Genomic DNA, 140,034 nt, shown 5'->3' on the forward strand with positions numbered 1-140,034 from the left:
ATACCCTGCTCTACTTCTCCTCCAAGACCATCACTGCTGCCACTCAATCCACTCTAACCAATTGCCTAATGGACATTAACACGGATGGACTCCCTTACCCCTCCACTCTGAAATTAAAATTCAATCTTGATGGCTCCATCATCACCCCATCCAGCCAAATCTGCCTCCTTAGAGTCATCCTCGATCCCACCCTCACATTTCTGCCCCATGCCAACCAAGACTTCAACCTCAAAATCCTGGCTCCAGCCTCACTCTTTGGAACTCAAAACCCCACACTGCTATCTTTCAAAAAAGGCCTCAAAACCAAAACCCACTCTTCAGACTTGAGTATATGGATAGTTTCACTATTTTATCCCACTATGTGAAGCATCTTTGAGAACTTTGAAAAGAGCTATATAAATGCTGTGTATTATTATTATTATTATTATTATTATTATTATACACAGACAGACACACACACATGGCTACGGGGTAGTTCATGGCGATAAGATCTGGACTTTGAGATACCATTTGACTGTAGTGGTTCAAAATGTTCCATCAACAACAGATTTGCTATAATCCTGGAGTACTGATACTGTCCTGGAGCTCTGTGTAGCCCTAGTTACTCTTTTCTAATATTTAATAGACAAAACAATGAATCAGTTATTTGAGAAATAATCTGCAGATTGACTGATCATGAAACTTATTCATTGTGATGTATTAATTACCTAAGACAGATGTATAGGAGCTGTGTCAACACTCTGTAAAGCTCCTAGAAAAGGATTGATGGACTTGTGTACACAAGTTTCATCTTTGACTTTGACTGTATGTTTTTATTCTCACTGGTTTTAAGTGCGAGGGAAAAGTGTTATGTCACATATGGTCGTGCCGTGCACCAAATCAGACTTTAGTGAGATTCAAATGAAGATCTAATGTCATGAACACAGTCCTGATCGTGCACATTAACTGACTCTTAAAGAATAATATTTAATATTTTAATTTTCACGGCTGCTCATTAAGTCATGATTTATTTATAGAATAAAGAATTGATTAAAAAGTTATTAATTTTCAGAACGGTCTGGAGACAAGAGAAGTTGTGAACAGCTGAAGCTCTTATCACCATTTACAGTCCCCTAATACAAACATCTAAAAACCTTTCAGTATGTTGATACCTTCTCAGTTGATTTATTTCTCTGTTGTAGTCAAAGCCAGAGAGTACTTTGACTATATTTGACCTGATCTGGATTTGTGTCTTTTTATCTGATCCAGCTCACCTATTTTGTGGGCCTGCTGCTTATCATGGCCTTCTCCTACTGGGTGCTGCTGGATGTCAGGATGGGTCAGCAGGTGTACGGGGCAGCTGTGTTGCTGGGCGCAGGGTCAGCCACCATCCTGGTCATATCGCTTGCCATGACTGCTGAGCTCATTTCCAATCAGACTGTAAGAGGCTCTTATCGATACTGTGTGTGTTTGTATGCGTGAGTGGAAGATATAGATCTTCACTTATAATGTCCCTGTAAAATGCAACATGTCTTCATCTCTCTGTTGTTCTCTCTGCAGCAAAGTGGAGCATTTGTTTATGGAGCCATGAGTTTCACTGATAAGTTGGCTAATGGAGTGGCAGTGATGATCATTCAGGCACTTCATCCTTGCCAGTCAGTACGCACACACACACACACACACACACACACACACACAAACACACACACACACACACACACACACACACACACACACGCACAGGAGTAAAGTTTTAAACTACATCTATTTGGTGTTCTTCATAACTTGGTAAATTATGTCTGCAGAGATGGGGTCCGAAGTGCCTCTATTAGGGAGGTAGGTGTACTGCAAGGGGACCAGCGTCTCAGCTATACTGCTCTGAATGTGGGCCAGAGCCACTCTAAACACTTAATGATGATTGGAGTTACTGCAACTGACCTTCAGTCATTCAGACAAGTTGCTAGGCTCCTTATGGGAGCTCAGATGATGGTTTTGAAACAGGTGGGTACCATGGCCTTTGAGAGCGACAGGTTGAAGATGGAGGTGAGAACAACAGCCAGCTCTGTAGGCCCATGAAGGTTATCTAGGCCAGTGGTTCTCAACCTTTTTTCAGTGACGTACCCCCTTCGAAGAAAAAATTCTGCAGAGTACCCCCTAACCAGCACAAAGCATTTTTGGTTGAAAGAAAGATGTAATGTGATTTATTAAGCCTTGTAACTAGACACATTCAAATTTAAAACTCCATCAATGTCCATAACATTGCTCATTTGTAGTGGTCTCTCTTGAACTATTTGGAAATAAAAAGATATAAAAATAACTAAAGACTTTTATTATTATCTCAATATAAATAAAGATTTGTGCACCTCAAAATAATTATCAACTTAAAGTGACCTCTTTTGGGATCATAATAAAGATATGTTTTCAAACTGAACTCATGAACTTAATTTTAGCTAAACACTTCTTCCCAAAAAATAAATCATCAACTTAGTTTTAAATAAAAGATTAGCTCAAACCAATTTTTTTAATATTTATCATCTTAAAATATCTTCTTTAAGGATCGAAAAGAATACTGACAGGTAGCATGTTTCCGTTTGCTTCGGGGAGGCTTTTCGCATCGTGTCTTGAGATGCGAACATCATCATTAACTTCACAACGGAAAACCTTTACGTTTTAGCGCCCCTCCGAAGAGGCACAAGCTCTCACGGTGTTGTTTATGGAAGGCTCTCTGCTCTGGTTTCGCCTTCTTAAGAACTTGTCCCTCCGTGTTTCAGCAGTATTGCTGCTGCACTTCAATTCGACTCCATTGTTGAAGTTTTCAAGGCAGGTGATGACAGGTGATGACAGGTGGAGTGTGCCAGGTTGGGTCAAACCATCGGTATCGGGAGACTCTGTTTTTTTAGGATAATTAAATTGAAAAGCCTACTGAATATAAAATTTAGTTCATGAACTTACACTTATATTTTATTGAATAACAATTTTTCAAGGATTTTTGAATGGATGCTAATTTTAAATATCTAAAAAAAAAATCTCAAGTACCCCCTGGAGTATCTTCAAGTACCCCCAGGGGTACGCGTACCCCCATTTGAGAATCACTAATCTAGGCCTTATGTACTGTGGGGCTTAATTCAGCTGGTGAGACTGGTGGAATTGTTTGATATGGGAGTGTGAGTGCGTCTCCTGTGTGTTGCTGCTGGAGGTCTTGAAGTGGGCGTAGAATTGGTTGAACTGTTTAGGCAGGTCGATGGTTGAGCTTGTGATCTCTGTCATGGTGCCCATAGAATCTGTGATGTTTTGCAGGCCACATCCGTCCTGCATCAGCAGTAGAGTAGAAACCGTCCAGTTTCTCTCTGTACTGATTTTTAGCCTCCTTGATGGGTTTCCTAAATCTGTGCTTTGCTGTATTGTAATTAATCCCATTCCCTCATAAAAATGGGAGAGATCATGGGGACGTACTGTTCCTGACTGTTCATCCAGGGATTCTGGTGTGGAAAGTTCCCAAATAATGTACCCAGTCACACATTCAGCGTACTCTTGTATGTATAGCTTTAAACCAGAGGTAGCTTTAAACCAGAGGTGGGCAAAGTTTTTGACTCACGGGCCACAATGGGTTCTAAAATTTGACAGAGGGGCCTGGCCTACTTTGATAGAGTATTTTTGTATTTTTGATAGAATATAATATAATATGTAAAATTACATGGAAAAATCATAACATGAAAGGATTTGGCCTGTAGCAAAGCATTTATTTACAAGGTAATTTAAACAAAACTCAGCCAACCTCTGAGCTGTAGCCGCCCGTTCTTGTGATGACTGCTTGCTAGCGTAGTTAGCATGCTTCGTAGCAAAGTGACGGCTGATGTTGTACTCTCGGCATATCAGGCATACAGCTTTCGATTGGATTTCAGTGACAAAGTATTTTGTTGTCCACTCCGTGTTAAAGAGTCGGCACTTATAGTCCACTTTTCGCTTCCTTGATCCGCTCATTTTACAGAAGGGCTCACAGGGCAAAGCGAAAAAGTGAAGGGAGATCATGTGTCCGTTCCAGACCTATACAACACACTCCCGGTCAAATTTAATTTAGCGGACGCTTTTATCCAAAGCGTCTTACAATAAGTACAATCATCCCAGAGGGTACAAACCCAGAACCACAAGAAGCAAGAAAGTACAATTTCTTAAAAAATAAAGCAAAACTACAAAGTGCTATCATCAAGTGCCATTCAAGTGCTACTAAATTGTTAGTTGAAAATAAAAAAAAAAAAACGCGGGCCGTACTTTGCCCATGTCTGCTCTAAAGCCTTGTGCATGCTTCTGCAACTGCGTCTGCGGCTTTTCACACCGCTGTGGTGCAGGACTCGTCATTCATGCTTCCCCAACCAAAGCAATTCTCCGCCAGAACACTAGGCAGAGTAATGTTTTTTGTCGAAGACGACCTTAGAGACGCCTTCTTTCTTCTTCGTCGTTTGTTTATTTACATAGCCACTGCGGCTCCCCTTGCCGTGACGGGTGATACAAGTGGACATACATTCAGATCTCTTCTGCCAAACTCTCTTTTATTTTGTCCATATACGTTCTTCTAAATCTTCCATTGTTTCTGCCGGTATTATCGGGCATGAAACCAGAAATGCAGCTCCAGAAAGGATGTAGTTAGCAGACCAATCACAGCCTTGCGGGCTGAGTGATCTTGAGGAGCTTTGCCGTAAAGTTTAGAAAAATTGGGCGACGCACGTAAGAAGGGATACATAAGCACGTAAGGGAACCGGAAGGCCTCTTGCGCTTACGGGCCCATGAAAACGCAGAAGCATGCATCAGCCTTTAGTTTCTGAAGACCATAGTTTGACTTGTTTAATCACTGGATTTGTTTGGTTGAGGCTAAGGACAGCCACGCGCCTCCTATCCAACCCCCTGTTAAACCTTTGTGCGGTTCACATGGGCTGCGATGCGCCTCGCGGCCTGCTGTGTGCTAATGTTGACATCTTTATTCGGGTCCTCACTTCTGCACCCCAAATTCATTGCCTCATCCTATTGGTCCAAAACATACCAACATAGGGGCTTCCTATTAGCTAAAGCTACATGTCAATCAACTGTTGTGAATAACATTGAACGATTCCACGGTCTATTTTTTCGCTCGCCGCAAGCGCATCGCCCCAGGAAACACACTGAAAAAAGATTTCAAACGATATTAATGACATTTTAAAGATATAAATTATCAAATATGCATTCCATACTTCGTATTCCCCTTATGTTGTCCTGGAGTTTTGATTTCCCAAATTTTCCCAATCACATAATTAAATATCCCCCTCTGCCCATCCGCTACAAGCACACAAGCAGATAGACAGAGAGAAAAAGAGGGGGGGGGGGCTATGAAGACCATCATCATTTACTCCCATCCAGTACATTAAACAGGTTACATGCAACAAGCGGAGAAAGCAGAATTGCGGGCTGACCGCAGCTAAGAAATGCGTGTCCTGTCTGAACAGCCAGCCGCAAGCGCGCTTGAAAATAGTGCTGTGCTGCGTGGAGCATTTGTTATAATGAATAGAAAATAAACGTTTAGAAATCGAAAGGGTAAATTCATAAAACAAAAAAAATGTTCAGTCTATTAAAAGTATTGATGTCGATGCATTTCAGCCCTAATCATGAATGTTACATGATTTACAGTAACATTCATGATTAGGGCTGAAAGTTTTTAGGGAGCACATTCCATAGTGGTTGAAGTCTCCCGCAAAAATGAAAGCAGCGTCAGGGTTAGCTATTTCTAGCACGCTGATGAATTAGTTCATGGAGGGATGTAAACAGCAGCCAATCACAAAGCATAGAATTACCTAGGTAGATAGTAGGATCGGCTTTTAAACAACAGCATCTCTGCATCTGGTGAACAATGTTTGTGGACAGATTATATGTCTCCACACCAAAAGTTATTGACAACAGGTAACAATAATAATAATAAAACTGATTTCTCTAGTACCTTTCGTACAAGAAATACAGTGCAAAGCTCTTTACATACTATAAAGATAAAGTATAAGCATGTAAAATGTGATTCATATTAGAGAAGATATTTAAAGTAACATATGAACATGTTGAAATGACATTTAAAGGTTCAGTGTATAGAATTTGGCGACATCTAGTGTTGAAGTTGAATGTTGCAGCTGAATTGTGCACTCTGATGATGCCATCCATTGAGAATAATAAAGGTCTAAGGCAGCTCCAAATCAGCTGTTTGTCAGACAGCTGATCTGTATTGCTGACATAGAACATCCTCCTTTTAATGTATGTTTTTAACCACAACATTATGAACATTATACAAAAAACACTGAACTAAACAAAATTCCTAAACTTAATATTGTACAATAATAACATTGTTCAGACACAATAAGAATATGCATGCAAAGTTGTTCAGAGGGATAATGTCCCAAAAAATGTACACACTGTGAAATGTTACCAACATATTGGGTTGTCTGTCTTTTTCAGCACTGTGGTGTGTTGTCCCGCTTGTGTCTGGTTCTATCATTACATCATGGTCATTGTGACAGGAGGCGTGGCTGTCGTTGCAGCTATGGCTCTCTGCTCCATCCTCATCTGGCCAATAAGCATCAGACCACGTGAGTTTTACAACCATACAAATACACAGTTTGTGTGTTTTCTTTAGTGAAGTAGACTCATTGTAGCTGCTCCCTTAATGTGTGCTTACCAGTTGGTGCCGTTTACTACGTCTCTCTCTCTCTCTCTCTCTCTCTCTGCAGGTGGTTTGCCTGTCATCTCTAATGATGTCATCCCTGATAATTCAGACAGTGTCAACTAATGCCACTGAAACTGACTCCATCACAGTGCAACTGAAAGAAGCATACTCTAGACAGATTCATGTTAGTTTGCCAAATGCATTCCTGAGTAGTTTCTCTACCTCATATCGTAGAAGATTTTAAGCTTCAGGGCTGATTCCAACAATGTACAAACTTTTCCCCAAAAACTATCTTGACTCATCCCAGACTGTTTTTTTTTAGTGATGAGTGACTGCATCCTTAATACTGGACTATATTGTAATAATGTTTGTCTTTACATTGCTGAACGTAGAGACACAGTCACACTGCAAGGGATAGTTCAATCAGGAATGAAAATTCAAACATTATCGACGCATTATCTACTATGCTCATGGAGGTGTGGGTGAAGTGTTTGTGTCCACATTCTCAGGGTTGAACAGAGTAACATACTGCCCGTTCGGGTCATCCAAGTGTCCGCAAGCCACGACATTCATATTTGACCCTAAACGAGTGAATTTACATACAGATGAAAATGATATATAACTTTGGAAAATTGGGCAAAAAATGTCTCACACTCACAAAACATTCCTGGCAAAACCTCAGCTCAGCTCACCTCAACTGGACCACTACCCAGACAATGGGATCTGTGATCCAAATCTTCCGCCAAACAAAAGGGAACTGACCACATTGTGTGAAGTAGGGGAAAAAAAGGACCATTTAAAATCCACTCCTCCTGTCAGCTTGTCAGGTATAGTGACAGTTTACGCTTTATTGCTTCAATAACACGTTGTTGCACTACATCTTCCCCCATAGATAAACCACTACGTTTATAGACTGTCAGTGGTCACATGAAGAGTCACCCTGAACTCCACAGACTGGCATGATGCATGCACAGATGACACTTATAAAACAAGTGAACCTTAAACTTTCAACGTGACTTTGGGGAGCAAAAAGGCAGGGAAATTGCTGACTAAGAGACTCTCACTTCACTGGCTGTTTGAAGTGACTTAGCTTCATGCACTTGATTTTTTGGACACATGCCTTGATACCAGAAGAGCGCTGCAATTTTAAGAGATGCTGACATTCATTTAAAACCTGTTCTGCTGCACTTAAGAAGTAAGGCATACTGGGATATCTTGGGATTTTTTAGGGTCATCATATTAAAAAAAATTGTGGTAATGTTTCTATTTTAATAATTTTATTTTTATAATCAAAAGACACACAAACAACAGAATTGCATTTGCTATAACCAGACTTTAAAGGGATCAATAGTGTGATATGTGAGTTTATATAATATATAATTATGAATATAAGGGAATCATGCAGGTACTGATGTTTGACTGATCGCTGTGTGAAAGCGTCCGTCTGTAGTCATGTTCTGACAAAGCTTCTCATAATTTTTCATATAATTTACATGACTTTATTTGTTTGCCTTTATTGTGTCTTTGCTGCTCTGATGACATCTTTCAAAAAGGGACATTAAATATGCGTCATGTGTCTGTGTTTGACTTAACTTCTCAATGTTAGTCATCTTCATGTAAGCACATACTCTTCTTCATGAGAAGAAAAGATGAACTTATAAACTTTAATACATTTTGTAGTTTCAACATCACCTCTACTGGGATCTCATCAAATTATTTTATACTTCATAACTTTATCCTAGTTTTTCAAGCCATTTTTCTTACATATCCACCCAAACACTACACACCGAACTAGATATCATATAGTTTGATCAATATTAATCACATCAATGGATCAGCTCAATACTGTACTGATTCATCACTGTTTAATTTTAATATCTATAATCTTTGTATTTGCATTGTCTTTTAATTTTGTCTAATTAGAGTGACCCTACGGTCATGAAAAACCTGCAAAAGTCATGGAAATGTTAATGTTTATTTCCAGGCCTGAGAAAAGTCCACATGCAATACTCCTGTAAAAACGTGCACAAGCAGCCATTCCAGAAAGTGCTGCAACTTTAAACACAAACTAACAGCAAGCTAGCGTTAGCTCCCTGCTGCTAAACATAAACAAACACTGACAAGTCCCCCAGAAGTGAGCCGCTGACATGGAGCCAGCAGCCTGCGGACATCACCCAGCGAGCCCGAGCTGAGGAGGGGGCTGTGGCTCTAACTTACCCCGACCGCAGGCTCTGTTTCCTCCGCCTCTCACCCCACTCCCTGTCTGGTTAGTGTCCCCCCTTGGCTAGCTCCCCTGCTAACACCAGCCGCCTTGAGTTGAGGAGGGTGCTGTGGCTCGTAATTTACCATGGTCTCCTCCTCCGCCAGATCTCCGCCTTCGGGGGGGGCTTATGCCCATGTAGACCGACTGTGATGTCAATTCTGGTCGTATTCCTATTCGACACACTCTATCGTATAGTTTCTGACATAGAAGAACCACAACGAAGTGGTTCCAAGTTTTTGGGACGGTAGACATGCCAGATACCCAAATTAACGTGTAGAAGCACTACAAAAAGTGGAATTTTCATAATATGTCCCCTTTAAGTGTTAAACATTAATTTAATTCAAATGTAAAAAATGTTGATTTAAGTTATTTTCACAGACATTTGTACCTACTGACCACCATGGTTTAACACGTAGAAGTCAGCTGCCTTCCCATTCATATATAAGCCCCCTTATATATGATTACATCTGAGGCCTGCGCAAAAACCAATTACCTCACTTGAACTTCTGTATTATTTTCATTAACAGGTTAGAGCAGCCACGCAGGCTGTGTGTCAGAGATTTGGCTCCAACCTCGCTGCAGCAACACATCATCACTTTCAGTTTCAGTGGGAACAGTAATGTTGATCTCCCATTTTTTCCAGTGCATCCAAGTCTGGAGTTATTTTGGCAATTCTCTGGATAGATCTGAGGTGCTGAATCGTTAACTTTAATCTGTGACAGGCTTTAATTGGCATTCATGACGCTGAATGTTTGCTCACACATAAGTCGAGCCAAACAAAGTCAGCGTCTTCTGTGCAGTCCTCCAGAGGTTTGGAAACTTGGCTCTGTTAAGTGAAGCATGCATGTTTAACAGAGTTGAACTTCTCCTTTAGGACGGAGTCAGACTGAAGGTCTATCAGTTCCAACTGCAGCTGCTGGGTCTCGGGACAGGACACCAGCTGAAGTGACTGTTCAATGTTTTTGAAATCAAGAAACCTAGGGCAGAATTCTCCATGCAGATCCCCAAGTGATTTGCTGTATTTTTTTGCTGTCCTGGTGGGCGGCGGTGGACGGTGACTGAGGACTGGAGTGGCGTCTGGTCTGGATGGTGGATCGTGGTCTAGATGGTTGCTGAGCATGGACTGTGCTTGCAGCGGGACTGCTTGGCATGTCATGTTGGGGTTGTCCTTCGGGATGTCTACCCTCATCAAATGCTGCTAGAGACTTTGATTATTGATGATGTTTTCCTGCACGTGGCATCTATCTATCTCTGAGGGTTAAGGACAGAGGATGTCACACCCTGTTAAATCTCACTTGGAGTGAGATTTTGTCGGGGTGACAGGGGTTGCCGCCATAGACTGTATATATAAATAGACAGAGGGTCCGTTGGTTTGTGCAGAGTGAGAATGAGGCTAGTCGGAGGCGTTCCCCCGGCGCCACCTTGCCGGTGCTGACTCCCCTAGGTTCCTGGCTAACCAATCAATGGGCAAGGAAGAGGAGCGGGAGTGTCAACTCACAGCTTAACGACGGCAGCAGAGCTCTTTGCTGCGGCTAACCGGCGACATGCTAACCGCCGGTGCTATCAGGCTACCGCTTCTGCCGGATGGTCGCCATCTTTACCATGATTTAGAGGTAAGTAACCTTGAAAATACACAACCAAAATCTATTGCTTTATCTTTCATCATATGCTTACATGCCTAAAGTGTTTTTTAATATGTACTTGTTATAAAAGTTAGTTTTTTTAACAATGAAAAATGAACAGATGAAAGCAACTTAACTACAGAGTCATGTGTTTGGTTTTGACTTGATTTTTTATTTTAATAAGTTAATATCAATATACGCTACATGTGTAAGTTGCATGTGATAGTAACTATGTCTCACAAATATTCTGATACAGGCTGGTATATCCACCATTACTATTGCACCTCGTTTATGGAGGTGCAATTTTCCAATAGTGGAATTTTAGAGTGAATTAGACAGTTTAGATATGATTATAATCTCCACACACCAGTGTTGTAAACAGTTCTCATTATATAATTATATTTTCACACTGAGGGAAGTGGAGAGACTTGATGTGGACTGTTATCAACAGCTCTGGTGGAGATTATCACCTTGAATATTACAGATGAGGTAGAAAGACATTTTATCTATTTTAAAATGTTTTATTTTGTTCAGTACTTTTATCCAAAGCGACTTAAAATATGTGCATTTAACCATGAGGGTACAAACCCAGAGCCCAGTACATCGGTTCTGTCTGACATCTGTGGTGCTTCCTACACAACACAAAACATTCTTTATAGTGAGTTTGTTCTTTTCATTAGATGAAGCACTGCAGCACCTGATGTCCTCACCAGCAACATGTTGGAGATCTGCAACTTCAGGCTGGTCAACACGAGGACGACCTGCACCAGCTTCATCTGCACAACACTTTGTTTTCTTCCCTTAACTAAAAATGGCCTGCAACTGTTTAGAGTCGACAGTCATTGCTAATTTTCATGGATACTAGAGTCAATTTCTATAGTCTTTATGGTTGGTTAAAAAAGAAACACAACCATGGACAAGTTTCTGATTCGTAAAAGACAGGCAACCGACGCGCCAGTTGCGAAGAAGCCAAAGCTTCGCAAATATGACGAGAGCTATTTGCAGTTTGGTTTCACCTTCACTGACACGACTGAGCAACGTCCTCAGTGTGTTTCGTGTGCCGAGGAGTTGGCAAATGATAGCATGAAGCCATGCAAATTAAAAAGGCACCTCGACACCAAACACCCGGACTTGAAAGAGAAGCCTGTGGACTTCTTTAAACATAACGTGATGGCCTCCAGCAACAACAATCCACCATCTCCAAGCATAGCACTGTCTCCAAGCAGTGTGTGGAGGCATCGTATGTAGTTGCTCATAGCATTGCTGAGCTTGGCAAACCCCATACAATTGCTGAAACACTGATTTTGCCGGCCGCGCAAGACATGTAGAGAGAGTGCAGCTGCTAAACTCAGCGCAATACCTATGTCAAATGACACGGTGTCACGCCGAATATCAGATGGACACTGCATGGTCCATCGTAAGGCACTTGCTGCCAGGAAAATGCCACCGCACTTTGAGTCAGTGCTTCACCAGGCCGTGAAAATATTTAACCATATTAAAGCTTGTCCACTTAACTCCTGTTTGTTTGGGGTCCTCTGCCAGGAGGAGAACACTGAAGTTCGCTGGCTCTCCAGGGGGCGGGTGTTACAACGGCTGTATGAGCTGCGAGAGGAGGTAAAGTTGTTTTTGACTGAAATTCAAACAGATCTGGCGAAGCACCTGGATGATGCCATGTGGCTTGCCTCCCTCTCCTATTTGGTGGATATGTTTGACCGGCTGAATGGCCTTAACCGTTCTTTGCAAGGCCGCGAATCTAACGTTCTGCTCCTCGCTGATTGAAGACCTTCATGCAAAAAATTGCTCTCTGGCATGGTCGCATCAGTTCTGGAAACTGCGACATGTTTCCCAGCCTTGCAGACTTCATTGCCGATGCAGGTGGCACTGATTTCTCCTCTCTTCTCCAATCAGCTGCTGATCACCTTTTAGCGCTGAAGAATCAGTTTGGGTCCTATTTCAAAGAGGACTACCGTTCATTCGCCTGGGTTCGGGATCCATTTCTCTGCTCAGCAGACAAGCTGTCAATAGACATGCAAGAGCAGCTTATTGAGCTGAAGAGTGACAGTAGACTAAAGCATCTGTTTACCACCTCCCCTCTTTCTTCATTCTGGGTAGCATTGATGCCGGAATACCCTCAGCTTTGCCCCAACTACCCCTAACCAGCTTTGGGGGGGCCCAGCTTGCAAAAGTTTGAGAACCCCTGTAATAACTGATTGCCCAACAATATGTTACTGGTGTGTGTAATTTATATAATTGATAAGGGTGTGGGTGTGTATACTGTGTTTTGCAGCTCCAGAAAGGATGTAGTTAGCAGACCAATCATAGAGCTAGCGGAGCTTTGCCGTAAAGTTTAGAAAAATTGGGCGACGCACGTAAGCACGTAAGAAGGGATACATAAGCACGTAAGGGACCCGGAAAGGCTCTTGCGCTTACGGGCCCATTAAAACGCAGAAGCATGCATCAGCCTTTACGCCACGCTTTTGCGTCGCTTCCGTGTCCGGTGTGAACCCGGCGTTACACAGTGACTTGCTCGGAGTCTCCTTTCCCCCCCCATGAAACAGCATATCATAATTTGGGAAATTTCATTGGCTAGACGATACGCCAGTCATCAGAACAATCGGTTGCAATTGGCTCAGCCTTTACACGTCACAAGAGGGGCAGGCTCTCTCCAAAAACAAGGTGACTCGTTGGCTAATGTACGCTGTGGACAGCCCATGCCAGCTCCGATTGGGTCAAGTTTAGATTGACAGCTCACTTGAACCAATTGGATATGGCTACCCACCATTTTGAGATCTTTGCTTACATGCAAACAGAAATTACGAGTGAGTGTACGTCGCAGTATACACGGAGGAGGTGGCTGTGCTGACATTATGCAACAGCTGACAATGGCTATTCTTTGATGTAATAGTGTTTTTTAGACTGATTATGTTACTAGATTGGCTCGTCTGGACCTTTGGCAATGAACCAACACCGTTTTTGTTGGAATGTTGTCGATCTGTGGATTAATATGAAGCTTCTTAGGTGAGTCACGTCAACTTTCTGATCGTACTTTTTTTACTTCCGGTCTGACTGAGACGTTGATTGTGGTGATCGGATCTTGACATGGTTACATCAGAAGAGTCTTAGTATCTAACGATATGTTGCACTAGTACCTAGCTGTATGACGCAGTTTTGTAAATAACCATGTTTGATGCCACCCGCGGGGGATTGTTTGAGATGAGGTTAAGTATAAAGCTTAAAATATAGCTTTTATTTTTAAATCTTTTTTGCATATTTATATAACAGGATTATCCTATAATGGGTTCTGTTATATTGCTCAATCGTCGGATTTACAGCATTTTGTAAGTTTTGACTCATATTTATATATATATCAAACAGCAGCAGCAATACATTTGAATAATATTCTTCTCCACTTAAACAGTCATCAGCAAAGTGTTTTAATTCCTTCTTGTTACATTCCAAAAGTGTTGAGACTTTTTTCAGTGTGTGTTCATGAAAACTGCTAAAACAAAAAGTCGTAAAATTGTTCTTTCAATCTATCACAGTCCTTTTATTGTCCTCTACATAATTTTTTTCCTCCAGCCATCTCTCGTCCTATTAGGGAGCGCTAGTGTTCATTTTCTCCTGGCAGCTGTCCCAGAAGTTGAGCAGTCTACTGTCCTTGTTGCTGCAGAAGTCAGTGAAGTCCCTGAGCAGGCGGTCAGACAGCCTCTCGTCACCCAGTAGACCTGTCCTCCAGGCTTTGGTCAGCATGGTGTTATAGGCCCAGTAGTAACCGACCTGCTCCTCGCTGCCGAACGGGCCGTGGCTGTTGGAGGTGGTGGAGTTCCGGCGGCGGCGCTGCTGTCCACTTGAGTACTTCCTCTTGGAGTATGGGAGCTGTAGGAACAAGGTCCCTGACAGGAACAAGTGGGATTTAAGCTTCATGTCTAGTGACCAAAAAGCAGCAAATGTGACTTAATAAAAGAAATAAACCTGTAACGTGAATGTACTGGGGCTTGTTCTCAGAGGGGAAATTAAAAGCAGAAGCAGAAAACTTGTCGTGCACGAAGCCAAATCTGAAAGAAAGAGAAACATTTATTCATTCCTGCATGTGAGACTTTTTGAAGAAAATTTTTTTGAAAATATATTTGTGCCTCATTCCTGAGCATGTAGAGATATTCTACGAACAGAATGTTTAGTAAAATGTCAGTTTCATTTTGTAATTGAATTTTTAAAGGTTTAAACAGCTACTGTGAATAAAAATGTATTTAAATCTGGGATGCAATTTTATTTTACACACGTTGCTCAGGGTTTAGAGTAGTGGTGCTCTAACCAAAAGGTCACTGGTTCCATCCCAGTCTTCCCTCGTCAGTATGCCGACATTTCCTTTGGCAATATACTGAACCCCACATTGCCCCTTCTCTTAGAGAAAGTGCTGCACATAGATGCACTGTATGAATGTGTGTGTGAATGGGTAAACATAAAACTGTACTACAAAGTTCTTTGAGTGATCAAGACTAGAAAAAGGGCTATGTAAAAATATACCAATTACAATTTTATCTTTTTTTTAATTTTCGATTCAATTACATTTTATTTGTATAGTGCCAAATCATTACATAAATTATCTCAAGGAACTTTAAAGATTAAGATCAAGACCTTAAATAGGACGCTAAGGGATGAATAACAGCAACTTGTATGTTTACATGTATAAACTAGATAAAAAACAAATGCACTATCAGCAAAAAAAATTAAGGCAAATATCTTTAAAAAAAAGAAGGGAATAGGAAGGTAACCTATAAAATAACTAGCCTGGATGGCAGACGAACTTAGCCCCGCCCACAACATTTTTGGTCGGGCAGCTCGGTCTGTAGTCGCTCCGTTGGGAAAAAATGATGCCCGACCGGGCCAATCAGATTGTCAGGGCGGGCTTTATATGATTGACAGATGATCAACGGTAACATAATCAACCACGTCATCAAAGTGCCCTTGGGTTGAATTCGTTTTCAACAAACATGCCTGCCGCTGGCAAGCTGAGATGTGTAGATGCTGCCATTGAGTCTGTTTTAGAAGACATCGATAGCGGATTCATTTTGAAAGAGGAACACAGAACGTGGAGGCGACGCCAAAGCACCGCGCTAATCCCTATCGCCCTGGTGCTTGGCTGTTCACAACGGACACTGAAGCGAGGCTGAACCGCCGGGCAGCGCTAATAATATCACCCGTTGATCCAGTAGATCGCTGCACGGCTTTGTGCCAGTCACACCGGAGGCTGAAGCACCGCGCTGCACCAAGGCTGCCTCGCGGTGCTTCAGCCTCCGGTGTGAACGGCACAAAGTTTTAACATGGGAGTGGATGGGAGCCAGCTGTTATTTAAGGCTTGGCGCTGCGCTGAAGCGTCTGGTGTGAACCCGGCGTTAGTAAATAACTCACAATGCGTTGCTTAGCATACGTCACATACTACGTTGCTCTGATTGGTTGTAGGTCTATCCAATTGAGCGAAGAGGAATTTTACTTCCTGGTCAGTTGAAACACGCCCCATAATCACAGCCCAATGGAGGGGTCTCAGACTCACATTCTGACTAGAATTGTGAGTCTGACAACGTCAGGCTATAAAATAACGGCCTCCAGGCACCAAATCCAATTAGTTCATCTTTGAGCTCAATGTTTGTATTGAATTTGAAGACATAGAGCTAGCAATTCCACCCACTTAACAGCCTTTTGATTAAATTTGATATTCTAAAATTTAACAATACAGGACAAATTGTATTTATGTATGTAGGTCTAGACACAGAAATAAAGTCATGAAGTTATTATGAGAAGTGATTGCCCATTTCAATGGCAAGATAGAAAAAAACAAAACAAGAATTAACTTCACTTGGATTTCCGAGATAATTATCTAAATGCAATACGCTTCTATAGAAGAAAGCTCATTTGTAGTTCTAAACATATTTAGGGTGTTTTTTTCTTACTTCTTGAATGTCCTACAGGGACCATTACAATTATGACAATTAGGTGATGACGTCATCTAGCGATTTCTATCACTTTAGGACAGCCAATAGCTACTTTCCTTACTGAGGAGTTGGCAACACTGCCCTCAAGGCGTCCCATAGATATTGCATTCACTTGTCAAATAATGCGCTTTGAAAGGTCGCCTTGACCTTGACCTTCGACCACCAAAATCTAATCGGATCATCCTTGATCCAGAGTAAAATTTGTATCATATGTTTATAACCAAAACTTAAAAAAATAATTACATTCCAAAAGTGCTGAGACATAGCTATTTCAAATTGAATGTACTGAGGGTCAGAGACAGAAAAAGATTATGTGTAATTGTCCAAAATACTTCCGTCTACATATTGTTAAAAGCAAACTTAATCAAGGAGAGGGAAGACTATGGTTTTCTCAAGTTGAATTATTCTTTGAATTATAATAATTTCTCTCCCAAAAATAACCAAAGTTATTCTGAGGATATCCCATTGCTGAGGAAGAAAGCACAAAAAAATGTCCAAGTTAACTTTAAATGTTGAAAATCACAAAATAGCAACAACCTGTACAGTATGGCCTCCTGGAAGAGCTGCATCCTTTCCCAGTATGTCTCTGGTTCAAAACCTGTTAGAGATGTGACCACACACAGATGATAATCTACTATCACACACATAGCATTCAATCTAATTGCTTCTATACCTTCAAAAAGCTTGTCGCTGCCGTTCTTCAGCAGACACTGGATGTTGAGAGGGATGAAGAGCTGGGCTCTCAGGGGGTCTCCATACAGGTAGGATGTCAGAGCGAATGGAACCTCCAGCACTGGAACCAACAGGAAGCCGCACGAGGCTGCTTTCCTATGCCACCCTTGAACCTAACAGACAACAGCTAATTAAAAACTGGCAGTTGAGTGTGACACTTTTAGTCTCTGTAGAGGTGTTATAAAATTCGTTAAGTGAAACTAAAGCCGAATTTCAGAATCCTCCAGCTTTGTGACAAGGTAAATTGTTTGTGATGCACATACACAGACAAGATGTTCAACTTAAACAAGTATTTTAAATTATTATTTATCTCTAATTCTCTGTATGGCTCTGTAAACTGCGCCGCAAATCCAGTTGATTTTAAATTACAAGGTTCTATCTGGACGTTTTTTTTTAAGCTATTGAGCTTCAGTTTTCACCTTCGGGTCAGCAAAACTGACCAAAGGAAAATTCTACAATTTATGAGGTACCCAGTGTAATATATATATATATTATATAGTATTGAAATCCTATCACTGTTTAAATTGGTTTCTAGATCAGGCCCCTTTCAAAGCTATTAAGAGATTATTGAAGGAAGGACATACAAAATTCTGATCAATCATATAAATTAAATGGAACTTCTAAAACACTGATGCCTCTAAATGTTCATATAATGTAGATAGTGATACATTTTCATAGACACTGATGAACTTGACAAGTTGACAACATTATTTTCAAGTACTCTGCTCTCATAAACAAACCCAACAGTTCCAACAATGGGCAAGCACTTTGGCGACTGTCCATAAAAGAATTCTAGTCTGTGACGTCACTGAATGTCTACAGTGAGGGGAAATAAAAATATTGAAATGATCTTGCTGCAACTTCGACCCGCAGCTTGACCCAGTTGCCGACCAGTGCGGTAGTTTATCAGAGGATGTAGGAGAGGACATGTTACATTACATTACATGTCATTTAGCTGACGCTTTTATCCAAAGCGACTTACATTTTTAGAACACTCAGCATTTATGAGGGGCCATTTAGGGGTTCAGTATCTTGCCAAGGACACTTAGGCATGCAGATGGGATAGAGTGGGATTCGAACCGGCAACCTTCTTGTTGCAGAGCACCCGCTCTATCCCCTAGGCCACGCTCTCCCAACTTAGTCCACAGAGTGAAAGCACATGGATTATTAGAGGGTAGCCTTTATATTCAATTACTATAAATATTGAAAGTATCACCTATCCAAATTGCACCAAAATCAACACTTCACTTTCATGGTCAATTAAGAATACATATACCAAATGTGAAGTTAATAACCTGTACACAGATGGTCCAAATATATTTTAACAGGGCTAGGCTACATTGGGTTAAGTGTTTTCTTTCAAGGGTTTGTACTATCTACTTTGTCGACTATACTGATCTTTGTATGGGTAGTATCTAAGTACTGCTGCAAAATTCAGCAATAAGATCAATGTTGATGAGAAAGAAAATCATTGTTTTTGTCAAGTTACCATCTCAAAGAGCACTGCAGCAGTGACAGCCATCCAGTGCAGTTTGATCTCAAAGGCCGCTGTGAGAGAGAAGTTTCCATGGTAATAACAGCTGCACCATTCAGTACGGTCGCTGCGGTTGTTAACATCCACATCCAGCGTGACTGTCTTCTGTTCCGGGACTGTAGCAGCTGGAGGAAAGAAGGAGCCAGAGAAAGAGAGAGATGGACAGACCGGAAGACCGGCAGCAAAAGAATGAGAAGTGGATGGCATGATAGCTAGGCAAATGGAGGAATAAAAGAGGCTCAAGTCTGTCAACACTGAGTTAAGGAATATTATGGATACATATCAATTAATGGACAAAAGCACTTTAAATCCGATCTACTTTCATCTTGTTAAAACGAAAAAAAAAATTTGAATGTTGTCACCACACATAACAGGAAAGTGCAGAGCTGCCAGTCATGAAAAGTGAAAGAGATGGTTCAGCCAGAAATAAAAATTCACTCATTATATTCTTACCCTATAGGTTTTCCAAACTTAATTTTCACATTTATGAATGACAAATTTTGTTGAGTTTTTTTTATGATGTTAAATTAATTTTGAACAAAGTTTACTTTAATTATGGATTGTAATATTTACCTTTTTTTTTCATTATTATTTTTAAAATATTTTTCATTCCTGAAATGATGCAATTTTTATATTCTAGTCAATTAAATCATAATTCATAGGATCCTAATCAGAAATACATGTGCTTTATCTCCTTTACAACTTCAACATTGACATTCTATCATTAAACCAGTTTTTCTCACATTGCAGATTGAGAAAAGTTATAACAAACAATGCCATCTGTTAACCCAGTTTAATTAACAAGACTGGCATCTTATCATGGTCGAAGTGAAATTAATCCAGAAAGATATATAAAGTTATAGGAGAGACATGTTGTTCTCAGAGCTCTCTGATTTCCAAATGGAAAATAAAGACATGAAAGTCATGCAGATGCTTCAATTTATTTCATAAATCAAGGTGTTTAAGATATTTTTGTGGAAATTAACCACTTTTTCTTCAAGCTGTGTGTATGTGTGTGCTGCAAAAACAATTCAAAATTAGGTTTCCTGCTATAATGAATAACCACTTGAACAAATAAGTGATGAATAAAGTCATTAGACACTGACAGTAAGCATTAAAGCTGTCACTTTAAAATGGGCAAGCATTTACAAATAAGTGGAGGTGACCAATGAAGCTTGTAGTATAATAAAGCAATTGTATGAGGGAAGAATGGAGCCAGAGCAGAAAACAGTCACAACATGCTGCGTTTTGATGGTGCTCTCTGTTGAAAAGCCAGCTAGAGAATGACAGGCGAGGACATTCCACACAACAGCACTACTGAACCACAGCCGCTAACACCACACGAGCACACCAGCTTCTACTGCTCCTGGATCAGCAACACACTAACCACACAGCATGCACTTAGTGGATAGAGGGGCTGGGAAATTTGTGGCCACATCAGACAGATGCCACTGTGGGCACTACAACAACTACTACAGACATGCTCTATACATCTGGAAACACAACCATCTTTTCATTGCAGATCTAAAACCCACGGGTATCAGTGATAAGTCCAGTATCTGTATCACAGAACAGGAAAGATGAAATGTTACATAGAATCAGCTTGGTGGTGAGGGTAAGACTCCCACATTGTGAGCAGGATGAAAAACGACTGTGGTGAGTGTTATGTCTGTGATAGTTATAAACATGTAGGGCTCATTGGTCTTACATTGGCAAACACAGTGTGATACAACTTTAACCATTGCATTTATACAAATTTTTAGGGATTCAAGCAACTGATCTCCATTTTTTTTCTCTTCAGATCATAATAATGGAAGCATTATGAGCTGTTAAATTATTGTGGTAATCTTTGTTGAAAACATAACATAACAGTAAAGTAAAGAGAATAAGGGGCAGAGTGGGTCTAATTTTCAGCACGGGAGATAAAACCACAGGTTGGGGCCTACCTCAATCACCTACCTCATTCTAATGTTACTGAGAAGGCATTGGGTAAAATTTGGTTTCCAGGCAAACAAGGACGGCTAATAATGAAAATCAGACTTTTTTTATTATAACTGAATCCAGTAATTAAGCATTTTGACAACATAACCTTTGCAGTTGCATTGCCAACCTGCCCATACGATAGTTAGCTGCACTTCATTTTGTTTTTCAATAATTGTTCTATTTTTCTGGTGAAAACTGAGACAAACTTAAAACAATGCGCCTCATCTAGATCAGGGTTTCCCAAAGTTGGGATCCCAAAAAACAACTACACAATTTTAAAATAATTTAAAATGGAGTTTTTAACCCATTATTGTATAAATATATACATAAATATGAGTTGAAAGTAGAACCATGCAATACAAACATTTCCATCAGTTTTTTCCTTTTTCTTTGTTGAACCATGAGGTTATTACAACACGGATGAGTGGTACGAGCAAGAGTTGCAAGGCCAAAAGAAAGTCCTAGCCGCAGCTCAAAGGGCATTATATGAGGTGGCATATTTAAAATATGGGAAATATGCTGAGCCGCCTGTATGAGCTGCGGGACGAGGTGCGTATATTTTTGATGGAGCATGGATCCCAGCTTGCTGACCACCTCTCTGACCCTGACTGGTTAACAAGGCTGGCTGAGAAAAGACTTTCTCAGCCCTGACCTACATAAAGAATAATAAATACAGATCGCAACTAAAGGTGGAGAATGATCTCCAAGTCGCCGTTTCCAAAATAAAGCCATGAATTGACTTGCATATTGCCCACCTATCTCATTTCTGAGTTTAAGAAATGAAAGTAATGTTTAGGTTAAAATAAATAGCTCTAAAGTTTTTGCACATGGCAGCAATAAGGTGTCTGCTGCTCGTTATGCATTCAGATGCGCACAGACAGCACCTGCATACTTGTTTAAGTACAGTTGTTTATACAGGGAGTTTCCCTGTATTCTGGTTATATTCTCTTTCTTAAATTGCTATAAAATAATATCATGGCTGTAAGGCTGTTGTTCTTTTGTGTTGTATGCCTGTGTTTGCATAGGCCTAATAATGAGCGTGCGTAGATGTGTGCAACATTATATAACACATCCAGGGTAAGTGGGGGTCGCCAGTCTCTGGCCCCGTTATTTTGGGGGTCGCGGGCTGAAAAGTTTGGGAATCCCTGAACTAGATGAAGAGAATTGATTTATGGAAGGCTTGGAGCTCACTTGAGCATGGTACATATCCTTCCAAAAGAGGTGATGTGCGGATATGGGCCAGAGCAAATTGTGCTGCCATAATATACACAGAAATAATCATTAAGGACAGTAGAACAACCAATTAGGATTTCTATTGTAACTTTTGGATGACCAAGATGCCTTAAAAAAAAACACTCTCGCTCTGCGTAACATGCTAATACTAGACCCACACAATCCTTCAAAATAGACTTGAGTGTGATTTGCATCAGACTGGATGAGGGAGGTGACCATGTTTCCTCTGTGGTGTGGGCTGTGAGGTTCAGGCTGAGTGTACCTAGCAGTGCAGCGGCCTGGCTGCGTCCTCCAAAGCTGCGGCTGAACGAGCTGTGCCTACTTGCGTAGGAGGCTTGCCGGCTCGGCAACCAGGGCAGGAGGAAAGTCGGGAGGTCGCAAGGTTGCTGCTCCTCTGATACAAAAGCCACTTCGAACCACTTTCTCTGAAACAGGGCGAAGTCCTCCAGGGCTGCAGTGGACCAAACTCCAGGTGCTGTGGGGGAGAGCTGGGAGATTGGCCCTGCAGAGGACAGAGACTGCCATGACAACACCCTCTCAAAACGTCTACATGGGAACAATGACATTTTTTTTCTAACTAACTCACAAATCTGTCTGCATAGATCTATAATTGAGTGATTCTACGAATCTGTTGTCCACAGCTGTTCACATACAGCTTCTCCTTCAGGTCAGTAAATCTCTGCAGCCATGTGAAGAAGCAGTTCACATGTTGATGAATCTGCACATGGGCGGTGTCAGTCTAAAGCAACACATAAATCTTGTATCAATGCCTCTTAATATTTAGTTTTTGAGATGCATTATGGTACAAATGTTGCTGTGTTACATTTTAGAGTGAAAAACTGAAAAAAGCGATTTAGGAAGTATGTGTTCGGATCATGCTGTTTTGCATCATCCAGGCAGCACCTTCATTTCTGAGTCTTTCAATGCGTTGAACTGTAATACAGTTGCAATCAGAAATATTCAACCCCCCAAAGATTTTAAGGATTAATCAATTAAAGTTTTTCAAAGAGCAAGATTCTGCTTCGGATGACTTCTTTATGAGTTGAGTGATAGATACAATCAATACAGCAAATGCAAGATGTAGTATTTGTGTGTAACAGTATATTTTGTTAAGATAGCCATTTCACAATTTTTCAACCCCTATATAATATTTTTATTTTTTAAAGCTGTCTGACAGTTGTTATGGCCTAAAGTTGAGTTGAAACACAATAATGCTTTTGGGAACTCTATAATGATCCTAAATTTGCTTAAGCTGTGATGCATATATAAAATCCACCCATGAAGGTAATCAGGGTGAGTTGCAATCATGGGAAAAAGAAAGGAGCTGCCACAAAAGCTGAGAAAGGAGATTATTTCATCAAACCTGAAGGGCCTCAGGTATAAGAAATTTCCTTTAAATATTTATATTCCAAGAAACACCACTGGGAGCATTATAACGAAGTTTAAAACGTATGGAGCAGCTGTCAACCTGCCTGGCAGTGGAAGAAAGCCCATCAAGGGCCCTCAGCAACTTAGTCAGAGAAACCCCTGTGTGACTGCAAGACCCCTACAGGATGACCTGATGAAGGCCGGTACAAGTGCTTCAGTGGCAACTATAAGATATGCACTTAATAAACAAGGGCCTCATGGCCAGACTCCAAGACACACTCAGCTCTTGACCACAAGGAACATCAAAAGTCAACTAATATATGCCAGGTGGAATTTGGATAAGGCTACAGAGTTTTTGGTGACAGTTTTATGGACTGATGAAACCAAACTGGAACTGTTTGGACTTATGGACCAGCGGTATGTCTGGCGTGCAACAGGCAATGCTAATGACCATAAAAATACCATCCCCACAGACAAGCATGGAGGTGGGTCATTGATGATGTGGGGCTGTTTTTCTGCGGCAGGAATTGGCAATCTTGATCATGTATAAATATTTTTGTTGTTTAATGAGGTTTTTTGAATTTATTGTAATTATCTTTCATCCACATCACTATAATGTATTCTGAGTTGAGGGAATTTAATATTTCTGATTGCAACTTTACACACCATTATTGTGACTGGCAGAGCAGTTCTGAAACAAGGAGGACATTGATGTCACTGGTCCACTTTTTACTTGTTGCACTTATGCAGATAAAATCAGCCCCTGTGGGCGTTTTAAATCCATTTACCATCCTTCTCTCCAACAATCCTGTAGAAGTAGAAACCGTAGACGAAGGTGCGCATTGCTTCTCCAGAAGCATGGGTCACCAAACCTTCATCCAGCATTTTCTACACAAACCAAACAGATAATTACTAGAAACTTGCATATATTATGTTTATTATACCTATTATATAACTTAAGTGTTACTAGGATGAAATAAGCTCACACACAGTCTTTTAAAGTTTTTTTTTCTTTCTGATGTGCAACCATGTAAGTATTCAGTATTATGTCAGTATTCAGTATTGAGATATTCAGACCCTTCTCAGTACTTAGATAAAGCTGGGGAACAACTACATTTTGACAGCCTGAGAACCTCAGTGCCCTTGGGATATACAAACTACTTGCCTTTGTTTTTTTTTTTTACAAATACTGTAAATCTGTCTACACTTTCTGATAATCTTCAATAATTAATCTGGCAAACAGAAAATTACACCTTTACTCTTTTTGAAATCTGCAAATCTTTCCTTGATGTTGTAAAAAATGCAAGGAAAATTTGGACTCACCTGCATCTTATCCACAGCCAGTGCCTGTGTATCCACTCCATCGACATTATTGACCAGCCAATGAACAACCTCAGCGCTGATAAAGCAGTTGAGTGGGAGACCTTTCTGCTCTGGGAGAAGCTGTACACCTGTCCTGGAATACCAGAAAGCACAGATACTGCTATCGGAAAAAAAATAACTGGTTAAACAGGTCACCAATCCCTATTTGTGATATTCATGTTAAAGATTTCAAGTTGCAGCCGGGGTTTTAGAGGGCGTCCAGTTTGTCAACCTCTGGATTACGTTCATTCTTCATTGGATGGTGTGATTCTGAAGGCCTCATCAGAGAGGGATCTTCAGCTCACAATGGGGCAGTCTTAAGTGGTCAGAATGAGAATCAGAACCTTAAAGTCCAAGGTTGTGGGCGGGTTGCTGCCCAAGGGGATGAGTTTAATTAACTTGGAGTATTGTTCATGAGTTTGGGAAAGATGGAGCAGGTGAGAAATGGTGCGGTGTCAGCAGTATTGAGCGCATTGTACCAGACCATTCTGGTCAAGGAAAGATGAGACAGTTGCACCCTATAAGTTATAAAATAAGGTTGTAGCCCCGGCAAATCGTGGGGTGGGACACCAAAGTGAAAAACACCTTAATTTAATTTATGAATTCTATATTATAGCAAATAGAATAGTTGAAAACTATGTCAACTTGGCCCAAAATCACAACTTGTCAGGAAAAAATCTCCAGCTCAATATGAAAAATGGCAGCAACATAATAAAAGTTGTATTTTTACTTTTTAAACAAATTGCAAAAGAGTATGTGATTTTATGAATATTGTTGCAATGACCAACCTATACACCTACAGTAAGATATCTCCTAATTTCTCTCATTTTGATCAATAATAATCAGTTGTGGACAACTGTTGTAGAATTCAAATTACCATATCAGATAGTAGAGATAACAGGATATGGTAGTTTACTATGACAATGCTTTCTGGAACATCCTGCGAGATAAGAATTTCAATATGGAATGATAAAATAACTACTTACGGATTACAGCAACCATGTGGAAATAAAAAATACCTGATATAGCAGGTTTTCTTTACAGGTGTCAAATCAATTAAAGAATAAATGGACTTTTTGTCACCTGATTTAACCACAACTAAAGTAATTGACAAACATTTCACACAGTATGTCAGGACACAAACAACATCAAATATTACGTGGGATGTTTGATTGCTTCCAGGATCTCCAAGGGAAGTGAGGAGGAGGACAGATATACAACTCCCGTTGAAGACTGGCCACTGTGAACAGACCAGCGCAAAAGGATAAAAGAAAAATCATCTTACTGTGTATCTGAATTGAGTTTTGAAGCATAAAATTTAAATGTGTATGATAATGTGTGCAAGACATGTTTTGTGCAAGTTGTTAGGAGTCCCTAAAGTACATTAAGTAAACAGTTACCTGGTATCTATGCTGCTGCTGGCTGCAGTCTCTCCTGTCGGCTGTGCTGCTCCACCTGTCACTACAGGCTGGACTCCTTTGTCAGCAACCTCATTAACTTCAGCAGGCAACTACACAATTAAAATACTTAATTAAATGAGCTGTTTCAGTTTATATATTTTAATGATTTGCCTCTCACATATATCTAGTGGCATTCAGCCATGCAATTCATTTTTTCATGTTTCTGAAAGTTACATTTTCATTAAATTGAACTTAAGTTAAGTAAATGAAAGAGTAAATTTAGCAAAACACCTTAAAAAACACGATTACATTCACCTTCATTGTATTGGGGTTAGCTTAGATACCACGAGAGCGAAGTGAGTAAATATGCTTATCTAACAGCTCAGTCCTGATATCATGTATGGAATGTATGGGTGGGAATTGCCAAGAATTTGTTGATTCGATAGTATTGCGATATCTGGGCCACAATTTAATATTATTGCGATTCTTAACATATTGTGATTCAGCAAGTATTGCGATTCGATTCTGCAATATATTGGATTCATGTCCCCTATATTATTCAATATTGTATAAAGTAAAGATAAACATGCTCACCTCTTCTTTAATGAACTCAATTTCTGCCTCATACTTTTTGCTGTCGTTTTCTCCAGTTTGAACATGACTGAAGTGCAAAAGCTTTGTCCTTAAACATTCAGGACACAGGACCTTTGTAATTATTTTCGGAATAGGAAACCTCTCACATGAACGCTGAGCTCCAAGCACATAACTTAAAATTATTTAAATACAATACAGTAACACAAAGCAGACATAATAGAGTAACATAAACCTGAGAATAATCATATAAATAAGAGCTTCAATCAAATTGAGAAAAATAAAAAAAAATGTGTACTGCTATAGTCAAGTCCAGTTTGCTGCAAGGTCATAAACCAAAATGTTAAATTCATTTGGGAATATTGGCATTTTTGTTCAGTTGGTCAACATGCTCAGATGTTAAAGTGCTCCTATGGGCTGTTATTATATCTCCTGCATATATTAATTATATATTTAACAGCCCCTGGCTGGCAAAGCATGACGAGGAGAGTTTCAGAGTTTAAAAGATACCTGAGCCTGAATGCTCAGGTATCTTTTAAACTCTGAAACTCTCCTCGTCATGCTTTGCCAGCCAGGGGCTGTTAAATATATAATTAAATATTGCAAAAAGGGAGAACACCCTTTCAGCAGACACGCTAGTGCCTGGAATGCTCAGGTATCTTTTAAACTCTGAAACTCTCCTCGTCATGCTTTGCCAGCCAGGGGCTGTTAAATATATAATTAAATATTGCAAAAATTGTAAATAAAGTATTAAAAAAAAAAAAATTACAATACTTTGTGATACTGAATTTATATAATTGCGTGCGCAAGATATCGCGATAGAATATATTTTTTCCCCCAACACTAATGGATTGATGAGTGAGCCTCAAAAGTTTATCTGAGTGAATGAGTTCTGATACATTGCATGTTAGTTACACCAGGATCGCACTTTACGTGCATGATTAATTACTCTCCTGAACTGGAGAACATTGAGTTTCCAGAGTGTATGCATGGTTAACTAAGTTATTCAATCATTTTTAAATTGTTCATGATCATACCAACCCAACTTTATGGTAAATGGTGAATGGTTTTGTATTTATATAGCGCTTTTCTAGTCTTGATGACCACTCAAAGCACAGTACAGTTTTACATTCACCCATTCATGCTGCTCGATTAATCGAAATTTAATCGTGATTATGATTATTGGGTCAAACGATCTCCAAACTACTATAATCGAGTTGAAACGATTATTTGCCATTTTTTTCGAAAGAGACGCTCATGCGCAATCAGTCCTTCGCCCAAAGCATTCAGCGGCCCAGCTGACTGGCTCTCACTCTCAAGCAGCAGTAAAGTGAAGGAGGCGAGTTGTGTGTGTTGTGACCGGCGGTGAAAAAAAACAGCGCGGGTGGAAAAGCAGGGAGGGCAGCAGCAGACTATGTAGCAGCCGCGCCGCTCTCCGCTAATCTTAAGCGCGCTCCCGCCAGGCTGTTCAGACCGGTCAGACCGGACCCGCATTTCTCCGCGTCGGTCAGTCGGTCATAGAGTGTTAGGGTTGCTATCATTAAGGGTTTGAATAACCGGGCACTGATATCCTGGTTTCACGGAGGAATAAGACACGCAGCCGTCATCGGTGTTTACCGGAACCGGAAGTGATTAAAAAAAATAAAGCATAGACTTCAGAATAAGGGCACATATTAATAATCGTTTAGATAATCGTGATTTTAATATATTTCGAAAATAATTGTGATTATGATTTTTTCCATAATCGAGCAGCCCTAATTCACGCACACATTCATACAGTGCATCTATTAGCAGCACTTTATTATTCTATGGGGGGCCCTTCAGGGTTCAGCATCTTGCCCAAGGACACTTCAGCATGCAGATGGGTCAGACTGGAGATCGAACTGCCGACCCTCAGGTTAGAGGACGACCACTCTACCCCTCAGCCACAGCCGCCCTATCATGACTTTAACGATTTGTCATGATGTTTAGTAATAATTCTGAATGAAAACTGACCTATCATGAATGGGTGAGCTCCCTAGCTGCTGTTGCTACCAACAGTGAAGGTGTTTTCCATCATATTGGACAAAACATTCTCCTGCAGCATTACAATCCCATTTGTCTCAAATATTCAATTTTTTGTAATTTTAGTATGTAAGACATAATATCTGCCACAAGGGGTATCCGAAACAATAACCAAAGAGAGTTGGCTTGTATTAAAGTGGTGTAGGATCATGGGAGTTTTTTCCATCATTGCAGTCAGCTCCACCTCGTTAGGATTCTTTCAGTGTTAATGGTTCAGGTGCTGATTTATCCTCACACGTAAAAAAAAAAGTAAAAAGTAAAAACACTCAAAAGAACTGCATCGTACATGATCCTGGTATCACAGCAAACAGCCTTAATCTAAACATGCAGACAGCACAATAATGGAAACAAACTACATACTTAACAAAAACAGGATGGGAAGGAGCACTACAAGTTGAGGCGATTGTCTCTTGCATTGCATGTTTCTGCACAGCATGCTCATGCAGTAATACAGAGTAGTTAGGGGAGCTGCAGCAAAATGACACACACAGCAAAACACGTAACTTCATTGTTGCCCAGGAACCTCATAACTGACCTGAGAGTGATAGATGTAGGAGGAACGTGGGCTACGTATAAAATCCAAAATAAAGGCAGCGTCCTGTCAGCATACACAAAGAATACAACCCAGGATCAAACTCCCCAAGCCCAGTAAGAAAAATAGACAACTTAAAGAAAAAATGAAAGGAGAAAAAGGCAAATGAAAGGAGAAAAACAACAGCAAAAGCCTAACAGATAAGCACCAGCAAAGAAAAATCAACAGTGCCTGTTGCCGGTAACAATACGTCTAGATGTCTCAGTGAAACCTAAATGGCAGCAGCAGAAAAACGCATTCTGCTCCCAATCATTGAAAAGACTCTTACCTTGCGGGGACCATCTATATGTGTGGGAGCTGTCGCAGCAGTGGTGGGTTCACTGACAGCTGCTGAGGGTTTCATCTGCTGCTGCTGCTGCTCCTCCAGCGTCCTGACAGGATGCAGAATAAACATAGTGACGAGATTCATTGGTCTATTGCAAACATGTTGGGCTGCGGTTTCTGGGGACGCTCACTTCTGATTCTGATCCATCTCCAGCAGGGCCGACAAAGCCGATGTGCCTTTCTTGCCTTGTGGGGCAACAGGCTCAGGAGGATATAGAGGGAGAGGACTCGTTATTTGAATTCCTTTCATTGGTGTGCCTTTTGGCTATGAGAAAATGTGAGAAGAACAGGGGAAATGTCCATCATCATCTAAAAATACAGTTTACCACTGAAACTCCTAGTGTTTTGTGGACTCAAACAATTGTGAGACTAAAATGTGTTTTGTTGTAAAAATGTATAATCACAGATTATTTATGTGTGGTCAGGTATAGATCAAAGCACAAACAGTTAGGAGACAACTGCACAGCTTAATGTAAACTAAGACAGCCTCACCCTGATTATCCTGTCAGAGCGGTGGCGTCGGCGAATGCGGTTGAGACCCTCTAGGAAGCGGACAAAACCATCCAGCAATAGCCAGTCCCCGCTACCACCAACCCTAGCACTTGCTCCCTCCCCATAGATATCCCAGTGGCCCTCCCCATCTGCCACTCGGCGTGCACCTCCAGCTGGCAGCAGTAGGAAGCGAGTCCTCCAGAACTTCAGTGAGTCGATCAAACTGGGGAGGCAGAAGAAAAGAATACCATGGTATTTGACAAAAAATGAAAATAAAACAATTGCAGTTTAAATCTGTGCAGTTTCTGTCTACATAAATTCCCCCCCCAAATGTATATAAGGTCACATTGACCTTCACCTTTGACCAATGAAAACTTGAGGTACCACCTTCAAGAGTTCAAATACATCTTTTGTGAGGCCACATTTACTTTTCCCTCTGATCGCCAAAATCTAATCAGTTAATCTGTGAGTTTAGGTGAACAATTGTGACGAATTTGAAAGAATTCCCTCTAGATGTTCCTGTGGTATCACATTCACAAGGTAAAAGTGTAAGAGGTAAGGAAATTCCCTTTGGGCACTCCTAATATATTGCATTCACAAACACCGGGGGTCACGTGACCTTAACCTTTTGACCCTCGACCACCAAACTCTAATCTGTTCATCTTTTAGTCCAAGTCAATGTTTTTTCAAATGTGAAGACATTTCTTCAAGCTGATCTTAAGATATCACATTCACAAGAATGGGACAGATGGACAGTAGACATACAAACCAAAAAAAAGATAATGCCTCCGGGCACTGGCTTATGGAGGACCATACATGACATAAGTAAAAATAAATAAATAAATAAATGTATAAATAAATACAGAAATAAATGAATAAATAAAAATGGAAATAAATAAATAAATACAGAAATAAATAAATAAATATGTTAATACCAAAAGAAATGTCAAAAGAAATGTCTTAAATATATTTTAACATTTATTTTTTCCCTGATACATTTCCTTTGCATTTGCAGTGTCCTTATGCTAATGAGAAAGGCGGGCCTAACCGCAGTCTCATGCAGGATTGGTCACAGGAGTGTAATGATCCAGCCCTACTACTTCTGCCTTTCAATGCTGGTGTCCAGTAGCCGTTTGCAGCGTTGAGCCAGTTCACACTTAAAATGAACTAGTTCAAGTTCAGAGGGTTAGTTAAGGTTATTTTTTATTGGGATGATTTAGCTGTCAGTAGCCCTGACTGTGAGCGACACGTCTCGTGTTGTAATGAGCACAAGGAGCGAGCCGAGAGGAGGAGGAGGAAGGAGAAACTCCAGCTCGGTACAAACCACCTGCAGCCTCTGCTCAGATCATGAAACCGCTGATCTCTGAGCAGATGTGACCAGAGAAGCTCTGTGTTTTCACTGTTTCCACTGTTCCACAGAGTCACTAACTGGCTCAAGTGCTCAAGTCTCAGTCACTGCCCGTATCTCTGAGCGAGTGTGTGGCAGAGCGCAGGGGCTGTGTGTGTGTAGCTCAGTTGACCAATCCTGCTCGAGACTGAGGTTAGGCCCGCCTTTCTCATTAGCATAAGGACACTGAAATCGAAAAATAAAAGTTGGAATAAATGTGGAAATAAATAAATAAATATGGAAATAAATGCAGAATTAAATAAATCAATGTCTTAAACTTATTTCCACATTTATTTATTTATTTCCACTTTTATTGCAACTTTTATTTATTTCCACATTTATTTATTTCCACATTTCAGTGTCCTTATGCTAATGAGAAAGGCGGGCCTAACCTCAGTCTCGAGCAGGATTGGTCAACTGAGCTACACACACACAGCCCCTGCACTCCGTCACACACTCGCTCAGAGACACGGGCAGTGACTGAGACTTGAGCACTTGAGCCAGTTAGTGACTCTGTGGAACAGTGGAAACAGTGGAAACACAGAGCTTCTCTGGTCACATCTGCTCAGAGATCAGCGGCTTCATGATCTGAGCAGAGGCTGCAGGTGGTTTGTACCGAGCTGGAGTTTCTCCTTCCTCCTCCTCCTCTCGGCTCGCTCCTTGTGCTCATTACAACACGAGACGTGTCGCTCACAGTCAGGACTACTGACAGCTAAATCATCCCAATAAAAAATAACCTTAACTAACCCTCTGAACTTGAACTAGTTCATTTTAAGTGTGAACTGGCTCAACGCTGCAAACGGCTACTGGACACCAGCATTGAAAGGCAGAAGTAGTAGGGCTGGATCATTACACTCCTGTGACCAATCCTGCATGAGACTGCGGTTAGGCCCGCCTTTCTCATTAGCATAAGGACACTGCAAATGCAAAGGAAATGTATCAGGGAAAAAATAAATGTTAAAATATATTTAAGACATTTCTTTTGACATTTCTTTTGGTATTAACATATTTATTTAGTTATTTCTGTATTTATTTATTTATTTCCATTTTTATTTATTCATTTATTTCTGTATTTATTTATACATTTATTTATTTTTACTTATGTCATGTATGGTCCTCCATACTGGCTGTCACCAGCGTTGAGGCATAAAACTTAAGCAAATTATATCCAGAATCGCGGTAGTATAGTATTCCACATATTTAACTAAAACAGTATCTAAGTGTGTAAATGCTTGCATGCGTTTGTGTGTGTACCTGAAGTCCTCTGAGCCAGCAGAGCAAATGTACTGGTCTAGGTAATTCCATTTGTATTCCTCCAGTCTCTCGTGGCCAAACTCCACCCAGCAGGAGACAAACTGAGCATCAGAGTGTGGAGGACACAGGCTGTAACTGTACTGGATCTGAGCTGACTCGTATGGGTACCTAAAACGCACACATGGACATACATAAGTATGCATGCATGCAGCAGTGTTAATTTCATTGATGAAAACGATGACGAAATATATTCCTTAACGACCCTTTTTCCATGACGAAGACGAGACGAAGACGTAACGAAAAAGGATCTTTGAAAATAAAAACTATGACTAAATCTGTTTTTAACTTTCGTTGACGAGACGAGACGAGACGAAAATGTTGGTGGTTGACTAAGTCACAATCATTTTTTTAACATCATCGTATCAGGCCGTCATGAAGTGTCAGGAGCCGGCTAGTGAGTCTGTGTGTGTGTGTGTGTGTGTGTGTGTGTGTGTGTGTGTGTGTGTGTGTGTGTGTGTGTGTCTGTGTGTGTCTGTGCGCTCCCAGAGAGCGCACCGGTCCCGAGGCTCCGCCCCCCGCCCCGCACACTCGCTCAGAGACACAAGATCAGAGCTAGAACACGTGAGGAAGCCTCACAGTGACCAACTGCTTCTTAACTATGGAAACAGTGAAAACACAGAGTTTTTTCTGGTCTCAGCTGATCAGAGATCAGCACCTCAGCTTCTTGATCAGAACAGAAGCTGCAGTTGGTTTGTACCGAGCTGAAGTTTCTGTGTCTGCCTCCAGTCTGACCTGCTCTCCCTTTTTGTTTTCACATTTAAAATTAAATATATAATTTTTAGCTATTAGGCTCCAGCTATATGTTTTTATAGAAAAGGAGTTTAATGTGGCTTTTAAATGTGACTAAAACTAGACTAAAATGGAATTCGTTTTCGTTGACTAAAACTAGACTAAAATGGAATTTGTTTTAGTCGACTAAAACTAGACTAAAACTAAGAAGGATAAAAATGACTAAATGTGACTAAAACTAAAATGCATTTTCGTCAAAAGACTAAGACTCAGACTTAATCAAAAATAGCTGCCAAAATTAACACTGGCATGCAGACACATGCAGACCCCCTCAAACACATTACGAAACTCTCTTGGACACTCAGATCTCCTTGACACATTATCCACAGGTTGCACATGGCATAAATGCAGATTTGTGTTTGTGAATGTGTGTAAGACAATGTCAGGTGCCCTCACTTTGGCAGGTAGCGAGTAACAGTGATTATTTTGTCTTTGAGACAAACTTTATGGAAGGTCCGGCCCATACTGAGCCAGTACACTGTCTCCTCCTCCTCTGCCCGACGCAGAGACACCAGCCCTGAAAAAAAAAGAACTTGTAGTTTCTCTTCCACTTATCACGAATATCCATGTCATCTGAATATTTTTACAGGAGTTGTACAATTATACATATGCAACTGAATTGTTTTGTGTCACTAGGAGAGGTTTCATCTTCTAATCCAGGGGTGTCCAAACTTGGGGGGGGGGGGGGGGGGGGGGGGGGGGCGTTCTGAGGGACAGCTGCAATACAGTTGGCCATAGTCCATCACATTACATTTCATTACGCTTTTATCCAATAAGTGCATTCAAGGGTACAAACCCAGAACAATGAGAATCAAGAAAGTACAAATTTCTTCAAAACTACAGCAAAACTACAAAGTGCTATAATTAAGTGCCATTTAAGTGCTACTAAATTGTTGGTTTCCCCAAAAAAAAATTGAATTATTATTATTTTTAATTTTTTTTGAGGCAAGCCAATTTAAAATCGATAGCGGGCTGCAGATGGCCCGTGGGCCGTAGTTTGGACACCCCTGCTCTAATTCAAGAGGACCCTTCAGTTCCAACTGCCTTTTGGAGCTTTCATCCCGAGGTATTTAACCTCTGTGGGTCTGTATCTATCCTGACGTTAAGTTACACATATCTTGGCTTTTTTTGCAAAATAATTGTAAAACAATTTTACTTGTTTGCATTTGAGGTAGTTATATAAATAATGAGAGGTCTAGAGTGGAATCGTGTCTTATGAAATGTGAAAAAAATAAAAAATATGAAGAGGAAAAAAAAAACGGCCTTGACTACTGACTGCTTTATTGTCAGTGAAGAAAGTTGGGAATGCAGATTTATTCTTAATATATCATTTGTTTTTTTTAAGTAAGATCTATCGAGTAACTCCAGCTGTCAGATTATAGTTGTGAAATATTAGTACAAAATAGCATACAATCTAAATATTCATGTAAAGGACAAGTACATCACAATAATACTGTACTTGAGTAAATAAACAAGGAAATCAATAATAAAGAATGACACAACCAGAGGCAGAAGCAGACAAAGAAACTGAATCCCAAAGGCATAAAAAAAAAAACATTCTCCTAATAACTAGACCTCATTTAAAATTTCCTCGGGATTTGATATTAAGCAAAGACAATAAATGAAAAAGGTACTTATTGTATTGGTGATGGTATTTAAACATTGTCAAGCAATGGACACAGCGTATAATGGAAGGGATTTAAATAAATATGTAGTATAGTATGTACAGAAACTTTACCTCTAGAGTAAAGAGGGCTGCTGCCAAGAGGCGTGGCTACAGCCGGCTGGGGCTTTCTGTTATTGGACTGGACAATGATCTGGTAGCCCTGCATCAACCTCTGACAGATAAACTCCTCAAATACCTGAGACGCACTCATCACTGGCGATTCATCCTCCCGCCTGGGGGAGAGACAGAAAAAAGAAAAGACAGGGGATTTGTTCGATGTTGGTCAAGAGAGACTCATATTTGCATGATGTGATATTTGGATTAGCAGCAATTAGGTTTCTAGTGTCTAGAAAATGCATTATAATATTAGCAACAGCCTTTTACTGAACCTCAATTCACGTGTCATCTTGTGTGACTTAATAATTTGTTTGTACGTTGCAGAAAATGCAACGTAAGGGGCACGTAAGGGGCCCGGAAGGGCTCTTGCGCTTGCGGGCCCATGAAAACGCAGAAGCATGCGCCGAACTTTACTACTGCTCCCAAGCAAATAAACGTGAGGGGGGCCTTGAAGGGAAACTATTCACTGCAGCAAATGCATTTCTAAAAGATATTGAATGTGCCAGCCAGATGTCCAAACTCTTTTACTGAGATGATATGTTGATGTCTACCTCTCTAGGTCACTGTGGGGCAGAAGGTCGTAGCAGCCCTCGGTGTAGTCGTTCTGTAGTGCCTGGCGGTCGGGGAAGTAATCGGTGGTGAGGGGCAGGCAGGCCGGTGTAGTCAGAGACTTCCAGTCTACCCCCACTGTGCAGCAGAAGCTGGGCACTGTCGGGGGTGCAGACAGCAGCAGGCCTTCAAGAGCACCCACGCCATGCATATGCACAAACAAAAAATCCCCACAACGAAGACAAAAACATGTACCCAGAGTGGAGCGGTACATATGTGGGGTGGGAGGGGGTGGGTTAGGGAGCACAGTATAGTGATGAGAAGAAAGTAATAGAAAGGATGAAGACATGAGGATGGAAAGGAGTGAAAATAAGATGGATACAAACATGACATAAAAAAGAAAGTAAAAGAGAGGGGAAGAAAAAACAAGTATAGGGTTATTTTTACTGGCCTCATCTCCCTTACTGATGATTCCTGAGGAGCCTGTAGTTGTAGAGCAATGATCAAACATGCAGATTGTGGCATTGTGACAGTTAGTCTGTGATCACTTAGAAGCAGTGGAAAATGTGTCCTGAGCTCAAGAGAAGTGTGAACCTAATGTGACTAGAGTGACTTTAAGCAGAGATATTACATGCAAACATTCAGATCACGAGCAAACTCTCAATTCAAAATACTGTGAGAAAGAGAGAGATTTGTTTTACAGAAGCATCGAGCTACACTCAAATAAAGAAAAATATCCACTACACACCACCATGCAGGAGAGAGATTTACACACAAGGCTTCTTGAATGCAGACAGGTCATGGTGTAGGTCAGTTAATTAGGGGGATTGAAGACCAGGTAAAATTGAATCTGATGCAAAAAATTACAGATCAACAGTAAGAGGCCCGTAAAAAATAGAGAACATTTTCCAGTAGACAAAGAGAGGATACTGAGGGAGAAGAGAAGGGTAACCCCAAATTACACGACCTGTTAGAGCTGGTTATACCTGTAACCCCTGGAGACAAACACCCTCTGGAGAAACCTGCCTGCTGAAGCTGAATAAGCCCTCACAGGTAAAAGACACCTTTGAAGGTTTATTTCCATCATGCATTCGGTGATAAAGAATATCAGCCCAATCCTGATATACAACTACATGACAATGTTTTATCAATTGACCACTTATCAATTGACATTTCTTTGTTTTTGTGAAGGCAACATGGACTCACTTGGATCGGCACTGAGGAGGGAAAAGTCTTCAAAGTAGGAGCCATGGTTAGCTAAAGTTCCTGTATATGGATCAGAATTAAAGCAAGAGCCGTGATGTTACAATTTTGATGACAATGATTATTTCCATTGTTTATCCATTATCATTGATTCACTGTAAAAAAAGAAAAAAAAGAACAACCACTGATCCCAATTCCGAAGTATATGTGTTAAATGTTTGAAGAGGAAACAAGATATTAGAAAAGATATATCACCACTGTTATTGCTCCCTGGGCTTCCAGTTATCTCATCCATCCCTCCACCAATGTAAAGGCCCTCTCCTGCTTGTCTAGATGTTGTTCGCCTAAAATTAAGACACAAATAGAAAGCATTCACATTACTATGTGTTGCTGCTAACAATGTTTAGAAGGGAAACATTATTCTGTGTGGTAGGTGTGTGTCACCTTCCAGTGGCCTCGTGATATGCCAGCTCCAGCAGCTCGGCGGAGGTGTGGGCAGGATCTCTCTGCTGGCTGCCCTGCAGCTCAGCTATGTTTTGTCTGGTCTGGTGATGGATCTGGATGGCCTCTCCAGAAGGACCTGAAGAAAAAAAGTGGCAGGAATAGTACACATGTAACCTATTTAAATTACTTCAGAATACGGACATTTTGACCCTTTAGAATTGTCTGTGCAGTTTCATGAGTTTTCAAAAAATGTATGCCCTCAAAAGGGCAATTCAATTGCCTGAAAAATTTAAATAATTTTAAATTCATTTCAATTTCAATTTCAATAGGGCCTTCGCACTTCGTCAGTGCTCGGGGCCTAAATTTCCTGATAAAGTCTATGCTACTAAAGCTGAATCAATAACATTTGAAATAGAAAAGCTTGGATGCTCTGCATTTTTACATATGAATCAAAAGCACACAGGATAGTAGCAGCGGTCTGTAGAAAACCCTGCCAGGATGCTTTGTTATTAGGAGCTGTTAAGTTCAGTCAAATCTCTACTATACGCCTGTTGAGTTAAGTGCACTTTGTATCTTCAAAGAAGCTAATGCTAGCACACTAGCGATCTTTTTTTTAAGGTTGTCATTTAAATGATATTAAACTTACTAATATATAAATACTAATATAACGATCATTGTCGTAATTTTCAAATCAGTATAAATGGAGAAATGACTACATTTGTTAGACTCTCTCCCAGCTTGCCTGTGATTCGCAAGACTTTTTGGGTTAGAAAAACCTCTGTTTCAAGGACTATACAGCCCTAACACTTGGCCCTACCCCTGTCCCAACAGTTATTGCCGCAGCCTACCCCCTTCAAGTGAACGCGCAAAATGGAAGGGAAGGGCTAGGGCCAAGGGGGGAAATGGTGTTGGGCCTAAATCATTGAATTAGCCACAAACTACAAACTGCCCCTGTAAATGTTTGAGGAAAGGTGGTATGATGATAAGTAACAGAAGAAGATTGTTGTTAAGCAGAAGTCATACAAGGAGTCGAACTTAAAAATCTACTAAAATAAGCTTGAGCCCATAAATTCTCGGGACTTTACGTCACCTCACCGACAGGGAAAGTGTGCATCCAGCGCCGGCGGTTAGAGGTGAGCCTCATGGGCATCCTGGATGGTGTGAAGGGGTTTATCAGAGCCCTTTGTGGGGTGTAACCTCCTGGACGGATGTGCAACGTCGACTCTGCACTTCCCACTGTGAACCTGCCCGGGGCACTGGAGTCTCGCTGAGAGTCCATCATCTTCTCCAACAACTCTGAACAACCGAATGACAACACAGCACAGCAAAACTGGGATTAAGGGAAACAAATATGAAGCACACTATAACAAATGATAATCAGTAATAAGGCTTTAGGGTTAGACTAAACCCTGGAATTGTTACCCCTGGTGCTTGTGTATCCAAGAGAACTGCTGACTTCATATTGGGCCGGAGGCATGCGAGGTATCAGCAGCATTGTGGACACTGGGCCTAGACTATCATCAGAGGCCAGGCTACGCTTTTCCTCAGGACCCCCAGAGCGTATGGGAGGGGACGCCCCTATGCCTGCACTGACGTCCACAGAGCCCCAGCTCTTCCTCCCACTCATCTCTTTGTCTCGACCCATCCTGAAAGACACATTGTCACTGCTATAAGATAGGACTCAAAGCTCAATCGAAAATCTCTCTCCACTTTGTCGACTCAGGGAAATTTAGACACCTGAAGTTGGTGCTTCTCTGAATTCGCGAAGGAGCAGGAAGTCTGAACACCTGAGCGTCATAGGCATCATAGTCCACCTGTATAGGCAGGCTGTTATCAGAGCTCTTTGGAGCACAGAGTGCTAAAAGAACAAGGTTAGGCAGAAGATTAAATCAATATCAAATCCATGCATCAAGAAATTCAAAGGATGTCAGAGAGATAAACAATCACAACTCACTGTGGTCTTTGCTGCTCTTGAATTTTTCAGCATGAATCTAGAATTTTTTATAATTTCAATGAGATTAGAACATGCAGGCACCTTTTCTGAACTTTTTAACCTTAACGTGAAGGTACCTTGTGACCAGCCAGTTTGATTCGAGGGGTGAAGGAGCTACAAGAGTTCAGACTTTTGGAGGTGTAGAAGCTGGGGGGAGGCAAAAATAAAAACAAAAGATAAGTTGATCTGACCTTTGCATAACATGGGAATTGATGTGTATTTTCTTGTCTTGCCTGTGGTTGATCCAGTGGGGCAGATTATAGTCATCTCCCACACAAGAGTCTCCAGAGGTCAACCTATTGTGCAGCTACAGAGAAAATGACAGTATACAGTGACAAACGGGTACAGTATTAGTCCTAATTTAACACTAAGACTATCGATATGTTACCTTGAACAATGGTACTGCATGCAAAGGCTGTTCCCCCATACACACCAAGTCTACCCCAATACCTAAGGAGGGAAAAGACTGTGTCAACAGCAGAATTTAAACTCATACGATGGTCCGTTAGTGCCCTTTGCCTATGTGTTGGAAGAGTGTTCGAATCATCAAACTCACCGTTGTCAATCATTCTCTGTTTGGTGAGAATCATCAGTAGACGGTCCACTTCAAACACTCCTACCCCAGGTGTAATAACAACTGACATTTGTCCGGTGCGGTCAAAGTTTCGGTTGATGTAGTGCTTGTCAAATACTGTTGGATACATGAAGACACTAAGCTTGTGAACCAGTTTGGTCAAAGATGAAACAATAGTCTTACATATAGTGATATACAACAAGTTACATCTAAAGATGTTAATTGTTCTGTTTTTTTATGCTCCATATATTTGCTAAATGATTACAACTATTTTTTTTGTGAGAAATATGATGTCAACTAATCTTTACTTAACCAGGTTCCTGAAAACACGATCAAAGTTCTACTTTGGCATTAGAGGCCGTACCGTTGAAGGACAAGTTAATGGCCTCCAGGTAGTTTCCCTGAGCAGCGGTTGAGTTATAACCCACAGGAAAACCATCTGGCATGAGAGTAAAAAAAACACAAGGTTTCAGGTGAAACAGGCACCTTATTCAAAGATCCATTATTTAGCCACATGCTTGACTCACTCCCTACCTGCTTCTTTCAGTCGCACCAGGACAGAATACTGGATGAAAAGCTTCTTAATAGTGACCAATAAAGATGTCCACTCATCCCGCCTCTCATTCTGAGCCACAACCCTGACCACAAAACAGTTATGGGTCATCATAAGATACATTGTCAATCTGTAATTCTGTTGAGCTCTAATCAATGACTGGTCATACTGTGGCAGTATGCTTACCTATAGAAGTCTTCATAAAAGCGTCCCTCATGATCCTGCCTGATGGAGCATCTCAAGATCTCTGGAAATTCATCTGAGGAACATGATATCTCAAATGAATTAACATCCCCACATCATCTGTGCCAAGCGTCATTGTGGTGATAAAGAAATAAAGAAGACTCACCTATACTTTTAGCATTGTAGAGTGTACGTGAGAAAAGAACGACTGTCACCTCATGACTACAGTTCTTCTCCTATATAAAAAAACAACATATATTTGTTATTAATAATTATTCAAGCAATTATGGTTTAAAAAATTGTTTAAAGGTTCAGTGTGTAGTATCTAGTGTTGCTAGTTGCTGAAGTTGCATGTTGCAGTTCAATAACCCTCAACCCCCCCTTCCAAAAATGAAAGAGAACCTGTTGTCGCCTTCAGTTGTCATAAACCAGTGGTGTCAAACTCAATCACAGAGAGAGTAAAATTTAAAACTGGGACAACGTCGAGGGCCAAACAGGGTTCACACTTATTAAACAGGCTAGACCGGACATTGGATAAAGTGCAAAAAGAAAATATGAGGTAGGCTACATTCTTCTTTAATGTACATGTGCCAGAGCCAAATGTTTGGCATCTTCTCTTGGCTGCCGGTTCATTAATGTTTGGGGTTAGGCCCTGTGCTGTGGAAACCCTACTTGATTTGAAGGTGTTCATCAGTGAGATGAGTCCTGTGTGGGTTTTTGGTTATTTCAATCACAGAGAAAAGCTGCTCACACAGTTATGAAGTGTTGTGCCAGTTCACTCTTAAAATGAACTAGTTAAAATTCATATTTCATTTAAAAAAAATGTTGAACTAGGTTTACGGTTTAAAAATTAATGAATGATTAGGATGACTTGTCTTGTGTTTAGTTATTAATCATTGGTGTCGGATAATGTCTGCGTGTCATTTCCCTCATTTTAACACTGATTCCTGACTGTGCTTCACGTCTCGTGTTTTACTGAGCACAAAATGTTGACGAGTCATTTTTCAGGATATTTAAATTCAGCCTCATAAACTCTGGAGTGATTCAAACAAACACTAAGGTACTTCATGTACTGATCAGTTCCTAATAATTACTGAAGGTTGAGAGAGCAGGTCAGAGTGGAGGAGGACACAAATCAACTGCAGCTTCTGCTCTGATCACTGAGCAACTTTGCCCAGAGAAACTCTGTGTTTTCCCCGTTTCCACTGTTCTTCAACAAAGTCACTTACCAGCCGGTTCACGTGAACGAGCTCTGATCTCACTGCATGTGTATCTCTGATCAAGTGAGGGGGGGCTGTGTTGCGGAGCCCTGGGGCCTGTGTGTGTGCGCTATCTGGGAGGACACACACACAAACACATACACATTCGCCCGCTACTGGCATTTTAGGGATGACATGATACGATGATGATGTGAACTTTACTCTCGTTCCCGTTTATCATATGAAAACTGATTCATTCAGTTCATCGTTCACGATGCGGGCCAGTTAAGATAGACATATGGTATTATATTGTGGGCCGTATATAATTGTACCATGGTCCAGGAGTGCCTTGAGTTTGACATTTCTGTCATAAACACTCAAAAGTTGTATAAGAAAACATGGCAGTCTCCGTTAAAAGGACCTGCTACTGAGGTTAATACAAAGTGTGTAAATATAAAGGTCCATTTCTTGGGTAAAGAAAACAACAATTCGTACAATTTATATGATTAAACACTAGTGAAAACATCACTAGGATTATCTTATATTAAATTTCTGCCAATAGATCCTTCTCACCTTAAATCTTACAAACTGAACCTTGAAGAGTTACAAAGACAAATAAAAGGAGATCACAAACCTTCCACTTGGCAAAAAGGTCAGACAGGAAACCATTTACAGCCTTTTCAAAGTAGAGATCACCTGAGAAAGACATTCAAATAAGACCCTCTTCTTCAGAGCAACATGTGAACCTGTTTCTTGATGAAAACAAATATATTCAGACAATGTCGACTCAGAAAGTGTGAAAGACCAATCAGAGAAATTTAACTAACCATAGATGTCAAAGTCCCACATCTCACAGCTCATTTGGATGAAGATGTACACCATTGCAGATGTGGATCTGAACACCACCTGTGTCATAGGATAACATGAGAATTAGGAGAAATGAATGATTGCAGCAGAAATAAAAGATTTTTAAACATATAGAGCCTGCTTGTTTGATAACATCACATCCATTTCCAAGGGTCTAAGCCTACCTTTTATTATTAGTAAACAGTTGTGCTAATTTAAGTAATTTATCTTCCAACGTTTGACTGATTCCAGCTCGTTGAACATGAGAATTTTATATCTGTTTTTATCTAGCATCATGTTTAAATCTTTTTCTGACTTTAGTCTTGAAATATTTGTGTTTTAGTATTAAGTTATAATTGTTTAATTAATGGCAAAGACTGTACACACTCTCAAGTGCACTGAAAAAGTGAGTGTAAAAAGTGTAAAAATGTCCAGTGTAATTTGTAAAACCACAGTTGTTACACGTTTATTACAGATTGGGAATAATTCATCGTTGTGGAAGCCCAAATACTGTGTCAGTAAGTTCCAACTTATTGTTGTATGAAACGGGCCAAATTATTACATTACATTACATGTCATTTGGCTGACGCTATAACACACACATTTATGAGGGGCCATTTAGGGGTTCAGTATCTTGGCAAGGACACTTCGGCATACATTTTGAATGCTCAGTATTAGAGATCAATTATGTATAATCAATAACATCAGCATCTGCCTTCCATTATTGAGACCCTTACCCTGGTGTCTTCACTGATGTAACCACAAGTCACTTTCTCTCCTTTTACCCAGAGTTCACTGGCCTGGGCTCTAAAGAATCAAAAACATGCATTTTACATAAAAAAGGTTAACTTGAAGGTTAAGATGCAACACCTTAAGTGTCTTATCTGCATACATTTCCATTCTTTTTGTTTTTATGATTGTTTTAAGTTTTTTTTGTGAATGTCTGCCATTATTTGTTTGAAAGCGGAGAGAATGAAAGGAAAAGAATGAGACAGAATTGGAAAGACATGCATCAGACCTGGACTGCTGTGGCAAGGCCTTAAGCTTGATAACATGAACAATTAAGAATGTTACCTAACAGCATGTCATCCACTTTTCTTCCTGAACCGTAACTGCCCCCTTTGTCTCATCTTGTACACTACATACTTTGGGTGCTAATAATTTCGGGGAAATGTTGTACACCCATATTTATCCCAAATTAAATTCATACTGAATGTATTTAAGCAAAAGGAGTATTTAAGAGACACTTGTGTTTAGTACCTGATTCCTGCAAACTCCACTTTCTGTGTCACATAAGCACATGTGGTGACCTGTCATAAAGATGGAAACAGTTATTTCCTCATGTGCTATCCTACATTGGCCAGATATGTAAACTTTCACATAGCCTACCAGGCTCTTCTTTAGTCTCCACATATCTCCTCTGCCAATGTACTGGTCCTTGAAAGTCAGCTCCACCAAGTCGAGTGTTACATCCTTCACAGACAACTATTTGAGATCTCGGTACAGTAAATTACATGTGGAGGAACTGCAGAGTTCTCAGAGTGAACCTACCTTTGGGTCGACAATGTTAACAATGACATCCTGGTATGCACGGAGTTTAAAGGCTTGTGCTACAGTCTGGTCCACACTGATTGTCTCTGAATAAAAACAAAATATCCATCATAGGTAATGAACGGGTAAGGCAATAATCAAGAACCTTTACATTTTACAGTAAGCACAATATCAAACATTTATAGTAATTGTATGTTTATCTAATTACTGTATTTTTTAGCGGGGATAAAAAAAGGAACAAAAAAACATTACTATTTAATGTGACGAAAACAGTAGCAAAACCAACTACAGTTTTAAAATGACCGCAGGGTTGAATGCACACCTCTATTCACAACGAAACACTGTACATCAGTGTCACAAAGGCAGGATGAGCTGTACAGCTGTTGCATTGGACTGCTTTTTCTGCTGATCTATTGTTGCAGAAACCACCAGATATCTGTGGGGACCCAGGGATCCTTACAGTTTAACTTGAAATAGCCTAGAGTTAAATAAGTTACCTTTCTGTAAATCCTCTTTAAGGCTCTTCACTTGCAGCAGGAGAGGACTGGAAGATAAAAAATAAAAATAGTACTCAGCTATGGAAGCATAAGTAGGCTGAAACATGCCTGTTATGTGTATACACAATCCAAAACATTATGCAAGCTCACCTGTATTCATCTGTGGGGTGTGCAATCTCAAGTATATCCCCAAGACTGACTAGAGGGAAAACTTTTGGGTTGACAACCAACTCATCATCTTTTCAGGGAGAAAGAATATGAGAAGAATAAATACATTCCTCATGGAAATCTTTCACAAAGAAAACAATTATTTAGCAGAATAACAAATTACCACTTACCACTTCCAGCAAAACCTTTCTTGTGCAGCACAAGCTTATATGACTTGTTGGTCTTCATGATAACGCTCCTGAGGAACACAAACATGTCTGACTTTTCAAACTAACACAAGCCATGGTATGTGCTGTACATACCTACTAAACTCAATTACTACATGTTGAGTTGTAACTCCATGGAATGCCGTTAATAATTTGATTTGATTTTACTCTTACAGTGGAGTGGGTAACGTTAATAAAGGCGCTTCGTCATCAGAAAGCATTGCTATGTCTCAACTAAAGTTGCTGACACCAAAATATCCATGATCGAATAAATCAGAACAGGGATGAGCTAGCTGACAGACTGTAGCTCAAATAAATTCAAGTGTCAATATCTAATGAATATTTGTATGTATTTAATGACGAAGACAGACTGGGCAGAGCCAGTGAACACGTAAACCACTCAACTATACATGAACCGTCTCTAGTCAACAGCTCGACCTGCTACTGGATGTTGACGATTGCGAGCCTAGCATCTGGCTTATTTGAACAACTTGTTAACCGGGAACCAAATCAACCACAAATACCGACAAATAGCAACAACTATAAATGCTTGCATTGAAAATACAACACCTTGTATAGTATGGGAATACACGGCGGCGTATTGGCTAACATTAGCCAAGTGTTATTACTTCCGCCTAAACATGGAAGGGTGACGTGATTGGTTCGCGTCTGTTCAAAGATACATTGGCGAAACAAGAGGACTCACTACTCTCATTTCCACCCTTCCCTTGTTCCGTATAACCCAGCATACACATAAATTCCCGTATATTACATTTATATGTAAACATACGTCAACATATTAAACGCATTTTACTTGTCTACAATATCTAAATAAATGCTATTATAATGTTATTCTTGAGTTGAAATTAGTTAGTGTGAAATTCATCCTGGTTTAGATACCTGGACCAATGCACCACGTAAAGCCAAGCCAGAGTCCTTATATTTTTGTATATTCATTCCTAATAATGTATACTATTAGTAATAAAGAAGAGTTCAGTCAGTTTATAAACTGCTTTATTAAATAGTGGTGGGCTTTGACAAAATACTGGTCTTATAAATGCACTGTTGCAGTTTTTGTTCCACTTTATCAAGAAGTGTTACGCCGGGTTCACACCGGACGCGGAAGCGACGCAGAAGCGAGGCGGTAGCGCTAATGCCTAAAGCGCCGGCGCTTGGCGGTTCACACCGGGCGCGGTAGCGACGCCGAAGCGCCGCTGTTATCAGCCTGCAGTAAAAACGGCATTTCATATTTTTTTTCAAGCATATACTTACTTGTTGCTCCAAAATTAACTGCAACAGCGTCCCAACATGTGTCCTTTTTAGTGTTGTCTTTATACAACATGTTCCGAGGATCATACAATTCACTGCACTTCTCCACTTCAATTATTAATTTAATGTCATCCATGTTGAAGAACTTCGCTGTTTGTGTGGCATGATGGAATAATAGTGTAAGGGATGCTTTTATTTTGTAGTAACAGGATGTGAAGAAAGACCTGGGGGAAGGCTGATTTACAGACCGGTAACAGGCACACGGGTGTTCTGCTGTCAATAAGAAAATAAAGGCCGACTTCGAATACGTCGTTGTACGAACCTCATTATAACCATAACTTGACATGGTGTCAGAACTGGGCGACTTGTAAGCAAAAAAAAAAAGAAGAAAAGAAGGTGAGGAGAAAGTATCCTTTTGGCGGAGGAATAGGAGACGACCCGGTAGATATGGCGCAACCTACACCAACTGCTACGTTCACAATACAACCTCCAGAGCCATTCGACTTTACCAAGCCTCAAGAATGGGAGCGTTGTAAGGTTAGGAGATTCGACCGCTTTCGGCTTGCAAGCAATTTAAACGCGACGTCGGAAGAAAACCAGGTAAACACGTTAGTGTATTGCATGGGCGATGAAGCTGAAGAGGTGCTAAGGGGGCTAATGCTAACTGCGGATGAGAGGAATAAATACACGGATGTCAAGGCGGGCTTTGATACATTTTTTGTGCCTAAAAAGAATGTCATATACGAAAGAGCCAAGTTCAATCTGCGTGTGCAACTGCCGGGAGAAACGGTGGATTCCTTCATCACTGCACTATACGGATTAGCTGAACACTGCAGCTATGGACTGTTACAGAAAGAGCTGATCCGCGACAGGTTAGTGGTCGGGCTGAGAAACGTCTCATTGTCAGAAAAGCTACAGCTAGACAGAGACCTAACACTTGAAACTGCTATAACAAAGACAAGACAGTATGAAGAAGTTAGAAGGCAGCAGTCTGACTTAAGAGGAGAAAATGGCGGTGCTAGCCAGTGTTCAAATGTTGACGCAGTTGTAGCTAAAATTTGGGCTTTCTGTAGCTAAAAGCTACAGAAAGCCCAAATTTCCCTTTAAGCCTCAGCCACAAGCACAAACACCAAGCAGCTATAAAGCTAATGCATGGCCACAGCCAGGACCAAAAGCATGTTATAGATGCGGAAAAATGCCCTTACATAGACAATCAGAATGCCCTGCTACAGATGCTGTGTGTCACAACTGTGGCAAAAAGGGACATTATGGCAAAGTGTGCAGAAGCAGTGCAACATCTCTGAATGCTGTCACTACAGAGGGAGAAGAGAGCTTTTTCCTGGGAGCCGTGGATACTGGAAAAGAACCATGGACAGTGCAGCTACAAGTACGACAAAAAAACGTGTGCTTTAAAATAGATACTGGTGCTGATGTCACCGCCCTGCCAGCCAAGGTGTACCATGACCTTACAGGGGGGCATGATGTGAGGCGTCTGGCAGTGCCGACACGCCCATTGGTTGGGCCAGGTGGCAATGTGCTCTCTGTCCTAGGTGTTGCCAGAGAAACACTATGCAGAGGCAAAAAGACAGCCACAGAGGACATTTATGTGGTAAAAGACCTGCACACTGCACTGTTGGGAAGGCCTGCCATAGAACAGCTCCAGCTTGTGTGCAGGGTTGACGGCATCACCATGGACTCAGTGAAACATCTGTATCCGAAACTGTGTAGCGGCTTGGGTCTTGTTCGGAGGCCATATGCAATTAAATTAAAGCCAGAGGCTGTGCCCTTCTCTCTCCACACACCACGCAGAGTTCCTCTGCCGCTTATGGGAAAAGTGAGGGAGGAGATAGACCGTATGGAGAAGATGGGCGTAATCACCAAGATAGAGGAGCCGACTGATTGGTGTGCCGGGATGGTGGTGGTGCCTAAAAAAGCAGGCAATGTCCGCATTTGTGTGGATTTCACAAGGATGAATGAATCAGTATGCAGAGAAAAGTTTATCCTGCCTTCTATCGAGCACACTCTGGGCATGCTAGCTGGGGCAACAGCAAATTAGATGCTAACATGGGCTTTTGGCAAGTACCATTGACAACAGAGTCTGCCAAATACACCACCTTCATCACGCCTTTTGGGCGCTACTATTTTAACCGGCTAACCTTCGGCTTAGCTTCAGCCCCAGAGCACTTTCAAAGGATGATGATAACAGAAGTGACCGGTGGCCTGCAGGGTGTACTGTGTCACATGGATGACATCCTGGTCTGGGGACAGACACAGGACGAGCACGATATGCGGCTGCATGCGGTGCTAAAGAAGGCACAAAAGGCCGGCATTACGCTCAACATGGACAAATGTGAGCTCTCACGCCACACAGTCAGATTCCTGGGTCATATGATTTCAGCAGATGGAGTGAAACCAGATCCTGAGAAGACGAGAGCAGTCCAAGAGATGGATGCACCCAAAAACGTCAGCGAACTCAGGAGTTTCCTGGGTATGGTCAATCAGCTGGGCCGCTTCTTGCCTAACTTGGCTGAAAAAGACAAAGTGCTACGAGACCTGCTGTCCAAGAAGAACCACTGGTACTGGGGGACAGAGCAGCAGGCCGCCTTTGATCAGTTAAAAACAGAGCTGTCATCCACACCGGTGCTCGCACTATACAACCCAAACAGTGCACTAAAAATCTCTGCTGATGCCTCTTCCTTTGGCCTGGGGGCAGTCCTGCTGCAGAAGAGCGATGCCATGTGGTCTCCTGTGGCATATGCGTCCAGGTCAATGTCACCAACAGAGCAGCGCTATGCTCAAGTAGAGAAGGAGGCATTGGCTGCAACATGGGCTTGTGAAAGGTTCAGCTGTTTCATTCTGGGCAGACCATTCGAGCTGGAAACTGATCATACGCCGTTGCTGAGTCTGCTGGGAGGGAAAGCTTTAGATGACCTCCCACCAAGAATTCAAAGATTTAGGATGCGACTCATGAGGTACAACTATACAGTCAATCATGTCCCTGGCAAAAGCCTGTGGACAGCTGACACCTTATCTCGTGCTCCTATGAGAGCCGAAAGAGCACACACAGATGCAAGCCTACTAGAGGACACCAACATCTATGTAGACTCTGTCATCAGCAACATTCCTGTCAGTGGAGATTATCTAAGTAGCCTACGTGAGCACCTGAATCACCTGAGGTTCGTCGTTGTACGAACCTCATTATAACCATAACTTGACAGTTTGCTCCGTAAAAAATCGGGGGTCGGGGGTAAATTACGTATTCTCCACTCAAGCCTATGTGGAGAATACGTAGGCCCCCCCCCCCTCGCTCTTTTTATCTGTATCACTGCTTGTGTTGCTGTAGTGCATGGGCAGAGGGGGACATTTAATAATGTGGTCGGTAAAAGTGGTAAAATTAAAACTCCAGGACAACAGAGGGTGAATACAAAGTATGGGATGCATATTTGATCTTTTATATCATATCAAATATGTCGTCAATATCGTTTAAAATCGTTTTTCAGTGTGTTTCCTGTCGCGATACGCTCGCGTCAAGCGGAAAAAATAGACTCGACACCGAAACGATCGCTTCACGGCCGCGGCACAACGCTACGCTTCAGCCTCCGGTGTGTTCAGCGCTGCGGTTTAACATGGAGTGGATGGGAGCCAGAGGATTGGCGCTGCGCTTACGCCTCGCTTTGGCGTCGCTTCCGCGTCCGGTGTGAACCCGGCGTTAGTAGCAGACTAATTCAAACTTTTATTACTTGAGAGGAAACATAAACATTTGGTATATGTAAATATTAGTTATATCAACATCAAATGTTAAAATGTTAACATCTTAACATTTTTGTTCCGATGAAAGTATTTGGACTTTTATGCAATGAAAATAATCAAATCCATAATATTTAGTATCAACTAAAATAATACATTATCGACGGCATCAGTCGAATTAAAACGACCTCTAAGAATACACACTGATCTCCACAAACATCAGAGTACATAGGTGTTTTGTTCTGTTTTGAAAAGGCTAAGGAACATTTCAGTCCAGTCAATGGTTGGTCATTTTGACAACTGTAGCTGAAAATCAGATCACTGCTCCTATGATCTCTTTAACAGTTTTCAGTCCCTCTTTTCATCAGCAGCAGGTCTTGGGATGTGGCTTCGTCCAGATTGGCATAATCTGTCTCTGTCAAAACACAAAACAAATTAAATTGATACACCCTCAAGACAGCGATTATAATTTTCATCTCTTCTTGTTGGGAGTAACGAGTCATTACTTACTGATACTGTCTCCTCGTCCGGTGCTAGCAGGGATCCCAGTTTCCATGTCCTTCAATATGCACTTCTTAAGAGACAAGGCTGCTACCCTGAAGAAAGAACCCTGTACGTTCTTAGTCCAGGCAAAGTAACTCATTTTGGAGCTAAAAATCGAATTAATTGTAAAAAATTTTTTCAGCATAAATCATTTCTATGAGGTGTCCAGAACAACATAAAAGTCCTAAGAAATCGTAGTTGAGGAAATATGTGCCAATAAGGTCAGGCAACAATACACCCCTACGGGGCTATTTTTTTCCTTTACTCCTATCAAAATGAAACTTTACACAATGAAATATCCCATGAAAATTAAAAATGTTTGTATTACAAGTTTATTTGAAAACTAATTTTAATATTCAAATGAGCTATAAAATTGAATATGTCCAAAATACACCCAAATAGCCTTAATTTTTAATTTAATTTTTACTCCTACCACAAAAAAACGTTAGATGGTAAAAGTATACATGAAAATATACATTTTTGCAAAACCTGAAAAGATCAAACCAAGTCATGACTTGGTATATATATATATAAATATTAGTGCTGTCAGTTAAACGCGTTATTAACGGCGTTAACGCAAACCTATTTTAACGACTTCCATTTTTTTCTCGCGAGATTAACGCAGAGCTGCCAACTCTCAAGCTTTCGCCGTGTGACACACGCCTTTAGTTGGTGGTTGACGAAGTTGCAATAATTTTTAAAACATCATCGTGTCAGGCCATCAGAAAGTATTAGGAGCGGGCGAGTCTGTGTGTGCTCCAAAATAGCGCCCCGCTCACTCGCTCAGAGAGACGCAGCGAGATCAGAGCATGTTCATGTGAAGCAGCCGCTCAGTGACTGACTGCGATGGAAACAGTGAAAACACTGAGTTTCTCTGGTCTCAGCTGCTCAGAGATCAGCGCCTCAGCTTCTTGATCAGAGCAGAAGCTGCAGTTGGTTTCTATCAAGCTTCAGTATCTATGTTCGCCTCCAGTCTGACCTGCTCTCGCTTTTTGTTTTAATATTTCACCAACTAAAATATATAATTTTAACCTATTAGGCTGCAGCTATATGTTTTTATTTATTTCAAAATAGGGTATTTCTTATTTCATACATTTTCCACAAATATGGGGAGGACTCAAAAACCCCTACAAAGTTCTGTGTTTAATTTGTTTCAAAGTAGGCCGACACTTGCCTGTGTATTCTGTTTCTATGTTATTTTGTTGCTTGTCTGTTTGAGTAGCTGGCTGAAGGCAAAGATGTAGTAGGCTTACCTTTAATTGGTAACCTAACTGTTACGGTTCATTGTTTCTGAAATAAGAAACCTGACTGCTATGTTCACAGCAATCTTGAAAAAAATAAAATATTAAGCCATGGTTTAACTGCACTATAGGCTGAGTCCTGTTTATATATATATGTTTTGCCCATGGTGTCCACCACATTTAACATGGACTTTTATTATGATTTAAGTGATATCATATGTTCTGTGATTCTCATATTGTGATCCCAGATATAGCTATGTCGGTCTTAACAGGCTAATTAAGTTATTTGGCACCTATTAGGCAGGTCATCCCCACATTGAGGTCTCCAACAACCACCACCGTTGACATTTTCTTTTGGTCCCACCTTTTAGAAATACAAGAGACGCATGATTTTGAAATACGATGTTTGAGAAAAAGTAAGAATGATGCATCAAACCAAAACAGTAGATTCACAGCTGATGCCTGGCAGATCTGTCTTTACAGGTTACTTTAGCCTTAATGTCCCAGTCTTTTTTCAGCTGCAGAGAAGCCTCAGGTGTGTAGCACTGAAAATAACAGGATCATATTCACTGATATTTACTGATCACTAAGTCATTAAATGCATGTTATGAAAACTCTAAATTACCCTGCTATGCAAGCAACTCAGTGATGCTGCATTAATAATATGCACAACAGTGCTTTGAGCAAAATGCTAACATCAATTCAATTCAATGTTATTTGTATAGAGCCAAATCATCATATACATTGTCTCAAGGCACATTACATGGTAAGGTCAAGACCTTAAAAACTATAAAGAAACCAACAGTTCCCACAATGAGCAAGAAAAATCTCCCCCATTAACTGGATGAAATCTCGAGAACCAGACTCAATGTGGGTAGCCATTTCATTTAAATCATAGAATTGGTGAAACTTAAAGTTTGACCTGATGATGGCGCTTGATGAAAGCCATCTGTCTTGAGGAGACATGTTTGTGCAAAATTTCTTGGCATTCCAACTCATTAATATCTGTACAGGATTGTGTCTAAATCCATCAGGTAGAGACTGAGATATTTACAGGATAAGTGAAAAGTAAAACAACAGTCAGGGATTTTACAAAATCATCAGAAATCATCCTTTGTGCAACACGGGATCTGTAGTAAAGTTATTGGTGATCAATACAATCGGGCGCATTTCCTTTAAGACGAAGAATGTGAAACTCAAGGTGGTGCCCGAAGAACAGTTGAGAACCTCAGTCTGGAAGATGTATTTTCTATGGACCAAGAATGTCTGTTTAAATTTCATGGCAATCATCCAATGGTTGTTGAGCTATTTCAGTACCGACCGAATTAATTAACCAACTGAAAAAAATAACAAAACCATATTTGTGCATCTCCACTATGGCTAAAACATGTAAGTCTGGAACTTATCTTGTAATTTTCAGCGGTACACAAACAATGCAAATGATGTCAACAAATGACTTAGCCGACGTATGAAATGTTAGAGTGTAACTGGGTTAGGATAAATTGGGTTAACTCACATAATTACAAGTACCCTGCTTAAGATGCATCTAAAACTGCTTTACTTATGGTTCTCAAACTCAGGACAACACTGTGGGTGCATTTTTATGTCACCCAAAAAACAGACAAATGCGTTAATTTGACCTGCTCATACTACACTCTATGCAAAATTAAGCATCAATTTCAAATTTTTATATATTACTTTACGATGGAAGAAAATATAATTAAAAAACTTGAAAAAGGAAACCTATTGATCATAATAAACTATTAAATTAAGGAACAGCCAAACAAAAATATACACTTTTTTTTTTTTTTGACAATTGTTATAGGGTATATTTGCAACAGCAAGCACAGTAATTACCCTGAGTTCTGTGATCTTATTTAACAATCTTAGAAAATGAATTCCAAATACATCTTCCAGACTGGAGCTAAGACGGTTTTAACCTCTGCGATGATCCATTGATAGACAGGATGTGGAGGAAACCGGAGCAAAGATTCTAACTTTGGGAATTCCCAGATGGCCCTGTCTCTCCTGATGGGTGGTGGGAAGGACATAAGCCCATTTCTGTTCTCTTGCATGACGACCTTAGAGCAAAAATGAAACAGTTAGCTGGACAAAAAATGTTGTCATACCAAGGCCTCCCAAAATGATTCTGTGCCATTATATATACATTTATTCATATGTAGTTCGTTGCTGGTTCATCCTTTTATAAACCTTTCACTTTATAGTCTGTTGAACGCTGGAACACAGCTCCGTCTTATATAGTTTTTAGAGACGCTGTTCCAGCCGAGTATCATGACTTTATCAAGTACAAGACTATGGTACAAGGCTAAAAATGTAGATAACTTCCTCTAAAATAAAAGGTGAATAAAAAATGACATGTATAAATAAAATCAACCTTTAGCAATATTGTTTATCTATTATATATTGTCCTCCTAACCCCCCACCAACGACCACCTCACCCTCCCTCGGACAAAAATGTGCATGATCTTACATATTCAGCGATGTGAATCTTAATATAATATGAAAATCCTGAACGGCAGTCCTGCCATTATTTGTTTACACCAATAGTGGCAATGATGAGGCCGATAACACAACCAACTCCAGCAGCTATTATTCTTATATTTTTGCAGATATGTCTCTTTGACTCGCCGAGGTTCAAATCACTCACACAGTGGATCTCTTTACTCACCGCAGATGATCTATGTACAATAAATCCAGGGTTCCTCGGGCCAGTCGCTTTTCCTAGAGTTGAGAGCCCGGACGTTGTCAGACGAGCATTGCGTTTCCATGATGACCGTACTATCGTGCCTTTGTCACGTGATAATTGTGTCAGTTGGTTCATATCTACCACCAGAGGGATGGTGATTTGGGGTTAGACAAACAAAGCGGCATTTTAAAAGAATCTTTATGGTAAAAAAAAGAGTGATTTAAAATAAATGAGCAGACTTTATATTAAGGCTGAGGGAAACATATATATATATATATATTCATTCTGGTTAAAAAATAGCAAATGGAATCAGGAATAGGCACTTGGGCTTTATCACAGAATGATAATATCCAAACTAGAACTTAACATTTTAATGATCGGTGGTTAAATACTCATGAAAGCAATCGTGTCCTCCTTGCCGACTAGTGATTAAATTGTCGAAGGTTACCAGCAGATGTCCCCCTTGTTACCAAATTCCTTAGTCTAAAAACATGACCAATTCTGACTTTTATTAGCCATTTCCTGCCTACAAAGTGGATAAATCAATGTGCCATAGCCGAATTAATCATTGTATTTGCAACAGTGTGCAATGTAATCATTAACAGCTAAAAATATCATAATGCCCCTCCTGGGCAGAGTCTACAGGAGCTTCATAAGAGCCTCCATTTCCAAAAATTAACAGCCTTCATTTTTGACAAAATTAACATGTAACACCATTCATTTTCTTAAATTTACAATGTTTATTTATGTTAACATGGTACTTTTTTTCAAATCTTTCAAACTGAGTGTGAAAAAAGCCATGAGAGGAAACTCATACAAATGGAAACATTTTGAAGCATTGGTTTACGGATATTTTTAACATGAGGCAATAAACACACATTGTCATATAAAAAGTTTATCCAATATAACATTGTACTGTTTATTTTTTAATAATTATTATTTGATGGACCATGTGAAGGTGCTATTGCCATTACTACCCCGCCCCACCCCTTACATTACATTCTGGAGCTTCTAACACATTTTTGGTCAGTGGTTGCTTTTTGTATCCTACATTAATTCAACTTCTCAAGACGAATGCATTAGTGATATCTTTAAATTTAGAATTTTTTTGGGGGATCAGTTTCACTAATAAAAAAAAGTGAGGGAAGCTGAATATTATGTTTGTCTTATTCATTTTGCTGTGCAATGTGGACAATTAAAAATCAACATATGACTTTTCTTGGTTTCTCGTTTATACCAAAATATTGTGGAATAAAAATGAATAATACATACTTTGTGATTGTGTGGATATGCTTTGGAAACAGAACTGCATTTACAGTATGTCTGTTTTCAGTGCAAATGGGCATGGAAATACCCACTTTGGATTTTAATTATTGAGCCCTGGAATTTGTAAAGACCACACTCTTTTCCATCTAAACAGATTTTCACACAAAATGTTACAAAACCGTTCAAACACCCACACACTGAGTCTTAATACAAAAATCCTCATCATTTAAGGGATAAAATATTCCAATGAAGAACCCTATCAGACCAATAATGGCACAATGTCATAAAATGTATTCATTTTAGTAACTGAAATGCAGTGGTACAGCAGAGACACTCAGAAAGCTTGAGTAGAGATACAACGCAAGCAGCTTCCTTAGTATTGATTAGGTTTTAAAAATTCTTCAGACTCTACTTTTACCAATTGGGTCCCTATTGTTCTAATATGGAAACACGTTGCTACTTTACAGCTCATGCAATATCCCCTTGTGTCTTTGCATATGTAGGGACCAGCAAACCAAAGCTGAGCAGAGTGGCTGCTGATTGAGTGGATATAGAGGAAAGTATATCAGCAAAGCGGGCTGGGTTTTCCCAGGATTCTGTGTAGCTCTGGAGACATGAGGAAAGGTTTTTCTGCACTACCATCATTCCTCTCCAAGTCATCACCTGGTTGTCCCGATAAATGGGTGGATGGATCGAGAGAAAGACGGGATGAATGAAGGAAAAGAGGGACAGAATTGGGGAGAATCAATGGTTGAGATTGAGGTCCAATGTCACGTGAAGATATATGGAGGGGAGGAAGAAGAGCAGGACCTCAGGGTGATAATAAATGAAGAGGACACAAGAAGAGAAGCAGAGATTAGTGATTTAAGCAGCTTTGTGTAAACCTAAAAGTAGAGTAGGAGCCAGAGCATTCAGCTATCAAGTTCCTCTCCTGTAGTATCATCTCCCACTTTCAGTTCGGGAGGCAAACACCATCCGTACGTTTAAGAGTCGGCTTAAAACCTTCCTTTACAATAAAGCTTATAGTTAGAGGCGGTCCAGGTTTGTCTTTGACATGCTCCTAGCTAGGCTGCTATAGGTCTAGAATGTCTGGGGACACAGGGCACATGGAGCTTCTCTTCCCAGCTTCTGCTTGCACTTCTCCATCCTTATCACATCAAAGAAATTCATATCTCATTAATACATGTTACGGACTTGAATTCTTCCCCGGAGTCCCTTTGCCCTATCATCCCCACATCCAGGGACACAGCTGCGGCCACATCCTGGATTATGATCTGTGAATCGCGAGTCAGAGTTCGTAATGGTGGATCCAGTATGGTGGATTCTGTATCATGCTGGCTGATTGTGATAATAATGGCGGATCCTGTATCGTGTTGCCATCTGATACTGATGGTGGACCATCATCGAGGTGGCAGCCGTTGGTGGATCCTGATCGCGGCAGTGGACAATGACTACGGACTATATTGGCATCTGATCTTGATGGTGGATCATGATCTTGGTGGTTGCTGACCATAGATTATAATTACAACAAGACTGCTTGATATAAAATATTTCTCCTCAGATACTCGACCATTGCTGACAATAATCCATCAATTAATTTACCTTCCATTATGCTACAAAGTGGTAATTCGAGTTAAGGGCAGGGGATGTCACAACTTGTTAAAGCCATATGAGACAAATTGTGATTTGTGAATATGAGCTATATAAATACAATTTGATTGATTAATTGATTGATTATTTATTACTGCTCTGATCATATTGACCTCGTCATCTACCTGCATAATCTTTTCGGTATTAGTATGTTGTAGTATGTTGTTCCTCTGTAGTATGTTGTTCCTCTGAAAACGTAGATGTAGTGGTATAGAAACTGGTTCTATTGGTATTATTAATATTGTGCCATTTTAACCAAAGGAACATTTTAATCCAGTTTGTTTTCATTTCACAGTAGCCCAATATGAATAATTATAGTAATGTTCTGTAGTAGGAAACATAATGACAGTTTTGTACTTACAGAAGCAGAGGAAGAGTGTGTCCACACACATAGCATAGACACTGAAGAATCCATGAGCAATCAGGTAGGCACCCATGACCACAGTCTGGTGTGAGAGGCATACTTTAGAGAAGCTACAAAAGAACACAAAATCTAACCCAGACACTGTTGGGTGTTGTTTTTACAATGGTTAAAACCATTGTTTTGAATTTAGGAGGACCAACCAAAATGTCCTCACAAGTTAAAATGGCCTAACAGGATTAAGACTTGGTTTTAGGGTTCATCTAGGAATTAGCTTTAGATTAGGGTGTAAACATTTATTAGAGAGAGAGACTGACCAGAAGGGGGATCAAATAGTAGTTGAGATGGGGTACTTCTTCCTGGATAACAGGGATCTTCATAGTGAAAAAGAAGAAGGAAATGACACCTGTAAAAAACAAACATGCGCGAGTTGCAGGTATAACACATCATCACTGGCGACTGTTGAAAATGGTGCCGGTGTAAGACTTCACTTACCAACTCCTCCTGCTATCAGCAATTTGCCCAGAAACAACAGGAAGTCTGCCACTCTGTCTAAAACTGCAACCCTGTAGGGGGAGTGAGATATTTCAGCTTGACCACTCGTCTAGCACATGATCCGCACAGTGAAAATCAGCACAGACATGACCTGCTTATAGTCTGAAATATAGGCCCCAAATTTCATAATCACATAATTACATGAAGGGGGTCAGTTGCTGTATGAAAACAATCATGCTGCTAACTTTTTCACTCAGTCCATTCCAAGAAATATCTTATCAAAACGTCTTGTTTCGTACTTCCTCTCCGTGTGATGACATCATGGAATCGCACTCTGCTCTCAGCCCCACCCAGCCATATGCAAATCAACTTTAGTTGTTAATAATTACTCTTCACCCTGTTTTTATAGTGTAAAAAAACTAATTAAAAAAAAAACTTATCAAAAACCGACAGAAATCGCTTTTGGGAACACTATATTCGCCATGTTCTTTCATGTCCCATCTGCTAATTAGTACTGCATCCAATCAAGATAATATGGCTTCCCTATTGGGGAGTTGTCATGTCCATCCATCTTTATATACAGTCTATAGTTGGAAGCCACTGCTTGTTTTAATGATCTGAGTTACACATAGAAGGATCACTTATCCTTAACAGCTAAATGTCTCCACACCAAAAACTGAGATAAGTGATCTGATCTCCTTACCTGACCACATTTCTCATCAGTAGGAAGAAGGCCTCTTCGGCTGAGGTACAGAAACTTTTACCATAGATCGCAACCTGGTGGAAAATAAAGAGGAGCCAGTTGACAAAATGAACAGTGCATTGGTGCTGTTCATATTACTAATGCCTCAAAATGTTACTTTAACCAGCTCACCATGATATAAGCATTATGGTTCAAGTAGCGGATAAATTTCTCCAGACACCAGAAACAGCATTTCAGACAGCACATTATGAACCGGGAGAGGCTGTTGTCAATACCTGAGAGGATAAAAGCACAGCATCAGTCTAATGATTGTGGTAGTAGTTATAGAAGTAAGAAAGTAAGGAGAAACTGTGTCGGAGTCTACATGTCTACATTTTGGTTCAAAACCATCCTTGAGAGGATATTTTGCTCTGTCCTCATGATTTGTATGGGCTGTTTGAGAGTTAAGACTTGATTTTAGTGTCAGAAGGAGGGAAAGATAGGGAAATCCTCACCATAGAGACCTATAAATATGTGTGTGTGTGGTTGTGTGTGTTTATATGTGTCTGGGTGATTGTAAACCTTTTAGTTTCTGCTCTAGGTATTCCAGGATGATCCGCAGAAGTTGGACAACGGAAAGAATTAAAGCGCCAAATGCCAGAGATCCTGTGTGATACCTGCAGATAGATAGAGGAAGCTATTAGAACATTGTTAGACAAAAAACTGTTATTTCCAGCTTTGGATAAAATATTAGATATATTTCACATATTTCCATAAAGTTCAAAAGGCGATGGTCCTGAGAGAATGTCCTGACCTGACAGCCCTAATGAATGACAGCAAGAGTGAACATGCTGGGATATCATGAGGCTTCCTCTTGGCCCAATAGTAGTTGGCAAATGTCCCTGCCAGGGTGCACTGCTCCAGGGCCAGACTGAAGTTGACCAACCAGAGGAAGACAAGTAGGTTGAACAGCTGCAAAAGGAAGAGGTAGCGGTAGTAGGATGTCTCCCCACCATAGAAAGCAAACTGACACTGAGTTCCCAAGCACAACGCCGATGTGGAGATGTTGGTTCTGTTGAAGGTCTGGCAGAGACGTGAGGGGGAAACACAGGGTAGTCTCTCAGTGAGTGTATGCAATACACATCTCAACCATTAATATATTATTAATTAAGTGTGGAGGTTGTGTGTTATCTTAATGTGAACGGTTGTGAAAGACACACCATATACCTTTCCAGAATGTGTAAATATGAATGTTTTAAAATATAAATTATATCTTTCTTATAGTTTTTTGCAACTTCTTGTCTGATAGAACGACTGACAGAGACAGAACTTTACTGGATACACATTACTGATTAATTATTGTACAGGAGGTCAATTATATTCACTAAAGAATAATTTATCACATTTTGCCTCTTGTCCTCATGACATCTGTTGAGCAAACTTATTGAGGAGCTTTGCAAAGCTTTACCAAATTTCACCAACTTTGTGTTGCTGTATTTTTCAATGGTGAAAACTCAAATATATACAGCATGAAACAAAAATCCTAGCTGCCTTTTTGACATTTTATCAGTTTGAATAGGCTGTAGATATCTTGGAAATATGGAAAAATGTAGTTTGACTGTTCAATTTCCCAAATGGTCCTAACACCTTTGTCAATCCGCTCAATTCTAAATAGACTATTTTCACTACAAAAGGGAAAGCTATAAAAAAAATGTCAACACGATATGTTGTACCTCAGGATTGCATGTGCTGTTGGTGTAGGGGCATCTAACATTAGGAGACGTCACTTTGTAGATGGGTTCACCTGAGGATGCAAGATAACTGGTTTCACAGTGCTGGTTAAAGACCCATCTGACAGGCTGATTGGACAGCTAATGATAACAAATATCCTTATATATTGTGCATAATTTAAATTGGTGCGAGTCCTTCAAATAAATCACTAGGCTCTTAACAACACATTATGTAACGTGAACGCTGTGAAGGATACACGGCAGTAACTGCCCAGTAGGAGATGCATACAGTCAACAAGAGGAAGGTGAAAACTGGAAAGAATAGTGTGGACATGATGTGACCGATAGCTCTGCAACATCAAACCAAGAAAACAACCATTACTATAGTGCAGATTAAAAGCTCTGAATAATTTGTCATTTTTTTATGATTTTTCTTTGCTGTATTCACAGGTCATACTTGCTGGACTCTCTGAGTAGGGCAATGGCAACTTGGACTCGTCTCCTTAAGAAGATCAACATCGCCAAGACGGAGGCTTCAGTCACTCCCAGAGACACCACTAACAAACACAAACAATAGTAAATTCACTTTTATATTTGACACTGTGATAGACAGATTTCACCGAAGACTGTTCGCAAGTTTACTTACTCCTATAAGGAGCTGTGGGGTTACAATGGTAAAGAGCAGCGGGAGGGGTTAAAAGCGGATGTTTTGATGACAACAGGTAGTTTGCAGCCATACATTTTTGGAAAATAAACGCACACCAAAAAATGAGACTACTTCATCCTATCGACTCCTACACCTCCTTCATATTTTCAGGGTCAATGTTGTTTCTCCCAGTTTACTGTTCTGAAATATATTTGCATCAAATATTTGATTCACATTACAAACTTTGTTTAATCTTTGTCTGAATAATTAAGGCCCATGCTAATCATTATACTATATGTATTTTTGATATCATTGGACATTGAAAATGTGGATACGACTAGAAAATACTTTAATACTACTGTTTATTAAATCACAAGCATTGTTTCAAATAAATTGTTTTTTTTATATAATAAGTAATAAAGTTACAACTTCTTGTAGTGTTTTTGCAAATGAAACATGATTCAAGAGTAAAGCAGACTGGTTTAATCACAAGTGCTGCTTCACAGTCTTTTGAAGATTGTTTGTTGGTGTTAAATGATACTTCAGTCCCATCAAAATGTAAAAGTTTTTTTTATTGACACAAAAAAATCACGATGAAAAGTTTTTTATACGTCTGAGCAGTCCCTTTCTGAATCTTTTTTTTTTTTTTTCAACAGATTTAAATTTGAACTGCGCAAGAAGGACGACACCATCAACATTTGATCTCTTGTATAACAGTATCAGGTGATAAGACCAAATGTGCTGCTCAGTCCCCAAAGTGATAGAAAGAATGCACATGCAGTCATCTTACTTTTAATGTATTTTTGGGGCTATTTATAGGACAGAGTAAGATTGTGAAAGGGGGATAGAGAGTGAGAGAGTGGGGGAGACATGCATACATGACTCAAACACTACCAGGTGAGCTATAAGCCGCCCCCTGTTATTAGTTCTGACTGAACACAGACTCACATAATATAATCCATGTCTGTCTAAGTTGTAAGTACACCTGTACGTCAGTCTGCAGGCCGACCTCTGTAATGGCAACATCAGAGCCCGGTGTGTGTTTGAGCTGGGACCAGACCACAGAGCAGTACCACATACCTGTAAACACATACAAACACACACAAACACAAACACACACACACACAGACACACACCCACATACAAACAATTACATTTTTAAAGATGCTAAGCCCATGTTATCCCAGCATGATTGGATATCAACAGCTAGATTCAGGTAGAAATTGCTCTTCAACTATGTGATGGCCATAGTACACACCATATGCCAGCAGTAGTATGAAAGTGATGATAGTAGTCCACAGCAGCAACCCAGCTGTGAATCTCAGCAGCAGGATGAAGATCAGACTAACAGCCAGGGATATCAGCAGACCTCTGTCAGCAGGTTTTAAAGTACAGGAATAAATCATATGGTTAAATAAAGGCCTTTGTAACCTCTGCTCAACTGCAACTACTGCAGCCACAAGCAGTTACAAGCAGAGAATGGTGAATCCAAATAAGTAGTGAAAGCGATTATGCTAACATCTGTCCTTCTATTTAAACAGCAACATGAGGTTGTTTTGCTCAATTGTTGATTGCCTGTAGAATCAAATCTCAGTCATCATGACACTGGCATCAAGAAACTGAATTAAACCAAACTCAGGAGGAGTCTTTTTCAAAGCTTTGTCTAAGGGGAGGACCACATTCTCTGCGTTACATTCATTGACCATCAGTCTCAATATTGAATGTGGCCAAAATATCTGTGAGACCTGCGTAGATGCTTTGGTTTAACACAAAATGTTCTTATTGTTTTGTAGTTACATGATTATCCATGCCCAGGACTGAGAATAATCCTCCATTATCTTAATGCCCATCTCCTTAGTGTCCTCAAGTCCTGTTATAGTCCTGTTCAGAGGAGAGATAAATTACTTAATCTGTGGATATGAACTCTGTATATGAGTCCATAAAAATGAATGAACGAGTGTTAAAGAAGAAGTTACAGTACTTGGTAGCACGTTGGAGTTCACTGACACTGTGTGGAATTTCTAGAGCATCCTTAAACCTAGTTCTGTTCACTACAGTCACGATCCCATTCAGAGTGGTGAAGTCTGGCAGACATCTCTGGAGAACTGAAACACAAACACACAAAGACGAGTGATACTAATACACTGTTAGCACATTTAAGCTGTCTAACTTCCTACTCTCTGACTATGATCAGTCCTCCTCTGAAACTCCTTTTACATCAGGGGGTAAGAAATATTAAGCTGATAAGCAAATCCATCCATTATGTAAATACATTGTTTAATAGTGAAGATTTATGTGAGTCAGTAGATGTTTTTTGGCTTGTGGACTTCTCTTACCTACCTTTCAATGTAAACACTGACATAAAGTAATTAGTTGAAATGTTGCATGAGTTGTGGGATAAAGTCTAATCCTTACATGGTCTACTGGGTATGATCATGGAGGGACAGTCCTCATCTCTTAGAACCTGGGATACTGGCTGGAAAACACAGGACAGACAGGAAAGTAAGAAAAATAACTTATGCATCCGTCTGCGTACTTGTATGTGCATGTGTGTGAATGCATGTGTTGTGTATTCTGATTGACTTTGAGAATGAATGTGTTCAGTGTGTTTTGCACCAACACAAAAAAGAAAAACAAAAGTTTCCAAGAGAGAGCTGCTGGTCTGAACTATAAAAAAAGGTTACTAGGTTACTCAAGATTACAGTCACTGTTCATCACCTGCAAATTTTCCTAAAAAAAAAGAAGTTTATCATGATAAATGCTTGTCATATATCAACATCAGTACCTTTTCAGGGTTATTAAATCCAGGCTTACAGAACTGTTTATAGTATTCCCAGTGTGCCTTGTTGAGTTTGTTTTGCAGCTGCATCTCACTGTAGGTAGCAAACTTGTCAGGGCACTGTGACACACACATCTGGAATACAATAAAAGCAGACAGTAAGTTTGCTGATGTATTTAGAAAGATATCAAGCTTTTGTTAAGGACATGTGTACTGTCATAAACATCAAACTACTTCAGCTGAGACTCAAGTTTGTGTTTTAGGTGAAAAGTCCTTTCTGTGTCTGAGTCCTCTCCTAGGTTAATTCTCTTAATGTTTAATCTATATGATATATCAGGAGCTGCATGTGTTATTATGTGAAGATACCTGCGTTGTGGGGCACTGCAGGTTGATGAGTATAGCTGGGTTGGCACATTTTAAGATGTTGAAGTAAAATAAGATGGGTTTCTTCCTGCAAAAAAAGTGTTTAATGTCATATGTGATCATTCTGTTCCGTTTGACAAGTCCAGAGTTATTTAGCCTATTTCTAACAATGCTGTTTCACTTTTCTATATTTGCAAGGAATAGCAGAGCAAAAAGAAGAAATTGTTATTTAGCAGGCTAAGTACATATAAACATGGTGATCTGACCTGCTTCGCAAGAATCTAACCAACTAGTTTGGTTGCCTAAACATTGAAATGGCAACTGAAAATAATAAACCAACAAAGTCTGAAATTATCAAACACAATCTTTTGATTTCTCAAAGGACTCAAACCTTTGTCTCCTGAATGGATGTCCTGTACTTGACCCATTGACCCATCGTGTCTGCTACCCACTCTTCATACAACCTTATCTGACCGCCTATGGGCTGCCGTGTGACTACTCAAAGCTGGGTGTAATCAGACACATTCAATCATATAGCTTTTTGTTCTCTTAGGCAACAAGCAGGCCTGTTTTTTCTTCATAAAACAAAACTTTCTACGAAGAAATTTTAGGGCAAAAAATATGTCAATGCAGTGTGACCCAGTTGTAAGAGTAAAAACTGGAATTTCCAAAGGAGAAAAACATTCATTGTAGATGTGTGTAAAAGAAAAAGCTGTAGAGCTGCTGGTGTCGTCCAAGTGTCTGCAAGCCCGACATTTAAATAAGACTCAAAACAGCTTCATTTACACCGTGTCCAGGTCTGCTAGCATCGCCACTTCCGGAGGATGCGGCTTGGATGGATTTGCGGACACTTGGATGACACCACTCTAGCAATATAGCAGTATTAATTTCGTTGACGAAAACAATGACGAAATATATTCGTTAACCACCCTTTTTCCATGACGAAGGCGAGACGAAGACGTAACGAAAACGGATCTTTGAAAATAAAAACTATGACTAAATCTATTTTTAGCTTTCGTTGACGAGACGAGACGAAAATGTTGGTGGTTGACTAAGTCACAATAATTTTTTTAACATCATCATATCAGGCCGTCATAAAGTATCAGGAGCGGGCGAGTGAGTCTGTGTGTCTGTGTGTGTGTGTCTGTACGCTCCCAGATAGTGCACCGGTCCCGAGGCTCCGCCCCCCGCCCCGCTCACTCGCTCAGAGACACAAGATCAGAGCTAGTACGCGTGAAGAAGCCTCTCAGTGACCGACTGCTTCTTAACTATGAAAACAGTGAAAACACAGAGTTTCTCTGGTCTCAGCTGATCGGAGATCAGCGCCTCAGATTCTTGATCAGAGCAGAAGCTGCAGTTGGTTTCTACCGAGCTGCAGTTTCTGTGTTCACCTCCAGTCTGACCTGCTCTCCGTTTTTTGTTTTCACATTTAAAACTAAATATATATTTTTAAGCTATTAGGCCGCAGCTATATGTTTTTATAGAAAAGGAGTTTAATTTGGCTATTAAATGTGACTAAAACTAGACCAAATTGGAATTTGTTTTCGTCGACTAAAACTAGACTAAAATGTAATTTGTTTTAGTCGACTAAAACTAGACTAAAACTAAGAAGGATAAAAATGACTAAATGTGACTAAAACTAAAATGCATATTCGTCAAAAGACTAAGACTAAATCAAAAATGGCTGCCAAAATTAACACTGCAATATAGAGACATGTTGTGTATTTTCTATTGTTTAATTACGTCTCAAGAAGAGGACACCATTGACTTCAATTGTATTGGATTCTCCTGTGGAATAATCTCTCGCTTTCAGTTCGGGAAACAGACACCATCTGTATGTTTAAGATTAGGCTTAAAACCTTCCTTTTTGATAAAGCGTATAGTTAGAGCTGGTCCAGGCTTGTCTTAGACCTGCTCTTAGTTATGCTGCTATAGATCTAGAAGGTTGATAACATCAACTGGCGGTATGCATTGATAAGTGCGGCAGAGCGTAATTAACCTATGTTCTAAAATAGGAAGCGTTTAGTTTGAAAAGGCATAGAGGTATTGATGTCTGATCTACTGAGTGGACCACATGTTTTTCATAGTACTGCCATACAAACCAGTAGCTAATCGGATTTACCTTGAGCCTCAGTGTACCCTCAAGTTCGGCCTGTATGATTGTATCATTGATTACAAGGCAAAAACACCTGATGGTGCAAAGGGAATTTATGACATACAGAGCTTTTCTTTACAGCTTCTCCTTCCTCTTCTCCATCCTTATCACATCAAAGTAATTCATATCACATCAATACATGTTTCTGATTTGACCCCTTCCCCGGAGCCCCTTTGCCTTATCGCCCGCAGATCAAGGGCCACAGCTGTGGCCACATCATCATGGATTGCGATTTATGGATCGCGTGTCGGTGGACGAGGTGGTGGATCCAGTGTGGTGGATTCTATGTCGTTCTGGCTGATCGTAGTGGGAACGGCTGATCCTCTGTTGCGTTGGCATCAGATAATGGTGGTGGACCACGACTGAGGTGGCAGCTGATGATGGATCCTATTTGGCGGCAGTATGACTGTGGACTATAATGGATCCGATCTTGATGGTGGATCATAATCTTGCTGGCTGCTGACCATAGACTATGATTGCAGCAGGACTGCGGAAATATAGAATATAAGTTATCCTTCAAAATGTTTACCCTAATCACTGCTGCTAAAACCTTTTTCTTGATGATGTTTTCCTACACTTGACATCTATTGCACTTCTGTCCATCCTGGGAGAGGGATCCCTCACATTTGTCTCTCTCTGAGGTTTCTACGTAATTTTACCATGTTAAAAGTCTTTTTTTTAATAGTTTTTCCTTACTCTTGTTGAGGGTTAAGGACAGAGGATGTCTCACAATGTTAAGCCCTATGAGACTAGTTGTGATTTATGAATATTGGCTATACAAATAAAAGGTGAATGATTGATTGTTTGTTGCAACAAAGTTTACCACTGAGACTCCAGAAGTCTTTTTTTCAATCACCCCTCCATCAGCATTGTGGTAAGTAGATAATGAGTGCATTTTCATTTATTGGTGAACTATCCCTGTAAGATTAAGAATAACATCAGAAAATATTATGAGGGACTTGCAAATTCAGAAGGAGTCACATAAAGTCCTGAAGTTCTTTGGGCGGCCTAACCCAAAGCTGCATTTCACTCCCCACACATTTCCTTTCTGTCTAAGAAAGGCATGAAATATCACAAAATACTCTATTAAAAGTCATTCCTCTATATTTATCTCTTTATGACCTGGAATGCAGTTTTCTGGCTTATAATTTGAGTATATAGAACTTGTACTGTTATTATGTCATTGTGCAAGTAGGAAGTTGATTATCCATCAGATCATCATTGCCTGCTGCACATGATTATGACTCATAGAGGAAGTTAAAGTATACTTTTAAACCCCTTAGAGCCGATGACTGCAGCGTGCTGCAAAGATCCTTCTCATCCCCAGAGTCGTACATCAGTGTGACTCATCTCTAAAGTCCAAGCAAAACAATCATCATTAAATATACTTTTCCCTTTTTTTTCCAACTGTTGTTTTGTTTATCCATTAATGGTAGAGCCGTGCCCAGTGTGAGGCTTTAAAAAACCCTGACCTATTGGATCACAATGAACCTTTTCTTTTTAAAGCCTGTTTTTAAGTGTCAGTGGTTTCCTCTGCTGTGCCACTTACTGTTCATATAACATTAATATTTTCAATAGAAAGAGCAAATTCTGTAACAACCAGGAAGCCCCTGTAGACAGGGGCGGCTCCTGGCATAGGCGACATAGGCGGTTGCCTAGGGCGCAAAAGGCAGAGAGGGCGGCACAAGAGACAGATTTATCATGACGTGACACATGCAATATAAACCAATACATTCACATCACAACATCATCTTCTAAACCCGGGGAGGCACCGGAGATAGAAGCGCTGCAAAGCGCCACAAAAGCTGTGAGCCTCCTTTCCGTGCCCATATTAAATAATTGGGCTGTTCGCACCGGCAGCGTAGTGCTGGGAAGCGCTGTGGCCGCCTCGCGATCTGCAGCGAGGGTATCGGGTTCTGTTCTATTTTTTTCCCTCACCGCAAGCAAATCGGGCCGGAAAACACACTGAAAATAATTTTTAAATGATATAAGTGATATATTATATACATGATTAAATAAACATACTTTTGATTTCCCCGCTGTTCTTCTAGAGTTTAATTTCCCTGATTTTGCACCCTCATGATGAAATTTCCCCATTTTCAAATACAGTGGCGTTTCTACATTATGGACACGTCGGGAACTGCCCCACCAGATCCAGATGGTGCTGTTGTGCAGAAAGCTCAATAGATCTTTACTTTGTGGCAAAATATATTTTAATTTATTTTATATGCAAAGTAGCGTAAATGTGTGTCTGAATAAACTTGACTCTCAAGCATTATAGTCTTGTTTTGGAGAAATTTGATTTGTGTGTGTTTCTGTCTTTGTGCTTGCTGTGTGAAAAGCTGTTCTCTTGCTGTCCGTCTTTGCTCTTTGGGGCTTTTCTAACAATGCTGTTTCACTTTTCTATATTTGCAAGGAATAGCAGAGCAAAAATAAGAAATTGTTATTTAGCAGGCAAAGTACATATAAACATGGTGATCTGACCTGCTTCGCAAGAATCTAACCAACTAGTTTGGTTGCCTAAATATTGAAATGGCAACTGAAAATAATAAACCAACAAAGTCTGAAATTATCAAACACAATCTTTTGATTTCTCACAGGACTCAAACCTTTGTCTCCTGAATGGATGTCCTGTACTTGACCCATTGACCCATCATGTCTGCTACCCACTCTTCATACAACCTTATCTGACCGCCTATAGGCTGCCTTGTGACTACTCAAAGCTGGGTGTAATCAGACACATTCAATCATATAGCTTTAGACTGGTGCCACTGAAACACCAATGAGCGTGAACAACACAGGCCAAAGTTAACATTGGGAGATGGGGCACTTTCAGATGTGCCCCACGCAAAATCTGCCTAGCAACTCGACTTGAATAATGCAAAACGCGACTCCAGCTCCTAGCCTGTTGCCTGCTCAGCTTCACCTGAGCCAACAGGCTAACTCGGGGTCGTGTGCCAACAGGGAACACGACCTGAGTCTGTGGAGAGTTTTCACTCCCATATCAGATGAATAATTCGGTTCGATGTACGGCTTGTTCTCCTGACGGAGAAGCTAGAGACGTCTGCGCTCCCGTTTCTGTGGTAAGTCAAGTTTAGTATTTTATTTATGTGTTAGTAGTGATTCGCAGGTACCTGTACCTGGCTTGTTAGCTTATCTTCGCTAGCCTGCAGGCAAGATACCGGCAGTAAGTGCGATGCTAACGGGACCGTAACAGAGTTATTGACAGACCGATATGAACCTACATGAGCCGGTCGCCCCAGCAGAGAGAAGTGTTAGTTTATGAGGATGAATCTGAGACAGGAGACTGTGTGTGTCTGGAGAATAAGCCCCAACACGTAAGATATCTAATGGTATCTAAAGTTGTTTCACTCGCCAACCCATTTGACTTGACTACATTACACAGATTATTATTCTGCAGAAACAGATTTACTGCGATCAACTGAAACGTGGGTATTTAAAGTCACATCTGCATTTTAAGAGCAGCTGTTTAAAGTAGCATTACCTCTTCTAAAGCTCTTTATTCAGAGTATTGATGTTGATGTGTTGAAACGTGTTACAGTGAAAACTAAACTTGTCTGTTACATTCAGTTTTTTACATCGTTAATCTTATCCAGCACCTATTTCCTAAACGTAAATGATTATAATCTGATGAACTTTAACATGCTCAAAATAAAAGTTTATTACTTTAAAGTCTGTTAAGGAGTTAACCTGGCACATGTATGACTACATATCGGTGTATTTGTGTTGAATAGTCCTCTAGTATGTCCAATATGATGTCATACAAAATTTCCCCACCAGAAATTTCAGGCAAAAATTGCCATTGTTCAATTATGTACGTAATCCACACATTTTTCAGTTGTGTCTAAACAGATAGACACACATAATCACATATTCTCTTGTGAAGTAGGCGGCTACAGGCTTGCATAGGTCAGTCACCTGTGAAGACCATCATCATTTACCCCTGAACCAGCGTGGAGAAATGCACTTCCTGTGCGAACAGCCAGGCGGCTGCTCGCTCAGAAACTGTGCTTCTGCATCGAGGTGAGGTTCTGCATAGAGGTAAGAATCACCTAGATTGTGGACATCATTAAAGTTTATTTTTGTTGACGTGAAATGATATGCTCTAACTACCGCTGATTTCAGACTTTGTATTATGTATTTTTATTCTTTTTTATAGCTTCCTGTTTGTTTGTGCATCTGTATACAGTCCAAAAGTTCTTGGGGATGCATGACAATTTGCGTCTGTATGTTGGGGGGCGCCATTTTGAAATCTCGCCTACGTGCCAACATTGCCAGGGCCAGCCCTGCCTGTATATGGTGATGCCAACAGGAGAAACATACTGCAAGTCTGTGTTGTGTCTGTATCTCTCAGTACACCAAAACAACTCTTATCCCTCTCCTGTAGCCAACCAATAAAACAGTCTAATTTATCAGTGTAGTTACATCAGATCCATGAAGAGAAGTTTCATTCAGACATCTTTAAAGGACCCATCGTATGAAAATTCCACTTTTGTAGTGCTTCTACACGTTAATTTGGGTATCTCGCATGTCTACCATCCCAAAAACTCAGGAAAAAAACAACTCCCGCAGAGTGTCTCCAATGGGATTATGACAGAAATTTACGTAATTTCACACAATACCCATGTAGGGAGTCTCGCTACATGGCCACGTTAGCCCGGCTCTGTCCGGGGAGCCGGCTAGCGTTAGCTCCGGCGCCCGCCTCCGCGAGCTACACCGGGGAAGCGGTGGACACCAGCATAGTCTCTCCACTGCAGCAGCTCCACGGCCCCACAGCTCCACGGTCAAATGTCGGGTGTGGAGGGTAAATTACGTATTCTCCACTCAAGCCTATGTGGAAAATACATAGCCCCCCTCTCTCTCTTTTTATCTTTATCACTGCTTGTGAGGCTGTAGTGGATGGGCAGAGGGGTACATTTAATAATGTCATTGGTAAAATTAAAACTCCAGGACACAGAAGGGGAATTCAAAGTATTGGATGCATATTTGATAATTTATATCATATAAAATATGTCATCAATATCGTTTAAAATCATTTTTCAGTGTGTTTCCTGACGCGATACGCTTGTGTCAAGCGCAAACATTAGACTCGACGCCGTAACGATCGCTGCACGGTGCTAGGCAGCCTTGGCGCAGCGCAGCGCTTCAGCCTCAGGTGTCACACAGTCGGCTTCACATCATCTTGGCACAATGGTTTTTTATCCTCTCTGCTCCGTGTGTCCCCCCCTTGTGTGTTGTGTGTGTGTTTTTACCCTGTTTTAGACAGGGTAAAAAGGTGCTGTTTTAAATGATCCTTGTGGTATTTTGACAAAAGTATGTTACAAACATTTCATTAAGACCGCAAGGAACCATATCAACTGTGGTAAAATGGGCATACGATGAATCCCTTAAATGTTTTCAGTGACACATGCTTGTCCTTCAATGCTGCTGTGAAAAAGGCCTAGGTACAGGTTCACTCCGACCCTCGGGCTCACAGAAGGACCCAACATCCCAGAAAAAAACAGAGTCATGCTGTCCTTTAGAATAATGTTTAGGCAAACCAACTCGAACAGACATGTCCAAATTTGTTATTACGCATCGGACATCCTGAATTGCTAATTAATTAGTTCTAGGTGTCAAAGATTAGAATTTGTAAATTGTTAAGAGTTCATCAGTTCTGTAAGCAATAGTGTGAATATTACACCTAAATATTCACCTATAATTCTCGATCAACCGATGACTGGTTCGTCTCTTATAGGATGAACTAATCAAAGAATTTGTTTCTCAGAGTTTGTCAAGCTAACATGTTAAAGTCAGGAGCTCTAACTAGTCAGTCAGTCAGTAATTGAACTGACCCAAATACTATTAAAAAATGTCATATGTGTTTTTTCTTATTTGAACTCTTGGACATTCTGATATCTGTTTTATATATCAGATCAACATATTATACCTTTCTGTAATCCTAGGGATGTTTTTCTAACCACACCTGAAGAAATGGATATATCATACTCATATCAACATGCCACAGCTATTAGTGTTCTTTCTGCCTGAATTTGATAATCTTGACAGGTAATTTGGTAATCTTGGACTCTTGTAGTAAAATAGAAAAATAAATACTAAATCACCTTGTTTGATGAAAAAATTACTGAAAAAATGTGAAATAAAATGTATATTATTAACTGAAATGTCATTAATTCACATTACCCTAGCCTTAATAAAGAAAATGTAATATTAATTCAAAACTTTCTATTAAAGGTGTATCACATTACAAACAATCCATTCAAATGCAATCAACAGCAAGCAACAATAACGATAACATAACTAATTTACCATTCTATTGTGGATATTCAGGGAATAAAACGATCATGCCATTGTATTCTCCACATGTTTCACGAAACCAATGGATACAGACCACAGTAGAGACACTCTTCTGTGCTTTTGGATCATTTTTGTCTTGGGGCGCTAACTGATTGGAGGATTGAAGGCCTTTTGACTAAATTTAGTTAGAACAGGAACTAAAATTGAAAGTGTCCAAAATAACCCAAATTCACCTTACACACTACAATTTTGCTAACACAGAATAAAATTACATGAAATGAAATCCCATTTCAGTTTGTCCGGGAAAGTTTTAATGCAATTAATTCCTTAACCCTTATGTCTTGAATAACTTCATGTGAACCTATGGAAAACTGTTAAAAAAATAATCTGGTTATAATGATAGTAACGTTATGTGAGCTCCTGCTAAGCTGTTTAAATGAATTTGGAAACAAACAGCGACAAAGGGCTAGGTGTTAAAACAGTGACTTACGCATTAGAAGTCCCCTTCTGCCCACAGAACTGGCCATAGCTGTCTGTCGGATGGAGAATCTTCCTGGGGTCCCCATGTAACCAGGCTGGACAGATGGACAGAGGAGATTATTTGCCAGAGACCATCAGTCTGCATCAAATAAGCACTTAAATAGTCTGGTTATTGCGAACTATCTGATATCTTGATATTTATATATTTAATGACACATTGTTGGAAATGTTTATGATATTAAAATGTCAAGAGAAAATAAAAGTATAAGAGTTGCTTCTTACTGAATTTGCAGAATACAAAAGAGAAGGATTTGTGCATGTGTGCTACGGTAAGCATGTATGAGTGTGTATGTTAGTGTGTGGTTCAATGATGATTTGTCTATCCTTCAGTGCCAAAAATATAATCAGTCAAAACAAATCTTCTTCTTAAAGTGTCCATGACCTGCCCATTCTGCATCATTAAACACAATGACCTTTATCAATGAAAGCTCCAAGTGCAGTAAAGCGGCTCATGTTATTTATGGCAGTCGAATGAGTTAAGATAGGAGAGATTGTGCAGTGCTGATGGAAGGAAGGAGGAAGGAGGAATAAGAGATATGCGGTTTATGGACAAACAACAGTCAGGGGCTATGCATGAGAGAGTGAGGGTGATGTCATCAGGAATGATGTCATCAATGTCTGGTAGTAGAAAAGCTGGGTTTTGGAAGCTGTCATTTTTTTAGTGTGTGTGCACCTCTTAGCGTGATTATGTGTGTTTCCGTGTGCTAGCCCACTATTAAGACAGGTGATTGGTGTGTTGGTGTGTGATTGTCTGTGTACAAAGTAAGATTAGCGGGTTGTCATCCAAGAGATAGGCATTTCCTGGATTCTGCTTTTGTATCAAATCATGATAACAATCACCTGTTGACGTCAACTTTTTCAAATCATCATGAGCCCTAAATTTCCCCTGTCCCAACTTGTTTTGGAATGTGTTGCAGGCCTGAATGGCAGGAATGGATTTACACTACGGTTCAAAAGTTTGGGGTCCCTTAGAAATGTCCTTATTTTTCAAAGAAAAGCACAGTTTTAACATTAAAGATAACATTAAATTAATCAGAAATACACTCTATACATTGTTAATGTGGTAAATTACTATTCTAGGTGGAAACATCTGTTTTTAATGACATATCCACATAGGTGTATAGAGGCCCATTTCCAGCAACTATCACTTCAGTGTTCTAATTCTAAACATTTTGTTTGCCAATCGCCTTAGAAGACTAATGGATGATTAGGAAACCTTTGAAAACCCTTGTGCAATTATGTTAGCACAGCTGAAAACTGTTTAGCTGATGAGAGAATCTATTAAACTGGCCTTCCTTTGACCTAGTTGAGCATCTGGAGCATCACATTTGTGGGTTTGAATATGCTCTCAAAATGGCCAGAAAAAGAGAACTTTCATGTGAAACTCCCCAGTCTATTCTTGTTCTCAGAATTGGAGGCTATTCCATTCAGAAGAAACTGATAATTTCCTACAACGGTGTGTACTACTACCTTCAGAGAACAGCACAAATGGACTCTAACCAGAGTAGAAAGAGAAGTGGGACGCCCCGGTGCACAATTCAGCAAGAAGACATGTATATTAGAGTATTTAGTTTGAGAAATAGACGCCTCAAAGGTCCTCAACTGACATCTTCTTTAAATGGTACCCGCACAATGCCAGTTTCAACGTCTACAGTGAAGAGGCGACTCCGGGATGCTGACCTTCTAGGCAGAGTGGCAAAGAAAAAAACATATCTGAGACTGGCCAATAAAAAGAAAAGATTGATATGGGCAAAAGAGCACAGACATTGGACAGAGGAAGATTGGAAAAAAGTGTAATGGACAGACGAATCAAAGTTTGAGGTGTTTGGATCACACAGAAGAACATTTGTGAGACGCAGAACAGTGAAAAGATGCCGGAAGAGTGCCTGATGCCATCTGTCAAGTATGGTGGAGGTCATGTGATGGTCTGTGGCTGCTTTGGTTCTGGTAAAGTGGGACATTTGTACAAGGTAAAAGGGATTTTATATATGGAATTTTATCACTCCATTTTGAAACGCCATGCCATACCCTGTGGACAGCGCTTGATTGGAGCCAATTTCCTCCTACAACAGGACAATGACCCAAAGCACACCTCCAAATTATGCAATAACTATTTAGGGAAGAAGCAGGCAGCTGGTAAGCTGTCTGTAATGGAGTGGCCAGCATAGTCACCAGATCTCAACCCCCTTGAGCTGTTGTAGGAGCAGCTTGACCGTATGGTACACAAGAAGTGCCCATCAAGCCATACCAACTTGTGGGAGGGGCTTCAGGAAGCTTGGGGTGAAATTTCTACAGATTACCTCAATGAAATAACAGTTAGAATGCCAAAGGCCTGCAATGCTGTACTTGCTGCAAATGGAGCATTCTTTGACGAAAACAGAATTAATATTTCAAATAAAAATCATTATTTCTAACCATGTCAATATTTTGACAAAATTTTCTATTCATTTTGCAACTCATTAGATAAATAAAAGTGTGACTTTTCATGGAAAACACGACATTTTCTGGGTGACCTCAAACTTTTGTACGGTAGTGTATATTTACAAATAAAATTATGTTGACCAGACAAATCATAAAATATCTTATGTCTGCAATAAAATACAAGTCAAATTAAATTTAGAAATCATTGCTGTCTTGTTTTAGTTGCATTTTCCATACCTTCCTGACTTTTTCTGATTTGGGGTTGACTTTTAAATGTAAAAAAATCTACAGCTGGCTGTAAGATGAGTGCGCAACAACCATCTACAAATTGCAACACAGATGAGATGTTAAAAAATAACTGGAGCCTAGATGTGTAATCTAATTTTTGTAAGAAAACAGTTAGGGTTGTGGCGACTCATCAACATATTCAACATTATATATTATGTAAAATAAATAGACTCGCGGAACATCGCGGAATGATGCCACAATCAACTAACATAAGTAACAAATAGTCTGACAGTGGTCCGGACCGGACTCAGAGGCCGCTCTATATGAACTCAGACCTGTTATTAGATTGTGACGGCTCACTTCTAGGTGCGGCCATTTTTTATTGCACTTACGGTAGTATTATTTTAACCTTGCAGCTTTTTTCAACAATTACGGTATCAAATCCTAGAAGCGAACAGTAGAGTTCACTTCACTGAACCAGAGAAAGTTTGAACAAAGAGTAAACGCTGTTTAGTTGTTGAGATTTTTTTATTTGTAATGTAGTTACATATTTATACTTTTAAATTCTAAAATCAAGCACTTTATTTTAGATTCCATTTTCAAAAGCAAACCTTATTTTACTTGAAATGAGAAAATAATGTTCCTTTTATTATTAGAGTACACAGGGCCGGCCCTAGCACATTTGGCGCTCTAGGCAAGCTTCACTCCTGGCGCCCCCCCCCCCCACACGAAAACTTATTATAAAATTATTTCTTTCGTCGTCGAAGTTGCTTGGACACACACACTCTAACCATAAGCCTCAATGTGCTAGCATGTTCTGACAACACCAAGGAGGTTCGTACCTCAATTTTTGCATCATTTTACCCAATTTTAGATTAATTTTTTTAATGTCAAAGTATTGGTTGGAGATATTTGTTATGGGTCCCAAAATTGATACCACAGCAACAAAGTATATCTGTAGAATACAGCATGAATGCAGCAGCAGTAACGACACAGAGCATTCAGTTCCACATCCAGACTGCATCTTATTCAAATTAAACACAATTTCAAGTACAAGCATTTCTTTGAGTGTAACTGCATTTTTAAGTGCATAAAACATACATTCAATTATTATGGTGTCTCTTTCCTCCAAACATCTTAATTTACATCATCACTCATAAATAAATATAAACATTTACAATATAGAACTATTGAACATTATCTTATAACTGGTCTTTATAAGGCACAATAACAATACATGAATTACAGAGTCTGTGTGTGTCGGAGCTGAACTACACACTGTAAAGTAAACAATATACTATCGCGACCCGCCTGCAAGACGACGTGCGGGTAAAACAAACACCTATACAGGCGAATGTAGCCCCGCCCACCTAGTGCGCGAGTGTCTCTCCTCACTGCCCTGCGGAGTTTCTAAGTTTTACCAGTCAACACGTCTCAATGACACCCGTGGTGATCGAGGCTTTAGGAGCTAACGTAGGAGACTCTCACCCACTACTACCCTGTAGAATACAGGATGGAAGCAGCAGCAGGAACGACACGGAGCATTCACTTCCTCATCCAGACTACTGCGGTCAAGTGAGCAGACGTTCGTCTTTTCGTTGTCAAGTGAGCAGACGTTCGTCTTTTCCTGATTTCAAGTGCGCCCGTATTACACAGTGTACGGTAGTCCATGATACGGAGCGAGCCAATCTTTTATGCTACTGTAAAATCCCTTTATTCCATAATTTCTGACAAAGGCTGACACAGTTGTGCTCAGGACCATCCAGACTGTACACTCATTCAGTATCAAGCATATTTACTGTATCATTTTGGAGAAATTCAGCCTTAAAGTTCATTATTTTGAATTGAAAAAAGCATTATGTGCAAAATGTACCCTTCCGTAAAATCCCTTTATTCCATAATTTCTGACAAAAGCTGATACAGGTGTCCTCAGGACCATCCAGACTGTTCACTTACTCAGTATCAAGCATATGTACTGTATCATTCTGGAGCAATTCAGCCTCAAAGTTTAATATTTTGAAGTGAAAAAGGCATAGTTCCTTTTTTTTTGTTGAAATAAGCATTATGTTCAATATTTACCCTTCTGTAAAATCCCTTTATTCCATAATTTCTGACAAAGGCTGATACAGGTGTCCTCAGGACCATCCTGACTGTTCACTTACTCAGTATCAAGCATATTTACTGTATCATTCTGGAGCAATTCAGCCTCAAAGTTTATTATTTTGAAGTGAAAAAGGCAAAGTTCCTTTTTTTTGTTGAAAAAAGCATTATGTTCAATATTTACCCTTCTGTAAAATCCCTTTATTCCATAATTTCTGACAAAGGCTGATACAGTTGTGCTCAGGACCATCCAAACTGTACACTCACTCAGTATCAAGCATATTTACTGTATCCTTCTGTAGAAATTCAGCCTCAAAGTTCATTACTGTATGTATATATTTGTATTCTATTTTATTCTATTTAGTTATATATTGTTGTTTTTATATTGTTGTTTTAAGTTAAAGTGCACCAATGACACCAAGGCAATTTCCTGTTTGTGCAAATATACTTGGCAAATAAAATAATTCTGATTCTGATTCTGATTCTGATTATTTTGAATTGAAAAAGGCAGCCTCAAAGTTCATTTATTTTGAATTGAAAAAGGCAAAGTTCCTTTTTTTTTGTTGAAAAAAGCATTATGTTCAATACTTACCCTTCTGTAAAATCCCTTTATTCCATAATTTCTGAGACAGGCTGCTACAGTTGTCCTCAGGACCATCCTGACTGTACACTCACTCAGTATCAAGCATATTTACTGTATCATTTTGGAGAAATTCAGCCTTAAAGTTCATTATTTAGAATTGAAAAAAGCATTATGTTCAATACTTACCCTTCTGTAAAATCCCTTTATTCCATAATTTCTGAGACAGGCTGGTACAGTTGTCCTCAGGACCATCCTGCCTGTACACTCATTCAGTATCAAGCCTATTTACTGTATCATTTTGGAGAAATTCAGCCTTAAAGTTCATTATTTAGAATTGAAAAAAGCATTATGTTCAATATTTACCCTTCTGTAAAATCCCTTTTTTCCATAATTTCTGAGAGAGGCTGCTACAGTTGTCCTCAGGACCATCCAGACTGTTCACTCACTCAGTATCAAGCATATTTACTGTATCATTTTGGAGAAATTCAGCCTCAAAGTTCATTTATTTTGAATTGAAAAAGGCAAAGTTCCTTTTTTTTTGTTGAAAAAAGCATTATGTTCAATACTTACCCTTCTGTAAAATCCCTTTATTCCATAATTTCTGAGACAGGCTGCTACAGTTGTCCTCAGGACCATCCTGACTGTACACTCACTCAGTATCAAGCATATTTACTGTATCATTTTGGAGAAATTCAGCCTTAAAGTTCATTATTTAGAATTGAAAAAAGCATTATGTTCAATATTTACCCTTCTGTAAAATCCCTTTTTTCCATAATTTCTGAGAGAGGCTGCTACAGTTGTCCTCAGGACCATCCAGACTGTTCACTCACTCAGTATCAAGCATATTTACTGTATCATTTTGGAGAAATTCAGCCTCAAAGTTCATTTATTTTGAATTGAAAAAGGCAAAGTTCCTTTTTTTTTGTTGAAAAAAGCATTATGTTCAATACTTACCCTTCTGTAAAATCCCTTTATTCCATAATTTCTGAGACAGGCTGCTACAGTTGTCCTCAGGACCATCCTGACTGTACACTCACTCAGTATCAAGCATATTTACTGTATCATTTTGGAGAAATTCAGCCTCAAAGTTCATTTATTTTGAATTGAAAAAGGCAAAGTTCCTTTTTTTTTGTTGAAAAAAGCATTATGTTCAATACTTACCCTTCTGTAAAATCCCTTTATTCCATAATTTCTGAGACAGGCTGCTACAGTTGTCCTCAGGACCATCCTGACTGTACACTCACTCAGTATCAAGCATATTTACTGTATCATTTTGGAGAAATTCAGCCTTAAAGTTCATTATTTAGAATTGAAAAAAGCATTATGTTCAATATTTACCCTTCTGTAAAATCCCTTTTTTCCATAATTTCTGAGAGAGGCTGCTACAGTTGTCCTCAGGACCATCCAGACTGTTCACTCACTCAGTATCAAGCATATTTACTGTATCATTTTGGAGAAATTCAGCCTCAAAGTTCATTTATTTTGAATTGAAAAAGGCAAAGTTCCTTTTTTTTTGCTGAAAAAAGCATTATGTTCAATACTTACCCTTCTGTAAAATCCCTTTATTCCATAATTTCTGAGACAGGCTGCTACAGTTGTCCTCAGGACCATCCTGACTGTACACTCACTCAGTATCAAGCATATTTACTCTATCATTTTGGAGAAATTCAGCCTCAAAGTTCATTTATTTTGAATTGAAAAAGGCAAAGTTCCTTTTTTTTTGTTGAAAAAAGCATTATGTTCAATACTTACCCTTCTGTAAAATCCCTTTATTCCATAATTTCTGAGACAGGCTGCTACAGTTGTCCTCAGGACCATCCTGACTGTACACTCACTCAGTATCAAGCATATTTACTGTATCATTTTGGAGAAATTCAGCCTTAAAGTTCATTATTTAGAATTGAAAAAAGCATTATGTTCAATATTTACCCTTCTGTAAAATCCCTTTTTTCCATAATTTCTGAGAGAGGCTGCTACAGTTGTCCTCAGGACCATCCAGACTGTTCACTCACTCAGTATCAAGCATATTTACTGTATCATTTTGGAGAAATTCAGCCTCAAAGTTCATTTATTTTGAATTGAAAAAGGCAAAGTTCCTTTTTTTTTGTTGAAAAAAGCATTATGTTCAATACTTACCCTTCTGTAAAATCCCTTTATTCCATAATTTCTGAGACAGGCTGCTACAGTTGTCCTCAGGACCATCCTGACTGTACACTCACTCAGTATCAAGCCTATTTACTGTATCATTTTGGAGAAATTCAGCCTTAAAGTTCATTATTTAGAATTGAAAAAGGCATTATGTGCAAAATGTATCCTTCTGTTAAATCTCTTTGATCCATAATTTCTGACAAAGGTTGCTACACTTTGGCTAATCCTCACTCCATTCACCCATATGTAACTTAAATGCAATATTGTGTGTATTTCTTTCGTTCATTTTGGAGTAAATAAAAATTTCCATTTCCCTTGCTAATTTCCGTGTGCTCTCTCTGTCCTTGAACATCAGCAAGGTTTGCAAGGGGATGGAGGTGGGAGAAAATAATTGTTTATATACTTCTGTATGTATGATGTTTCATTTTCAATTGTGAAAACCAATAAATAAAGTGAAAAAATGAGTAGTATACCCTTTATTTATTGATTTATTGATTTAATATTTATGTATTTATTCATTTTTATATTGTAGAGTCCTCGTTTACAGAGGACAGGGAACTTCTCCTTCGTTTAACAACTTTTATTAACATTTACACGGACATGTGCACTACTCCTTTCAATTTCTCCTGTCTTCCCCAAACAGCCCCATCCTATTCGTCTAAACAATCACATGTCCCCCCCCCCCGACCCCTTCAGTGACAGTCAGGATCTCAGAACACTCCTTAAACACAGTGTTTTACTGAATAACGTCAAACCTGGTCACATTAATTGTTCAGCTTCATTCTTATTTTGAACAAATAAACAAAACTGATATTTAAAAAAAATAATAAAGAATCTCCCTTTACAAAGCAAAAATTTGAACTTTGAGGCTGAATTTCTCCAAAATGATACAGTAAATATGCTTGATACTGAGTGAGTGTACAGTCAGGATGGTCCTGAGGACAACTGTAGCAGCCTGTCTCAGAAATTATGGAATAAAGGGATTTTACAGAAGGGTAAGTATTGAACATAATGCTTTTTTCAACAAAAAAAAAGGAACTTTGCCTTTTTCAATTCAAAATAAATGAACTTTGAGGCTGAATTTCTCCAAAATGATACAGTAAATATGCTTGATACTGAGTGAGTGTACAGTCAGGATGGTCCTGAGGACAACTGTAGCAGCCTGTCTCAGAAATTATGGAATAAAGGGATTTTACAGAAGGGTAAGTATTGAACATAATGCTTTTTTCAACAAAAAAAAAGGAACTTTGCCTTTTTCAATTCAAAATAAATGAACTTTGAGGCTGAATTTCTCCAAAATGATACAGTAAATATGCTTGATACTGAGTGAGTGAACAGTCTGGATGGTCCTGAGGACAACTGTAGCAGCCTCTCTCAGAAATTATGGAAAAAAGGGATTTTACAGAAGGGTAAATATTGAACATAATGCTTTTTTCAATTCTAAATAATGAACTTTAAGGCTGAATTTCTCCAAAATGATACAGTAAATATGCTTGATACTGAGTGAGTGTACAGTCAGGATGGTCCTGAGGACAACTGTAGCAGCCTGTCTCAGAAATTATGGAATAAAGGGATTTTACAGAAGGGTAAGTATTGAACATAATGCTTTTTTCAACAAAAAAAAAGGAACTTTGCCTTTTTCAATTCAAAATAAATGAACTTTGAGGCTGAATTTCTCCAAAATGATACAGTAAATATGCTTGATACTGAGTGAGTGAACAGTCTGGATGGTCCTGAGGACAACTGTAGCAGCCTCTCTCAGAAATTATGGAAAAAAGGGATTTTACAGAAGGGTAAATATTGAACATAATGCTTTTTTCAATTCTAAATAATGAACTTTAAGGCTGAATTTCTCCAAAATGATACAGTAAATATGCTTGATACTGAGTGAGTGTACAGTCAGGATGGTCCTGAGGACAACTGTAGCAGCCTGTCTCAGAAATTATGGAATAAAGGGATTTTACAGAAGGGTAAGTATTGAACATAATGCTTTTTTCAACAAAAAAAAAGGAACTTTGCCTTTTTCAATTCAAAATAAATGAACTTTGAGGCTGAATTTCTCCAAAATGATACAGTAAATATGCTTGATACTGAGTGAGTGTACAGTCAGGATGGTCCTGAGGACAACTGTAGCAGCCTGTCTCAGAAATTATGGAATAAAGGGATTTTACAGAAGGGTAAGTATTGAACATAATGCTTTTTTCAACAAAAAAAAAGGAACTTTGCCTTTTTCAATTCAAAATAAATGAACTTTGAGGCTGAATTTCTCCAAAATGATACAGTAAATATGCTTGATACTGAGTGAGTGTACAGTCAGGATGGTCCTGAGGACAACTGTAGCAGCCTGTCTCAGAAATTATGGAATAAAGGGATTTTACAGAAGGGTAAGTATTGAACATAATGCTTTTTTCAACAAAAAAAAAGGAACTTTGCCTTTTTCAATTCAAAATAAATGAACTTTGAGGCTGAATTTCTCCAAAATGATACAGTAAATATGCTTGATACTGAGTGAGTGAACAGTCTGGATGGTCCTGAGGACAACTGTAGCAGCCTCTCTCAGAAATTATGGAAAAAAGGGATTTTACAGAAGGGTAAATATTGAACATAATGCTTTTTTCAATTCTAAATAATGAACTTTAAGGCTGAATTTCTCCAAAATGATACAGTAAATATGCTTGATACTGAGTGAGTGTACAGTCAGGATGGTCCTGAGGACAACTGTAGCAGCCTGTCTCAGAAATTATGGAATAAAGGGATTTTACAGAAGGGTAAGTATTGAACATAATGCTTTTTTCAACAAAAAAAAAGGAACTTTGCCTTTTTCAATTCAAAATAAATGAACTTTGAGGCTGCCTTTTTTAATTCAAAATAATCAGAATCAGAATCAGAATCAGAATTATTTTATTTGCCAAGTATATTTGCACAAACAGGAAATTGCCTTGGTGTCATTGGTGCACTTTAACTTAAAACAACAATATAAAAACAACAATATATAACTAAATAGAATAAAATAGAATACAAATATATACATACAGTAATGAACTTTGAGGCTGAATTTCTACAGAAGGATACAGTAAATATGCTTGATACTGAGTGAGTGTACAGTTTGGATGGTCCTGAGCACAACTGTATCAGCCTTTGTCAGAAATTATGGAATAAAGGGATTTTACAGAAGGGTAAATATTGAACATAATGCTTTTTTCAACAAAAAAAAGGAACTTTGCCTTTTTCACTTCAAAATAATAAACTTTGAGGCTGAATTGCTCCAGAATGATACAGTAAATATGCTTGATACTGAGTAAGTGAACAGTCAGGATGGTCCTGAGGACACCTGTATCAGCCTTTGTCAGAAATTATGGAATAAAGGGATTTTACAGAAGGGTAAATATTGAACATAATGCTTATTTCAACAAAAAAAAAGGAACTATGCCTTTTTCACTTCAAAATATTAAACTTTGAGGCTGAATTGCTCCAGAATGATACAGTACATATGCTTGATACTGAGTAAGTGAACAGTCTGGATGGTCCTGAGGACACCTGTATCAGCCTTTGTCAGAAATTATGGAATAAAGGGATTTTACGGAAGGGTACATTTTGCACATAATGCTTTTTTCAATTCAAAATAATGAACTTTAAGGCTGAATTTCTCCAAAATGATACAGTAAATATGCTTGATACTGAATGAGTGTACAGTCTGGATGGTCCTGAGCACAACTGTGTCAGCCTTTGTCAGAAATTATGGAATAAAGGGATTTTACAGTAGCATAAAAGATTGGCTCGCTCCGTATCATGGACTACCGTACACTCTGTAATACGGGCGCACTTGAAATCAGGAAAAGACGAACGTCTGCTCACTTGACCACGAAAAGACGAACGTCTGCTCACTTGACCGCAGTTCCAGACTGCACCTGACAGTACGGGGTTCAACTGGTCCAGTGCCAAACGTTCCTCCTGAGTGCTGCTGTCATTTACTGATTTCTCTAATGAAACTACTTAAATTACTGTCAGAGTAATTAAATACAATATTTTTGGCCATACCACATAGAGAAGGGGGCGCCAAAAACTCTGCCTAGCAAAAAAAAAAAAATATATATTTTATTTTATTTTTTGCTCTGCGCAGTTTTTGGCGCCCCCCTCTGAATGGCGCCCTAGGCAACCGCCTATGTCGCCTGTAGGAAAGACCGGCCCTGAGAGTACACCTCACTTCAGTGTGAAAAATTTAAAATAAACATTGTTGAAAACTATTAAATTGTACTTTATTTCATTTGTTATTGACTTCATAAAATAACTAGGCTACTTCAAGATAGACTGCTAAAATTTAATTTACAGTGTTGATATTCCTCCAGAAATTTACTTGAATTTTACTTTGGGTTTAATTTATTTTGTAAATGGACAGCTTAATGTATATTTGTATATTCCTTTTACTTTAATGGACAAAGCTCTTTCACAAATTTTATTTTGGAGATAGTGGATTTTAAAAGGCAGATTAGCAGTTCAGACTGGGCACTTTTTTGTTGGGGAATAATGCCTTGTATCACATATTTTGGCAGATTTGTTTGTATTTAAGAGAAATACAAAATAATCGTTATATTTATCGAAAAATGTAATTATATTTATCGATAAATAATCAATAGATTAATCATAAAAAAACGCCCTAATTCCAGTGAAGTTATGGAATATTTATGAGAAGATTAGGTTTGTAACCTTGGAAATGGCAGTTGACAAAAAAAAAGGGTTAGGGTTAAAAAAAAAAATCCACCAACAGAGGTCAGTGCCAACATATTCTCTTGGCAACAAGGCTTAACAAAGTGTTGCTCTTGAAGTGTATACAAACAAACTTGTGGTATAATGTTGTATGTGAGTGAGATCAAGAAGAAACAACAAAGACCATACGTATGTATTAAGATAATACACTGCAAGAACAGTCAGAGCAAAGAGTTTTTTTCCTTGTGTGTGTGTGTGTACACTCACCAACTATCCCCAGGGACAGATATGAAAGGATGACAATAATGAAGATCAAACACCACAATGTATCAGTGCAGCTTCTAAAGAGATAGAGAAGAAACAAGTTATAAAAAAAAAATATTTTTTTTTAAAGACTCTATATGTCCTTGATAACTGCTCAGCCAAGTGAGTGTTCGCATGCTGACTCGAGTTGAGAATCATTACAAGATGATAGTGAAGAGAATGCATGACACATTAAACATTTGTTGCTACACTATCAAGAAACAATCTTTAAATACACTTGCAAGAAAAATGCCTGTAAGGCATACATTTTTAAAATTTGTTTGTCTGAAACTAGCAAAGACTTGCTTTGATAATAATTATTATGATAATAATAACTTACATTTTTATAGCGCCTTTCAAGGGACTCAAGGATGCCTAACATGGACAGATTGCATCAAATCCTGTCATACACTTTCTTTTTTTGTATGTTTTTGGAATGTCCAGAGTAAGGAAGCCCATTTCCGCCACTGTGATGAAAAAAATTAAAATCTCTATCTCATAATTATGACTTAGCATCTCATTATTATGACTAAGTATCTCATAATTATGACTTACTATATCAATATCATGACTTAGTATCTCATAATAATGAGATACTAGATGCGGGGCGCAGCAGAGCAGGGAAGCCGCTCAACCAAGGGTTCTCAGCTCTGTCTCACAGACTATGCATCGAGGTAGAGACATAACACAATCGATTCATGTTTTCTGCTCACTCCCGCAAACGCACACTCCCGCGGACAGACCCTGCAGACAGTATCTCATAATTATGAATTAAATATGGTGGTCTAGTGGCAGAAACCTGGACTATGGGCAGAGAAGGTCCCTAGTTCTTCTCTGGTTCGACTCCACGGAGAGACAACAAAAAGACGAACCTGGATTGATCTGTCAAAAAATCCAAGAGTCTCCCTACCCTGTCTAGTGCCCCTGAGCAAGGCACCTTTTACATGTCATTTTTTTTTTAACTCCCCCAACATCTGCTCCCCGAGCGCCGTACATGGTCGCTCACTGCTCTGTGTGTCCTGCACCAGATGGGTCAAAAGCAGAGATTAAATTTCCCTACCTGCATGAGTGTGCCTTTGCATGTCTGTGCATCTGTTTGGGGCTAATAAATGCATCTTAATCTTAATCTTAAATATCGTTCCGTCACTTAAACCCTGATGTCCTGACTGTGCGCGGCGCATAACGTCTCGTGTTGTGTGAAGCGGGGGACTGCGTGCACACGTGCCTCATGAACTCAAACAAACAAAGTAAACGTCAGTCCTGTAAGTGTCCTAATAACTTGTGATCAGTGCTGGTGTTTATTGTTAAAGTGTAAGATGAGCGCAGGTCAGAGGGGAAGTGTGGAGGAAACAGACTCCGACACATACAGGATGATCGGACCTTTAATGAGTGCTAAGACAAGGAACGGAGCAGAAAACATGAATCGATTATGTTATGTCTCTGCATCGATGCATCGATGCGCCCCGCCCACAGTCCGTATCTCATAATAATGAGATACTAAGTCATAATAATGAGATAGTAAGTCATAATTATGAGATAGAGATTTTATATTTTTCATTACAATGGCGGAAATGGGCTTCCATACCAGAGGGATTTGAACTTGCAAATCTCTGTTGGCAGAGCATTCCAGCAGGTGGGGGCCACCACGCTGAAATCTCTGTCCTCCACAGTCTGAAGACTCTAGTCCAGGGGTCTCCAACCTTTTTTCAACTGAGAGCTACTTAGAAAAAAATTAAGTGGCCAAGAGCTACTTGCATCACATCGCACATATTTATTAATCAACTGACTTAAGCTTTTGTTTGTACACGTGTGACATTGCAATACACAATGCTTATCAAAAATAACTCAACTCTAATACAATAACTTAATAACTCAACATCAAATGTCCAAGAAAACACTAGTACACTCACTCTTTTTAAAACTTAGTGAGATGACTGGCACTGCATGGAGTCCTTCTGTTTGTACACGTGTGAAATTGCAATACACAATGCTTATCAAAAATAACTCAACTCAATAACAATAACTCAATAACTCAACATCAAATGTCCAAGAAAACATTAGTACACTCACTCTTTTTAAAACTTAGTGAGATGACTGGCACTGCATGGAGTCCTTCTGTTTGTACACGTGTGAAATTGCAATACACAATGCTTATCAAAAATAACCCAAATCAATAACAATAACTCAATAACTCAACATCAAAGGTCCAAGAAAACATTAGTACACTCACTCTTTTTAAAACTTAGTGAGATGACTGGCACTGCATTGAGTCCACCAAAGAGGTGTATGCTGGAGTGTATGCACTCAGGTTCACTCTAATACAGTCATTTAAATGTTCATCTGTCAGTCTTGTTCTGAATTTAGATTTGATGACATTCATGTCAGAAAAAGCAGCTTCACAAAGGTATGTCGAACCAAATAAAGCAGAAATTTTAAGTGCTGCTTGGTGAATGTTCTTGTAGTTTTCTGGGTCTACAAGGCTCCAGAAATGTTGTGAGTGTTGCTGAGACTTAAGCTGAACATGATTCTGGAGATTTATAACCTCCATCTCCATCTCCACAGGATTGACAGTGAACAGTTCAGCCATCTTTACTGAAATCTCTGTGATGTCTACCTCCATGAATGGGTTGGCAATGAATGCCACACATGGCTCCAGCTTATCAAAATCATTGAACCTATCCTCAAACTCCTGGCCTAGATTTGACATGAGGTCACAATATTTATTGACATCCAAAACAAAGTCAGCCCCTGCATGGCTATCTAACATCTTAACTACTGTTGGGAGGTGTTGCAGTCTTTTGTTTTTCAGTTGCTGGAGGTAGAAAGACAGTTTTGCTTTAAAAGCCTTAACAGCACTGATCATGTCAGAAATTGTTCTGTCTTTACCTTGTAACTGGGTGTTGAGCTGATTGAGTTTCTCTGTCATGTCTGTCAGGAACGCAAGATCAAGCAGCCACTCAGCATCAGACAAAAGTGTAGTGTCCTCCTCTCTTGACTCCATGAAAGCCTTGATTTCGTTCAGCAATGAGCAGAAGCGATGCAGTATTTTTCCTCGGCTCAGCCACCTCACCTCAGTGTGGAGAAGGAGATCACTGTGTTCAGCAGACAGTTCCTGGAGGAGCAGTTTGAAGCTTCTGTGCTGCTTGGCCTATGCGCGAATGGAGTTGATGATCTTAATGACAGGTGTCATCACATGATCAAATCTCATGACTTTGGCGCATATAGCCTGCTGGTGAATGATGCAGTGATAGTTCACAATTTTAGGAAAGTCCGGGTCGGCCTTGCACAGTGCAATAAATCCTGAGTGGCGTCCTGTCATAGCTGGTGCGCCGTCTGTTGTAATAGACACCAGCTTTTCAATAGGCACGTTATTTTCAACAAAGTACTTTTTCACAACGTTGTAAATATCGACTCCTCTGGTTGTGGTTTTTAGTGGAAGCAACGTCAAAAACTCCTCTCTAGTGGAAGCGTCTTCAAAAACCATCCGGACAAACACAGCCATCTGAGCGGTATCAGCCACATCCACCGACTCGTCACATTGAATTGAAAACCATTTGCATTTAATCATGTCCCGCTCCAACTGACCCACTGCATCGGCAGAGAGCGCAGACACTCGCCGTGCCACTGTGTTTGCGCCAAGCTGTACATCAGCGATAGCGGACATGATTTCAGTCTTACTTTTATGGTCCTTGAATAATGTGTCGGCCACCGCTGTCATTGCTTCCTTCACCATCCCGCCATCGGTGTATGGCTTCTTGTGCTTTGTCAAAATGTGCGCCACTTTAAATGATGCCTCCGTGGCCGCGTTGGGTTTCTTCGTCGGTCCGATGAATAAACATTGCTGTTTTTTAAGGTTTGCTTTCAGCTGGTTCACTTTCTCAGTCTGTAGAGTGCTGCCTGCTGGAAAATCCCGTGCAAAGTTACCGTGGACTTGTGGCGCTCCACGTTACCTCTTTTGCCGACCGAAACACTGCTCCCGCATATGAGGCACACACACTTGTCCTTCACGCTAGTAAAGAAGAACTCGCATTCCCACTCCAAATGGAAATTGTATGTTTTCTGCTTTTTCTTGACTTGGCCACCTTGGTTTTCCATCTTTGTTGTTTGTGTAAAGTTCTGCTAATACCACCAAACTCCTCACTTTAGCTTAGCGAGCGTACAACGTCAATCAACGTCACAACGTCACTTTGGCTACATTTACACCGGACACCAATGTGACATATATGTGAATGTAAGTGAGATGAGGTGCATTTACTGTCGTCGGAATATAATTTTTTTAAATTTTTTTTATTATTGTTATTTTTTTTAATTTTTTTCGGTCAACCTATCAGGCGAGCTACTGAAAACCTGCCCGCGAGCTACCGGTAGCTCGCGATCGACGTGTTGGAGACCCCTGCTCTAGTCAAAGTATTGTAGATTTCTGGAAATTAAGTATAGTGCCTTTCATAAGTATTCACCACCCTTGGACTTTTTCCCATTTTGTACTGTTCCAAACTGGAATCCAAATAAGATACGATAGATAAGATACATTTATTGACCCCAAACACATGCACAATCACACGCATGCAGAGTAGGGAAATTCGTCTTCTGCTTTTGTCCCATCTGGTGAACATCACAGGACACACAGAGCAGTGGGCAACCATGCACAGCGCCTGGGGAGCAGATGTTGGGGGAGTAAGGTGCCTTGCCTAGGGGCACTTAGACAGTGGGGGTAGGGAGAGTGCTCTTTGGACTTTGAAACATATCCGGGTGTTGTCCTGGCAGGTATATTGTATTGTCAACGCGAGGAATCGAACCAGCGACCTTCCAGTCCGATGTCCGTAACTTTCTGCCCATAGTCCAATTATTCTGCCACTACCCCAGAATTAAACAGACTTTTTCCCATTTGATCAACACAACATGCAAACCACTTTGAAGGTGTAAAATACCTTTTATTGTGACACAAACAATAATGAGAACAAAAAAGTTTATATTTGTTGGATGTTAAGTATCCCCCCCAATACTTGGTATAGAACCCCCTTTCACTACAATTACAGCTGCAAGTATTTTGGGTATGTCTCTAGCAGCTTTGCACATCTATGGAAATGTTTGTCCATTCTTCTTGGCAAAAAAGCTGAAGCTTAGTCAGATTGGATGGAGACTGTCTGTGAACAGAAATTTTCAAGTCTTGCCATAGATTCTCAATTGGATTTAGGGCATTGAATGGGCCATTTTAAGACATGAACATGCTTTGATCTAAACCATTTCATTGTTGCTCTGGCAGTTTGTTTTGGGTCATTGTCCTGCTGGAAGATGAATATCTGCCTCAGTCTCAAGTCTTTTGCAGTCTGCATCAGATTTTTTCAAGGATTGCCCTGTATTTGGCTCCATCCATCTTTCCCTCAAATCTTACCAGTTTCCTTGCACCTGCTGAAGAGAAGCATCCCCAAAGCGTGATGCTACCACCACCATGTTTCTCTGTTGGGAATTTGTGTTCAGGGTGATAGGCAGTGTTGGGTTTCCTCCACACATAGAGTTTTGCATTGAGGCCAAAAAGTTCAATTTTGGTCTCATATGATCAGAGCACCTTCTTCCACATGTTTGCTGTGTCTCCCACATGGCTTGTGACAAACTCCTAATGGGATTTCGTATGGTTCACTCAACAACGGCTTTCTTCTTGCCACTCTTCCATAAAGGCCAGATTTGTGGAGTACACAAATAAGCGTTGTCCTGTGGACAGACTCTCCCACCTCAGCTTAGGATCTTTGCTATTCCTCCAGAGTTACCATTGGCCTCTTGGTTGCTCCTCTGATTAATTTGCTCCTTGTAAGGCTTGTCAGTTTTGGTGGAAGGTCTTGTCTTGGTAGGTTTGCGGTTGTGCCATATTCTTTCCATTTTCTGATGATCATGGTGCTCCGTGAGATGTGCAAAGCTTGGGATATTTATTTATAACCTAACCCTGCTTCATACTTCTCAAAATCTTTATCCATGACCTGTTTGGTAAGCTCCTTGGTCTTCATGATGCTGTTTGTTCAGAAATGATCTCTAACAAACTCTGACGCCTTCACGGAAAAGGTGTATTTATACTGAGATTTAATGCAGAGAGGAGGACCCTATTTTCTAATTATGTGACTTGTAAATCTGAATTGTGAAAGCAATTTGTCGTAACAGCTCTTTGTTAGGGGTTCCACAGTAAAGGGGGTGAATACATATGCATTCAACACTTTCATCATCATTATTAGACCCTTTAATGCTTCTCTTTAGACTCTCAAAAAGTACTTTTTGAGGTTAGGGAGAGATCCTATTTTCTTCTTTAATACAGAAAAGTGACTTCAGATACATTGTGTTTATTTACATTTTACCAGCAACACTATCTTTCCCCAAGACTTCAAATTATAATTATAATCAAATGAAAAGCTGTAGAAATAGTTTCATCAATTTACCATGAGAAGACATCATTAGAAATTAGGTGGAGATCAGTAGAGATCCTTCCACTTTTTGAGTGTTTTGAGTGTCCATTTTGAAATAGTAAACATAATACTTGAACAGAATACAATGTCAAAGCTGAAAATACAAATTCAGCAAATTAAATAGTTTCATTAGTTTATTCTTCATTGGCATCACTGATGGGTGAAAGTTAGCTGAGACTCAGCAGACGATAGGTTGTGTGAATCACTGCAGACCAGATGTCAGCTGTATTGCACAATTTTGTTTCCTGACTGAGATGATGACCAGGGAGAAGATATTTTGTTGTATTCCCATTAAGTAGACGGTAACACTGGAGCTTTGTAAAAATATTCTGGCTATACTAGTGAAGATAATATTTTATTAATGAGCTGGGCAAATATCAAGTTATTTAGAACAGAATCCATAGACTATATTATCTCTGCTGCTTTATGAAAAGAGAAGGGGTTATGTAGTTACCTTCTGCAGACTGGACCTCTGAAGGAAGGATCAAACCTGTGTGGTTCTCCTAGAAGACATTACATAAGTAAAATTGTTAATAGATTTAGGCAACTGAAGAGAGGGGAGGAAAATAGCTGAAATATCCTGAGGTGTTTAGCAGATGGTTTGTCAAAGCTGACTGGTCCAAGTCAGGCAGCAGATTTTGGAAAGTAAAAATGCTGTCTGCTCTGTTTCCCAAGCAAATCCCCACCTTTAGTGGAACTTGTTCACTTCTGCTTCACTGTAGATGAATAGGTAAGAGGCAATGTCACCTGCTGATTGTCAAAACCATAAGAGGTAGAACCAGTGATCGTAAAAAACATCATAAACTATGTTTGCTCCATCAGCCATCACTGCCGTTCATCTCAACATATGCATACTTTTACCATCGAAGATTGATTACATATTCATTTCTTTGAAGTGATAAGGAGGGAGGAGAGGAAAGTGGGAGATGATTCCACAGTAGAGGAGCTTGATAGCTGAAATCTCTGGCTCCTACTTAGTAGAGGAAATAAGGGGAACAATCGTTCATTTTGTGATACAAGCATGAAATTTGGCTTAAACATTCTTCTGGGTAAACTTTAGAATGGGGGCCATCCAAAAATCGAATATGGCGGTCATTTTTCAAGATGGCCGCCAAATCATCAAGTCATAACTATATTTCTTGCATATTTGGGGAAATATTTCACTAATTGTGATAGATAGATAAATATTGTTTTGTTATTTTGAAATTTTTATGTTGTCTTTTTGTTATTTTTTCTTTTATTTCATTTATGTTGTTTTTTTATCGATTTTTACAAGCGATTACTTGGCTAAAATAAGTCTGAAAATGCAATGGTTTCAGTGTCAAGTCAAAATAACTTCATTGGACCTCAAACGTCTCAGTGACATTCACAGCTGCACAAGGCTGTACAAGACAGAGTCAGACGAAAACATTTGCACCTGCCATTAGTACAGCTGTTTTTGCATGAGCATTTAGCCAATTCCTGGCAACTTGCAGCAATTGGTGGAAGTATTGTCCAGTTCACCAACCACCTTTGTACTTGCAGTTTCCATCCCCATTCTGCAGGACTTGGTAAAACTGGTTGAGTGACAGTTGCTTGGCCCCGGACAGCTCCTGCTTGTTCCTTGAGGGCTGCACTTGTTGGTGGTATGGCATCATATGGCCTTTGCTTGCGGGCGAACAGATGCAGTCGTGCATCATTCCCAGATGTGGCTTCACTTGATTGGTCATACATTATGACCACAAATCTCTCCAGCATTTGGAGGTCATCATCATCAACGGCCAGTGACTAAGCTTGATAAATGTCCCTGACACTTCATCACACGCATTCCATGTTTGCCATACAGATTTCTTAACCTTTCCACGGAATGCAGTCACACCCACCAGATGAATGAAAAAATGGTAGGCCACTGGATCTTTCTGGCCCAATTGTTGAAACAATGTCATGGATTGGAATCCATCGTGAATGGGCTCCCTGACCAAAAGCAATCCACAGCTTCTCCAGACCTATTGCTATGTTTTTTACACATAGCCTAAAGGTTGGTTTGTATATGGAATGAGAACAAAGGGTAGTGCTACTCCTTATATAGTACCAGACAGCCAATCAAAATGTTCGTTCTTTCTAGTCTTTTTCGATGTCAGAAAAAGCCACTAGCAAACAAATCTAGCGACTATTGAGGTTTGGGTTTGAAATGTCACATGCTACAGTGCAAAAAAGCAAGTATAGCAATAAATCTAGCTACTATTTTCACTGTCCTCTACACATAGCTTAAAGGTTGGTTTGTATATGGAATGAGAACAAAGGGTAGTGCTACTCCTTATATAGTACCAGACAGCCAATCACACAACTCTAGCTGCTATTTTTACTGTTCTCCTTTTACTGTATATCCCCCAAATACCTCTATCCCTCTAATTAACCCTAAACTTCACGTAGTTTTCCCTGTGACCTATAATACAGTTAGGTCGATGACATGTTTTAGAAAGGTTTCAGATGGTTATAACTGGTAATTCCTGTTTGAAAATGTAAAAAACATACTATGGGAGTCCGATATTATTGACATTTACAAAGTATAGGCAAAGATTATGCTGAAATGCAAAATCAGTCTAACCATGGTGGCCATCTTGAAATAAATGGCGGCCATTTATGATTTTCGAGTGGCCCCGATTCCTAAATCGAAGAGTGACCTTCAAAGATGATTTGTACCAAATTTCACATTTGTATCACCATTTGAACAATTTCCCCAAAATATTGCTGTTATTTCCTCCACTAACTCTACGTTTAGAGATTTAGGGACAAGAAGTAGGCCTGAATTCTGGGGGCGCAGTGATCTAGTGGGCAGATATGGTGATATCAGCTCTTTAAGGTATAATGGTGGCATATTATTAAGGGCCTTGAAGGTGAGGAGGAGAATTTAAAATTATATTCTAGACTTAACCAGTATAGTGAAGCTAATACTGGTCTGGTTCTTGTCAGGACACGTGGTGCAGTATTTTGGACAAGAAGCAGAGTTTTTAACGTCTTACAATACTGCTGGAGCCTGATAATAAAGAGTTACAATAATCAAGTCTGGATGTAACAAAGGCTTGGACTAGTTTTCTCCATCTTTTGAGAGAGAAACTGTCAGATTTTTTTAGATGTTACATTAACACAGCACAAACACAAGCCATTGGCGTAAAATCAATTAATGGAATCTGATCCACCTCTTTTTAACCATCATCTTTAAAGCATTTTTAAAGCAGTCAAAAGGACTTAACGAAAGTGGGAAAATAATTGATCAAACTGATACTGAATGGTGTTCAAATTTAGAGGTAAAGGTAGTAGGATTAAGATGCATTTATTTGTCCCAAACACATGCACAGGCATGCACAGGCACACTCATGCAGGTAGGGAAATGTAACCTCTGCTTTTGACCCATCTGGTGCAGGACACACAGAGCAGTGAGCGACCATGTACGGCGTCCGGGGAGCAGATGTTGGGGGAGTAAGGTGCCTTGCTCAGGGGCACTAGACAGGGTAACGAGAATCCTCTTGGATTTTTGGAAAGATCAATCGAGGTTCGTCTTTTTGTTGTTTCTCCGTGGAGTCGAACCAGAGACGAACCAGAGACCTTTTCTGCCCATTGTCCAAGTTTCTGCCACTAGTCCACCGCCTCTCCATTATATGAGACATTGTAGGATGTAGCTTCCAAAAGCAAAATAATGTGTTGAGTTAGTCCACTAGATTCAAAAGGCAGAGCCAAGAACATGTTTTATACTTAATTGCACGTTTCAATTCAATTACATTATATGTAATTTGGTTAGAGCTAAATCACACATTACCTCAAAGTACCATATTACAGGTGCAACCTTTCAATATTATGGAGAAATCCATTACATCCACTACATATTCTTATATATTTACATATTTACATATATATATATTTTTCCTGCTGTTTTTGTATATATACATTTTATATTTTATTGTACTATCCAATCCCCTCACCTGGTATACTAGCCCAATGCACAGACTTTACCACTACATATTCTTATACATTTAGATATTTATATATATATTTTTTTTCTGCTGTTTTTATATATAGAGACATTTTATATTTTATTGTACTATCCACTCCAGCAGCGCAAGAACACTTTCCTACTGGACACTGACACAATCACATCATTGCATTCCATTCCTGTATCTGTAAATTTGTTCTCCTTATGTGATTTATGTATGTATATCATGTGTTAAGTGTACAAGCTACTGGATGATCTGAATTTCCCACGGGATTAATAAAGTATCCATCTATCTATCTATCTATCTATCTATCTAAGTTCTAAAATGATGGATGCTGAAATGTAAATGTAATAATTTTCTTCTTCTTGATTCTTCTTCAGCCCACATAAGCCTATCTCTATTATACAGAAGCATCTGGAAGCTCTCTCTGCAAATATGAAACCAGGAGCCAGAAACCTGAGGGTGATATTAGATAGTACTAGTAGTAATAGTTTTTATGTTCAGTCATGTTTTATCTGTTGAGGAGCATGTGCTAGGTCTTTCTTCCTATGATTGATCGTGGAGAGGTTGACCCATACTTTTATTGATTCTCTACTCTCTTCCTGTAACTCACTGTATTCAGGTTGGAGCCCTACAAGTATGTCACTTTCTTAGCTAGTTTAGAACCCAGCTACTTTGCTTTCAACAGTTAATAGAAGATAATCTCATTTCAGCTCTGTCTTATTGTTTGTTCACTGTTCACCAGTCAGTTTTAAAATGGATTTAGAGATTTTACTCATCACATATGAAGCATTTCATATTTCAGCCCCCAGCTTCACTGCTAAAATACTGCTCCAATGTGAGCAAGAGCAGAGCCTCAGATCATTTAACAGGGCTCCGCTGGCTCTTCCTTAGTCCAAACTCCAGACTGAGGTGAGCAGGTCTCTAGAGTCAAGGGTCCTCAGTTTTTTAATTCCATGCCTGAGGATCTGATACAGCAGATTCTCTGACATCTTCCTAAAACGTAGCTTTAAAAAAGCCTTTTATTAATCTAAGTACACCATTAGATTACCAACGTATCTTTTCCGTTTTATTATTGATACTGCTTTTGTCAATGTTGAATGCTGTTTAAATACTATATTTCAATGCTTTGATTTGCTATTATTTGATTCCCCGATCCTTTTTGAAACAGGATTAAAACATGAAATAACCGAGGCAATCATCCACAGCAATTTGTAACTGTGTTTTGAAAGGTATAAGAAATGAATATCATAATTATTATTATTATTATTATTAGTAGTAGTAATATTAGTAATATAAAGTCTGAAAAACATCCAAATGCTTTACATCTAAACATATACAATGGCCATCACCAAGAATACATCACACCAGTTGGCAACCTCAAGCGTGACTATTGGTTGGGATGAAGACATAAAATGTTCCACAGCATTTCACTGGCTGCTGTGGCGCTGCATTGACAATGTACTTTGGCCAGTCACATTAAGTGTTTTTACCTCATGTGGGTTTTCTTCTATAATGTTGTAGTGGAGAACTTGCTATAACAAGGTATATAATGTTGTTACCATAACTTATTATCTGTGGGTCCTGACCTGGTGTGCATAGTGTCATTGTATGTATGTATCTTTGTCTCTTGTCTGAATTAAAGTGATCTTGTAAGTGGACCTGCTGTAATGAAGGACAAATCCAGTACTCTCTGCTCTCTGTTATGACCCTGGGTGTGTTCTGTTCCTCCTCCTAGAGTGTGAGCAGTCTTCTTTGAGTGTGTGTGCCTGATTGATAGCAGGTTGGAACTGCTGATTGGCGTGAGCCGCCTGATGGCTGCTCCAGGATTGGCCCGAGTGAAGAGAGGAGCCTACTTGAAGCACTGACTGACTGCAGTTTTCCTCTCCACCAATTCCCCACATCCAACTGGGACCAGTGTCTGGCTGAAGTATTGTTTTGTTGCGTAATATAGAACAATCAACCGTCTGAGTTTGTTGTAAATGTATGAAAGTAGAAAACTGTGTTTGGTAGCCCTGTAGGAGGGAGAAGCCATTTTCTTTTACCCTTTTTTCTCCTTTGTTTCCTGGTTTAGGAGTTAGGTAAGCTTTTGTGTTTTTGTTAACATTTTTGGTTTGAAGCAGGAAGGTAGGGAGATAGATTGTTTTTGTTTGTTGTGTTGGCCTGCTCTCCCTCTGAAGTAAAAATAAAAAGCTACCCCTAAACATGTTATGTCTCTGTTTTCCCCTAGACCAGGGGCGTAACATCTCACAACTCTGAATATCCACTCCATACAACCTAAAATCAAGCAGTATCTAGATACACTCAATAAGATGACACAGTTAATCAAATGTTAAGGATTGAATGAGACTAATATAATTCTATGACTAATCTCAGGTATAATCAAAAAGCACAAACGGAGCCAAGCTTGCGAATAGTTGCTGTAATAGTAATAGATGCACTGTATGGAGTTATCTCTTTTAGAACTATACTGTATATTTCCGTCCTTTCTGAGGATCCCCTTCCCTGTCTATCACCTTCTTCATCACACAGTTATTAAGCATAGAGGAAGAAATCTGAAACTACATCTTTCCCTCCATGCCTGCCTCCAAGAGCACTGCACTAGAACATTTTATGTGTCACTTCAGCTACCTTCAGATCTATTCTCAAAGTGAGACACCACCGACTGATGGCCTCTGCTTTTGCATTATGTCAATCACAGTGAGTGGGACGTCCGTGGTAGCACCACGGTCGTCCCACTCACAACCGTGGTGCTCTCCCACTCACAGATCATGTCACAGTTCATGTCACATAAACAGAGTGTCCAGAGAGCTACATGTTACACATTATCAATTTCAAATTTTTCTTAAAGTAGTCAGGTGGCCAAAGGACCATTTCAAGGAGCTCCTTGTGAGTTTTGCTATATAGCCGTGGGTAGCATTAACAGTCTGGTATTGAAGAAACAGACGACAAACGTCATAGCTTTACTCACAGCTAGCTGACTCCAATGTAAGGCAACAGCATTGTTAACCCTTGTTTTCTATTGTCACAAGTGGCTTAAAGATAGACAGGGTGTTCACAAAATTGTAAATGATTCAAGCATTTTATTTGTTCAAAATAGTTGGAGAATGGGTACATCAGCAGTGCATTGAAAGTTTGGATGAGTGAGGCATGTGTGCATGTAGTCAAAAGATCTGGGTGCCAATCATTTGGAGAGTAGGAGAGAGACTGGGGGTATTTAGCTCCATCAATCTTACCCTCAGTTCTGACCAGTTTGCCTGTAGCTGTTGAAGAGAAGCATCCCCACAGCATGATGCTACCACCACCATGTTTCACTGTTGGGATGGTGTGCTCAGGGCGATGGGCAGTGTTGGGATTCCGCCACACATAGCGTTTTGCATTGAGGCTAAAGTTCAATTTTGGTCTCATCTGACCAGAGCACCTTCTTCCACAAGCTGGCTGTGACTCCCACGTGGCAAACTCCAAATGGGATTCATTATGGTTCCCTTTCAACAACGGCTTTCTTCTTGCCACTCTTCCATAAAGGCCAGATTTGTGGAGTAGACTACTAATAGTTGTCCTGTAGACAGATTCTCCCACCTCAGCTGTGGATCTCTGCTGCTCCTCCAGAGTAACAATGAGCCTCTTGGTTGCTCCTCTGATTAATTTTCTCCTTGTCCGACTCTTCAGTTTGGGTGGACGGCCTCCTCTTGGTAGGTTTGCGGTTGTGCCATATTCTTTCCATTTTCTGATGATGGATTTTATGGTGCTCAGAGAGATGTTCAAAGCTCTGGATATTTTTTTATAACCTAACCCTGCTTCATACTTCTCCACAACTTTATCCCTGACCTGTTTGGTGAGCTCCTTGGTCTTCATGATGCTGTTTGTTCAGAAATGATTTATAACAAACTCTGAGTCCGTCACAGAACAGGTGTATTTATACTGAGATTAAATTGCAGACATGTGGACCCTATTTACTAAGTATGTGACTTGCAAATGTGACTTGTGAATGCAATTGGTCGCACCAGATTGTTTTTAGGGGTTTCACAGTAAAAGGGGTGAATACATATGCACTCAACACTTTTCAGATTTTTATTTGTAAATAATTTTGAAATCCATTTAATATTTTCCCCCACTTCCAAATGATGGACTATTTTGTTTTGGTCCATTACATAAAATCTCGATGAAATAAATGTTAATCTGTGGTTATACCATGACAAAATGTAGAAAAGTACAAGGGGGTTGAATACTTATGCAAGGCACTGTATGAGCTTCACTCCAACAGGCAGCAGTAGTGCATAAAACTATACAACAACAATATTGCTATAGAAATGGAGCAACTTCACAAAAATGCGTAATATCTCAAAAATCTGAAATGTCCTTTCTCCAAATAGATTAGTCAAAACCTGGGTGGCGTGTTGTGCCATTTCACACTTAAAAAGAAAAAGTTCAAAGTTTATTTCATGCAGATGAAAATTAACTATTTCCCGTTCAATTTTTATTGGGATGATTTATTTGACAAAGTCATGTGTTTGGTTATGAGTCGATGGTGTCTCCGTTTCGCTCCTCTCATTTTAACACTGAGTCCTGACTGTGAAGGTCACGTCTCGTGTAAGTTACTTCATGTACTGATCAGGTCCTGATAACTAGTGATGAGTGTTTATTACTTCCAGTAAGAGCAGAGTGGAATAGGACACAGAAACTTCAGCTCGGTACAAACCAACTGCACCTTCTGCTCTGCTCAATGAAAAGCTGTGACCAGAGAAAGTGTGTGTTTTCAATGTTTCCGCCATTCTACAAAGTCACTCACCGGCTGCTTCAAGGTAATGAGCTCTGGCATCACTGCATGAGTCTCTCTGAGCGTGTGAGTCTATACATATGAGAATAGAACTAAACAGTCCCATGAAATAAATAAATGTGGCATTATTAAATAAAAGTCCCATGAAATAATAAACGTGGCATTATGATATAAAAGTACCGTAAATAAGTAAATGTCTAGCCTGACGTTGTCAGACTCACAATTCTAGTCAGAATGTGAGTCTGAGACCGCTCCATTGGGCTGTGATTATGGGGCGTGTTTGAACTGACCAGGAAATAAAATTCCTCTTCGCTCAATTGGATAGACCTACAACCAATCAGAGCAATGTAATATGTAACTTATGCTAAGCTACGCATTGTGAGTTATTTACTAACGCCGGGTTCACACCGGACGCTGAAGCGATGCCAGAGCCTTAAATAACAGCTGGCTCCCATCCACTCCCATGTTAAAACTTTGTGCCTGTCACACCGGAGGCTGAAGCACCGCGAGGCAACCTTGGCGCAGCGCGGTGCTTCAGCCTCCGGTGTGACCGGCACAAAGCCGTGCAGCGATCGTTTCGGCGTCGAGTCTATTTTTTGCGCTTGACGCGAGTGTATCGCAACAGGAAACGCACTGAAAAATGATCTTAAACTATATTGATGACATATTTTATATGATATAAATGATCAAATATGCATCCCATACTTTGAAGTCCCCTTCTGTTGTCCTGGAGTTTTAATTTGACCAAGGACATTATTAAATGTACCCCTCTGCCCATCCACTACAGCCACACAATCAGTGATACAGATAAAAAGAGAGAGAGAGGGGGCTATGTATTCTCCACATAGGCTTAAGTGGAGAATACGTAATATACCCCCGACACCCGACATTTAACGGAGCAAACAGCGAAGTTCTTCAACATGGATGACATTAAATCAATAATTGAAGTGGAGAAATACAGTGAGTTGTATGATCCTCGAACATGTTGTATAAAGACAACACCAAGGAGGACAAATGTTGGGACGCTGTTGCTTAATGTTGGAGCAACAAGTAAGTATATGCTTTTAATCTACTGGATCAACGGGTGATATTATTAGCGCTGCCCGGCGGTTCAGCGTCGCTTCAGGGTCCGGTGTGAACACCCAAGCGCTGGCGCGATAGGGATTAGCGCGGCGCTTTGGCGTCGCCTCCACGTTCACTGTTCCTCTTTCAAAATGAATGCGCTGTCGATGTCTTCTAAAACAGACTCAATGGCAGCATCTACACATCTTAGCTCTCCAGCGCCAGGCATGTTTGTTGAAAACGAATTCAACCCAAGGGCACTTTGATGACGTGGTTGATTACGTTACCGTTGATCATCTGTCCATCATCGTATAAAGCCCGCCCTGACAATCTGATTGGCCCGGTCGGGCATAATTTCTCCTCAACGGAGCAACTCCAGACCGAACTTCCCGACCTAAAATGTTGTGGGCGGGGCTAAGTTCATCTGGCATCCAGGCTAATAAATGTCGTCTTTTGAATTAAACATCTAGAATTAAGTAATTGAATTTATTTATTTATTTAGGTAAATTGATTCAGTTATATATTTGTATTATGCTATATTTATATATTTATTGCCTTATATTTTCATATCAGGTTTATTTCATAGCCATATTTATTTCTTTATCTACCTATTTATTTACTTAATTTTCGATCAAACGGCATTCTATAATGTGAGGCTCTTTTCTCAAAGAACCCCAAAGTAACTCAGAAAAAACTCCCATGGGAGCCCTTATCTTTATTAAAAACAAAGGTAAAATGTACTAACACAGAATATGAATTCATTAAATATCAGTGCTGTTCCGCTTCTTGTCTTGTATATGAATACGAATACAGAGACACTATGATATATACTCATATATTCAAAGTTGTGTTTCCATTGGCAATAAAATTATCTTACCTTGATAACCGCACACAACACATTTACTGTATATATTATTTTTTCGATATTGTTGTTTTTTATATTGATGTTTATATTGCTCTATATTGTTGTTTTTATATTGTTGTTTGTAAAGTGCACCAACCACACCAAGGCAATTTCCTGTATGTGAAAATATACAAGGCAATAAAAAGAATTCTGATTCTGATTCTGATTCTGATAAACTCTGCATGTGTGAATGTATCAATTGTCTCATGACAGGACTCTTAAAGTATGCCAATTTTTTATATTAATCAGATCACACTATTTTTTAGATCACAGCTTGTTGAATTTTGCATCATCCTTGCTGCTCTAACATCATTAAACTACTGAGTTAACCTGTTTAGAGCAGCAAATATTGTAGATGTTTCCTGAATTGAATGGCACAATAACATGTGCATTGACACAAATTAACTTTTAAATGACATTATGAGAGCAAACACAGACACTTTGAAGACTCGTACCCGCAGCAGTACGTGGTAAGGACGCAGAAAAAAAAATAAGCTCAAAGCCCAGTATGAGCGATCTACGCGGGTCCTCTCTCATTCCCTCTCCACACGACAGAAATATTGGGAGAGGATGTTCAGTCACATCTCACTGCTGCTATTAAGAGTGCACCTTGCATAGCCTTAGCAGTTAATGAGAAAACTGATATTAGTGCCAATGCTCAACTTTTGGTATATGTCAGATTTTACCACGCAGAGAGGGAATATTTTTCTTCCAGAGGGGAAGACATATACTTCGCTATAAAATAAAATGTTAACAGAGAGAGGGATCAGTATGAAAGATCTGTCCATCACCACCGATAGAGCTCCCTCAATGATGGGTAAAGAAAAGGGAGCAGTAACTCGAATGAGAGAGGACAATCCAGACCTCTCCTCATATCACTGCATTATCAACCAGTCTGTTCTGTGCTCTTCTCTTCAGAAGAGTATGCAGAGGTTATGAATACTGTGATGAAACTTATCAACTTTCTCAGGGCATCGTCATCACATAAACATCGCCTCCTCTGAGAATTCCTGACGGAAGTTGGTGCAAATTCAAATTACCTTCTGCTACACTGCAAATTGTGATGCTGTTGTTAAGAAAGCTTTATATATAACTTATTAGATTATCTTGTTATTGCGTGGCCACAAATTAGCAATTTATCCACGATGTCAACATTATATTGTTATATTTTATTTTAATTATTTCTTTAACAACTTTTTTTAATATTCATATTCATATAATTTTTTTTTTTTTTTTCGATACGAGAGGTACCGGATCTGGCAGCAAGAAGTAGGCAAGAGAAAGCATGTTCAGAAGAACCGTTCATGTTCTTCAGTATTCTATTCATGTTCAGAAGAACCCATCAAAGTTAAATAACTGTTAATAATGACATTTGAGAAGTTTGGATTTTTTTAGCAAAGTTTTTTTTTAGGAATACGTGATGCGGCCCAGCCTCACCCAGATATTGCTCCAGTGGCCCCTAGGTAATTTGAGTTTGAGACCCCTGATCTATGCTATCAGGGTCGCCAGATGGCTGGTAGACACTGACCAAGTTTCTTTCTCTGAAATTGGAATCAACACAGGATTTCATGTAGTGCTGATGATGTGGAAAACCTCCAACCAAACTGTCCTCTCAGGGAATTACCTGCTGGTCCATGACACTCCCCATTTTCCTGTTTCTCTTGGCTTATATGTATCAGTCTTAACATGGAATAGACAAAAACTAAAAGGAAACAATATCTTGACCGCTTAAACCAAGCTTAAGTTCTGAAAGTGACACAAAATATCAGCAGCCTGCAAAGATGAAACCGGTGACAAATGTCTATTAAACAGTTTGTATTGTTTTTGTAGAGGGGCAGAAATGAAATATTATCACTAATAATAAAAGTTGGTTGGTTTGATAAGCCAAAATCGTCTCTCTTTATTCAAAATGTTATATTTGATACAGTGGGCATGCAGTGAGTGGAAAAGCAGGCAGCTAAGTGAGTAGCAGCTTGTTGAGGTAAACAGAACCGAGGTCAGCTGACAGCATTAGTGAACAGTAATACTCAGCTAATCTTATCTTGCTGCTGACCAAAATAGCCTCAGTCTGCTCGTTACAATGTATACATGTATACATTTATATAATACAAACAAAACAATACAGTAGAACTGAATACAATATACACAAACACACCCGCCACTTCAAGAGGGAAGTCAAGAAACATTACCACATGATGTCAGTAGTCACTGAGACTTTGTGATGTTCAATGTATTAAAGTCCTGTTTTAACTCATGGGTTGTATAATGAAAGTTATTAATTAAAGTGACTTTTAGACCGATGTCGATTACGAAGCGTCAGCTTGTTTGAACAAATGATAAACACGCAGTGCAGTAAAATAGTGCATGTATCACCTAATGTCCTAATACCTGTCGCTCTGTGAACCTGTCAGCCTTACCACTGCTCCGGTACTCACCATAGTAGCGTCTCGGTGCTGCAGCCGCTCTCTCGCTGTGAACCGCGGCTGATCTCCCCGGTGTGTACCGGTGTGGCGCCATGACTTGCGGTGCGGTGCTGTCCGTGCACAAAGGAAAGATGAATGAAGCGGCAGCAGACAGTGTATGGCGAGTATGGCGAGTGGATAGTGCCAGGATTCCCTGGAGAAGGATAACAACGTGTGAAATGAACGTGTGGAGAAGCTACGCCGCCGTGTGGAGAGGATATGCACGCCGCCGCCGTTGGGACTTGGGTTCGATTCCCAGTCTATATATATAATTTTTTTTATATTAATTTATTTATTATTAATTTATTATTGTGGTTTTGCAAGAATGTAGTCCCAACATTGTATTACCCATATTCCCACATCAGATAAGTGTTTTGGTTACTCTTCACAGGTGGAAAATTGTAATACATGGAGGTATTGATGGATACAGCCGGCGGATTATGTTTCTCAGTGCCAATACCAACAACAGGGCTTCCACTGTACTCCAGTGTTTTCTGACTGCTGTCGCTGAACATGGTTTGCCACAACGCGTACGAAGTGACAAAGGAGGAGAAAATGTTGAGGTGGCCAGGTTCATGCTGGAACATCCAGAACGGGGCCCTGGTAGGAAATTAGAATTTATTTCATACTGGTTGTATACTTGTGATTTTGTTGAAACATTTATATAAAGCTGTTTAATCAATATATGCAGGGACAAACAAATGATGAAACTGTACCTTGACAAAACAAACCCCAAAAAGTATTTTTCTCTTTCTTGCCCATCCGTCCAACTGATATAAATCAGACAGACGTAGCCACATCACAGGGAAGAGTGTCCACAATCAGAGGATTGAAAGGCTGTGGCGTGATGTGTGGGTCATGGTGGTGTCAAACTACTACCACACCTTCAGGTACTTGCAAGAGGTTGGATTGTTGAATCCCGATGAAGATAGCCACATCATCTGTCTCCACTACATCTTCCTACAAAGACTGAACTGGTATCTGAGGGAGTTCATCAGGATGTGGGACAGGCATCCCCTTTCCACAGAGGGAAACAGGTCCCCACAACAACTATGGGTGGCTGGCTTGCTTTTGGAGCCACAACAGGATCTTCATCTGGTAACACTGATTTCCTTGTAAAACACCTGATCATAAAAAACAAACATATCCAATATTACGATTCTTACAACATGTGGTCCATATTTCCACAGGCTGATGCTACAAACTGGGGCATTGACTGGGAAGGACCTGTTGCAGAGCCTGACCCAGTGGCTGTGGTTCAGGTTTTACCAGTCCATTCAGACCTGCAGCAGACAATTGAGGAGCATTTAAGGGGTACGATTGATCCATACATGACCAGTGACGTCTTCGGTATGGACCTTTACTGGCAAGCTTTGTCACTTGTTGCACAGCTTCACTTACCGGACTAGTTCTGCTATTTTGTGCTATAAGTGAGCAAACTATTTATGTGACAGTTTGGGTTGATGCATCCAATTTGGGGTTGGCTCATTTATGCATTTGCAAAAAAAAATTGCCTTTTTTATATTTCCAGTTTTATAAATGCATTGTCTTATTATTGTTTGGTATAAGTGCAAAATAAATGACATCAAATGACTGTTCAAGTTCTTCATTTTTAAATAAAAGAAACTAGAAAATAATTACATTAATATTCTCAGCCCTCGTGTCGTTCATATATGCCACCGAAACACTGTGAATGTATCACACTTGAATAATGAAAGTCAGAGTGCTTTGAAGAGTTTCTCTTTACTTACATTTCTGCAAATATACACAGACACAACGACACATTAATTACGAAACTTGTTTGTTCAACATTCATGTCAGTACTGCACTACAAAGTGTTAAGGTTTCAGAGGACAGAAAGGTAAAATCCACCCTGTGGTACTACACAAATCAATACTATGCCTGTGTAAAAATAAGTGGAGCACAATGTATACTGCACAATGAAATCAAATAACAAGAGAAAATGACTTAAACAATTAATGGCAAAAATAATGACTAGACAATACAATTATGTACGTTTCTGTAGGAGTGTACTTGTCTAAAAGACACTTCTCACATGAATATGCTCAACATTCAGAATTAATTATGCACTTCAGTCTTATTTATGGCTGAAATGTTGCTACTGTTGAAATTGCTACTGTTCACTTGGTATTCCAAAATTCAGGCCCCTAGAGTAATTCCTCTCTATTTTGCCAGTCTTCTCCTTGCCTCCTGTCTTTCATTTCTGTGGTAGTGCTGGGTGGTGTAAGGGACATCAGAGACGCTTCTGCAGGTTTAGAACCGGAACCACAGGAACCAGAATCTGGGAGGCAGGCAGGAGAAGTGGAGGTGTGGGCAAGTGGTTGAAGAGCTGGTTTGGTTGACTGGAGAGGAAGCTCAGGAGCAGGCCTCAGAACAGAAGATGGAGCCTCTATGGGCTCGCGACAGTTCTCCCGTGCTTGTTCCCCTGTGCAGTGCCTAAAAGTATTACCTTTTTTGTATAACAAAGCATAATATCAGATGACAACATGGCTACACAGGAAATGGCACAGATACTAATACTAATAATAATAATAATAATAATAATAATAATAATAATAATAATACATTTAATTTAGAGGCGCCTTTCAAGACACCCAAGGTCACCTTACAGAGCATATAGTCATAAATCGTTTTTACTAGGTACTAGGTTATATATACTAGGTTATTATTGGCTGGGTAAAGTGTTTATAAACTCAACATCTTGTGATTGTTGCAGTATTTATCACTTGGAGCCGGGTGGTGCTTTTCTCCATCACCATGATATTAATAATAATGACTTGCCGGATGTGGGGGTATGGCTCAAACACTGGTGCCTGACTCCACATACGCGCCTTGATCCACAGTACTGCTCGTAGAGTTGGATGAAAAGTGCCTCAAACACACGATTGCAGTCAGGTCACTGTGCTGGGATTCTCCCTCCTGCAAAGTATTTGCAAAGGTATTGAGTAGCATTAGTGTAGTACAAGACATGATGTAATGGCTTGCCTTGCAGTATTGTCATGCTTGCTCAGAGTATTCATTTAGAATATATCTGTTTGTGAATGTGAGCTTAATTCAAATTGTATTCATGATTGTAATCAGATACTCGTGAAAATCTGTTGATTCTTGGTATTGTACGGATAATAAATTGTTGTGTTGGTAGATCTATAGTCTCCTGTGTGTACAAGGAAATATAAAAACAGGCAAGAGAGGAGATTTAACGCTGGTTATGTTGGCTGCCATTGTCATCTCCTTTATTTTACACCACATCAGATATTCTTAGCATTGTTATCAAAATAAACTAATCAATCAATGAATAATCTACACAATTTCTTCTGTATGACTCTGATTAAATAAACCCAATAACCAATAACCAAAATAAACCTTCAAATCAAATTAATTTATCTAACTACATTAATATAAATATTAAGTATAAATGTGACTCTTAACAGATATACTGTATAAAAGATAACACTTTCAGTGGTGTTTAATGCCAAGTCTGTAGACCTACCCATTTTAATTACAGTAATTTACCCAAACAAATTAGCAATTTATCATGCACCCTTACACCCAGCACTACCACAAAAATGAAAGACAGGAGGCAAGGAGAAGACTGGCAAAATAGAGAGGAATTACTCTAGGGGCCAGAATTTTGGAATACCAAGTGAACAGTAGCAATTTCAACAGTAGCAACATTTCAGCCATAAATAAGACTGAAGTGCATAATTAATTCTGAATGTTGAGCATATTCATGTGAGAAGTGTCTTTTAGACAAGTACACTCCTACAGAAACGTACATAATTGTATTGTCTAGTCATTATTTTTGCCATTAATTGTTTAAGTCATTTTCTCTTGTTATTTGATTTCATTGTGCAGTATACATTGTGCTCCACTTATTTTTACACAGGCATAGTATTGATTTGTGTAGTACCACAGGGTGGATTTTACCTTTCTGTCCTCTGAAACCTTAACACTTTGTAGTGCAGTACTGACATGAATGTTGAACAAACAAGTTTCGTAATTAATGTGTCGTTGTGTCTACGTATATTTGCAGAAATGTAAGTAAAGAGAAACTCTTCAAAGCACTCTGACTTTCATTATTCAAGTGTGATACATTCACAGTGTTTCGGTGGCATATATGAACGACACGAGGGCTGAGAATATTAATGTAATTATTTTCTAGTTTCTTTTAGTTAAAAATGAAGAACTTGAACAGTCATTTGATGTCATTTATTTTGCACTAATAGCAAACAATAATAAGACAATGCATTTATAAAACTGGAAATATAAAAAAGGCAATTTTTTTTTGCAAATGCATAAATGAGCCAACCCCAAATTGGATGCATCAACCCAAACTGTCACATAAATAGTTTGCTCACTTATAGCACAAAATAGCAGAACTAGTCCGGTAAGTGAAGCTGTGCAACAAGTGACAAAGCTTGCCAGTAAAGGTCCATACCGAAGACGTCACTGGTCATGTATGGATCAATTGTACCCCTTAAATGCTCCTCAATTGCCTGCTGCAGGTCTGAATGGACTGGTAAAACTTGAACCACAGCCACCGGGTCAGGCTCTGCAACAGGTCCTTCCCAGTCAATGCCCCAGTTTGTAGCATCAGCCTGTGGAAATATGGACCACATGTTGTAAGAATCGTAATATTGGATATGTTTGTTTTTTATGATCAGGTGTTTTACAAGGAAATCAGTGTTACCAGATGAAGATCCTGTTGTGGCTCCAAAAGCAAGCCAGCCACCCATAGTTGTTGTGGGGACCTGTTTCCCTCTGTGGAAAGGGGATGCCTGTCCCACATCCTGATGAACTCCCTCAGATACCAGTTCAGTCTTTGTAGGAAGATGTAGTGGAGACAGATGATGTGGCTATCTTCATCGGGATTCAACAATCCAACCTCTTGCAAGTACCTGAAGGTGTGGTAGTAGTTTGACACCACCATGACCCACACATCACGCCACAGCCTTTCAATCCTCTGATTGTGGACACTCTTCCCTGTGATGTGGCTACGTCTGTCTGATTTATATCAGTTGGACGGATGGGCAAGAAAGAGAAAAATACTTTTTGGGGTTTGTTTTGTATATAAAAAACAAAAGTATACAACCAGTATGAAATAAATTCTAATTTCCTACCAGGGCCCCGTTCTGGATGTTCCAGCATGAACCTGGCCACCTCAACATTTTCTCCTCCCTTGTCACTTCGTACGCGTTGTGGCAAACCATGTTCAGCGACAGCAGTCGGAAAACACTGGAGTACAGTGGAAGCCATGTTGTTGGTATTGGCACTGAGAAACATAATCCGCCGGCTGTATCCATCAATACCTCCATGTATTACAATTTTCCACCTGTGAAGAGTAACCAAAACACTTATCTGATGTGGGAATATGGGTAATACAATGTTGGGACTACATTCTTGCAAAACCACAATAATAAATGAATAATAAATAAATTAATAAATAATATTTGTAAAATGCCTCATTAAAGGTCATACCGTATCAGTTTATGATTCCCATCAATGTGCCACAGGGAGAGAGCACCCGGAACGCTGTATGGAACCGTGTTTAACTGAAGCCCACGGAGAAAATTACCAACCGGATCAACAGCTTTCAGACCCTGACGAACCCTGTGCTGTGTGACTCTTGAGGAGGACAGATACTTGTTTACATAGCAGTTTACAAAGTGTACTTTATTATAATTTTTTGAACACTCAAATATAGATTTATAAATACTTATTTACTGTCAAAAATGCGTGAAGGAACTTTTTCTTGATTGTAATATGAATAAATAATAATATGAATATTATTATTATTATATATGTAATATGAAGAAAAAAAAGTGCTAGAAATATGTCCAAAGTGACATGGGGCTTTCTAAAACTGAGACATTAAGCATTTTATCTTACTGCAAATCAATAACAGTCAAGAGATGACCAATGCCTCTGCTATTGGTTGCAGGGGGAACTAACTCTCAATGTAGTGTAAATGAATCAAATGTTTTACAACACACCTGCTGCTGCTGTAAGTAGGCTATAGCGTTAATGCTATTCATTATGCTACGTCCATGGCAGCAATGCATTTCACTAAACACTATTGCTTGATAAAAAATGTTTTTGGCCGATGACGATTATTCTGAGATAAACTAAAATCGGCCAGCATATTAATGGGTCGGGCTCTACAAGGTAGTAGCCTATTGTGTTTAACTTCCAATCAATTGTCCTGTAATAGTCTCTTTTTCAATGAGGTTGCATCAATTATTTGATTTGTGAGCACATTTACATAAGCATGTCAGATGAATGTTGAATGAGTTCAGCAATAAGTGTCCTCACCTTATTCCCAGAGAATTCAGATGTCCAGTCACAGTCCTTATACCTGCATTTGGGCAATTTGAGATGAACTGGAATATAACTCTGCAGAGTTCTTCATCTGTAATGTTTGAATATGTCTGTCTCACAGACAGACCATATTCAGTCATCCTCCTTCGAATGGTCCGCTTGCTTACTCCAAGCTGTTTCGCAATGTCTCCAACTTTGAAGTGGCTCTCCAGGAGATAAAGCAGCTGCTCCCTTGACATGGCTTGCATACGTGCTCCATCGAGCTCATGAATGGCCATGGATAAAAGCTGAAAGACCCGTTCCTCATTGAGCAAATCCCCTTTGGCTGCTTCAATTGTCAGCACATGGCTAATGTTTTCGAGAAATAGGAGAAGGTGATCGGTCCCAACTTCAGTTCTCAGGATTTCATCTGTAGCATCTGCGATGTGGGCCAGGCTGAAAAAATAAATCATGACATTAGCCAGCATTACTTTATTCTTTTTATTCTTTCTACTGATTTGCAAAAGTTGAAAATGTCTGTGCATCCCATTCCATAGAAATGTATAGGACGCCATGTTTCAATCCGGTGTCCTTTTAATAGGTCCATGTACCAATGCAACCGTGCGCCAATGAGTAGCTTTTCAATGGATATGTTTGGGACATTTCCCCGGAGTCCTCATATCATAGGCTACGCCTATGATATGAACCCACCCTTACAATAACAGGCTAAATATCCTATAATAGATAGATGCTAACTAGCTGCAGTAGCCTACCAAAGCCAGCAGTTGTAGCACCTCCAGTTCTAGGAAACACTGAATTGAATAGGCCAACCAAGTGCAAACAAGACAGTAGATCATCCATCCATCCAGTTTTAAGATATGTGTTCCACCTACTAGGGTGACATCAGCAGCTGATGTCATATTTGCCAACCCTCCCGATTTTCCCGGGAGACTCCTGATATTGCCAGGAGACTACCGTTTTCCTCCCGCGGTTAACAAACTCCCGCATATCTCCCGATTTCTGACAAGATTTCAAACTTTTCTCCCTTTCTCCCCACTTTTGTTATCACAACAACTTGTTCTGCGTAAAGACCAGTGGCGGCTGGTAACATTTTTTTTGGGGGGGGCGCACTTGGGCGGCGCGGTTTAAATAGCCCACCGCAATGAGAAAAAAAAAACTGAGGTTTTGATTAGAATATTAAAAAAAACATAGCTTTATTTCAATAACATACAGTGCTCAACACTAGTATCCAACAACAATAACCTGTTACTTTGGGCATGACAGTTCAGAGCAGAATGGTAGAGACATAGGTAAGAGACATTGGGTAGGGTTTCAGAGATGAACAGAATAAAAAAGGTGCCCACACCCTCACACGAAAGAGGTTTAGAGCAGAAGAGACATAACATTTTACATTTGTTGTTTGTCAAGAGTAGGCCCCACTACTTGTAAAGAAACTTAGCCCTCCCCTCTTTCAAGCTGGCAAATCTCTCTATCACCTTCTGGTTAAAGTCAATCATGTCTGTGACAAGCCTTTTTTCCATTGAGAGCATGGCTAAGGCATTCAGTTTGTCCTGAGTCATTGTGTTCCTGAGAAAGGTTATAACCCTTTTCAGTGTTGAAAAACACCTCTCAGCCTCAGCAGTGGCCATGGGAGTTGTGATGATGATTTTAAGCAGTGTTTCTGTCTCTGAAAATACCTCAGAAAGGTTATTGTCTTTGAACAACTGGTAAAGATCCACAGCACCACGACAGGTTCGGAATTCTTCTGAGCCATAGATGAGGGTAAGCTCTGTCTTCAGCCTACTTCCATCGAGCACAGGATAGGCCTTCAATGTTGTGGCCAGAGCAACTTCAGGGAATGCATCGAGGTAGTGGTCAAACTGGGGGCTGTCCAGTAAGGTGGCACTGATGAGGTGGTCCTTGAAGGCAAAGCGTTCCTTGGTGTGTCCAAGTATGGTGTCGCATACCTACAGATAACCAAGTCAGAAAAAAAGTTCTTGACTTTAACAATGTGAGAGGTGGCCTGTTGCATTATAAGATTGAGCTGATGGGCATAGCAGTGGATATAGTGGGCAGTTGGGTAGTCGTCCTGGATTCTCTTCTGAACACCTGAAGAGGTACCCCTCATTACACTGGCACCGTCATATGCCTGGCAGATGAGTTTAACTTTCTGCTCACCTGGGAGGATGGCAGCAAGGCGTTCTTTTAATGCCATGGCAATGGTCGCTGCTGTAGCTGACTGCAGAGGGATGAACTCAAAGAATCTTTCCTCCAGGTTAGCATTTAAGTAGCGAAGCACAAGCACAAGCTGGGTTTGTGTGCTAATATCCGTGGTCTCATCTGCTTGGATCGATAGAAAATCGCTGCTTTGAATCTCGCTTACGATCTTTTCCCTAACAACAGCCAGCATACAGTCAAGAAGATTTCAGTGCACCGTCGAGTGAGGCAACAACGTCCACCAAGCCACGAAATATCCCTGGGTTATCAGAGCTCTCGCTCTCATCATGACCACGCAGTGCCAACTCAAATGCACCACAGAACTTAATACAGTCTATAATTCTTGAGAGAATGTGCCTGTTCTTCCTTACTTCCTCATTGTGTTTACGGATGCCAATTCGGTACCCTTCGTTGAGCTGTTCCGCTATACTCAGTCTCCCAAAGAGACTTAGCTTCATGCTGTTAGTAAGATGGCAGCGAGACGATTCATGTTTCTTGCATTTCTGGGTGAAGTGCTTTAGATCCCTCATCCCCGTCGTTGTAGTCCAGAGTATTTCAGTCCCAGTACATTGGAACAACAAGCAGGGGAAACAAAAGAACGCATTACTCACTGCACAGCCCGCTAACCAGCTCCGGTTAGCATAAAGGCTGGAGGAGAAGCTCCGCTTGTAGGTTCTTCCGCGGTCAGTGCTTATCTGTTCAAGTTTTAAATCCGGATGGTCAGGTCCCATTTCTTTTAGTTTCTTTTTATCGACATCCGATCGTTGATTGAATGGTGTTCTGTGAATAGCTACAATAGAGTTTTCATTCGCCATACTCTCAGATTAAAACAAGTATCTGCTAAGTGCTAACTATGCTGCACCTGTAGATATGTGATGTGAGGGAATCACAAAAGGTCTCTGATTGGACAGTCCTGTCAGCATGATATATAAGAAACCCTTTCATTGGCTGTGGGCGCAAGGTACGTGCGCCCATGGCTCGAACTGTCATCCGCCAATGAGAACTGTCCTTGCTCAAATGTTCCTGCCCCTTTTTTTGGCTTCCATAGACTTCCACTTGACCGGCGCCCACAGGGAGGAGTGGCTTCTCTATCAGTGACGTTATCGTATGTTATCATTCAACGAATGGCAATATATTATATTTGTCACATTTAAGTGGTTTTTGACAGGGGCTTACAGTCTCCAGCACACATTTAACGCTTTAAAACAGTACATTTCTTATTAAATTATTTGATATATAATGTTTTTTGACATGTCATTTTTTTTTTTTTTTTTCATCTCAAAATTGTAGGGTGGGCGGCGCCCCAGCGCCCTGTATTGACGCACCGCCACTGGTAAAGACTACAAATGTTACCGGGGCGGCAAACGTTTCCATGGTAACAGCGGGCTCCACAAATTAGAGTCGAGGGCATTTTTGTAATGACCATAATGTAATGTAAATTACATGTACGTTAATGTAAAAAACATAAAATAATTACATATTTAAATTAAAACATTTGATTGATACTTGCATTTGAAAGAACGAGCGGTCTGAAACTCACACCTGGCCATTTTGTTTGATGCCTTCCAATGCTTCCAAGTCTGTTCCAAGTAGGCTAGTCACACCGCCACGCAACGTAGGCAACAGCAAATTTAGTTGTTTATTTTAAAGGGTCTTTATTACTGTATAATAAAGGTCCGTCAAACACACTGTTTTAGAAGCATTCGCTTCATGTGCTCCGTGGAAGTAAGGGTATTCCCATTTGTGCAGACGTTATTACGGGGTCATCCCTATGTTCCCCGGGTCCTATGTTCCCCGGGTTCTATGTTAGGACCCTTTTTTCCCCAGTATCATACAAAGAGGAGAACATAGGACCCGGGGAACATAGGACCCAGGGAAGACACGCTCCCGTTATTACGACTTGTCGCATTCAAGTGCTCTGGTCGTAAATAAAAAAAAACTCAATGGACGATACAAAGTTTTTTCTCCATTTAGGATTTGTATCGTATCTACTGCAGAGCTCATTTTTGTTACAGCAGCAATTTCCAATTCACAATTAAAAATGTTGTGCTCGTAATCGGAGATACTGTGCAGATGAGTAGGCCTGCAGGAAGGAAGCATCCCCCCCCCCTCCCCCAGCATGGCCGTTGACTGCTGCACTGCACGCAATTGACGGCAATGGCGGATTCACAAGATTCAGATCAGCGGTAAGTTTGTCCTATATATTATAAAATTGACTTTGAATGGTGAGTCAGTATTTACTACGACGGAGTATTAGGTCCACACATGAAGAAAAAAAATATTTTTGACACGTCGACTGGTAAATTAACACGTCTGTTCAGGTCCCCCTCCTGAACAGATGACTTTTTCAGCTTTTCAACACTAATCACCACACTGGGGCTCTGCCCTAAAACAGCGAGGATCTCTTTATTGTTAAACCCGATTCTGAAATACAATTTTACCAAGTTATCCACACATCCATTGGATTATTCTCATTTATTCTCATCTTATTCCGTAACTTTTTGGCTCACTAACTTCAGAAGTTTTAACCATTTTACATTTTACAGGCCTATGTTACGGCTAGGAAGGGCTGAAGTTAAAAAAAAATTTGAGTGTGACTTTTTAATGAATGCACTGGTTAAATATAAATATATATATATATATCAATACATATTATATATATAAATATAAAGGTTAAATATGCCAATAAAGATGTCAGGCTACTAGCTAGCTATCATGAGATCATGTATTTATTTAGAAAAGATATTACCAGTTAAAAAGCATATACCATGATGCAAAAGTATTTTGCGTGCACATTAGGGCTGCCCCCTGAAAGTCGATGATTTGATCAGTCGGGAACCCCCACAGTCTTTTTTTTTCTTTGTCAGTGGTGTGCATTAATAAAACCTATTAATATTTAACTATAAAAATTAACTACAAATATTTAATTTGAGTCCCGCCATTTTATTTTCTTCAAAACAGGGCGAGAACATTGATGGCGGAGCTGAGCCAGCTCCTGCGGCAGTATGGACCACCTCCTGCCCCCTCCCTGCCTCAGGCCACCCCACCTGCCTTCCCCTCCCTGCCTCAAGCCACCCCACCTGCCGCCCCCTCCCTGCCTCAAGCCACCCCACCTGCCGTCCCCTCCCTACCTCAAGCCACCCCACCTGCCGTCCCCTCCCTGCCTCAAGCCTACCCACCTGCCTTCCCCTCCCTGCCTCAAGCCTACCCACCTGCCTTCCCCTCCCTGCCTCAAGCCTACCCACCTGCCTTCCCCTCATTCCCCTCCCTTCATCAACTCAACCACCCTGACACTGATAGGGCGGGTCTTGGAAGGCTTTTTCAGCCCTACAAAAAAAAAAAAAAGATTTTGCACAACCGTGGGGGCATTGGTTTTTTGTTGTGCCTCTACAGTCCAAACTCAAATACCAACGGTAGAGGAGACCTCCAGCCTCCAGGCAGCTGGCCTTGGAACCAAACAAGTCGTCTTCCCAGATGTGCAATGCACATCTGGGCAATTCATTGTTGTCTTGGAAGATGTTTTTCCACCCCTAAAACTAGCGGGAGGATTCAAGATTATGAGGAGCTGCCGCAGCAGGGATCTGATAGACATTCCTATGCCTGCAGGGGGCTATACAGTGAGCTTTCTCAAAAACAACAGCAGCCTAAATAAGGCAGTGGCCTATATAGTCCCCATGCAGCATAACCTGACTTTAAAGGAGGTTGAAAATGTAAGAAATACCTTATAATCTCTCTTTTGCTTACATGTTAAATTTAGCTGTGATACACCATCATTTCTGTACATTACATTTAAGGAGGACGACGTGGGGCATCTCTACCCTCAGGAGATGTGCTGCAGGTGTAACTCTGCAGTTCTGTTGCATCTTTTGCAGAGCCACCTGCAGAACTGCAACAGCAGGTAAGCAAATGTCACTATTCCGTTACTTTTTCAGTTCCAGTACAGATTTTTTTTAGTGAGCATGTGTGAGCCAAAGCTAAACTTTTCCTACGTATAGTTGATTTAATGACTATCAATCATCTTAGTTGGTGGTTCTTATTATTATGCACTCTGATAGTGTTGACTGCTGTGACCAAAAAAATCTAATGTTGGTAATACACAGCCAAGGCTCTGTAAACTTGTATGTAGACAAAGGGTATGTAAACAAAGGGGCCCACCATAGCTGGCAACATGCCTGTTAACATGCAAGTTTACAGAGCCAAGGAGTTGTAATAACAATGTTGTTTTGTTTAGCACACACACAGTAAGGACAGGTAGCAGCCCGTGAGGAGATATTCACAGATTTTGACAAAGTGATCTTCACAAGAAACGTTCTCCACAATAGCTGACTCCACCCTTAAGAAGAATACAAAAATAAAATGTTTTGCTTGATAACATTTACACAGCCATGTATATTTATACAGTACATCTCTTTTAATACAACTTTTCACACATTACCTGTCATATTTATGTTAATCTACATCTTTGTTATGTTCTGTAGCATTGGAACAATGGGGACCGACTCCAGCAGGACGTGAGTAAAAATGTGATCTACATATTATTTTTCCCTAGATAGATTACAACGTCACAGAAAACATAAGAGAGGTCATTAGGGATGAGAATCGAGCGCCGGTTCCTATTCAGAACTGGTGCCCAGTGAACCAATTCTTTGGAATTGTCAGCAAACATTCATTTTTTTGATAAGATAAGATAGTCCTTTATTAATTCCCCTTAGGAGAAATTCGCAGTGACCAGCAGTACAGTGGGAAAAGAGAGTGCTACAAGAGTATGCATACAATAAATTTACCAATTTGAAATAAAATATAATTAAACTATTATATAAAGATAACATACTATACTACATGTAACTCTCCGTTTTTAAGTGACTTGTCCATTAAAAAAAAAAAATGACTATGAGTATAAATGTAAATGTGCCAATGTGCAGATGTTCCTGAGGTAATGCAAATGAAATAACTAAAAAAGGTTTAACTAACAAGGTTATCAAGGCTACTCTTACACCTCACCTCCACAAAAAACAACAACAATATTTCTCTTTCCCCTTGTGTCTATCCGCCATCCGTCTCAGTACCGCACTACAACATGTGTGGTTTCACAGGTCAGAAAGTCCAACAACAGGTCAAATCATTATTAATCGAAATTAACACGTTAATTTGACAGCCCTAATTATTATAATACAGTGTTGGGCAAGAGTCCCTGCTGAACTGGCCATGTGGTGGGACCCACACAATGAGTCGTAAAAGTAAGGCCTGTGAGCCAAGATGAAACCAGCTAAAGTTTCCAGCTAAGATCAAGCATGGAGATAGCATCTCCTCTGGTAGTAACTTCATCCCTGGGGTTTTCCCAGAAACCCCTGCTCTCTTCCTGGCCGTTCCCACTCTGATCTGACCTCTGGCACTCAATTGGCTTAAAGCCAGCATCATCCCATGACAACACCTCAAGGAGGCTGGACCTCCACAGGTTAATGAGAGGGGCTGCTCATCAATAATCGCCGCCCATTCCCGATTCCCTGAAGATAGAGCTGACCTTTCCAGTTAAGGCCAATGTATGCTTCTGCGTTTTGACGGACACGGACAGATAGGACCGCCCTCTCCAACGTGGAACGCCCTCTCCGTGCCTCTCCGAGGCTCCTCGGAGAGCTTTTCGTGCCGCGTCATTTTTCTAACTATATGTCGAAATGACGGACAGCCCACGGATAGCACTTGGCTGTGATTGGTCCGCTAACGCCAGCATTTCGGAATGGAAACTTCCTGTTCCATTCCCTACATCACAATAAACCAAAATCACAACTACGACTCTATGATTATTGTGACAAGTGTGTCCGGCTGACGGTGGCTGGTTAGAGCACTTACAGCATGTGTGTACGGTCACATACGGTTATAACGAACTTTGATAACGGGGCTAGCGGGCTAGCCACCATGCTAACTGCGGTGGGAACAGCGAAAAAACCCGCTGACTTTAACCCACGGCTCATGACACTGTTTCTCAAACACCGTCAGGTTAGAAGCAAACACTTGGTAGTAGTTAGTATCGGCTGTCCGTGCTGACTGTGTGTGGAAGCTGGGGGGGGGGGAAGCTAGCTGCCTCCGTGTAGCTTCAAGCTGTTGCAGCTGTTGAATTAGCAACGCAGTTTGGAAACAAGACCGGGGAACCGCTGCGCTAAGACACGATAACAAAAGCATTTTGACCCGCTGGGTGTCACTTTATTCAGCAAAAACTGTTGCGTCATCAACATCATTTTTCTGTTACCATCGTTCACTGTGTGTGAGGAGCCGGGAGGACGTAAATAAACCAGCGTGGAGTTCTTCTACATACCTCATGAGGTAGGCTTGTCTAAGCTCGACTTCCGTTTCCCCATCTACTGTTCTGGCGGTGAATTGTTTTCACAATAAAAAGGCTCGTAGAACTATAAATCAAAAAGGGTCCGTCCGATCTGTCCGTCCGTCATTCCGAAACGGACTCGGAGAAGCATACTGAGGCCTTTAGTTGATCCAGAGGTAATTTTAGGGAGCAATTACAGACGTTTGTTTTAATTCCATTTTCTTTTATTTCGTTATCCAGTCGACGTTTTATTTTTGTTATTTTAACTTGAAGGAGATCGCCAAAGGAAGTCCACTCGCCGGCCGAGATCACAGACTTTATTTTTCACGATCCCCACAACAGCGCCACAGCTGATCATCCCTGCAGAAGAGACAAGGCCGAATTCCGTTCCAAGAGCAAGAGAAGTTCGCTCTATTCGGCCCAGCGCTGACCTCCGTTGCAACCACGAGACCCAGCGGAGCCCCGCTTAAGAGGCCAGGACTTCACTCACCTAATTCCGAGGATTCGCTGACCGCATGTACCCCGAGGACCACAACACGAGATTCACTGGACTTCCCGAAAATCCGCGCGACACACGCAAGCAACACCGGGAAGGCCACAGGAAGAGGCTTTATTGTCTGGGCAGAGACTAGTTTAAATACTTAGCGTGTCATGTTTATTTGAGTGTTTGTTTGTAGATCGCTGATCTGTTTTTGGCCGTGTAACGCGTGGCGAACTGGAGACGTCACATCCGGTTCCTTTGTTTACTATGTTCTGAGAAGCGCGCGTAATAAGCCGGCACTTCCCTTTTTAAAGTGTTACCGTCAGAGATATTGTGCGAAGATTTACATCTGTTAAAAGATACATCTCACGTAACTGGACTGCCCGCTTCGCCGGAAGTTTGTCTCTGACGATGTTTTGAGAGCTTTCCTGATCTCTCTATCTCTCCCTCTCTCTCTCTGTTCTCCTAAACCTGTTTTTACACACGTCCCGACCTACACTTACATATTTCATGTGGCATAGAAAATTCTAGATTTAAGGAGCCTTGATACATCTCGACGCCATTCGGCGCCAGAACCAGGAGATAAGAAATCCCTTTTGTCTAAAGATCCCCTTTGTTAAGTTCAGTGACCGGCAGCCATTTTGCTTTTCGCAACGTGGCTTCATTCATAAACCTCCATCTTGAAAGTACGTGAACGTAACATCCTGATCCTGGCCAGACTTCGTCACCACGTGATCTCGTCATTACGCCATAGCCACTCCCTTTTTTCTTTAGACACACACACCCACACACACACATAGAGACACAGACAGGCAGACACACACGACCACACACACACACACACACACCAGTAGATACCCAGTATTACCTGTGTGACCATTGTGATAAGTGCTGCTGCTGCTGTTGCCATCTTTGAAATATTGGTTTTGTTAAATGAAGAATCATTGAAATAACATTAACTGTATTTCCCCCTTTTTAATAACTTTTGTAATTAAAGTATTTGTATTTCTGTGATTATTTGTACATGTGTATGTGAATACAGCTGGATTACTATAGCCTGTGCTCGAACTTAAAACCCTTCATTGTTTATTATATAATCATTAATATTAACTATTGAGATTATTAATTTAACTTTTATCACTTGAGACTGATAACTATAGTTTGACTCGTTGGTCCCTGTAACCAGGGTGGTGCCCCGCTACGATAAGCATTAATTACAGATTGTTTCATTCTTAATTAATTTTATTGTTTTCATTAATTATTTAACCATTATTAATTGATAACCGTATCATTTCTAATTAATTATTTTACTATTCTTAATTACTAGCTTTATAATTTTAATTTATTTTTAACAAATAATTTCTACTTGAATAATCATTTCTCATGATTATTAATAATTAGCCACAGCAAATCTACTACTACTATTGCACAACAACAGTGAAGAATCAAAGGACTGATTATGATTGATATTACATGAAATGTGTTCTTTTTAAAAACAAGATTTGAACTGTACTATGTTGTTAGCATGTTCTCTTTTTTGTGTCATTAAGGACTTATCAGCAGCAGAGCACATGGTCCATGAGGATTTGCCTGTTCATGTTCTATTAGATGAAGGCTCATTGTATTATTAAACCAGAATCCATTTGACTTTGTTGTTGTTTTTCATGTGTTTTTCAGCTGAACCTGTTAAAACATGGCAGGTTCCAAAGGGCCTGACTGCTGCTGGATTTGTCGCATACTTGACGTCAATTTACCCCCAAATGGAGAGGAGAAACTTTTAGTTCTGCAAAGTTAACCGCCATAGGGTCCTGATCTCCCTTGAGGAGAAAACCCCTGAACAATTACGGTCCAGTGGAGTGTTGGGTCGTTCGGCTCTATATATTCGCCCTGAGGTTAAGTATTGTTCTTTATTGAATTTTTCTGTTGTTGTACAAAATAGATGTTTCAATGTTGTAGTTTTTTTTCCATATTACATAGAGTGACATTGAGAATGAGGAAGAAAAGGACTTTGTGAGTTCCAAGAGAAAATAATTAATGGTGTTTTCCCTTTCTCTGCACAAAAGCATACATGAGAAATTGTCATGCACTTAGTAATGTATTTGAAGCGCACAATACAAATAAGTTATAAATATTGTTTTGTGTGTAATCTCACCCTTTATGCATCTGAAACATCAAATCAGACAAGTGATGAGGATGAAGGAATGCTGGTAAGTTTACTTAACTAAGCCTTTATCTGTGACATAAAGTAAATGAAAAAGTACAATAAACTGGCAAATAGTATATTAGATACCACCTTATAGTAAGGATGACAAATTGATCCAGTAAATCAAAATTCTACATTGTTTTCTCTCCATAGCCAACATACATCATTTATGATTAGAAGGCATATGTATTTAATTCACTAAAACTTCTGAAGGGTTAACAGATTGGAAAGTATACTTAACTGTGTGCACCCCAGTTAACAAGGTCCAGCATTTTTTAAACTCTAGAAATGTTTACAGGACTTGTCTGATCGAGAAGTAGACCTGACCCAGGATGAAGAGCAAAAGGTAAAGCAAGCGAGATCTATGAGTTATTCAAATTAAATCTAATCCATAGGAATGGTAGTTAAAGTGCTACAAGAAGAAAGGCATAGTAATTACAACCATACTGACCTTGAGCAACAGGAGGAGAAACATTGTCTGCTTTGTTGGATTTTCGGCAGTGATCGCAGCACAAATACAACACACAAATCAAAAAAAGAAAGAAAAATTGCAATGACAAATGAGAAAAATGACTGTCAGTCTCTGGCCAGGTATATACTGAAGGGCCAATCAAGGACAGTCTTTCCTTGATTTATAGATAGAGTGATATATCCACCCCCTTTTATTCGGTTTTCGGTTCCTACACCAATGTATAGAGAAAATTAGAACTTTTTGGGCATACAGCTCTGTTAAACATTAAGAGACCAGTCTGGATTTTTCTTAAATCTTCATCTCTACATTACTTAATGGAAATGCTCTTAATGACTATATTCTTATTGCGAATTTGGTAGACATGTTTTCGGTAGTTTATAGTATAAAACCAAAATGTTCATTCTACTCAAACATATGCCGATAAATAGCAAAACGAGACACTGAACATTTGGAGTGGTCTCAATTTTTTCCAGAGCTGTATATCGAATGGTGATTAATCATTATGAATCATGATTAATCCACAGCTACCCTGTGATTAATCAGATTAATTAATTATTAATTGTTTGACAGCCGTAATATACAGCATATACAGTATATATACCTAAAAATACAACGCTGCATGGGTCAAGATGCGAGTGTCTGTAGTTGGTTTGTTTGTTCAAATATATGTGACTGATTTTGCTGACCACACACTATTATTTTATGTTTATAGCATTCACCCATTGCAGTGACGAGGTTGGCTGCATCCCCTTCTCCACCCGGCTCCTCTCCACAACCCAGATCCCCTTCTCCACCCAGATCCCCTTCTCCACCCGGCTCCTGAGATTCCATGCAAGGCATCAAAAATATCTTGCAGGCACTACGTGCAAATGTAGCCGAGCTGACACCAACTGCAAACTGTTTTAACATAGTTAGGTCAGACATTTTGCAGAGTGCAATTAGAACAGTACAGAGGAGGGCATTTAACCCGACATTTAAAATAGATGTGGTGTTCATGGACACACTAGACGGGTCCAGAGAAGGTTCCGTCGACACTGGGGGACCAACAAGGGAGTTCCTTACCCTTCTTATGAGGGCAATTCTGGCATCCAGATTCTTCTGAGGACCAGAAGACAGCAAGCACCTAAGCCTGGATTCCATTGGTATGTTGACGACAGGACAGTGCAGACACACACACGTATATAAAAAAAATGGCCCAAACATGTACAAGGTAATAAGATATCCTAGCAAAGTTATATTGGTTTTCAACCTCAGGTACCAGTACATTATAAAACTTTGAAACTTTCCTACAATATTTAAAATGTTGTTTGTACTTTCAGGACTTAACCGGGGGACCTATGTCACCATTGGCAAGATGATTGCCATTTGTATTGTCCATGGAGGAGTGGGGCCCCATGTCTTGTCAGCGAGACTGCTCTGCCAGCTCACAGGGGAACCAGCTCCCCCTGTTGATGTGATGGAGATCGATGACGAGGAACTGAGGAGTCAGATCCTGAGGGCAAGTTACAAATGAATGAAAGAAATATTCCTCCTTTTGAAGACCATATAATAATTTGCTTGCACAGTTCAGATCATTAATGGATCCACCTTCAAAAATATGTCAAGTAATTTGAACATACTGGTTGTCTAATACATTTTAACCCATTTGATGGAACTTAATGGTCATAGAGTTGTGTCATTATTTCTTAAGGACTCAATAACTATCTTTTCCTTACAGATCCAACAGGCATCATCCATACTGGAGGTCCATGCTGCTATAGCCAGTGCAGCCTCAAATCTGGCGCTATTGGGGTCCCTGACAGTCATCAGAACGATGTCAGACAGGGATGAGGTTGTGGAGTCTGCTCTAAAGTTCTATTTGGACAACAGACTACATGTCCCTCTCCAACAGTAAGTGTTTTGATCATTTTAGCCCAATATGTAGATTAATTTAATATGAAAAGTGTCTGCTTAATGCACTGCATAAACCAGGTCAAGCAGGTAGGGAGGGTGTTACGCCCCATTCTAGGGGCCTAGGACGCAACAAGAAAAAACCCCACCTTCCCCAACTCCCAAGTAGCCCGAGCACACATTATTCAGTTTTAACCGAAAACAGGATTTATTCACACAATATTATCAACGTAAGTAACCCAGGAATGGCACATTCCCATTTACATAGGAGATTGACAAGAAACACAAAGCCACACACACAAACGCAACAGAATGGAAAGCTACGACCACAGTCGTAGCAGTGGGTTATACAGGAGATCACTTACCAGATCGCTCCCCTACTCCTGACATTAATTTTTCCTTTGTTACTTTGAGTAAGGTAGGTTTTCATGGGATTTGTTAAAACAATGCCAAATGTAATTATTCCACGATCCTAATCTTTTAAAATAATGTTTTAAACCTAAAAAGGCACTGTTTTCCTATTCAAGTAGTAATGTCACTAATACAATCTTTTGGAATTTCTTTCAAAGATTGCGGCAAGGTTTGGAGTGCTTGGGGGTGCTGCAGGCGGCAGTAGGGAGCACTGCTTTTAGAAGGCTGTTTTCAGGTGCACCCCCTGCCCCACTGACAGCAGAGCAGGTGATGAATATGTTTGTCATCAACTACTCTGTTCGAGGGAGCTCACGCCGGTCAGAGGAGGAGCGGGCAGTTGGCTACTGGAGGGACTGGCTGATCGATGTGGAAGGTATGCATACTTTGGTAACTTGAAATGAAAAACTGGAATTGATGAAATAGGGCTTGGCAACCAACTGTGCCTGAGGACGTTTAAGTTTCATCAAACGTTGCGCACACTGCAACGAACACCGGAGCCAATATGGTACGCGCTCTATCCACTACGCCCGATAGATTGCCTTCTTAACTGAGTTGTTCATAGGGAGCCTAGCGGTGTACAGACTTCTGTCTTTCTTTTATCCCGTCAGACATTTTGGTCCACAAAAAAAAAATGTAGGTCACGGAAATCCCATTTTTGGTGGGATTTCTGGGATTTTTTTATCATTTATGGTTTGTTCAAAAATATGTGACCTATTCATGTAAGATCCCAAGATTGCAGAAAGGATTTTGAAGGCCCCAACATAGCACCCCTGCGGTAAACTATTTGAAACATTGTGCATTCATTTGATTGAAAGTGTTGTTTAGAATTTTTAGGTTGATATATTAATCTGTAAGGATCATTTTCGGCTAGGTGAAGCGTACAAAAACATTTGCCTTGAGTCATTATATTGACTGAATTCCTATCTTTTACATTGCAGGTGGAGATGCTGTTTTGGTGGTGGAGGACAAGGAGAACAGAGTGACGCTGAACCAGCTCCTCATGTTCGTCACTGGGGCAGACAGAGTTCCTCCCCTGGGATTCCCAGGAGAGCCAACTATAAACTTTTTGCACACTGTCACGGTCTTCCCGGAAGCAAACACCTGTGCTATGATTCTAAAGTTGCCGCTACACAACACATTTGAATCATTCTCTGATTCAATGATATCAGGAATCATCCAGTCCCCCTGTTTTGGTTATGCCTAATTTTTTGCTGGTATTTAAACTTTTTTTTTTGCATGTTTTGCATCTTTAAATATGTTGTTTTGCATGTTCTGCATCTTTAAATAAACAATGTTCCAGTTCCACGTTTTTATGCTTTACCAGACCCTTATTGGATGACTACAATCAAAGCTTTTGTTTGGCCGTCTGCCAAAATAATACATGTTGGCTTACAACTAGTGACTACAATGAAGTCTTCTATCTGCCCAATAATGTTTTTCTTCTTTCTTGCCTTCTCAAATTCAACATTTGTATGGTTAATTATCTGCTGTCAAAGCACAGATTCTGTTGAATGATGGATGCTTAAAATTTACTTTGAAACACAGATAAATGCGGTTGTTAATTCACAAATGTTTTCTGTTTCATCAAAGAAATTCCATTGTGATCATTTACATTGCTACATTGATTTATACATTAACTACAACTTTTGAAAAAGAAAGTGAATAATATAGCCTAGATAGAAAACAGAAAATGTCATAGGCCTGGGGGGTATTCCACGAACGGACGTTTAACAAACAGAGTTAACGCTGAACTCTAGGTTGAGTGAGCCTGTGCCAACTAAACCAGAGCTGTCGGTTCCACGGCACCGGTTATGCATTAGTTCAATCAACACAGGGTTGGTTAACAAAGGGTTGTGCGCGTCCACGCCAAACCTATAAAGAAGTGATTTATGGATCATGGAAACCCTGATCGAAATGGGGAAACGGGCCGCTTGAAAGTGAAAATGTCATGTTGTCCTGGGAACCGGATTTTCATTTCTAAACAACCGAACGAGAGATGGCATTGAGATGTGCGAGAGATGTGTCGTTTCTTTCAAAATGAAAATAAATCAATATCAAGAGGTGAAAATCACTACCAATCGAAACATGTCGAGGCGTTAATGTATTCAATGCACGCTACTGTGGAGAAGGCTATTTAAATATATTAAAGATTTGCGTGAGAATCTGTATCTCTCCAGCAAAAAGTCATCCGGATATAGCCGTGGTCTTATAAATCTCTCCCGGTGGATTGCACGAATAATTGGCGCTCCGGTATCAACAGGGCTCTCATCAAAAGGGCATGCCATTGTGAACACATGGAATCTGCGGTGAACGCAGCTTTAAATCCCCAAAACCGGGTTATGTTCCAAACTTAACCTGCACAAAACCTGGTCCGACCAGGTTTGATTCAGAGCATATGTTGCTATAGTAACTAAAGTTTTTTATAAAATGTCATCAACTTATTCATCAACAAGTCATTGGATATATTAATACCAGAAAATAATGAACAAAAAAAATTATATATATAGACTGGGAATCGAACCCAAGTCCCAACGGCGGCGGCGTGCATATCCTCTCCACACGGCGGCGGCGTAGCTTCTCCACACGTTCATTTCACACGTTGTTATCCTTCTCCAGGGAATCCTGGCACTATCCACTCGCCATAACAGTGCTGCTCCTCCCCTTTCCCTCTCCTGCTCACTCATCTCCTCTCCTTCTCCAGTCGTATCTCCTTTTGTCCCCTATCCTTTCTCATATTATCTCCTCCCTCATCCTCTTCTCATGCCTCCATTCCTCTTGTCTCTATCTTCCTAACTACTCTCCTTCTCTTCTTACGTCTCTTCGCCTCCAGACTCAGCAGCAGTCGTGGCAGCGGTTTGACCCCCTTATCCTCCATTCACTATGAGTGAGAGGTGGTGGTGGACCTGTGAGCGGAGCAGACATTTAAACTGATTTTCTATTCCTTTTCTCAGATCCTAACATGGTATGAGACTGAACCATGATATCGGTATTGTGGTTTCTGAATGAATGGCACCTTCCATCAGTTAGGCATGGAGTGAGGATAGTCTGGCCGGATAATCACATCATTGTTGTTGTGCCTTTGGGCATTTATATGTTAAAAATAAATGTGTCTATCAGAAAATATTTAATATTCACATTACAATAATTATAAACATTTACTCGATATCAAAGTTTCCTTGGGGCTTTACATTAAAACCAACAGCTTTAGTTGTGCTCGCGCGACATATGCGCTCCACACAAACCTTTTAATTGAAACATTTATAAAACAACTTTCAGCAAAATAAGTTCAGATCCCACTAAACAGACTAGTTACAGAGCCAAGTCATTAACAGTTTTTAATAATGTATTTTAACACTGTGAGTGTATTATCAAATCGCTTCAGTGAACATGCATGACTGTGCCATACGGCGCACAGAGCACACAGCGCGCACTAGAGATCACTCACAAGAAACTAGGAAACTCTCCAAATAATATCCCTGAGTAGAGGTTAATGAGGTAATCGGTCCAATGCTCTAAATCAGTGGTTCTCAAAGTGGGGGGCGCGCACCCCTGGGGGGACACGGACACTCTCCAGGGGGAAACAAAAAAAGCTCCCTCAATGGCGAAATGCTAGTGGCTGGACTGACACAACCAAATCAAATACTTTTTCGTTCCTGATCCACCAATCAAAAGATGAGTGTTATCATTTGAACACGAGTGCACGTACGCTTCCGGGTATAAAAGTAACTGCAGAAATGGTCAGCGCTCAGCCTCACTGAGACCACACCCTGTAGAGTTTGTGCGATTTCTCTTGTTTCCTTTATAATTCAGATATTCATTGCTTTATAAACAGTATTTTTAAAGACTCACTCCTTCCTTAGTAATACCTTCCTGCACTTGCAGCAGGCCTATTCGTAGCCTAATCTAAGGAGTAATTTGCTCCACAGTCTTTTTTAGAAAGCTCATAGCCCCAACAGCTAGCCTTCTAGCCAGCTAACTTCTTCCAACTGCAAGCTAGCCCTTTTCTCCTTAACACCTACCTTTACATTTTCAATCATCCACCGTGTTGCAACAAATAAAACACCAGCACTTGAATACTATTCTGTGCTGTCCCTGTCTACATTGTGTACTGTTCATTTTGTTAGGAACCATTGCCTAGCACAGCCTTATTCATTATTTGTGTGCAAGTTGCTCACAGCCACACATACAAACACACTCACAAGACCACGATGTTGCAGTTAGAACTTTATTAACATCACACACACTGTATCAGCAAACAAACACAGCTATGGAGAAGTTTCTGATTCTTAAAAGTCAGGCAACCGATGCCCCAGTTGCTAAGAAGCCAAAGCTTTGCAAATATGACGAGAGCTATTTGCAGTTTGGTTTCACTGTCACTGTCACGACTGAGCAACATCCTCAGTGTGTTTTGTGTGACGAGATGCTGGCAAATGACAGCATGAAGCCATGCAAATTAAAAAGGCACCTCAACACCAAACACCCCGACTTGAAAGAGAAGTATGTGGACTTCTTTAAAAGGTAAACTTGATGGCCTCCAGCAACAACAATCCACCATCTCCAAGCATTGCACTGTCTCCAAGCTATCTATCTATCTATCTATATTTTGTGGTGTAATTGAGGGCAGTGGTGGCTGGCGGCTCGGGTGGGGGGGCAACTACCCCTAAGCAGCTTTAGGGGGGCCCAGCTTGCAAAAGTTTGAGAACCCCTGCTCTAAATGCCGTGACACTGGTGTGTGATTCTGCGTGATGGATGCACGCAAATTGAGTGATGAGGGTTCAGCAATGTCTGATCAGCTGATATAGATTCTATTGATCTGTGATCTGTGATCTTTGTGCTGAATTGAGTCCAATATCACACAGATCGACCGACAGAACCGAACAATCCCATTGCAAACACAAGCATATAATAATAATTATGTAAAATTCTATAGATTGAGGATATCACAGCTGTCTCTGAATTTAATAATCCTGCAGTTTAAAATTGATTAAAATGCGAACAGACAATACAACAAGTTCCCTCAAATTTTGATTAGATTTTTGCCCTAGACCTTTGAATTGGATTTTTTAAATGTATTTCATGATCCGTTCGTTCTATCGTACTCACTCTCACACATTGCATATTCAACAGTGGCAGCAGAGTATCAGTGTATTTTCTTTGTTAGTGACAACACTGCTGTCTGTTGACATCCGTCTCACCAACAACACCTTGAGGTCAGTGTCAGTAAGTTTCGCTTCCTCTTCTCATCGCTTGATGCTGTGACTCTATCATGATTCGCCGTGGGAACCCATTGTTCAGCAACCTACACTCCTGATCAAAATCTTAAGACCAGTTAAAAAATTGCATGAATTTGAATTTTGCACTGTTGAATCTTAGAAAGGTTCTAAGTTGAGTTTCAAAATGCAAAAAAAAAAAAAAATGGGAACAAGAGCCCAAAAGTTGTGTGCAGGCAATTTATTGAAAACAACAATCTAACTGAAGTAGGCTGTTCATCAGCTGATCAAAAGTTTAAGAAAAAAACAAAAACCTCCTTAAAAAAGAAATTAAAGTGTCAAAAACTGACTCAGTAATGAGTAGCTCCACCATTATTGTTCATCACTTAAAAAATTTGTTTTGGCATGCTTGATGCAAGTGTTTCCAAAAGGCTAGTGCGAATGTTGCGCCAAGTGGTGAAGATGGCTTCACGAAGGGCATCCACTGTCTGGAACTGAAGTCCATTTTTGTAAACTTCCCTTGCCATCCATCCCCAAATATTCTCAATTGGATTAAGATCAGGGGAACATGCAGGATGGTCCAAAAGAGTGATGTTATTCTCCTGGAAAAAAGTCTTGGTCAGACGGGCATTGTGAATTGGAGCGTTGTCCTGCTGAAAAACCCAGTCGTTACCAAACAGACGAGGGCCCTCAGTCATGAGGGATGCCCGCTGCAACATCTCCACATAGCCAGCTGCTGTTTGACGCCCCTGCACAACCTGGAGCTCCATTGTTCCATTTAAGGAAAAAGCACCCCAGATCATGAGGGCGCCCCCTCCACTGTGCCGCGTAGAAAACATCTCAGGTGGCATCTCAGGTGGCATCTCCTTGTCATGCCAGTAACGTTGGAAGCCATCAGGACCATCAATGTTACATTTTTTCTTGTCAGAGAATAAAACTTTCTTCCACCTTTGAATGTCCCATGTTTGGTGCTCCCTTGCAAAGTCTAAACGGGCAATTTTGTGGCGTTGAAGGAGACGTGGGCTTTGAAGACGTTTCTTGTTTTTGAAGCCCTTCCTTCGCAGATGCCGTCTGATGGTTATTGGGCTGAAGTCAGCACCAGTAATGGCCTTAATTTGGGACGAGGATCGTCCCGTGTCTTGATGGACAGCCATTCGGATCCTCCGTCTCAGCGCTGGTGAGATTTTTTACCACTTGATGTTTTTGTTCCATAACCCTGAGGATCTTTAAAAAATGCAAAATGTCTTACTGCGTCCAACCTCAGCAGCGGTGGCACGTTGTGAGAGGCCTTGTTTATGCAGTTCAACAATCCTACCACGTTCAAAGACGGTGAGCTTTTTTGCCTTTGCCATCAAGAGATCTTCACCGTGTGATTACTTGACAGGAAATGACATGGAATCCAAATTTTTGCACAGATTTAGGCTTTTAAAGGCTGTGGTCTTAAACTTTCGATCAGCTGATGAACAGCCTATTTGAGTTAAATTGTTGTTTTCAATAAATTGCCTGCTCAAAACTTTTGGTCTCTTGATCCCATTTCTTCTTTTTGCATTTTGAAGCTCTACTTAGAACCTTCCTAAGATCCAACAGTGCAAAATGCAAATTCATGCAATTTTTTAACTGGTCTTAAGATTTTGATCAGGAGTGTATTTAATATTTATGATGTGCTTTGCATTGACATTTATGGTTGAAAGTGGGCTTGTGGAGGGGGGGACTTCGCAGATCCAAGTACGAATGTTTCCAGGTGGACTGTGATTTATAAAGTGAACATTGCATGCAGGTGTGCATGCGCATGGTTTTATCAATCACAATTTGCTTTTTGCATAGGCCATTTCCGGCTTTTGTGCACAATTACACTTTTAGTATGAATCCCACGCACTGTTTTATAAATGCGACCCCAGAACTGATACTATATCTGTGCTGCTTCATAGAGTGAAGAATCTGTCCTTTAAAGCACCTTTTTCTCCTGGATCTAGATGTGATGGACATTTCACAAACTTTAACCAGTCTGTCCTTCGAGCCTTCATGAAAAGCCCAATGCTCAGCTCTATCCATGCATAGAGATGAGTTTGCACAAGGGTCATCCCCATAAGACAGTTGGAAGCGTGCTGAGGTCATTTCCTGTTTTCTTGCTGCTGGTGGTGGTCGCTCTCTGTATTAGCTCCTCTGCTAAACACAGCTGTTTCTCTGTAGCACTACGGCTAAAATCACTGGTCTGTAGTTAAACAATCGCACATACCAACCCTGACTCTATCATGCTTAGTGATTCTGTGTTCTGTTTGAGCTCACCCTCGTAGCTCTATAGCAGCAATGTCTTCTCTCTCCCTGTTGCTCCACTGCTCTCTCTTGCTCCGAGTGTTGTATGTTTACCTACTCCTCTGCCTCCCTTAACAGTAGTGGTACTTGTAATAAATGTAGTGTGTTAGTAGCAATGGAGGCGAGGCTTAGCCACTTTGAAGCTTGGCTCCGCAGCTTAGAAACTCAGTTGGCTGTAGTTAGCCGGCTCCCGCTAGCCGCGAAGCCACCTAGCTTGTCACGTAGCTTAGCCTTAACTAGCAGTCCCTCGACTTGTCCCGTGCAGCCGGGAGCCCAGGGCAGCTGGGTGACATTCCGGAGGGGGCATAGTGCTAGTCTTAAAAAGCCCACGATTAAAGAGCCACCAGCTCACGTTTCAAATAGATTCGCTCCACTCAGCGAGGCACCGCTGATAAACAAACTCTGATTATTGGCGACTCGGTTCTGAGAAACGTCAGGTTAGTGACACCAGCGACCATAGTTAATTGTATCCCAGGGGCCAGAGCCCGGGACATCGCATGTTGTCTTTTAACAGCTGGCTGTCGAAGTCATAGATATATATAAAGACTAGATGTCTTCCGGCGTAGTCTAGAACGTCATCACTGGCGGCCATCTTGCCACAGGCAGGCTTTCTGGAAGGATCTGTGGTAGGGTCAGTGATCTGCTCAAACACTTATACTCTTATCTCGCTAAAATCTTGACAGATTTACAAATGGTTTGGTTTCTTACAAACGTTATTAATGTGGTTATAATTCTGGATGCTTGAACCAGCTTCTTCCCGGCTGCAACTGACCCCATCTGTCTTTGACTCTTATCCCCAGGCCTCAATTATGTGTAACATTTAAGGTCAGGGATGCAAACTAGTCAGTTTAAATGATTTTTCTGATTTCACTGTTGTAAACCATTTCAAGATCTGATCACCACAGCAGGTACAATAAACGTCTCAGTCAGACTGGAAATAGAAAAGATTACGTTCACAAAGTCGATGCGACTCATCTAAGAATCACCATTATCATATCATATCAGCGTTTTAGGCGTATATCACCAGCCTCTTCAGAGGTTAGTAAATATTATAGATTTATATTGATTTCACTGTTCTTTGAGTCATTTTTTATGTCGGTCCTCCATCTGTATACCTCCACAGTAGTTTAGTTCTCTTTAGAGGTTGGGAATTTTCAACATGCAGCATTTCTTTATGTATATTTGTAAATGGAAATCTTACACCTTTTTTTTACTGCAACTAAATGTCACTTTTATAAAAAGAATGTTACTAATATAATGCAATAATTTGAATTATTACTTGTTTAAACTAAACATGTGATAATTCAAATTATTTTATTATATTAGTAATATTGCTATTATAAAAGTATACATATATCTTATGTTGCCATTCTGTATGTTGAGTTTTAGTAGCCTATAGATTGATTTAACATAAAAACATTGTGGATGTGTGTATTTATTGCCCCTATTTGTTCTGTTTAAAGATATTTCCATATGAAAACCCATGGTTATAATTATTCATAAGTATACATCTCATTTGTAGAGGGAAATCTTGTACCTATTTTTAAGAACATTATTCTATTTTTTAGAACATAACATAATTATTAATAAGTATGCAGTGTCATAACTACATCTCCAGCGTTTATAAAAAAACAATCCATTTAAAAATCGGTTGAAAATTGTTATGGTTAATTAAAAAGTACATGTTCCACTACCAACACAATGTTATGGGTGAGCGAGCTGCCTGTAGAAAGATGGCCGCCATGTGCGGACATTCGACTCCATTGGCCGGCAACGCGGACGAGACATCTAGTGTTTATATATATCTATGGTCGAAGTGGTGTCCTGTAAATGGTGTGGGCTTTATAGATAATTGGCTAACTTTTTTGAGAAAACCTGGTCTTGTTATGGGAGACGCCGTTCATCCCACTTGGGATGGAGCAGCTCTCTTATCTAGGAATATTACTCAGTCTATTTCATGACAACCCATAGTTGGGACCAGGAAGCAGAGCTGCAGTGCTAAACACTTCTCTGCGCTCCCTCTGGATCAGTCACACAACCCCATAGAGATTGTGTCTGTCCACCGTCCGATTAAATTATTGAAATTAGACAATAACAAAGCGAGAACTCCTTCCAAAAATCTAATACAAATTAAAACAACCTCTGAAACAACACAGGGAACTAAGACTTTTAAATGTGGTATTTTAAACATTAGATTACAACATAGATTTATTGTCCCTCACTGAGACGTTGCTGTATCCTGATGAATCTACTCCCCCCAGTCATATAAATTCACAGGTTCCCAGAGAATTTTGACGAGGAGGTGGAGTTGCTGATATTTTTAACTCAATCATATTTGCTGTAGTTTACGTGCTCCCAGGGCTTATACTGACTTTTTAACGGAATTCCCTGAGTTTTTATCAAACTTAGTCCTAAAGACCGATAAAATTATTATTGTTGGTGACTTTAATATTTATGTTGACAATAATAAAGATAGCCTTAGCATAGCATTTAGTTCAATACTAGACTCCATTGGTTTCAGTCAGTGCGTACACCAACCTACTCATTGTTGTAACCACACACCTACAACCTTCTTGAGGATTTTAGATAGGAAGGGGAGGTTAGATATCGATCTGGCTAAAACCTCCGGATTCAGGGTGTTTTTTTAAGAAGGGGTTTTGATTACAGCTAGGTTAAAAGACTGTGGGATATATCCTGATGATATAAGAGATTGATTGGGTTCAGTAACCTACTAACAATTAGAGGCAGAATTTCTTTAAGCAATTTGTAGGAATGGGATCTAAAATACAAGTTTTGGGTTTAGAAGATGAGTTTATTCTCTTCAACTAATCAAGGGTGATCAGGGAGAAGCTGATCACCCTAGAGTCTGCGCCTATCACCAGATCATTGGTAATTTTATCCAGGGCTGTATATGTGCTGTGCAGGGGACGAAACCAGACTGGAGTTCTTCAAACTGATTATTGTCAGAGAGGTGAGTGTGGACCTGAGCTGCAACAGTTTTTTCAAGGGTTTTAGAGAGTAAAGGTAAGGAAATAATTCCAATTACATTTAAACCCGTATTATCCGTAGATATAAAGAACAAATTCTTTAAAAACCCGAGCTCCATTGAGATCGACCACCTTGTCGATAGCTCTGCAGACTCATTACAATTAACATTAGATTCAATAGCCCCTCTGAAAAAGAAAAATGTAAAACATAGTAAATTAGCTCTGAGGTATAATTCCCAGACAAATGAGTTAAAACAATTATCAAGAAAACTAGAAAGGAAGTGGCGCTCCAGTAACCATGTTGAAAACCTCATAGACTGGAAGAATAGTGTTAAAGAATATAAAAAGGCTCTCCACAAAGCAAGATTGCTGAAGAGAAACCCCAGGTTTCTCTTCAGCACTGTAGCCAGGCTGACAGAGAGTCACACCTCCACCGAACCCAGTATTCCTCGATCCCTAAATAGCAATATCTTTATGACCTTTTTTAATGATAAAATTCTAGAAATAAAATCAACCATCTCCTGCACTCAATTGGCACTAATACCCTCCCAACATTACTTAGACAGCTTCTCTCTGATCACCTGTGATCAGCATACCAAATTAATCTCAGGTTCTAAACCAACAACCTGTATCTGAGATCCCATTCCTACAAAATAACTTAAAGAAATTCTGCCCCTAATTGATAGTTTGTTACTTAATACAATCAATCTGTCATTATCATCAGGTTATGTACCATAGAGGTTTTAGCCAATTACAGACCAATATCTAATCTCCCCTTCATGTCTAAAATCTTAGAAAAAGTGGTAGCCAATCAGCTGTGTGAGTTTTTCCAGGAAAATAATATATGTGAAAACTTTCAGTCAGGGTTTAGAGCCAATCACAGTACAGAGACAGCCTTGGCAAAAGTCACTAATGACCTTTTAATAGCCTCAGATCAGGGACTTGTGTCTGTCCTCGTTCTGTTAGATCTCAGTGCAGCATTCAACACAATTGACCATCAAATTCTATTACAAAGACTCAAACAGTTAATTAACATTGATGGAACCGCCCTTAACTTGTTTAAATTGTACTTTTCTGATCGCTCCCAATTCGTGCAAATTAATGATGAGTCATCTGTGCGCACCAAAGTAAACCATGGTGTTCCCCAGGGCTCTGTGCTCAGCCAAATTTTATTCTCATTATATATGCTTCCACTAGGAAACATTATCAGGACACACTCGGTAAATTTCCACTGCTATGCGATGACACCCAGTTAAACTTATCAATAAAACCTGAACAGAGTAATCAATTAACTAAACTTCGAGCATGTCTCAAGGACATAAAAACCTGGATGACCCGCAATTTTCTCTTATTAAACTCAGACAAAACAGAGGTTATAATACTTGGCCCCAGACACCTTAGAGATAAATTATCTAATGATATAGCTGTGCTAGACGACATTGCCCTTGCTTCCAACAAAACAGTCAGGAACTTGGGAGTGATCTACGATCCTGATTTATCCTTTAATAGTCACAACAAATTTCTAGAACCGCCTTTTTCCACTCTATGTCCTTTCGCAAAAAGATGCAGAAAAACTAGTCCACGCCTTTGTTACATCGAGACTGGACTATTGTAATTCATTATTATCAGGCTCCAGCAGTAAGTCATTAAAGACTCCTCAGCTTGTCCAAAATGCCGCAGCACGTGTCCTGACGAGAACAAAGAAAAGAGAGCACATTTCTCCTGTGTTAGCATCGCTACACTGGCTTCCAGTTAAATCCAGAATAGAATTTAAAATTCTCCTCCTCACCTTCAAGGCCCATAATAATATGGCGCCATTTTACCTTAAAGAGCTGTTAGTACCTTATAAACCCACTAGAGCACTCCGCTCCCAGAATTTAGGCCTACTTGTCGTCCCTAAAGTCTTTAAAAGTAGAGTAGGAGCCAGAGCTTTTAGCCATCAAGCTCCTCTGCTGTGGAATAAACTACCACTTTCAGTTCGGGAGGCAGACACCATCTGTTCGTTTAAGAGTAGGCTCAAAACCTTCCTTTTTGATAAAGTTTATAGTTAGAGCTAATTAGTGCGGCAGAACGTTACTTGTTGTATTTTATGACACATGACACATGGAGCTTTTTTTTTCAGCTATTCCTTCCTCTTCTCCATCCCTATCCCCCTTCCCCGGATCCCTTTGCTTAATCACCCACAGATCCAGGGCCTCTGTGGCCGCACCATGGATTGCGGTTTGTTGATCGCGCACAGGGGAGTCGCGGTGGTGGATCCAATGTGGCGGATTCTGTGTCATGTGGGCTGATCGTGGTGGTGGTGGCGGACCCTGTGTGGCGGATTCTGTGTCGTGTGGACTGATCGTGGTGGTGGTGGCGGACCCTGTGTCGCAGGTACGGCATTGGACCAGGACCGCGGCGGCGGCTCATGGTGGTGGACGATGACTGAGGAATGGAGTGGCGTTCTGGTCTGGATGGTGGATCGTGGTTCTGCTGGTTGCTGACCATGGACTGTGATTGCAGCGGGACTGCTTGGCATGTCATGTTGGGGTTGTCCTTCGGGATGCTTACCCTCATCAAATGCTGCTAGAGACTTGAATCTTTAATCTTGAAGACTTTAATCTTGATGATGTTTTCCTGCACGTGGCATCTATTGCACTTCTGTCCGTCCTGGGAGAGGGATCCCTCACATGTGGTTCTCTCTGAGGTTTCTACGTATTTTTACCCTGTTAAAAGGGTTTTTAGTAGTTTTTCCTTACTCTTGCTGAGGGTTAAGGACAGAGGATGTCACACCCTGTTAAAGCCATATGAGATGAATTGTAATTTGTGAATATGGGCTATACAAATAAAATTTGATTGATTGATTGATTGATTGATTGATTGATTGATAAAGGTAAGTTATAAATTGGTCAAAAGTTATGGAGGTTGTTAGGGTCTGCAGCAGGTTTCTTTTGAGAATAGGGTTATTCCAGCTGTTTTGAGAGATGCTAGAACAAGACGAGAAAAGAGAGATGAGTGAATGATTTCAGTTATTAGAGAAGACAGAGAGCGTGAACAGATTTTGACAAGGTGAGTATCAAGCTTCGAGGTTCAAATTCTGCAGAAGACACTGTGAGGACCAGCATTATAAGTCATGAGGCATCATGTCAAGGCATTCATCTACCAGCATGCCATCCTTCTTCCCAAGGT

General features: G+C 40.1%; 5 protein-coding genes across 15 annotated transcripts in view; 2 read left to right on the top strand and 3 right to left on the bottom strand.

Annotated features, from left to right (window-relative positions):
* LOC133968320 (major facilitator superfamily domain-containing protein 12-like) overlaps positions 1-8,230 on the top strand; it is a 20,352-nt gene extending 12,122 nt beyond the window's left edge. The window contains exons 8-11 of the mRNA XM_062404298.1: positions 1,249-1,419; positions 1,540-1,634; positions 6,445-6,575; positions 6,717-8,230. Coding sequence (XP_062260282.1) covers positions 1,249-1,419; positions 1,540-1,634; positions 6,445-6,575; positions 6,717-6,775 — 456 coding nt within the window. The 3' untranslated portion in view covers positions 6,776-8,230. The remainder of the gene's footprint in view (positions 1-1,248; positions 1,420-1,539; positions 1,635-6,444; positions 6,576-6,716) is intronic.
* A 5,725-nt stretch (positions 8,231-13,955) lies between these two features.
* depdc5 (DEP domain containing 5, GATOR1 subcomplex subunit) lies at positions 13,956-46,093 on the bottom strand. Of its 5 annotated transcripts, none has more exons than XM_062405279.1 (43): positions 46,012-46,093; positions 45,406-45,473; positions 45,218-45,305; positions 45,068-45,114; positions 44,571-44,656; positions 44,409-44,492; positions 44,280-44,329; positions 43,757-43,826; positions 43,001-43,079; positions 42,808-42,869; positions 41,141-41,210; positions 40,978-41,050; positions 40,773-40,876; positions 40,603-40,677; positions 40,221-40,355; positions 40,053-40,114; positions 39,898-39,971; positions 39,742-39,811; positions 39,626-39,662; positions 39,409-39,529; positions 39,094-39,317; positions 38,767-38,967; positions 37,672-37,807; positions 37,483-37,571; positions 37,231-37,290; positions 36,027-36,210; positions 35,431-35,591; positions 34,089-34,209; positions 32,844-33,011; positions 30,203-30,425; positions 29,842-29,975; positions 29,655-29,757; positions 29,330-29,392; positions 26,140-26,249; positions 25,899-25,979; positions 24,701-24,833; positions 24,166-24,265; positions 22,272-22,511; positions 18,749-18,918; positions 17,201-17,372; positions 17,065-17,125; positions 14,510-14,592; positions 13,956-14,430 (listed from the first exon to the last, which is right to left on the bottom strand). In XM_062405279.1, the coding sequence occupies exons 2-43, from the start codon at positions 45,461-45,463 to the stop codon at positions 14,132-14,134; spliced, it is 4,761 nt and encodes a 1,586-aa protein (XP_062261263.1). In that variant the 5' UTR covers positions 45,464-45,473; positions 46,012-46,093; the 3' UTR covers positions 13,956-14,131. The 5 variants fall into 5 exon arrangements, with proteins under 5 accessions (XP_062261263.1, XP_062261264.1, XP_062261262.1 ...); XM_062405280.1 differs by having other exon boundaries at positions 36,027-36,183; positions 39,094-39,335; XM_062405278.1 differs by having other exon boundaries at positions 39,094-39,335.
* A 9,603-nt stretch (positions 46,094-55,696) lies between these two features.
* On the bottom strand, positions 55,697-106,188 carry LOC133968827 (choline transporter-like protein 5-A). Of its 7 annotated transcripts, none has more exons than XM_062405042.1 (22): positions 106,019-106,188; positions 93,324-93,372; positions 86,385-86,458; positions 73,884-73,968; positions 64,924-65,008; positions 64,564-64,692; positions 64,194-64,254; positions 63,760-63,883; positions 63,576-63,659; positions 63,037-63,149; positions 62,727-62,858; positions 61,590-61,689; positions 61,390-61,482; positions 61,136-61,223; positions 60,217-60,374; positions 59,985-60,079; positions 59,595-59,698; positions 59,424-59,497; positions 58,721-58,791; positions 58,543-58,631; positions 58,226-58,310; positions 55,697-57,024 (listed from the first exon to the last, which is right to left on the bottom strand). In XM_062405042.1, the coding sequence occupies exons 1-22, from the start codon at positions 106,098-106,100 to the stop codon at positions 56,780-56,782; spliced, it is 2,220 nt and encodes a 739-aa protein (XP_062261026.1). In that variant the 5' UTR covers positions 106,101-106,188; the 3' UTR covers positions 55,697-56,779. The 7 variants fall into 7 exon arrangements, with proteins under 7 accessions (XP_062261026.1, XP_062261025.1, XP_062261030.1 ...); XM_062405041.1 differs by having other exon boundaries at positions 55,698-57,024; positions 60,217-60,485; XM_062405044.1 differs by having other exon boundaries at positions 55,699-56,877; positions 60,217-60,485.
* Positions 106,099-107,498, top strand: LOC133968308 (uncharacterized). Its single transcript, XM_062404283.1, has 4 exons — positions 106,099-106,166; positions 106,437-106,648; positions 106,830-107,143; positions 107,236-107,498. The coding sequence occupies exons 1-4, from the start codon at positions 106,099-106,101 to the stop codon at positions 107,452-107,454; spliced, it is 813 nt and encodes a 270-aa protein (XP_062260267.1). The 3' UTR covers positions 107,455-107,498.
* A 2,853-nt stretch (positions 107,499-110,351) lies between these two features.
* On the bottom strand, positions 110,352-111,389 carry LOC133968906 (uncharacterized). Its single transcript, XM_062405158.1, has 3 exons — positions 111,187-111,389; positions 110,757-111,070; positions 110,352-110,664 (listed from the first exon to the last, which is right to left on the bottom strand). Exons 1-3 carry the CDS (start codon positions 111,347-111,349, stop codon positions 110,446-110,448), a joined length of 696 nt encoding a protein of 231 aa, XP_062261142.1. The 5' UTR covers positions 111,350-111,389; the 3' UTR covers positions 110,352-110,445.
* Positions 111,390-140,034: the final 28,645 nt, after the last annotated feature.

Source organism: Platichthys flesus, chromosome 14 (assembly GCF_949316205.1).
Source record: "Platichthys flesus chromosome 14, fPlaFle2.1, whole genome shotgun sequence".
Taxonomy (NCBI): Eukaryota; Metazoa; Chordata; class Actinopteri; order Pleuronectiformes; family Pleuronectidae; genus Platichthys; species Platichthys flesus.

Excerpts from the sequence above, each read along its gene's own strand:
- LOC133968308 (XM_062404283.1), top strand. The coding sequence starts at position 106,099 with ATGACTTGCGGTGCGGTGCTGTCCGTGCACAAAGGAAAGATGAATGAA. Across the intron at positions 106,167-106,436 it reads GCGGCAGCAGACAGTGTATG|GTGGAAAATTGTAATACATG; the intron begins GCGAGTATGGCG and ends TACTCTTCACAG. Across the intron at positions 106,649-106,829 it reads ACATCCAGAACGGGGCCCTG|ACAGACGTAGCCACATCACA; the intron begins GTAGGAAATTAG and ends GATATAAATCAG.
- LOC133968906 (XM_062405158.1), bottom strand. The coding sequence starts at position 111,349 with ATGTTTCTCAGTGCCAATACCAACAACATGGCTTCCACTGTACTCCAG. Across the intron at positions 111,071-111,186 it reads ACATCCAGAACGGGGCCCTG|ACAGACGTAGCCACATCACA; the intron begins GTAGGAAATTAG and ends GATATAAATCAG. Across the intron at positions 110,665-110,756 it reads CACAACAGGATCTTCATCTG|GCTGATGCTACAAACTGGGG; the intron begins GTAACACTGATT and ends ATATTTCCACAG.
- depdc5 (XM_062405278.1), bottom strand. The coding sequence starts at position 45,463 with ATGAAGACCAACAAGTCATATAAGCTTGTGCTGCACAAGAAAGGTTTT. Across the intron at positions 29,976-30,202 it reads GCTCTGACAGGATAATCAGG|CCAAAAGGCACACCAATGAA; the intron begins GTGAGGCTGTCT and ends ATTTTCTCATAG. Across the intron at positions 14,431-14,509 it reads CCAGTACATTCACGTTACAG|GGACCTTGTTCCTACAGCTC; the intron begins GTTTATTTCTTT and ends TGTTCCTGTCAG.
- LOC133968827 (XM_062405041.1), bottom strand. The coding sequence starts at position 106,100 with ATGGCGCCACACCGGTACACACCGGGGAGATCAGCCGCGGTTCACAGC. Across the intron at positions 58,632-58,720 it reads GCTGATAGCAGGAGGAGTTG|GTGTCATTTCCTTCTTCTTT; the intron begins GTAAGTGAAGTC and ends TGTTTTTTACAG. Across the intron at positions 57,025-58,225 it reads CACACTCTTCCTCTGCTTCT|GTCCTGCTCTTCTTCCTCCC; the intron begins GTAAGTACAAAA and ends TATCACCCTGAG.